The 144,179-nt window shown below is 44.9% G+C and overlaps 2 protein-coding genes, 1 long non-coding RNA gene and 2 pseudogenes across 6 annotated transcripts; 3 read left to right on the forward strand and 2 right to left on the reverse strand.

Moving 5' to 3' along the window:
- The first annotated feature begins 18,000 nt into the window (after positions 1-18,000).
- On the forward strand, positions 18,001-35,083 carry Sec11c (SEC11 homolog C, signal peptidase complex subunit). 2 transcript variants are annotated; one of them, NM_025468.2, is made up of 6 exons: positions 18,001-18,134; positions 26,868-26,977; positions 30,088-30,237; positions 32,261-32,380; positions 34,244-34,301; positions 34,883-35,080. In NM_025468.2, the coding sequence occupies exons 1-6, from the start codon at positions 18,048-18,050 to the stop codon at positions 34,934-34,936; spliced, it is 579 nt and encodes a 192-aa protein (NP_079744.1). In that variant the 5' UTR covers positions 18,001-18,047; the 3' UTR covers positions 34,937-35,080. The 2 variants fall into 2 exon arrangements, with proteins under 2 accessions (NP_079744.1, XP_006526213.1); XM_006526150.2 differs by lacking the exon at positions 18,001-18,134 and adding an exon at positions 18,672-18,915 and having other exon boundaries at positions 34,883-35,083.
- Positions 35,084-59,791: 24,708 nt separating this feature from the next.
- Positions 59,792-59,963, forward strand: Gm52375 (annotated as a pseudogene).
- Positions 59,964-80,762: 20,799 nt separating this feature from the next.
- Gm30094 (predicted gene, 30094) lies at positions 80,763-112,178 on the reverse strand. Its single transcript, NR_166834.1, has 4 exons — positions 112,083-112,178; positions 107,942-108,114; positions 82,570-82,744; positions 80,763-81,005 (listed from the first exon to the last, which is right to left on the reverse strand). It is a non-coding gene; the product is annotated as a predicted gene, 30094 (long non-coding RNA).
- Positions 90,174-104,022, forward strand: Grp (gastrin releasing peptide). Of its 3 annotated transcripts, none has more exons than XM_006525886.4 (4): positions 90,174-90,286; positions 90,872-91,174; positions 97,333-97,574; positions 103,640-104,019. In XM_006525886.4, the coding sequence occupies exons 2-4, from the start codon at positions 91,030-91,032 to the stop codon at positions 103,691-103,693; spliced, it is 441 nt and encodes a 146-aa protein (XP_006525949.1). In that variant the 5' UTR covers positions 90,174-90,286; positions 90,872-91,029; the 3' UTR covers positions 103,694-104,019. The 3 variants fall into 3 exon arrangements, with proteins under 3 accessions (XP_006525949.1, XP_006525950.1, NP_778177.1); XM_006525887.3 differs by lacking the exon at positions 90,174-90,286 and adding an exon at positions 99,284-99,293 and having other exon boundaries at positions 90,536-91,174; positions 97,333-97,568; positions 103,640-104,022; NM_175012.4 differs by lacking the exon at positions 90,174-90,286 and having other exon boundaries at positions 90,909-91,174.
- Positions 112,179-124,585: 12,407 nt separating the features above from the next.
- Positions 124,586-124,642, reverse strand: Gm25150 (annotated as a pseudogene).
- Positions 124,643-144,179: the final 19,537 nt, after the last annotated feature.

Raw genomic sequence — 144,179 nt, forward strand, 5'->3', positions numbered from 1 at the left:
CACACCAGATCCCTTTGTCCAGCCATCATTAGTTGCAAATGTTCATTGCAATGAGTCCTTGGTCTGGTTCGAGCTTTTGCTACACTATCAACACTGGACCCTAGCTGGGATTCCACTCAGATATTTATTATGTTGTTGCCCAGTGTCATGGAGATCCTACAGCTTTGCATCTGTAGGACCGGCCCCTTCATGCTCTCTAGCAGTTCATAGATGGGTGAGATGTTGGGGTGGGCCAACTCAATGCCTGGGTGGTAGATCAGCTGGTCAGCCTACCAGTCCCCCACACCCACACCACTGGGGCCAGCTCTCCAACTAGCTTACTCAATGCCACTGCTGGTGAGGGACAGGGCCAGGCCTCCCTCTCAATCTTACACCCTTGGGGCTGGCTCACCTACTTGTTCCCATGCCACCAAGGCCAGCTTTACTATGCTACCCTGAGGAGGTACAGGCCACTTTCTTGAGTGCTGCAGCCAGGGAGGGACCACCTGCCCAGGAGTGACACTGCTTCTGGTGAGCTGGACCTTCTCACATCAGCCACTGATGAAGAATACGTTCCACAGGCTTGCCTACAGGCCAGTCTACCAGAGGCATTTTCTCAATTGGTGGTCCTTCTTCCTAGATGACTTGGGCTGGTGTCAACTTGACCCAAAACTAACGAGCGAGCATAGACATAACTCAGTTTCAAGTTCCACCTTGAAAGGTTTTGCCGTTCCTTTTTCCTCTTCCAGGAGACTAGCTGATCCCTGATAGGAGACAACTCCACAAACTCCGCAAAGCCTTTCCATGGTTGAACATATAGCATCAGCAAGACGTGAACTATTGTACGTCACCAACATTTACGACCCTTTTGTTATGACAGCAAACCAGCATCAGCTGACTGATGTACCATCTCTTCTGTCTGCTATCCTTAACAAAAGCCTCATTTTCACATTGGTTAGAAGATGGCAGAATTATTCCAGTTATCGTCTTCTGGCACGATGAGATTCTGAGCAAGAAGACAGAACTTCCATTCTAGACAAGAACAAGGGACGTCTCAGGAGACTCCAGTAGAACTTTCCTTCACCATAATGGCTGCCCAGGAAAGATGAAGGGACTACATTCTGTTAGAAAAGATGGATGCTAATGGAGGTCGTGGTGCAAATTGATTCCAGGCAGACAGCTAAGGAACATACTGGCCTGCCTGGGCCAAGGGTTGAGATTAATGTGTGTCTTCATCAAGACCCTCTTAGGTTGCGTAATGTTTTTCTGTGCCCAGTGGCTTGCTCTTCTGTAGTGCTTCAACTATTGGTGATAATAGTAACTAAGAAGCCAATAACCTGCCATAGTATGTGCTTGAATTTATTCTTTCTAAAGTTATTTCTTTCTTGACTCAAGAAGAAATAGAAAAGGAAACTGCCTGTTGAATTAAGTGTTTATGTAACTGTCTACTTTCCAGGATGGGGATGTAGCTCAGTGATTGGGTTCATCTCTAGAAGGTATGATGATGCTCTGAATTGATCTACAGTAACACACACACACACACACACACACACACACACACACACACAGAATTGTTTATGGATCTGTCTTGGGTTTTCTATGGCTGTGCTAAAACACCATGACCAAAAGCAACTTGTAGAGGAAAGCATTTATCTCACCTCACATGCTCTGATCATGGACTGTCATGAAGGGAAGTCAGAGCAGAAACTCAAGCAGGGCAAGAACCTGGAGGCAGGAGCTGAAGCCATGGCCATGGAGGAACATTACTAACCGGCTCGCTTTTGATGCCTCGCTCAGCCTGCTTTCTTATTAGAACTCAAGATCACCAGCCTAAGTGGTGCCCGGTCCACAGTGAGCTGGGCCCTCTCACACTAATCATCAACCAAGAAAACTCACCACGGGCTTGCCGACAGGCCAATCTAGGGGTGTCATTTTTCAATTGAGGTTCTTCCTAAATGATTCTAGCTCATGTCAGGTTGACATAAAGCCAGCCAGCATACGCTCCAATGTACCGCTAATTGTCAGACTGTTGTTTGCTTGTTGCTGGAGGGCATAGCTGTGCTGAGAGGACTCAATCTTTCCAGACTGGGGTCTGCTGTGGGCTGGAGAAACACGCTCAGACAAGGCACCAGTCCAGCTCTATCTCTTGTTCTGAACAACAGAAGGAGCCAGCACAGTGGATGCTCGCTTCTGCCCAGAACTGCCTTCAGCCTGCAGGAATGATGGCTCTTTGGGGAATAAATTCTGCTACAGTCCTCCCTCCTGCTCACAGAGCTTTACAGAGGAGTGCCAGCCTTGGCCACACAGAAGCCACACATACCAAACCAACCCATTAGAACCCGTAAAAATTCTCCCTGGAATTAAGTGATTCTTTTCATTTTAGGGAGTGAAGCCAGGAAGGTGGAGACCCTGAACTTCTGGCTGCTAGCCACTGGTCCCATGGGGAAACTCAGTGTCACAGATCGAAATAGATGTGTTTGGGACATGAAAGTCAAAGAAAGAAGAGGGAATCCTGAGTCCTAAGCATAGCCACCCCGTTCTTCTCCTAGAGCAGTGGTTTCAACCTTCCTAATGCTGCAACCCTTTAATACAGTTCTTCCCTAAACTCAGGAATAGGACTAGTAGAGAGTCAGTTGACCCAGAATATATAGCTCTAGCAAAACAAACAAACAAACAAACAAACAAACAAACATCAGCAATACAGCCAAAGATGGAGAAAAATCTGGAGACCATATTCAGACTAGAGTGTGAAACCTTGGACGGGAGCGGGGCTCCTGCTGCCAAGCCAAGATGTGTGTGTGTGTGTGTGTATGTTTGTGTGCATGAACATGTGTTGCATATGTGTGAGTATCTACATGTGTGTACATGTGTGTGCACATGTATATCTGTGTGTGTGCTTGTGTGTCATGTGTGTGTGTGAATGTGTGTGTGCATAAATGTGTGTTGCATATGTGCAAGTGTGTATATATGTGTGCATGCATATGTGTGTGTGTGCCTGTGTGTCTGTGTGTGTGTGTGCATGTGAGTTACTTCTCCTGGGAACTTTGAACCCATTACTATTAGTTCATTATAAAGAATAACATTTGCCTCAAAGGACAAGAGGATTGCTGTTAATGTAAGAAGATAACTATTTCTCATGGAATCCGTGCAAGGGCAGTGAGCCACTGCTTCACCATCACTGAGTGTAGCTAGGAGGAGAAGGAAAGATTGTCTGGTTCTTGTGAACTGACTACGAAGTTAGAGGAGGTGGCTCGCTCTTTGTGGAACGAATGGGCATGGGTAGTATGGGGGTATGGATGGTGTAGGTGTTAAGAGGTTCTCTCCCTCCCCCTCCCCTTCTCCCTCTCCCCCTCCCCCCCCCCCCACTTCTCTCTCCCTCCCTCTCGGAGACAGGGCTATTCTACATAGAGCCCTGGCAGTTCTGGGACTCATTAGGAAGACAAGTCTGGGCTCATACTTAGCGAGATCCACCTGCCTCTGCTACCCGAGTGCTAGGATTAAAGGGTGTGCCACAGCATGTCTGATTGCAAGGACACTTCTTAAGCCTCCTGGACTGTCACTCATCAGTAAAAGCTATTCTTGTAGCACACCCTAGTCAGGATGGGGGTGGGCAGAGGACAGCAGCTCCTGGGACTTGTGCTGGGGAAAACCAGAAGACCATCTGTTAGGTGGCTAGTGACTCTCTCCTGGGCTCATGGGATATTGTTCAATTTTAACAAACACATGGCCCTGATGTGCTGGTACTTCTGGCAAGAACATATTTTGGCAAATAGAAATTTGCTAAAAAAAAAAAATTAACTCACATTTTGCATTGTGTAGCATCTGTTCCCCAACCCAAGGTACCGGCTCCAAAGTAACTTGGCACTTGAGCATCTTCTCAGGCACCAGTCTCTGTGGGTATCCAGACAGGGAGTGCCATAGCCCATCACTTCTGTCTGCTACTGAAGTCAGCATCCTACCCACTTCCATTTTCACGATTCCAATGAAGACCAACCATTATTACATCGCATGGATGTTTGGAATTGATTTCGACTTTCCTGATAGCCAGTAACAGAAATCGCATCCCGTTGAGCTTAAATCCAAGGTGGATTTCCTTATGGACACCAAGGCACCTTTTCAGAATCCAGGGTAGGAGTGAGTTTGTGCTGGATGACCTTAGGATCATGAAGCACACATGTGGTCAGGGTTCACTCCATCTTCATCTTTGTCCTGTGTGTCCATTCAGGGTCTTTCTCTTGCTTTGTCTCTACAAGCATTGTTTCTTCTCATTTGGAAACATGACTGTAAATAGATAGACTCAGCCACCAAGGGAAAGGCTGCCAGACTTCAAAACAGCTGAAAGATTTACTGTGCAAGGTAACATTGTTACCCACTTCTGTCTGGAGTCTTCAAAAGCGAGAGATAAGCACTACAGACAGCTAGTTGTGGCCAGGCAGTGAGGCCCTGGCTGGCTTCAGGATCCAAATGTAGTGTGGTGGCTACTCTTGTAGCCATGTCTGGTAAGCAGATGGGCCAGTTATAAAAAAAGGGCGTGACTGAGGATACAGTCTTAAGGATGTGCATTATACTGTCAGATTGGCCAGCATCCCTGGTCCATCCATGTTCCATTCTGCCTTACTTGCCGAGAGACTGCTCTGTGCTCACTAGCCTCTGTGCATGGTAGTGAGGGAGTGCACTGCACACGGTAGCCATTACCTTCATCAGCAAAGGGGCCACTACTGCAGGAGACCCTCAAGATTGGGCCTGTTGATATTGGTGTACCCTCATAGAAGGAAGGTTATGAAATAGGTCATGGGATCTTCACCTGGAATTTTGTCACTCTCTTCACGACCTTCTGGTAACTTCTATGTGATTCTGCCTTAATTATACATGGCCTCCTTGTCCAGGGAAATGCTAGAGTACATAGCCCATGAAAGGCTGGCTGAAGTGGAGACTGTCTATCTGTGCAGCTACCAGAGATGGGTAATCCATGCTGGGGTGATGTACTGGCTAGTTTTGTATCAACTTGACACAGCTGGAGTTATCACAGAGAAAGGAGCTTCAGTTGAGGAAATGCCTCCATGAGATCCAGCTGTAAGACATTTTCTCAATTAGTGATCAAGGGGAAAAGGCTCCTTGTGGGTGGTGACATCTCTGGGCTGGTAGTCTTGGTTCTATAAGAGAGCAGGCTGAGCAAGCCAGTAAAGAACATCCCTCCATGGCCTCTGCATCAGCTCCTGCTTCCTGACCTGCTTGAGTTCCAGTCCTGACTTCCTTTGGTGATGAACAGCAGTATGGAAGTGTAAGCCGAATAAACCCTTTCCTCCCCAACTTGCTTCTTGGTCATGATGTTTGTGCAGGAATAGAAACCCTGACTAAGACAGGTGAGGCTTTCTGGTGCTTTGGCTGCCTTGGTGCTACATGTGGTCCTGCAAGTGGCCCCTCCCCATGCTTTGTAAATAAGCCCAGAAGCCCATTGTTTTCCCAAGTTGGGCTTTAGGAGCAGGCAGCTGCTTGTTTAGATCTTCCCTGTTCCAGGAGGCACTCTCTGCATGCTCCCCCTTTGCTCAGCATGCTCTCTAGTCCCACTCTTTCACCAGTTAGGTTTTGGAGGGACAGATACCTGTGAGTGGAAGGGTCTTGGGGGTTCTTCCTGACCCACCCTTTATCACACGCATGGATCCTGCCTGTTGTTTCCAGCTTTCTGGGGACCAGGGACGCATCACACTTAACCAGAAACTCTGCTTTTTCTTCTGACTGTGGATTGTTACCTTTATCGTCCCTTCTGAGGTGACAACCTCTACCTGCATTTTCTGGTTCTTTCTTTTGGCATCTAAGGCCATCATCTTCCCCAACTGGTTTAAGGTAGTCGTAATCCAGCCTGACTCCCTCTGGTGCACGAAAGCAGCATCACAGCCTAAGTAGCTCTCACACCTTTTATCCCCTGCCCCTTCCTACTGAGCCATTACCTTGCAATCTTCCTGCTCTATTGTCCAAACTTTTCTCTTACGCGCTGTTATTTGCCAAGGGTCTCCTTAAAAAGCGGTGCTCGGCACTGGGAAACTTTGCTTTAGGGATCCATTCTCGGCTCTGAGAAGAGGTTCACGACCGACTGCTGATTGTGCAGAGAACACTGCTATTCACCGTTCTCACCTTGTGCCTTTTCCATCCCACTCATGATTACACGCAATTTTCAGTCCGTGAAAATGCCCTGACTGCTATGACTTAGAACTGGGCTCCCTGCATGTCCGCTCAACTTCTTCCTTTCCCAGCTTCTGACTCAGCCTCAGTCCTGGGCGCAGCATCACCCCAGTTAAAGGCAGGAGAAGCCCCATCCTGTGGACTGGTGCCGACTGATCTGGGGCTCAAGTTCTGACTACTGTTTCCTGCCTTAGATCTGAGTTGCAACTGGTTCTTTAGGTGGGAATCAGTTTAAATTCCTGCTCCCAAATCAATCTCCTAGATCTCTGACAGGCAGATGAGTTGCTCCCCTGCTGTACGCGCCTGGTCACCCAGCAACCAGGCCCCCATCACCTTCTTTCATCTTCGTTCTAGCATTGCTTCCTGCTTGAATGCCATACCCCACCCAAAGCTGTGGTCTCTGGTACGCATCTGCTGTTCTCTCTTCCACCACTAGGGGTGGTAAGTATGCCTATTCTTAACTGCAGTAGTTCCCAAGATCCACGCATAGGGTCTGAAGACTCCAAAAGTGTCCTGCTCCAGCAGGTAGGGTAGATTTATATTCAGATCTAAATCTTCTCCAGTAATACCTACGTTTTGAAAAGCTGAAAATATTAAATAAAATTAAAGAAATAATAATAATAAAAAACGAAAGTGTTTTTAGCACACAGGCTTAGAGTAGTGGTTCTCAACCTTCCTAATGCTGCAACCCTCACCTTGTGGTGGTCCTCAGCCACAAAATTATTTTTGTTGCTACTTCACAACTGTAATGTTGCACTATTTTATGACTCCTAACATATATATATATATATATATATATTTTTTTTTTTTTTTCTTTCCTAAAGGGGTTGCAACCCATAGGTTGAGAACCACTGGGCTAGAGTCTATTCAATAGATCGTGTTTTATACACGCCTTCACTGTTCCTATACAGGGGAAGAGTCTGTTTTCATATCCCTCGAGCTGAAAGTTGATCCCTTATTCTCACGGTACTCCAACTCCTACCCCTGCGCCCAGCTTAGTGGAACAGCAATAGCTTTCTATATGTGGTCATATCCAGTTAACAGTCAAATTATCAGAGGCACTTTAAAAGAGAGCAACTTTATTGACTAGTGTACTGGTTAGTTTTGTGTGTCAACTTGACACAAGCTGGAGTTATCACCGAGAAAGGAGCCTCCCTTGAGGAAATGCCTCCATGAGATCCAGCGGTAAGTGATCAAGCTGGGAGGGCCCATTGTGGGTGGTGCCATCCCTGGGGCTGGTGGTCCTGGGTTCTGTAAGAAAGCAAGCTGAGCAATTCAGTAAGCAGCATCCTTCCGTGGCCTCTGCATCAGCTCCTGCTTCCTGACGTGCTTGAGTTCCAGTCCTGACTTCCTTTGGTGATGAACAGCAATGTGGAAGTGTAAGCCGAATAAACCCTTTCCTCCTCAACTTGCTTCTTGGTTGTGATGTTTTGTGCAGGAATACAAACCCCGACTAAGACAGCTAGTGAGATAGCTCAGTGAATAAAATGCTTGTAGTATAAGCCCAATGACTTTAAGTCTGACTCCTAGACTCACAGGGTCAGGTGTGGCGGCTCACATCTGTCATCCCAGTACTCCTGCGGCAAGACAGGAGGTGAAGGGAGGGGAATGACACTTCTAGAGTCTCCCGAGCCAGCCAGCCTGGAGCACACTGCACAGCTGCGACAAAACATATCCTGCCTTGACAGGAGATGGAAAGTGCTGATCTTCCCACGATGTTCTCCACACACTCACTCGCCCCTTGAAGTGATAAATCTTCAAGAAGGTTTAAAAAAACAAACTGAGATTACACTTTCAAAGACACTCCCCCACCCCACCCCTACACACATAACACATTCATACACACGAACACAACATACGAGCAAAGTAATGGTTCTATTGTGTGACTCCGTTCACAAACTCAAAAAATCTGTGACTCCGCAAACAAACTCACATTTGCACTGTCATGATGCTCTGAAAATACATCAATAGAACCATCTGACCATGGGCTGACATCTCTGGAACTGGAGCAACATCAATCTCCTTTCCTTAAGCCATTTTTATGTTAGGCATTTGTCATTGGGATGAAAAAACAGGCTAATAGGACTTCATTTCTCTCAGGTGTCTTAGGGATAGAAATAATGAATCAATATCTCTGTTTGACCATTTGAAAATTTGGTTAGCTGGTAGACAGCACCCCAAATGGCTTTGCCATTTTATATTTCCATGTGCAGTGGGCAGTTTTCCTGACCCTAGGAAGGCACTCCCCTGCTGTCTCTTTCCTTGATTTCCTCTGGTGAATCTGTCCATGTTAGCATTCATGTTTTGCATGTCTGTAACTCGTAAAAAATCCAAGACTCAGTCCTCAGTGCAACAATCCTGGGGGCAGAGCCTTTGGAGTGATTACATCATAATGGCTCTGTCCTTGTGGATGTGATCGGTGTCCTGACAGGACTGGAGGGAGCCTGCATATTCCCTTTTGCTCTCAAAAGTCAATCTTTCCCTCTCACCTTGTGGTGGTCTTGGAAGCACAGAGAACCTGGTTCAGTCCCTCTCTCTGCCGGTGTCTTCATTCTAGACTTCTAGCTACAGGTGGTTCCATTTTCTTGGCCAGGCCCACCCGGAACCTCTCTTCGGTCTAGCTTGAGTGGGGTGCTTTGCTTATGGTCATCTGTCACCTGCTTGTGGCGTTCTTACTGAGCTTTGGCAGATTTTCTGGAGTAAATGTTTTTCTTCACTCACTGTGGTCTTTGACAATTCACAGAGACTGTAGTCAGTCATTTAAAATACATCTCATCGGTTTTGCTTTTCTCACTAGGAACTGGACCAGACCTCCATATGCTACCATCTATGCTCTTACACTCCTAGTAAAGACCACAGTCTCAGGATTTCTCATGACAAGAAATGCAACCTATGGGAAAGCAATGGCTTTTTTTTGTTTTAGTCCCCAGAAGCTTTGGTTTGAAAAGCAGGCGTCCAGGAACCTTGACTGCTGTCTCTCCTTGAGTCTACCTGTGTTTCCATTTCCTCCAGACTCACTAGACTGCACTAAACATTGTGCACATGTGTGTGTATGCGTGTGCATTTAAGACATTGCACCTTCGATGTAATTTTTTGTTTGTCTCCAGTACTTCTTGGTTTATAAGATTTTCATTTTTAAAGTTGGTATTGGAGTCTAATGCCAAATGGCTTACCATTTTACCATTGGACTCAAACCCATATTCATAGGCTTCTAGAGGACCAGGGTCATGGAAGGAGTTACAGAGACAAAGTTCGGAGCTGAGACAGAAGGAAGGACCATCCAGAGACTGCCCCACCCAGGGATCCATCCCATATACAACCACCAAACCCAGACAGTAATGCATATGCCAGCAAGATTTTGCTGACAGGACCCTGACATAGCTCTCTTGTGAGGCTATGCCAGTGCCTGGCAAATACAGAAGTGGATGCTCACAGTCGTCTATTGGATGGAACACAGGGTCCCTAATGAAGGAGCTAGAGAAAGTACTCAAGAGCTGAAGGGGTCTGCAACCCTCTAGGAGGAACAACAATATGAATTCACCAATACCCCCCCTCCCCAGAGCTGTGTCTCTAGTTGCATAAGTAGCAGAGGATGGCCTAGTCGGCCATCAATGGGAGGAGGGGCCCTTGGTCTTGCGAAGATCATATGCCCCAGTACAGGTGAATGCCAGGGCCATGAAGCAGGAGTGGGTGGGTTGGGGAGCAGGGCAGGTGGAGGTATAGGGGGCTTTGGGGATAGCATTTGAAATGTAAATGAAGAAAATACCTAATAAAAAAAAAGAAAAAAAGAAACTGTGACCTCTGGAGCTTTCTATAATCTTGTCCTTTGAATAAATAACTGAATAAATTCTGTAAATAACATCTTATTGTCCCTACCTCCCTTCCATCATCTTCATTTTGGAGCATGTAATTTCATCAAAATGCACCGTTCCATCCGATTTCCAATCCACGAGCAACGACTTGGTGCTGTTCCTATGACTTTCCCATCCTTTGTAGATGGCGCCTATGTTGCATCTTCACACTCTAAGGCTCTTTTCCATCTCAGGGCTTTTGTGATTGCTGATCCCCATGCTCAGAAGGTTCTTCTCTTAGGGCACAGAGTACCATCAGTTATAACATTTGAGAGAGTCAAAATGATTTTTTGTTATTATTACATTATTTTACTTGCTTACTGGCTTCCTACTAGAATTAAACATCATGCAAGCACCCAAATTGCCGAATCCTCAGATTCTAGAACAATTTGAGTGGTGAGGACACACCTTTATGTTGAGCTTTTTTTTTTTAAAGATTTATTTATTTATGTAAATACATTGTTGCTCTCTTTCAGACACACCAGAAGAGGGCATCGGATCCCAATACAAATGGTTGTGAGCCACCATGTGGTTGATAGGAATTGAACTCAGGACCTCTGGAAGAGCAGTCAGCTCTTAACCATTGAGCCACCTGTCCAGCCCCATGTCTGACTCTCTTAATACTGTTATTTGAACCCACTGAAACACTGTCCTAATATTGTCAGCTATACAATATTGTTTCTTTGGGAACACTGGAGTCTTGTGAGGTCTGAGACTCAGGTGGTGAATTTTTGATTTCTAAGGTCAAAGGTGCCATTCAGATGTAAGATTAAAGGGAAGTGGATGAAAAAAAAATACCTAGAATATTCCATTCAAAGCTCTTGTAGTTAAGTCACAAGGAGAGGGGTTGGAGGGACCAGGGAAAGTTACAAGCGCTGTCCTGGCATTCCAGCTGAGCCCCAAAGGTGGAACAAGCTATAAAATACCCGTCCTTTCTCAGACTAATGATTATTTCGTGAAAGCGCATCATTCGGACCGGAGTGTGCCCACAGTTCAGCTAGTGTCCCCGGGCACAGCAGTGGAGGACAGTCTGATATAGCTGAGGTTTGGAAGGTGTCCGAGAAAGCCGCAGACAGAATGGGTCTACTCAAAGAAAGCCAGGGTTTCAGGCAAAGTCACCAGTGATTCCTGTGGGTAGGAGGGCCAGATGCCCCAGCAGGACCCCAGGCACTCCAGCGAGGCAGCAAGGACATAATCCAGTGATTCAGACTCCCAGGAGTGAAGTTCAACACGTTACCCTTCAAAGGACCAGTGGGCACAGCGGAGGCGGATCAGAAGTGCAAATCTGGTACAAAGGGCTCCTGCCCTGGCGCCCTGCCACATCCCTGAACCTCTCTGTCACCTGGGAGCGAGGGCAGGGACAGGAGGGAGCTTCAGTGTCATCCCACATGAACCCAGTGTTAGAACTGGTACTCAACTGCATTTGACTGCAGCTACACAGTCAGCCGACATGAAGACTCAACTCAGCTACAGGGAATGACGCTAACCTTTGCGTTGGTGGGAGGCCGTGGTTGTGAAACTTGGCCAGAGAGCCTTTGAGACTACAAACTTCTCTCTATAGATAAAGAAACTGAGGCTTAAGTGGTAAGGTGGGTAGCTCGAGGCGACTCGAATCTGTATCACATGGGAGGGGACAACCTATGTGTAATATGCCTTGCTCCCTGAGATGCCGCCTTCTAATATTAATCAAATTCATGCAGGAAGTGCTGAGAATCATCAGTGTATCAAGTGTAAGAAAATGCCACGTTGGCATCTTAAAACTGCACGCACACACACACACACACACACACACACACACACACACACACCAGAGTATGGCCTTGCAGCAAAGGCTTTTAATCCTAGCACTCAAGGGGCAGAGACAGGTGGAGCTCCAACTTTGTCTACACAGTGGGTTCCAGGACAGCCAATGCTACAATGTGAGACACTGTATTTTTTTTTTTTAAGGCATTTTAGGCTTTGATGCCAAGTTGGAAGAGCTTTGGGCCATTTTATGACCACGAAGTAGCATGGGTCTTTTGTTATTGAATGCCATTTTCTATCCTACCCTCACCCCTTGCTACATCTAACACCTTAAAAAAAAAAGTAAAACTCCTTGTAGCAACTCCAAGCAAAGATGAGAGGTAATCAGAGCAGTTGGCTGGGGAAGGAGACAGTGGTAATTTGAGTAATGGCTCACTTTGACAAGAACACTTAGGCAGCTGAAGAGGGGCAGGGGAGGAGGGAGAGGCAGCCCGAATCACTTCTCCCCCTGGTATGACATCCTGGATATCCGTGTATGTCTTCTGGGGCATATCCTCCTTCAGTGGTAGAAGATGGAGAAGGCAGAGGATGACTCAGAAGGCTGGTGTCTGGCATCATTAGCCAGGTGCCTCTGACTCAGACCTGAGATGACCAACTCCATCCTACTCATTGCTCCGGTCTTTCCACTCAGGCTGACTAACACCCCAGTCACTCATTAGCTGCCATCAGATTAGTGCTCCTTTAGGAATGGATCACACCTTTCTTCATCAGGTAACAGCAGATCAGGACCCAGAGTTTCTGTTGCTGCTTGTGACCTTCAGCTGCTTCTGCCATCCTCGGTGTGCAGGTGCCAACTTGAACCTGACAACTGGAAGAGGACACTGCCCCCTCACCCACCCACCAAGGCTGTGTCTACTTAAGTGGTCCCTTGAGTCCCAAAGGGAATAAGAACCGAGAGGGGAGTAGATTAACAATCAACTTGGATTTGAGTTCAAGTTCTAGCTTTGCTATCTCATAGCCTGCTATGTTGGGGAGGTTGTTGTGAACTCAAAATTATCTGTTATTTAAGATAAATGTATTTTATAAGAATAAAATTGATACAAAATAGAAAGGCACACTTGGTTGATACAGAATTGCCCTGCTCAAAAAGCCCACAGGGAGGCGCTAAAGGGTTCTAAACTAGAGGACGTACCTTGATTAAGCCCTACCTACCTACTCTGGTGCTATGTATGGCAATCATGGCTGCATGCTAGCGATCTGATTGGTTCTGAGAGCTGCCGTTTATCTTTGAATTCTTAGCAGATCGTTTAATGCATTAAGGAGAGCTAAACAGCTGTGAGTGAGAGTTTTTTGTTTTTGTTTTTTTTTGAGAGTTCTTTAAGTAATTTCATTTCTGACTATCTCATCTGAGGGGGTCAGGGAATTATTAAAAAAGGGTATGTGGTGTCAGCCTATGTTTGTGGTGTTTAAATGCACGTGCCTATTTCCCCACAGAAAAAAAAGGAGAAATAAATAATATTGTGTTTCAGTTTAAAACCATCAAGTAGCAAGAGGGTATGTGGTGCCTGCTACATGGCAGAAAACTCAGAGGTGTGGGTTGCTCTGATGAAACACTCTGAGAGCAAACAGGGGAGGAAAGGATGTATTTGGCTTATTTTTTCAGGTCACAATCCATCATTGGCAGGGTCTGAAGCAGAAGTCACGAAGGAATTCTTCTTGCTGACTTACAGGTTAATGCTCAGCTGGCTTTTACATACAGCCAGGACCACCTGTCAGGAATGGTGCCACCCACAGTAGGCAGGGCCCTCCAGCATCAGTTATCCATCAGGACAATCTCTCACAGACACACCAACAGACAAACCTGATTCTCTTAAATTTACTATTATTTCTTGAGATTTATTTTATTTGTATGGGTGTTTTGCCTGCATATATGACTATGCACCACAGTGTGTGCCTGATGCCCATGGAAGCCAGGAGAGAGCATCAGATTCCCTGACACTGGAGTTAGAGATGGTTGTTCGCCACTATGTGCTGGGAACTGAACCCAGGTCCTCTGTGAAAGCAGCCAGTGCTTTCAACTATTGAGACATCTCTTTTGGCCCAGAAACTTGATTATCTTTGCTGCCTCAACTGAGACTTTTTTCTTCCAGGAGATTCTAGGTTGTGTTCGGCTGAGGTTGTCAAACAGGACAGGTAGAGAGAGGAGACTGCCCACTGGGGTGCCAGTGTGACTCACCAAGAAGTCAGTTGAGGTACTGATAAAATTCAGTGCAGGCAGTCTGTGGAATCATTATGCCATTGTAACTTGCCTGGTGTGAGCAGGACACAGACTTCTGCCTGCCACTGGTTCTATACCACAGGAACAAAAACTAAACAAATTCTCTCTAAAAGGAGAGGAATCGCTTTCATCCTTTTGCTGGTGGCTGTACTGTGCCAGCTAGCAAAGGAGAAATGTTCCCAGGGTTCAGATCTTTATCACGCATCAGTGCAAGTAAGAGTAGATTTGGAAAGATGACGTAAACTGATAACAGGCCCAAGTCACTGGTTTACCTCCTTGGGCTCATAGTGTTTACACTTGAACATTTAGACAACAATTGGACAACCTTGCACTTCTAAATAAGAAGACACAACTGGGCTTTGCCTGAGGGCTGCTCCTACTTTCTCCCAAATGAGGACACTTGCAGTGTGTGGGTGCACACATGTGTCTGTATGTGTGGGCTGTGGTAAGCATTTACTGAAAGCAGCAGACAGATTAAAAGCAAACTTAAGAAATATCCCGTACATGGTGGAAGCAACCTGTAGACACAGGCTGATAACACCGGTTTGTGCTTTTGACTGCTATTCGGGGTCAGCTGATGGTCAGTAAAGTTAACTTCTTCCCTTGTTAAAGATTCCTGTAAAAATAAATATAGAGCAACACTTGCTTTCAGGGTCAGTCAACGGGGTCAGGCATCAGACACATACAAAAGGCCAACAACAGACAGGCCACAGAGCACAAACTACAGCCAGAAGGAAGGCAAAGGAAGAGAAGTGGAGAATTCAAATTTGGGTTCATTCTTGGCCTAAACTACTGTAAGAGGGAGTCTTCTTCTTCATTCCATAATGTGACATTGACACCCTGTAATTTCAGTTAATCTTTTCTTTTGATCACAGACGAATTAAAAGGCACCCCAGATGGCTTCATACATAGTCATCTTTAGTCCCATTATGCAGCAGCAACCCTGGATTTTCTGTTGGTAATCAGAGCCAATTATTCCAGCCATTTTGATACGTTCTAGTTTGGAGGTAGAAGGAACCACAGGAACTAGACAGCTACTTCATCTTCTGTGTGCCCTTGGGAAGCATTCCTCTTTGAGGGACAAGATCTCCAAACAGTGGAGCTTGAGCTATCAGAACAAGAAGCAAAACTACTGAGAGTGCATTATTGGGTTTAAGGGTGAGAAGGGACAGTCATTTTAATTTCTGGGCCATAGTTTCAGGCTGCAGACAGCATCATGCAACTGTCATCCAAGTAAACATTCCATGCTGGTGTAGAATCTCTCAAAAAACATTGTTTTGAGCCATGGTCTTGCTGTGTAGCTCAGATTAGCGCTGAATTTACAATCCTGCCTCAGCCTCTTGAATGTGCTGATGATAGGTGTGTTCCAGCACACCCAGCCTTCCACCCGCCTTTATCTTTAGCCCAGTTGCTCATGAATGATGGGGCATGTAGTAAAAAGCAGTTTTCTGCACGGGCATGAACTGGTTTCTGTATGTTCTATGATATTAGATCTACCCCCTTGATTGGAAGCAACACTGATGTAGTATGGAGAGCCAGGACAGCAAGGCACACCGTGAGCCTACAGGTGGTGGGGCTGGCAGAAGCATCAGGGACAGGAAGGCAAATCCATAAGCAGATCATATGACGATATCTGGGAGCATAAATCTTTGCTCTGTCCACAACAGTATATCCAGTGTCTTAGTTAGGGTTTTACTGCTGTGAACAGATATCATGACCAAGGCAAGTCTTATAAAAAACATTTAATTGGGGCTGGCTTACAGGTTCAGAGGTTCAGTCCATTATCATCAAGGTGGGAGCATGGCAGTATCCAGGTAGGCATGGCACAGGAGTTGCTGAGAGTTCTATGTCTTCATCCAAAGGCTGCTAGTGGGAGACTGACATCCAGGCAACTAGGGTGAGGATCTTATACCCACACCCACAGTGACACACATTCCAACCAGGTCACACCTATTCCAACAAGGCCACACCTTCAGATGGTGTCACTCCCTGGTCCAAGGATATACAAACCATCACATTCAGTATAGTTGATCTGAGGGTAGGTGGCTGCCTAGTTCAACCAGAGAACCACCAGATCGGGGCTCATTGTTGGTCCCTATGGTTTTCAGACTAGGCAATCTTCAGTAGCATTATTCAGGTCTGTTATGGAGGGAAGAAAAACCCATGTTGTTCCAGTGTATAACCTCTGTCTCACCACTGTGCCCACCTAAGTTATGGGAATATTGAGCAAGCACTGGAATAAGAGGAGAAATGGCTGGTATTCATGGATAATTTAGTTTTGTGGTTGTATGTTTCTGGTATGAGACAGATGTAGCCATTCACTTGGGATAGGCATATATTTGAGACCTTGTCTATTTTGGAAACACATGCCTTTCCCCAAACCTTATCTCTGTTTATCAGTTTTCCCATCCCGATCCTTCCCATTCTCATCAGTCAGTCTGCAGATCACTGCAGCCTCAGGCATTTCTTCTGTTCAGGGACCCAGAGTTCTGCTAAGAGGGAAGAATTTCCTCTCAGATGTCTACATGGGGCTTTGGTTGACCAGTTGTCTCTTTTTAGGTAGTGATCTTGACTGAGCTGTTTGTTTGTTTGTTTTGTTTTGTTTGTTTCAGAGGTGCACTTAAAAGAGGGACTTGGAGGGAAATGAAGGTGTGCATTGAAGGAAAGGAGGCAACTCATTAAAGAAGCCAGAGTCATCTGCTCATGCAAGACACCTGTTCCCTCTGGAGCTGCCTGGATGTGGTTCCTCACATAACATTTCTACTCCAGGACACTTAGCTGCTGTATCCATCCAAGCTAAGGACCACATGGGACATTAAACAGTCCCTGATAGGGAGCTTGGGTTGCATGGTAATCTGAGGTCCTACTATGTGAAGGACTCTAAAAGGCCCAAGCAGGGCAAACATGAAGCTACAGTTTCTCCCAGTGTCCTAAAAGCCTGCCTTCATTTGATGCTTGGTAGTTTTCATAGCTTTCCTATCTGCTAGAACACTTTGAGATGATGTTGCATCTTGAGATCAAAATGCAGATTCTGTATAGTTTAGCTACATCTACCCCAGTAGAACCTAAGTTTTAACAGGGCAACTGTCTTTGTTTGTTTTCTTTATCAATGTTTCTCAGATACCTAGAATACCACTAGGCCCATTGTAGCTGTTTGGTAAAACAAAGGATAAGCAAGTGAGTGAATGAGTAAATCAGAGATAACCTAGGCTCAGAACTGTGGAAATTCTGGACTTGGAATTTGAGGTCTATTCCATACCCTACAACTTAACCATGGCTATGGCACACACCCTTTCTGGGCTTGTCCTTCATCATGTATAAAATAGGATGGTTACTTACTCATTCAGTGAATATCCGCTTTGACTAACATCTATAGTCACCTCGGCTCACAGATTGTTCCATTGCAATTGTTTCAAGAGCTACTCTTTCACTGTGCAGAACCTCAGTTTCAAAACTCCCGCCTTTCACAGGCCTCACCCACCCAGCACGCCCATCTTTAGGCCCCGCCCCGATTCCTCACACTCCGCCCGCAGGGCAGAAGCCCCGCCTTCCCTAGCTGCAGTCATCCAATGGCTGAGATACACGGCTAGGTGAAAGCGAGGGTGCTTTAGGTGTCCGGCTGGCGCCTGACCAGAGTCTTAGAGTTCTGTTCTTCTTAAGCAGTCACTTCCTCGAGTTTCTACCTAGACACGAGGCTCACCAGCTACCTTACAATTTCCTAGAAGGGTCAGCTGAAGCTTCACAGCCCGCTCGCCACGCTTCCCAGGAGCCCTGGGTCTTCACTGGCCGAGGCTCTTTGCCCGAAGCATTCTGGAAGTTGTAGTTCTTCTTCTCTCGGTTTCTCCAGGTCCTATGGGGGAGGCGACCCTCACGAGACTACAATTCCCAGAAGCCCACGCAAGACCATGGTCACGTGGCCTCCAGGATGCGGGCTGGTGGGCGGGGCCGGCCGGTGCTCCGCAGCTGAGTGTGACAGACAGAGCCGGCCGGCCGCCTGGGCCCCCAGAGACCCCGCCATGGTTCGTGCGGGCGCCGTGGGGACGCATCTCCCCACGTCCAGCCTGGACATCTTTGGGGACCTGAGGAAGATGAACAAACGACAGGTAACAGAGGCTCTGGTGGGGGGCGCGTCCTGTGCACCGGGACCTGCTGCGGCTGCAGGAGTTGGGGCTTCCCTGGTGAAGCTCTGTAGGGCAAGGACAGTTCCATGTGACCAGAGCTCCCTGTCACCCGGAGGCCCTAGGTTCAGATCTTCCCAGACCCATGTGTGGGCAAGTGATTGCATTCCTGCATTGACAAGAGGAAATTGGGGAGGGGGTGCGGGAAGGGGAGCGCAGTGGATGTCATATGCGCTTGCGGAAGTGAAGGGAGATGACTGGAGCGCGAGTGACAGCTGTCTGCGCGTTTTGAGGGCCACTCAGTGAAGAGGGAGCAGCTTTCCCTGTGGCGCTCCAGAGGCCTGGATGCGCACTGTTGCAAGAGGCTAAGAGGCTGACCGAGGGGAAGGGAAGAACTTTTTTACTGTGGAGCTGTTCATGGAGACCTCCCAAAGGGGTTTCTTCTGAGTTGGGGGGGAGGTGGGGGAGCTGGTTTTCTTGTTGCGTTCATTGGGACTCTGTTTTTCCTGCATCCTAGGTGGTGCCCAGTCATCATAGACCGAATCAACATTCATAAAAGGATTTCAAAAGTTTCCTCTAACTTTCCGAATCCACCCTTCTTGCAGCACTGTCTGTAGAGAAGGCCATTAGGGCTAGGGGGTCCCAGGGCAGCCGGGCTTCATTTTTCACTGCTCTGTAAGAAGCCCGCTGAGGCAAAGTTTCTCCCCCGCCCCCCCCCTTACAGTGCACCATCATTTCCTCCATCGTCCCGGAAAAGTATGATCGGGTAAGCTTCTAAGGACTGTAGTACCCCAGTTTCTTGACAGATAGCCATTCTTCTATTACCAATAATGGTTAGAAAAGTAAGGTCTTTCTTGAAGAGGGTTTGAATGTTTTTGAACATGGTGTTTTCATGATCTGGATGGCACCTAGAGATATTTGTTCCACTATGTCGATATGGGAACTTTGGGAATGAGAGCATCTATCTCCCCCTCCCTCCCTCAGCCTACCTCCTTTGTCTTTCTCATCTTCCTTTCCCCTCTTCCCCCCTTCTTCTATTTATCGCCCCACATCCCCCTCCCTTTTTTTCTGTAGAATTTCAGAAACAGGCAGCCATATGGGACAGTTTGGTGATTTGAATTTCTCGAAATGATTAAGATCTGGCTGTGGCCAGCTGTGCTGATGAACTCCGTGGTCTGTGTGGTTAAGAAGAGTTTTAGTAGGGCATATCACTTGGCTTGGAACAGCAAAGAAGAATGCCCCCTGCTTGTAGACACTGTTCACCGGAAGAACAGCTTCATTTTAAATTTAGATTATTGGATAAAGTTTTTAAATGTTTGGTCCTGGTTACTAATGGCCGCCATGGCTAACTAGCAGGTGCGTGTGTGTCAGTCCCTCACACGGTCCGCCCATTGCGTCACTTGGGTCAGTAGCTTGTTGTGTGGCTTGTTCTGCTGGTCTACTAATTAAACTATAGAAGCTCAATTTCTGCCCTGCCTTTTTTATGGTTGGAAAAAAAATCCTTTTGTCCTTTTTTATTTTTTGCTTGCTTGCTTCTTATTCTTTTCCTTTCATAACAGGATCCTGTGACGCCTTGTCAGGCTTTGAAGCAGGACCCCCTTCCTCTACTGCCACCACTTACTAAATAAGAGCCACATGCAAGACAAGGGCTCTTTGTCTCTGCAGTGAGGAAAAGAGGAAGTAATACAGTGACTGGTGTTTTTGCTGCTCTGTGGCCAGAGTATCTGGCCCGAAATGTTTGCTTAAAACTCCTTGGAGCTTGCTGATTTCAGTGACTGGGTGTGGACTTACTTTAAAGCTCACTTGGGGCCGTTATTTGATGAGCCAAAATGAGGAACAACACAAAGCGCCATGCTAATGTGATCAGGGTCTATTTGGAAGGAGTCCAGCCTGTCTGTAGTTTGGTTAACATTACATTTCCTGGTTGCCAAACCTGCACTCAGGTTTGCGGACATTTTTAAGGTAGGGTTTCAGAAGTATGGCCCTTGGGCAGTCCCGTTGTTAGGTTTTTGTGTGTTTGGCTTCCTCTTTAGCCCATATCAAAGGGAAGTGTTATTAAGGAATTGACTCTACTACCTCACAATGATTTGTTTTCAAGCACAGAGAATCAGACTGGAAAATGTGGTTTTTGTTTCTTTGTTTTTGTTTTTTTGTTTTTTTGTTTTTTTTGTTTTGTTTTGTTTTTGAGACAGGGTTTCTCTGTATAGCCCTGGCTGTCCTGGAATTCACTTTGTAGACCAGGCTGGCCTCAAACTCAGAAATCCGCCTTGCCTCTGCCTCTGCCTCCCGAGTGCTGGGATTAAAGGCGTGTGCCACCACGCTCGGCTGGAAAATGTGTTTTTAACTCAAGAGTTTTATTCAATAAGTGGTAAGAGCCTGTAACTTGGTTTTTGGCAAGATAGAGACTGGTGGCCTGAAAACCTATTTAAAAAAAAATTAGCAGGCCTCATTTAAAAATTACGGTTTGGGACTTTCCCAACCAGATCTGTAGTCGATAATGAAACAGCCGTTGTTTTCACACACTGCCCTCTAAGTCAAGCAGAGCAGGTGGAGAGGGTTTGTAGCGAATGACATCTGCTGTAGAATCTCTTTTTTCATTGTTTCATTTCGTTTTTTGCTCTTCTGGGAATACTGTGATCATGCTTCCTAATGAGAAAATGGATACAATAGCCAAGTGGATAAACATGGCATGTGGCTTGAGTATCGAATCGTAGTTCTTTTTCTACTTTCATATCGACTGCACCACGTTGGAACAGTTCCAAGAATGGAGTTGTGTGAGAATTCTGAGTGCTTGTGAGAAAACTCCAACAAGACAAGAGTCTTGTGACCTCGGTGTTTTTTTTTGTTTTTTGTTTTTTGTTTTTTTTTTTAAACACAGACTTGTGCTGGTATTGTTATGCTCTGCCCAGGTGCAGCAGATAGGATTGATTTTACTTCAGCTGTTCTTATTCATGTGTCTTTATGCTTCTGCAACATGGGACTTGGCCCTGTGATAGAACACATTACTTACATGATTCTTCTTAACCCTGGACTATAAATTGCCTGATGCTCTGAGTAAAGTTGGCTATTACATGGGACTTTAGTCCGTCTCATTTTTAGGTCCCACTCTTTCAGGTTCACGCCGCCAACTAGAGAGTGATATACAGCATCAAAACACCAAGGTTACTTTAAACTTCCTTTTAGGTCCTCCTTTCAGTTGAAAATTATGATGGCTTCAAGTCCCCTCTTTCCACCAGGTACTAATATTGGCATTTCCTTTGTTACATCATCTCAATGCATTTCCAGGTCTTACTGCTCCTCAAAGTGATTGCTTTAATGGTCACATGTAAGATTCTGGAATCGGTTCCATGCTCACCGTAGGGATTTTGAAGAATTGCTTTAGTGTTTCTGTTGTTGTGATGCAACACCCTGATGCAAAGCAGCTTGAGGAGGGAAAGGGTTTATCTCATCTCACAACTTGTAGTGCATCGTACAGGAAGACAGGGTAGACACCCGGAAGCAGGAACCATGGAGGGATCCTGCGTACTGGCTTGCTGCTGATGGCTTTCTCAGCCTCCTCCTTTTAAACCACCCAGGACCACCCTCCTAAGGGTAGCACCGCCCACGGTGAGCTGGGTCACATCAGTCATCAATGAGGAAAATTCACCACAGGCCAGTCTGATGGAAGTACTTTCTCAATCGATGTTCCTTCCTTCCTAATGGCTCTCCAGCCTGTGTCAAGTTGACATAAAACTAGCCAGCACAGGAAGAAAATCAAAGCTCGGGCCTGAAAAGATGGCTCCGTCTGGAAAGTGCCAGCTTTACTGGGTTCCAACCTCGATCTCCAGAAATCCATGAAAAAAAAAAAAAAAAAAAGAGCCAGTGTGTTTTAATCCTAGGGCTGGGGAAGTAGATACTAGGCAGATCCCTGAAGCTCAAGTCAGCCTACCCCAGGCTAGTAAACAACCTTGTCTCAAAAAATCAAGATGGAGTCTTAGTTAGGGTTCTTATTGCTGTGAAAAGACACCATGACCATAGCAACTCTATGTATAAATATTTACTTGGGCTGCTTTACAGTTTTATGGCTGGAAGCATGGCAGCACTCAGGCAGACATAGTGCTGGAGAGGTAGCCAAGAATTCCACGTCTGGATTGGTAGGCAGCAGGAAGAAAGAGTGCCACTGGGCCTGGCTTGAGCATTCGAAACCTCAAAGCCCTGTGCCCCCCCCCCCATGACATACTTCCTCCAACAAGACCACACTTGCTCCAACAAAGCCTCAGATTCTTAATAGTCACTCCCTATGACCCTGTGTGGGCCATTATCATCACACACACACACACACACACACACACACACACAGAGGGAGAGAGAGAGAGAGAATGACTTGTAACTCTGCTATCCTAAGATCACCTTTGGGTGTGCCTTGGACCACCTCCTGTGCTTATAGTTTGCCAAAGGTCTTCTTGCAGTTGACATCTTCTCACTCAACATGCTTAATATTTGATACTAAAGTTGTTTACTCGCTATTTGAAATAGTGGAGTGTAATCTGCCATTTTCTACCTTTTCCTCATTATTAGAAATAAGACCAGTATAAATATCTGTGGACTCCAATTTCCTATCTGTCGCTGTTTCTGATGAATTCTTGGAGCAGGAACCCTGGGCTGAGAGTAATCTGTTGATATTAACGTCAGTTGAGGGCGCTTACAGCAAGTTGTATTCTCACACACTGTAACCTTTGGTTCTACTCCTGGGTCTTAGCATTGAAGAAAGTGAAACTTTACGTTTCCTGGGAAGGCGAGAGGATTATGGAGTTGAACCTTCCAAATGTTCACTCGCTGCTTATATTTTCTCACTGGAAAATTAGAGCTTTAAAGTCTTACCTGCTGTTGGCACGCTGGTTTCCTTATAGCTGGTTTGTTTGCGTTCAGTGTGTGTTAAAGGCGTTCGTCATTATTTAACAAACGGAATGCTGACTGCTGCCAGACCTGTGTTGAATATCGAGAATGCAGTTCTGAACAAGGTGCGGAGTGATCTCTGCCACTGTGAAATTCACAGTCTAGTGCGAAGACGAGTGAGTGAGTGAGTGTGTGCATGGCTGGTGGTGATAGATGCTGCGAGGAGACGCGGGCTGCAGAGAACAGGAAGCGGGAAGGCGAGCTGGCCTGCGGCAGAGACTGGCAAGCTCCAGTGCTCTGCCAGCTTTTATAAAATTCTCTTGGCACATAGCCGTGCAAATCCTTTTAGATGTTGTCTGTGGCTACTTTCCCAATCCAACAGCTTTGATCGTTACTCTGTGGCTTATAAACCTAAACTATTTACTATCCGGCCCTTTAAGTAGAAAGTTTGGTGACTCTTGGTCTCCCACGTCGGGGAAGGCTTCCCACGGGCACTGGTGTTAAAAGGGACTTGAGAACCAGTGACTTTTGGACATGCCAAGAGTCTAGGGAAGGAACTTTCTGGGCAGAGCAAGCCACTGGGCGAAGGGCTTGAAGAAAGGCACGTGTACTGTTTGAAGAACTGATAGATGCTATACGTGTGGCTGGGCATGGTGAGTTTCACCAGGCAAAGCTGGAGAGTGGGGTATCCGTCAGGCAGGGCATCTGAGGCCATATTGAGAGAGCAGGCAGCAGCTGAAGGGGTTATGCATAGCAGAGGTGGCCAGATGACACTGAAAGCAAGCATAAATGTGGAGTGGATTAGAAGACCTGTAGGAGGCTCTTACCCAGCGGGGCTCTGTGAATGACTTTGATGAGACTTATAGCCATGAGATTACTTTGGCCATTAGAAAAGGTAAAGTCAGCTGTGACTTGAAGCATTTCGGTTACCTTTAAAGATTCACTTAATTCCAGCACTGGGAGGAGTTAGCCTGATGGTACTGATGGCAGCATTTGGAGGTTCAGGTGGAGGAGGAGGAACTGTCAGGAGGATAAGGTATCCAGAGAGTGGATGGAGTTTCTACCTGGAGCAGTGGCTCCTTTGAGACCTTTGGTGTGGGGGAGAAGGGATGTCAAACATGGAGGGAGGCATACTATGGAGGAAGAGCTCACGGTGGAGTGTCTTAAGCTGACTGGATGGGAAAGGTGTGGGACAGCAGCCAGCTCCAACCCACTCATTCCCCCATCCACCCACCCACCCACCCACCAGAATCTCTCAGCTAAGGTCCAGGGAACATGGATGCCGGTGTTTCCTGCCATGGATTCGGTTGAACTGCTTTCCTGAGCATTCCCGTGTGATTCCAGTGTGCAGCAGAACACAATGGCCCTTGAATTGTGGTCACAAGCCAGCAGCTTCAGTGTCACCTGGGAGCTTGTTTGAAATGCACTTCTTGGGCCTGCCAAATGATTGCAGTATGTGTCTGAAAGCTACAGCTGTGAAGGATGATACACGCTCAGATGTCAGGACCCTGTTACGCCACCCAGCACTTCCCTGCTAGGTGTCCCTGACTGTCCTTGGCTGCATTTCTGCAGGCCAAGTGTATTTTGAAAACGGTACTTTGATGTATATGAAAAATTTACACTTATTTGACTGTGTAGCTTTATGGGATACAGTGTGAAGTTTCAGTCATGTTTACATTGTATAATGATCAAACACCGTGATTAGCATCACTGTCACCTGAAACATTTATCAGTTGTCTGTGGTAAAGCTTTAAATACCTTGTCATCTCAGTATATACAGGACACCCTGCTGTGCTAGAACACCAAAAATTAAAACCAGTCTAGTCTGTTTCAGTTAAATATTGAATATTTGAGGAGGTACATGATCTGGCTCCCGTTCCAAACTCCAAAAGGAAGTGTGCAAGGCTGATAGATACTTAAGATGGGCTCTAACTAGGCTAATTTTACTTCTGAAACACACTAAAAGATGTTTAGTCATCAACTATTTCAAGACAGGGAGTCCAGGCAAGGAAACAAGATTACCCAGGTTCTAGAAGCTGGAAGACAGAGTTAAAAATGGTAACCGAAGCAGCCTGAGAAGTAAAAATGCTGAGAGACTCCAGGGAGGCTGTGGAAAGATGCTACCCAGTGACATGAACTCCTTTGCTACTCAGTTGTAGCAGATACCTTTAGGGATGGAGAGAAAAGAGGACAGGCTGAAGTACGTCTTCTTTGTCTGAAAGTTGAGATGTGTGAGGTCCCCACTCCTCCCCAGTCCTACCCACTCCACTGACTGGGGTTTCCTCTCCCAGATGGAAGACTAAACAGATAAATAGGAAGTATGTGGAGTAAAGGCTGCCAGGCCTGTGGAAGGTGTGGACATAATACTGTGCGAATGCTGCTTGCCAGGGATTGGAAGCTAAGGTGAGGGGCAAATGTCCTGAAAGTTCCTCAAAGTGCTGCCCTTGCCTGTCAGCATCTCCAGACATCTAAAGGATATGAGGCAGGGGGAGAAGGGACCACATGGCCTTAGAGTAGTTTCCATTCCAGGACAGATGGTCCAGGGGAAGAGACGAAGGTTGCTGGAGCAGAGTTCACGTGGTTCTACAAATCATCCTGACAATTGCAGGGCTTAGGGGAGGAAGGCAGAGGCAGCTAGGTACCAAAGGCAGGGCTTAGGGGAGGAAGACGGAGGCAGATAGGTACCAAAGGCTGGTGCCTTCTTGCCTTGTGGGAAGGAAGGGCAGGACCTGAAGAATTCATCTCTTGGGTAGTGTTAACAAAGGTAGCTTCAGATTCCCTGACAATTTAGCTGCTGTTGGAAGGGAGTTGGGACGTCTACCTGTGCTGATTTTCCCTTTAGTCCCCAGAGATTGGCAGGTATAGCAGGCAGCCGTGGCAAGGGAGTCTGTCTCTCAGCACATGTGCACATGTGCAGCAGCAAAGGAGCCAGGTGAGCCCTGTGGGTTGGAGGGAATTTCTGAGGTAGGGCTGGAAAGCTCAGAACCTTACTCACCGCTAACAACAGCCACGTCTGTTGGCTTCTGGGACTCCTCCACTTGTGTTCTTAACCAAATATTTCCTCCTCCTCCTCCTCCTCCTCCTCCTCCTCCTCCTCCTTCTTCATGTATTGTTGATCATTTAAACATCCAGGCATTTTAATGCTTTGTTTCTAAACTTTTAACAGGTAAGTTTTGTTTTGTTTTGTTTGCAGATGCAGAGGCCTACTGGTTAAGCCCTTCAGTACTGTTTAGCTTCCATTTGAGGCCACCTTGAGTTGTGGGCTAGCATGCAGTGTAGGTGAAGTTACTTTAGATGTGTCAGAGTTCCAGGGTGAGAGCATGGGGCTGACTAGCTGATACTAAGCTGATGCTAAGCTGCGTCTGTACTAGGCTGGAATGGAAGTTGCCGGTGGCTGAATTCTGGAGGGGAAATGCTTAGGGTTTGAAGTGCTGGGGAACCCCAGAGCTATGACTAGCCTCGTTGGGGAAAATCCTCAGTCCATATTTGAGAGACAGCAAGCAGGAATTTAGGATGCTCTAAATGCTGGATGCAGCATTTCTGGGGTCATTAAGCCCCACAGCCAGTGGCAACAGAACCCCCTTGTTATACAGGGGTATTTGAGGGCAAAGAGGCTGTGGCAGTCATGGCTGATCAAGCCCACAGATAGGTGCTTCCTCCTCTTTTTCTCACTGACTGTGAGGTGATATTTGGAAGGCATACCCCGTGGATAAAAGTTGAAAGACTACCTGCCCTAGAATCACATCTTGTTTAAATTATGTAAGCATCTCCGAGCCGTATCGTGTGAGTATTGACTATTTTGCCATCAGTTTTCACTTCGGGTTTGGCCTGTTTTTGTTCCAGCTCTACTACCAGGTTTTAAACTTTGCCATGATCGTGTCTTCTGCGCTCATGATCTGGAAAGGCCTGATTGTTCTCACGGGCAGCGAGAGTCCCATCGTGGTGGTACTCAGGTAGGTCCTCCTACCTATCCTAGCCCTCATCCTGCTTCCCCTGGGATCCAGGAGGGAGGGTGCCTGGTGTGACAGCCGTGAGGTTAAGACTGTCACTGGATAAACTATTCGAGACTCTTTATTGATGGCTCCCGAGAGTGTTTCGTTAATTGAAGAATGCTGTCTTTTTAAATGCTGTTTTACAGCAGTGGCTCTCAACCTTCCTAATGCTTCCATCCTTTAATACAGTTCCTCATATTGTGGTGACCCCCCAACCATAAAATTACTTTTGTTGCTATTCCATAATTGTAATTTTGTTACTGTTAAGAATCATAATGTATACATCTGTTTTCCCGATGGTCTTAGGTGACCCTTATGAAGGGTTTGTTGGACCCCCAATTGTGTTGTGACCCACAGGTTGAGAACCACCGTTTCAGAGCTTGTAGACGCTGCTGCTTTTAGTGTTCTAGTACAACAGTCCAGCAGAGTGAGATAATATAATCATCTGTACGCAAATTGGCCTTTATACCTAACTAATTTAAAATGTTAAGCCATACCTAGTAGATGGGGGGGGGGTGTCCCTCCAGTGCCCGGCAAGTGTCACGAGCTGTCAATGGCCACTACCTCCTGTTGTGCTTATGAAAGTGTATCTGCTTTAGCAGAGTGGATATTGTCAACCTCATGCAACCATAAGTTATTCAGGGAGGAATCTTCAGTCCATTTGAAGCCAAATGAGCCTGCTTGGAGCCAGCAGGTGCACCAGGGTGCTTTGTCCGGTGCGTCTGACATCATGAAGTCCCATTGTTGGCAGCAATAGAGCCTCTTTGTTGTATGGGGGCAGAAGGGGAGCTATTGTAGTCACTTGATCAGAGTCATAGCTGACCAGTCCAGGAGCCAAAGCCACAGTGCAAGGCTTTTGCTATTTCCAAACCAGTGCCTTTCCTTGTACTGGGCTCTGCCGACAGATCACGGGGCTGCAGCTGTGTCTGCATTTCCCCAGCTACCGTTGTGAGACTAACCAAGGGGTGGCCTTGCGGTTTCCATAAATGTAGATGTCTGAGGACGTGTAGTTCACAGAGGAGTGTGTGTGTGTGTGTGTGTGTGTGTGTGTGTGTGTAAGAGAGAGAGAGAGAGACAGACAGACAGACAGACAGACACACTTCAGGAGTGTCCTGGAATCCTGTGGTGCATTAGGAGTGAGGAGGGCACCAGGCTCCTGGGTCCTGGACACCATGACCCTGCTTCAATTGCAGTAACTCCACTTTTGCATGTAGGTGGGTATAGTGCACAGACGCTGTTTGAGGAAATGATTTTGTTTTGAAGGCTTGGGATGTCATTCTATGGTAAATCCAAGTGCAGAGCACACTCAAGGGCCTGAGTTTCATCCTGAGCAAGGGAACAGGAGGGAAGGAAGAAACAAACAAACAAACACGCTTTTTGGAAGAAGACCTAGGGATGTATGTCACTGGCAGAGTGTATTTGTAGTGTAGTTGTAGCATGTGTAAGGCATTGGGTCCCATCTTCAATGCAAGAGGGAGAGGATCTGGGTGTGTCCCAGACCTGGGTGTGTCCGCTCATGCACAGTCCAAGGCACACTGAGGTTATCATGAACGTTTCAAGATTACCTTTGGTAGAACAACCCTGGATCTAAGATCATTAGGCTCCCCTCTCATCACACATGCCTACACAGGCATTTCTATGAAATTGCAATACCCAGGGACTTAAACAATCCTTTATAGTTTTAAAGCAGTCTGGTTTAAGTCATGAGCTGGTAAAGTCCCTCAGTTGCTTGGGGGTTCCCAGCCATGATAGAAGAGACCTACAAGTTGATGCTACTGGACTTGGGAGAGTTGCGGGATTTCAGTGCCCCCTCTCAGCCCTGGGACTTTTGGAGGGATTATCTTTTGTCAGTGCAGTCTGTTGTCACAAGAGTTTTCTGACACTGACTCCCATACTGGTTGGTGGCTTTGGGAAATTCACTGAAGGAACGAAGATGAAGCCATCAATGGAGAAACAGGCATTTTAGCTGTTGTTCTGTACAAGAGAATAAAGTCGGAGGCGCAGCTCATCTTCAGAGGGGGCACAGTAGGGGCCCATTTTGGGGACCAAACTTGTTTGAGCTTAGTTCTGTCGTCAGCCCATTCCCCTTCTCAGTCAGCTTTCCTGGTTAGCGTGCCAGGTCTGATCCTGCACTCAGAATCCGGGGTTCACGGTAACACAGAGCCCTTGCACATGCTTAGCGATAGGCCAACTTAGCCACACATCTCTTCCTTGCCTTCTGCCTGCTGGGAAGCTGGTGCAGTACCAGAACTGAAAGGCCCCAGAGCTCCAGCCTGCTCCTTCCTCCTTCCTGATAAACAGATATTACCAGCTCATCCTTGGTTGTGAGCTCCCTCGCAGCCGACTTTGTAGCTCATATTCCTTTCCTAGGAATTACATTTTAGCTTTCACGTCCCCGTAGCAATGTACTTTGAATACATCAGAGATTTTGGCATAGATTTGAACTATTACCGTGAAGATTTCCTTATCCATCTTCTACACCAATAATACTTGTTGGCATTGGGCTCCTGTAGAACATGGTCAAAAAGTTGCTGCTCTAAGAGGCAAGACCTGGGTTCAGATTTTATCCCAGCTGTCAGCATGCTTCATGACAGGGCCTGCTAGCTAACTCTCTTCATTCGTTTCTCTTCCCTTGAAAGCATCCTGCAGCGTTGTGGGTGCTAAGGCTGTGCCATGAAGTGAAGAGATGGCTCTAGATGTTAACCAGAACTATCAGTGTGCAGCTCCGAATGAAATGCATCTGTGGACGCAGGACTTCTTTTTTTTTTAAGGCCATAAGTAGGCAGTGTTTACTTCAGATCGGACAATGTTCTTGCTTCAGCTCCAGTGCAGTACTTTGTTCAAGGAGTGAGAAGCAGACGGTGGAGGGACGGGCTGAGAGAGGGAGCCCCTGGTGCTTTTCCAGGCACAAGCCTCACCAGCCATGTCCTCATCTGAGCTGGAGGGAAGCCCTCCAGGTCTGTGTGCAGCGCCTTTGCCAACATGGACGCAAGGGTGGCTGGGAGTTTGCTTGTACACCCTCCCCCCCATGGATCCTGGGGCCCACTGACCCTGACTGTGTTTCTTTGCAGTGGCAGTATGGAGCCGGCCTTCCACAGAGGAGATCTGCTGTTCCTCACGAATTTCCGGGAGGACCCCATCAGAGCTGGTGAAATAGTTGTTTTTAAGGTTGAAGGAAGAGACATTCCGATAGTTCACAGAGTAATCAAGGTTCATGAAAAGTAAAGAAGTCTTACTTGCTTTCACTTTGGTACTGTAAAGTTTGCTAGATGCTGTTAAAGACCAGTGAGGAGTCACAGAGCCAGACCTGGTCTCCTTGGCACCAGTGACCTGACTTTGTCTGGAAACAAGGAGTTGACAGTATTTTTTTTACCCACGATAACTCACAGGGTGATTATGAGGGGTAAGGGAGACAATGTTTACTAAAATGTGTAAGAAGGTCAAATGAAAACAAACCCAGACTGCTGCGCAAGAGCAAGGGGTCTGTTGTCGTAACTGTTCAGAGGAGTCTCAGAGTCCCCTCTAACCCCAGACTGACTGCTCTGAAACCAGGATCTCCTTCTGACATATGATAAAGCTAGCTGTTCTCTGTGTGACTTTAGCCAAAGGGGCGTTTTTAGCAGTGACTTCAGCCCTTACTGAGTAAAACCTCCTTCCGTAACATGTCCTGCACTAGTCCTCCCCTGACAGCCAGACTTGCCTTCCCCTTAGGTAGCAGCGATGATGTAAGAACCTTAAGAACGTCTGGTTTTTGGAACAAAAACTTTAAATTCTAGCTCAGATCCAGAAAGCTTCCATGTGAGAGCGGGGCCTTTACATTTTATATACCCAGTGTGTACCCTTATCTTTGTGTAGCTTTTATAATAGCATTTTGTGTCCACAGTTTTATACGATTAACTTTGGATCTGTAGATCTGTCTTTTAAAAGAGGGTGGATTTTTCACCATGTGCTGGAGGAGGGAGAAGGATGGGGTGGGACTGAGAGTTTGACTCCTGGTATAGGACACTCAGGCCTTTCCCTGTTCCCAGGTCTACTTAAAACACTCACCTTATTACACTGGCTTTTACACTAATCCAGATTCTGTACACACTGCTCACAAACAGGCACTGTTGAGTGTTCACGTGCCCTCTGCTTGCCAGCCTCCTGAGCAAGCCGCAGGGAGGGCCTGACACAGCTTTCACCTCTGAAAGTTGTTTCTAAGCAAGGCAATGTGTTCAGGGCTGAGGCTGTGGTAACTTTGTGCTGTAACTTCCATAAATGGTGACAGAGGGTGCTGCCCTCTGGAGTCTACACAAGCGCAGAGCAACCTGCTCCTTTAGACACGGGTTGTTCCCATGCTTGCAGGCTTCGAGCCTCATTCTAAGGGGGCCTGAAAGATTCCCCTTCTCTGAAAGATCCCCTCTTCATAACTCTGTAGAGCTTCTGAGTTCTGTTTGTGTTCTCGGTGCCACCTTCACAGTGACTGTCCTGGTAAGTCCCACCTGCCAGCTGACTATATCTGTCTTATGCCATTCGTGACTCTTTCCCTGAAAATGGGATTTTGTATCATGCGCGTAGCGGTGAAGGGAGTGAAGAACTGGCAGTTCTGCACTCGGTAAGCCCGAGGGCAGTCACAAAGCACGGCCACAGAGCCTTATCCACACCAGTTCCTATGGAGACTGAGGAAGAGTAAGGTCCGTCCTACCCGACTTTCCCCTGACAACTGAGAAGGGATGAGAGCCGCGCAGGTCATTCAATCAGCCCCGCCTGATTTCTGACCGAGTCAGACTTGAGGGAAGCAACTGAGGCGTAAGTTCACCGCCTCTTCCGTTCTGGAGTGCTGCGAACCTGGACAGGACCTCTTCCCATGATCCTGCCCATTGATGAGTGACACCAATACTCTTATTTTCTGATTAAAAAACAAGTTAAGTTAAGTACTAGCTCTGTTTTTACAGAGGATGCCTGAGTGAGGAGCGATGCTGTGTACCAGTCATTGCCTTCCCATTGCCTGGGGTTTGCTTTGTGTTTTGGTTGCCAGGGTTACTTGAATGTTTTGGAATTTTCAGTCTAAGAAATTGTCATGAGATCTGTGCTTCAGCCGGGTGGTTATCTGTAAGCAATCAACTTAGTCCAAAGAGAGGTCCAGCCTTCCTCAACTGCTTCCTAAATACCTGTGTCTGGCTGGAGTGTCTGGGTTAAACTAATATGTTTTTAATGATGCTGTCCTGAAAATGATTTCTGAGAGGATGTCATTTTGCTTTCCAGAGATAATGGTGACATCAAGTTTCTGACTAAAGGAGATAATAATGAAGTCGATGATAGAGGCTTGTACAAAGAAGGCCAGAACTGGCTGGAGAAGAAGGACGTGGTAGGAAGAGCTCGAGGGTGAGTGTGAACTTGTGCTAATCAGAAGGTTCAGAAACCAGGAAAACTCTTAAAGATGAAGGCGCTTGTAAGAGAATAGAGTCGTTTGTCACATGACACATCAGGAGTGCTGTAAGCAGGTCCAGACTGTGCTTTGGGACCAGTAAAATCTAAGCCCGGGCTAAGCAGTGAGACCCTGCTGTCTTCAACTATTTAGAACACTGTTTAGAACACTGGCTGCTTTTCCAGGGGACCCAGGTTCGATTCCTAGCACTTACACGGCAACTTCAGTCCTGTGGATCTGATGCCCTCTTCTGGCCTCTTCTGGCACTGTGAACACTGGCACAGACGTACAAACAGGCCAAACACCTGAACATATAAAATAAATAATATCTTTTAAATGAAAACTTAATGATATCCAAGGATCCAAAAGCTATAACTGAACTAGAATATATTACCTACACACTGTGTTTAATTGTATTCTAAAACACACCTTCACCTAAAGATTAGTTATTTGGGGGTTTAAACACCAATGGCTAGAAACCCTCCCAGAGATGGCCTCTGCTTAACATTTCAGTGACTGACTGGACACTCTACTGATAGCCATGTGCACACATAACACACAGGTGTAGATGCAAGGACTGAGTCTTTATATTCAGCAGATAGAGGTAGCTTTTTGTGTGTCAAATCTACATTTTTACCCTTTCAATGGCTAAATGCTGTTTGGTTGGCACCCATAATTTCATATGCAACCATCTTGGAAGACTTTTTGTAGTCTACCTTTGGATTATTTTCTGTTTGCCTCTCATAACTAGAAAGCTTTATGGAAATTTTTAAACGAACTATCATTTCAAGGATTAATTGTGATTGACACAGTGCAGAATGTATCCATCCTCATTTAAAAACTTAGCAAAGGAGATGTTTTCCTCTCTCAGTGCCCAGTTCATAAATGCTAGTCATAGAGTTTAAGACTCCTGTTAGAAATGTCACGTGTCTCAGCCACACGCAACAGGGCAGATAACTCCTACGTGTAAGGTTATCTTTATTAATCGGGTGGTGACTCGTGGGCTTCACACATGGGTGACACGTAGTGACACCAAGCCTTCACCCTCTCCCCTTGACTGCACTCCCACTCGAGTGTCTGCAGGGAGGCAAGCCAGTCCTGTATTTCTAGTGCCTGTGGAGGCCTCCGACCGGAGGGAGGCAGAAGCCACTGTGCACGTGGCACCTGCTTCTCATTAGCATAGATAATGCTGCTGGCGCTCACCATTTACACATTGATGTTGACCCTGTGGCCGATCACTCGCTCTGAACTGTCCTCTCTGGGACCAGTGGTCGTATCTGAGTCTATTAAGGGTGCACATTTGTGTTCATTCCTCAGGGAACTCATTTGTTAACTTGAAAAGCACTGACATGAAAACCATGACAATTGTTTAAGTTCTGGCCAATTTTCTGTGTGCTTTATTTGTTGTCTGGTTTCATTTCGGGTCATGTAAATCTTATGCGTTTATTGTTGAAGCTTTTCCTGGGAGCTGTTTTTATATAGGCCACCTGAAAATACTTTCTTCCTAAAAACAAAACCAACTTAGGTTTTTGAAAGTTGCTTATCGTACTTGAACAAATGGTTCAACTAGTTATTTTAAGGGTACCAAGTACAGCCAGATAGCTTTGCTGCTCAAAAACCATGCGCCCACTTAAAACCGCCCAGCCTTTAGTGTTTGTTCTTACACTTCGCTGATCAAGCCTTGAAAAAGGAGTGAGCCCTGACCTTCGGCAGTGCTGTGCCCTAGAAAGAGTGGTGTCCTGAGGTGTCGAGCAGTAAGTGTTGTGTCAACATACAGTAAACAAACGTTATATTTTGTGCTTTCCATTCCTACATTTTAGGTTCTTACCTTATGTTGGCATGGTCACCATCATAATGAATGACTATCCAAAATTCAAGGTAGGAATTTCTCTGTGTGTATGTTTACTGAAGTTTTAAATATCGGAGCTTTGACCTGTGCAGCTGTAAATAGGAAGTCATCATAAACTGTTTTGCCATTGATTTTCTGTGGAGCATTTGTAATGGCCTATAAATTAACTTAACAACCTAACTTATTAATATTTAAATTAGTTATTTAAAACACCTTCTTTTACCTTTCACGTTAACCGGGTTCTGAAATGTCGTTTACAAAGTTGTTGATTATCATGGAAAAATTTTAGCATAATCCGAAGCAAAAGCCTGGTCACATTTATCAACCAACTTCAGTAGAAATGGCATTTCTATTTTTAAACAGGCAACAGGGAGCGTACAAAGGAGTAAGCGCCGCATTAGCCGTGTCTGATCCCCAGTCATCAGTATAGTTTTGGGTCTTTATTCAGTGTGCATTGAACGGCTAATTTAGAGAACAAGGCCGGGGGGAGAGAGGTCATCTTTTGCGCCTGTTCTCAGTCTAGCATTGAGCAGGCTTCATCTGAATACATTTATAAGCCCTTGTTCATTTGTTGACCTCGCAATGCTTTTTCATTGTGCTTTCTTTACAGTATGCTCTTTTGGCTGTGATGGGTGCATATGTGTTACTAAAACGTGAATCCTAACATGAGAAGCAGTTCCTGGGACCAGACCGAAATGAGTTCTGTTGAAAAAGAGAAAAGCTAATATATTTGAAATGTTCCACTTTCTGTATAAAGAGAAACCAGGTGGGGATGTTTTTGTCTTATCTAAATAAATGATTCACCAGTAAAGATGGCTTCCTTTTGTGGCCTCTGATTGGAGTCTGCCCAGTCTCCGCTGCTGGAGGCAGTGGCTCCTACAGAACATGGATGGGGTCAGCAGAACTTCAGACACTGGGCCATGGGTTTGGACCTGGCCCGTAGGAGGGGGCATGACACAGCCCACATGCCATAGTCACAGTAGCTAGCTTCAAAAATAAAGTTCCTAGCTTACTATGATGCATCTGAGGGAGACAAGCTCTTCAAAGAGCAGGACTTTTTATTCATTCAAGTGTAATCTGATAAACAAATGAAGTCTAAAGCTTTTTAGAAGGAACAGATGCAATCTGCTTTGTTTTTGTGATATATTTTGGGATGGTTTGTGCAGTTATTTAAAGTATTCAGTAAATTATAAAGACAGCGAGTGTGGAAGCTGGAGAGATAGCTCCATAGTTAGGAGAGCTTATTGCTCTAGCAGAGGACCTGGTTCCTAGCATCCACGTCAGGCAGTTCATGCCCTCTGGCTTTCTCAGGGACCTGCACACACACACGGTGCACATACATTCACATGGCAGATAAGCATACACATAATAGATAAATGAATACATATAAAACAGTGCAAAACCTTTGAGAAGTGTTAGAATTCAGAAGTCAAAGGCAGTCATCCCTTCTCTCGCCCTTTCCGACTCTCAGGGATCTCTTTGGTGGGATTGGCTCTTTCTACTCTAAATGGCCCTGCTTCAAAATCAGTCTCTCAGTGAAGTACTGAGCAAGTACCGAGACCCCTGCCACTGTCTAAGGTGCTGGAGACGCACAGTCCGAGTCTTGACGGAGGTTCTGGTGTAGTAGCTGGAAGAGAGAAACAGATCCGGGGTTCAGGTGGCGATCATCGCTGTGATTAAGGATTTAGCAGGAGACGCCAATGGCCGTCATCAGAAGTTACTGTTTGACGGGGAGGGGATGCTAGCTCAGTCCCATAAGGACCAGAGTTTGATCCCCGGGCATGGATGTTCCTACACAGGAAAGACAGTGACAGATGCGTCCCCGGGACGTGCTGATGGAACAGCTTAGCTTGCTTGGAGAGATCCAGACCAGTGAGAGACATTGTCTCCAAAAAGAACAAAAGAAAAGAAAAAAATGGTGGAAAATACCCTTGCCTGAGGAACAAACACACACGACAGACTGGAAGGCTCAAAGAGCAAGCTGGGCAACACCTGAGGTGGTCCTCTGGCCTTCACACACACACACACACACACACACACACACACACACACACACACACACGTGCATGTGCACCTACACATAGACACATTTACTCTGTATGTACAAACACATGCACATATAAGAGAAGTTGCTGCTCACATGGAAAACAGGGGAGCTGCATTGATGTAACATTAAAGACTGAAAAAAAAAAAGAGTGGTTTGAACCAAGATGGAGTCCAAATTTGAACTTTCCACTTCTCTCCATGTATCTTCTGTCAGTCTATAGTTTGTGGTTTGTGGGCTCTTTGTCATGTGTGTTAGTTCCTGTCCCTAACAAAGGGCTTAACTCTGTGTTTTATTCATCAGAAAACATGGTGTGGGAAAGAAATAAAAAGTTCTCACAGAAATCTCTAACAAGGATGTTTTTACAAGGAAAGCGCTTACCTTACTGACCCCAGCTGATCAAGAATAGCAGCCCAACCACACACTCTCTCAAGCTATATCACTGTTTTCTTCCAACATTGTTAGTTTGTTGTTCGAGGTTGCTTTCAACTTGGCTGCTTTCAGCAAATGATTACCACAACCCACACCTACACCTACGCCTACACATGTACATAATTCTGGGTCTGGGACATGGAGAAATACATAATTAAAGCTATGCACTTAGGTTAAAGCTGATTACATGGGAGGTACAAGCCATAGCAAGGTTGGTTACATAACAAGAGAATGCTTAACGGCCGGTTAAAATTGAATCAGGCAGAGCACACAGTAGGACACCAGATTGAGTACATAATCTAAAATCAAGTACATAATCAAGGCATAGTTTTAATTTAACTGCATGGTCTGGCCAAAGTTGCCTCTTTGAAGGTGAGGGGTGGGGGCGGGGGGCGTCTCTGCAAACACCACAGCCAGCAGTATCCATTCGAGAGAGACAAGAAGGCAGTTCGTTCAACATGACTCAGTAGCTGGTGTTGGTGTTCAATCTTTGAAAGCCTAACTTTGAGTAGTTTATTTCAGGCACATTTAAGCAGAGTTTCATCGTGATAATTTACTCAATCCCATGTGTACAGCAAAACTCAAGACATGACTACTTCAAAACTTTGTAATTTGACGTCTTCCAGAAAGATAGGTTCTATAGATTGAGAAACCAGTCTCAAGGGTCTGGGAGACCTGGCCACACAGATAGTACAAAAGTCACCAAGCTATTATCCATGTCTGCTCCTAGCTGTCTGGGCAGATAATAGGTTATACATCTTTTCCTTCGAAAAGACATTCCTGTGTGTTTGACAGGACTGGTTCAGTTGGCGCTTATCTGTGAGTACAAGGGCCTGCATGTCTCCTACATGAAGGCAAGAAGGATTTTCCAAAAGATATTACTGCAGCAAGCACTGGAGTCCTGGGGAAGAGCACTCCAGCCTACAGGAACGGAAATTACAAAGCAGGCAGGCCAGTTCATCTCTTCTCAAGCTTGCTGGAGCCTGCAGGTGTCTGGCTGTGCTGATAGATTCTGGCTCAGGAAGTCTGGGGTCCTACTGTAACATGCTCCTGGCAGGGGATGCTGAGGTGCCCAGACCACAGACTGCACAGCCAATGTCACAGGAATGAAAAGAGCCCGTGGTGTTTGAATATGCACCGCTGTTTTCTGAGCACTGTGACATTCATGTCTAGGTCAGGGTTTCAATCGCTTTCTTTCCCTCTTTGAGAATTCCTTCCATTCTGATTTAAGATTTTAAAATCTCTGAAAGCTCATTGGTTACCTTCATGGCCTTAGGCAAATTACTTAACTCCCCTCAGCTACAGATGGAAGATAACAAGCTGCCCTTAAATAAAGTAGGCCACCATAAATGAAGCCATAGGAGGGTGCTGACATGCACACACTACACACTCACCACGTGCTGTCCTTTTGTCACTGGGGATGGAGACGGGGAAGGGTGGGTGATGGAGGCTGCAAGCCAGAGTCACAGCTCAGTCTTAGTTCATTGCCTTTATGACAGTCTTCTCAGATTAGGTAAGAGGCTTTCCACCACATTCCAAGGGGAGGGACCCCCTTTCTTCCCGGTCCTCATGACTTTCCCTCTTTTTGGCCTGCCTTACATTGGCACTTCCCTTTCAGTGTGAGCCTGTACCTTGTTATACACCACTCCAGCCCTTTCTCCTGCAGGGACTCCTGAATTGTTGAAGATCAGCAGGGGTGCTCTGTTCAGGGGACCACCTGCCTTCCCATCCTGTTAAATATGCTGTTGCAACAATAATGAGGCTCATCCTGTTAAAATTAGCCAATTTAAAGGAAAAAAACAGTGTTTACAGAATGCTTCCCAAAGATATTGTTTTCCTGTGCCTTTTAATAAAATGATGAAGGAAAAAAAATCAAGTTTTCTCTCCTTACCGAAAATAGAAATTTAAAATGGTGGGCCAAAACTTGGTAATTTTAGCATTTTCTTGGGACTCTAGTTGGTTACTACAACCTCTCTTATGATTGAAATACTAGGAGTTAGACAGATCCCTGGCAGGCAGGCAGACAGGGAGAAGAGGCATTTCTCCAAGATAAAGACATGACAAGCTTTTTCCTACCAGAAAAAAACAAAAACAAAACAAAAGAAAACCACCCCAAAAAACAAACAAACAAAAAAACCCCCAAAAACCAAAAACCAAACCAAACCAAACAACAACAAAAAAAACCCCAAAAACCTATTTATTGGAATTGTCAGATCTTTCACGAGGGAGGCTCTTGTGGTGGGAGCCAACCAGCCTCCTTCCCTTTATCTGAGGGGACAAGAGATCTCATCACATCCTCAAAGATATGTAAAAATTCTGGCTCTGCCAGACAAAATTGGATTTCCAGTTCTGAATCCCCCCCAAAACCTCAACCCCCAGCCTTGAATGCCAATGAGGGAATCCTCCTGCCTCTAACCTCCTTAAGCAAACATTATCAAATCTCACTTTCTTAAAAAAAAAAAAAATTGCACAGATGTTGGGGATTGAAATCAGTCTTCATGCTTGCAGAGCAAGGCCAGTCCTCACAGCCTGAGCTCTGTCAGGACTCTTCTGTGCTGTTGGGTCTGATCAAATGGAAGTGATGAGATTTGTTCCTATTAGATTGAAATTTTTTTTAACTTTGGGGCATTTCAGTTCCAGTTTCAATACCTGGAGCACACCAATAAGCATCAGAACTCTCTAAGGTGGTCCTTATCCCTCAGGGAGATCTCCTGGCAGCTCTTTGATGGCATGTGACAGATTTCTCTTATAACTGGATGGCAAGTTTCCCAACGGACTGGGAAGTAGCTCAGAGACAGCAAAGTAACATATAGGGCTGGCAAGACGGCTCGGCAAGTTAAGGTGCTTGCCACAGGCCTGGAAAACTTCAATCCCAGGACCCACATGTGGTAGAGGAGAAACCTGACTTCTTCAAGTTGTCCTCTGATCTCCACAGTCAAATGTGACCATAGTTTAAAAAAAAACAAACAAACAGTTTTAATACCCACCAAGAAGGGAGGAAATGAAGTATAAAAACCAGGCACTATAGGCCAGTCCCCCAGGGCTCAAGGTTCCATTATGCATTTATATCATTTGTACACTGTGCTTAAGGTCAATTTAGATTTTTCACCCAAACTGTGCAAAATCTACTGTGGAGCAAGCTTCTGGTTGTCCAAGAGGTTAGTGTGAAACTGTTCCCAACCCATGGGCCACAGCTGTGACCCTCAAACCCTCCCACTTCAACAATCTCTGTGTTAATCTTATGCAAACTCCAGACAATGACTGAAGTGTGTGCTTGCATATACAGTCCAATGCCAGATTGCAGATACTGAATTCCTCTATTAAAAGTTTGGACATATTTTGTCTCAACAAACCCAGGCAAATGAACCGTTGTGACAAAGAGGAATTCTGACCTTTAATATTTTTAATTTATCTGTATGTTGTGGGGGAAAGAATGCACACATCACAGCACATGTATGAAGGTCAGAGAACTCTGTGGGTGTTGGCCCTTGCTCTCCATCCTGTTTGACTCAGGGTGCCTTGTTTGCAACTGTGTGTGCTCCAGGCTAGTGGGCCACTGAGCATCTGGAGTCAGTTGTTTCTCCTTCCCACCCTGCTGAAGGGAGATTGGAATTACAGATGAGCACTACCACATCTGGTTTTATGTGGCTCCTGGTGATTTTAACTCATGTCCTCACACCTGTGTGACAAGTGCTTTACTGAGCCATCTTCTTAGCTCAATTCTGGACCTTCCTTTCAAACATATAATTTCATTTTATGTGTATGGATGTTTTGCCATCATGTACTGTTGTGTCTGACCAGCCGCTCACATGTCTGGGTTCTAGCTGGAAAAGCATTTTGGAAACCTGGAAGAGAAGAGGGGCTAGGCTGCGCGAGATAAGGACGGAACCAAGACAAGGCTCTGCTCAAGGTTCAATTTTTACTATTCCGGCACTCCGTTATGAAGGAGGGGAAGGGGCCCGATTCCCGCCAAATAATCTAGGAGTAAGGTTGCAGGTGAACACGTGATGGCTCCGGAACAGGAAAGTGGCAGCCTCCAGCAGTGGGCGTGGCAGAACAATTGAGCGGCAAGCTCCACCCCTGAGCAAGCAGGTTTCAGGCTAGGGGAGGGGAGACTACAATGTAGCATGTGTGTGCAGTACCCACAGAGGTCAGAAGAGGGTGTTGGCTCCAGTGGACACGGAGCTACAGATGTGGATGCTGAGAATCAAAACCAGGTCCTTTAGAAGACAACAACAAGTGCCCTTAACTGCTGAGCCATCTCTCCAGCCTGGTGACCTTTCTAAATGCACCAAGTATGAGAATCTTTGGGCTAGGGGAAGCAAGCCTGGGCACCACAGCCTCCTGAAAACCCATCCCTAGGTGGCTTCTGTGCAGGACTGAGAACCAGGAAAACCAAACTTCTGCACATATTGGGAATAAATGGGCTTAAGTTGCCTGGCTGTTCAGACCTTCCTTCTGGTCTTCATGAAGACGTTTTAAGGTTGTCTGAGAGGAAGAAAGGGTAGATAGATACATTGTATCTCTCTCACCATATCTCCACCCAAGACAATGCTAACCTCACTATTAGGGATCACTCATTCAGTTTGCATTTGAGCATCACGTCTTAGAGAGTAGCTTTTGGCCCAGTGCCTTAGCCAATCAGTTTATTCTCATTCTGAAATTCCCGGCAGAGAGCCATCCTTCACCTTTGCTTTGGGTTTAACTGGTTTCCTCTGTTTCAAATGAGACAAATGGTGGAGTGTAGGAGTGCGTAGAGAGAAAGAGGGCTCCTGGGTCACAACATAGGATCACAACATGACCTCTATTTACCACTGAGCAGTTGGTAACAACCAACTTGGCCCCAGTCCTTGTCTCCAGAATTAGGATCAGGGCCAAGAACAGATTAAGTATGTAGATTGTAACAAAGCTGGACTCCTTTGAGATCCTCTGGAATATTCTTAAGTATTATCTTTGGTCATAAAAATTCCACTTACATTTTCTCTGAATGTTTTGCTTGCTTGTTTAGATTTATTTGTGTTTTTAATTGTGGGGGGTATGTGCCCAGGAACGCAGGTGCCTGTGGAGGTTAGAGGTTCGGGCTCTGCCTGTTCAGGCTGTCTGTTGTAAGATACCTAGTGTGGGTGCTGGAAACTGAACTCAGGACATTTAACTAGGGCTGGCTTATAGTTCAGTGGTTTAGTTCATTATCATCATGGCAGGAAGCATGGCAACATGCAGGCAGACATGGTGCTGGAGAAGGAGCTGAGAGTTCTACGACTTGACCCTCAGGCTGCAGAAAAGGCTGAGCCACGGTAGGAGGATCTGAGATCTCTAACCCCACCCCCACAGTGACACACTTCCTCCAACAAGGCCACACCTCCTAATAATGCCACTCTTTATGGGCTAAACATTCAACCACATGAGTCCATTTCTATTCAAACTACCACCCTGACTAATAGTAACTTATAGGATACTGGTTTATTTTGGCTCACGAGCCCAGACTCCAGCGCATCATCACAGGGATGTAATTGTGGCAGGTTGAGTGTGAATGTGTGCGAATGTATACATAGATGCTCACCTCCTTGCTTGCTTATGCTTGGCTTTATTTCTCATCTCTTATCCTGTTCAGGACTCCTGGCCTAGAGGACATATCCTAGGACATATCTTTCAAGTCTTTGCCCTTAACCCAATGATGCTTTAGGGCGCCATGAAAAACCACAACCCCTCCTGCCCAGCTGTGTGTCCTTTGGAGAAATGGGGTGCTGCTTCTGTGTGATTTCTAAGACCGGGCGTTAGACGTTAGGATTTCTTCAAGGTTTTCCGCCTCTTCCCTCTACTGTCTGCCTCTTTTTAGGCTTTATGATTTCCTTACAAGGTTGTGGCCTCTCCAATACTGCAGAATTTTGTTTCTTCGATAAGGATTATTTTTAGAGCAGTTTTAAATTCATAACAAAATTTAGTGGGAACTACGAAGGCTTCCCACATACTCTGTGCATGCATGGCATCTCATAGCAACATGCCCTGTCACCATGGCACACATACCACCCACAGTCAGTGAGTTTACATGATCTGCCATCAGCCAAAGTCCACAGTTCATTCACATTAGAATCTTGAACATTCTGTGGGCTTTTAAACACATATGGAAAGATGGGTTAGGGCTGGCAAGATGGCTCTGTGGGTAAAGGTGGTTGCTGGGTAAGCAAGTTGACCTCATTTGATCCAGGAACCTGCTTACAGGTACAAGGAGAGAATGGATTCCATAAAGTTGTCCTCTGACCCCCACATGTGTGCCATGTGACATGAATACAGGTACACATCATGTTTACACACAATGATAATAAATAAAAAATGCAAAAAGATGTATCTGTCATTAATCTCGTACAGTATTTTCACCGTGCTAAAGATGCCCACTCTACCTCCAACTCCTGGAAAATATTGATCTCTTTGCTGTCCCCATAGTTTCCCCTTCCACAGAACTGCAATCACACGCAGTGAAGCTGGCCTGCCTTGCTAGACAGGCTCCCTTCACTAACGCCACTCAGTTAGATCTCCTTCGTGTCTTTTCGGTGGTTGGCAGCTCATTTACCTTTAAGTGCTGAATACTGTTCTGTCATCTGAATATTGCACAGTTTCTCTGGTCACACTCAGGAGGATAGGTTAGCTGTGGCTAAAGCTGCTACAAACACCATGCAGGGCTTTGTCGGGTGCAAGTTGTCAGTCCAAGGATGTGATTACTCAAGCCTATGCTAAGAGCGAGCGCATTTCATTTTCTAAGAAACTGTCAAACTCTCTTTATAAACAGAGGCAATTTCTCTCAGTCCATATCTTTATCAACACTGGCTTTTTAGTGTCTTGGATTTTGAGCGCTCTAATAGCTATGCAGTGGGTGTCTTGTATGTATGTAGTGTGTGTGTTCCATGCACATGTCTCTGTGTGTGTGTGTGTGTGTGTGTGTGTGTGTGTGTGTGTATGTGCTGAGGCATGTGTACCTATCCCTGTATACATGGCGGCCAGGGGAAGATGTCAGCTGCCCTGCTCAAGCATGCTCCACCTTAAATCCCCAACACAGGGCCTCTCACTAACCTTAGCAATGAACAGGAAGCCAACAAGCCCCTGTCTCAGCTCCTCTTTGGTAAGGCTGGGGTTACAAGCGTATATGTAGCCACATTCAGCATTTTATGTGGGTTAAGCGCCTATCCCCTGAGCCAGCATCTTGGCCCATTAAACAATCTTGATTTCTGATACCATATCGGGCATGCTTGTGTATTTATTACTCATCTAGATATTCTGTGGGGAAGTGTTCCGGTGGTTTGCTCATCTTAAATTACTTTCTTACTGCTAAGAGCCCTTTTACAATATTTTGATTGTCCTTTAAACAGAATTCTCTTTTGCAAGTATTTTCTCCCAGTCTCTTTCATTCTCTTGACATTGCCTTTAATTGTTATGAATTTTAATGACGCCCAGCTTACTCCCTTTAGGCCATCTCTAAACCTTCATCGCTGCATCCAAGGCCATCTCCATGTTCTTCTGTGTTGGCTTCTAGGGGTCGTACAGTTTTGCAAACGTCAGTGTGCGATTCATTCTAGTTAGCTTTCCTAGGTGGTGAGAGGTGTGTGTGGATGCTGGTGTGGATATTTACTTTTCTCTTTTTCACACACATGGAGATTTCCCTCTCTTGATTGTTTTGCCTTTCTGCCTTTGCCAGAGGTCAGTTGGCCAGATTTGTGTGTTTCTATTTCTCCATTCTGTTCTATTGATCAGTTTTGGTTTACTTTCCCAGTGCCTCTGTGTGTGCACATGTGTGTGCTTGCGTGCATACATGTGTATATGTGTGTGCGTGAGCCATGTGCACATGTGTGTGTGTGTGTGTGTGTGTGTGTGTGTATGTGTGTGTGTGTGTGTGCATGTGTGGGTATGGAGGCCAGAGGTTGAGATCAGTACCCCTCTTAATGCCTGTCTGCCTTATTTTTTTGAGATGGGTCTCTTACAGAATCTGGGGCTATGGATTCAGTTGGACTGACTGGCTAATGAGCTATCAAGATCTGCCCATCTCTAAGCCACCCAGCACCCTACCCAGCACTTGTGTTACTGGTGCACACTACCGCTGGGTTCTGAACTCAGGTCCTTAAGCTTCGGCACCGGTACTTCCGCAACTGAGCCAAAGCCTCAACCCCTCCTGGTCTCGGTTTTCAATTGTTAAAATCCAGTACTATGTGCCCTCCAACTTTGTTCTCTTACCTTTAGTGCTGTGTTGGCCCCCTTGGGTCTTTGGGCACTCCATATAAACTTTAGAGTCTGTTTACTGATGTTCAAACTGTTGAGTTTTTTTTTTTTTTTTTTTTTGCTAAGAATTTGTTTGGGAGAACACAGCCTTCCATCGCCTTACCGTTGCAGGTTTTATTCTTTGAACTCATCTGTGAGGCAGAATTTTCCCTTTCACTGGAACTGGAGTTGATTTCATCTCCTTTCCCTGATTTGCCCACTGATATGGAAACATCTGATCTCTTCCTCCCTGGTAATTACTGAGAATTTCCTCTGTAATTTTTCTGATTCATCGTGACTCGCCTGCCATATTTCCCAGCATCCGGTTTCTCTATTATGCTAGGTAGACGTCCCCCGCCTCCTTAGTGATCAGTTTCAAGCCCTCGTGATTAGATCAGTGGACTTAAAGTCAGATAGATTGATTCTATCTTCTCACTAGGGGAGGAAACGGTTCCTAACAGAATCAGCCCACTACTTAGCGCTTCTACCTGTGGCACTGAGTAGTCAGTTGGAACTCAAGAGTGAATTAAAGACCTGAAGGAGCCTGATGAGTCATTCTCCAATCTAGCAATCATCCTGGAGATGGGATATTTCAGTCCCTGCCAGGGCAAAGCTACGTTATACGGTCCCACGTCATGCAGATACTGCGCAGTCCAGATGCCTTTTCAACCAACATGGGGGAACAGAAACGGAAAAGAGCGTTGAGAGAATATCTTTCACATCTGTCTAATTAAATGTTATGCTTTCGACTTTTTAATGTTTAACGTCTACAAATAAACCATGGTGAGAGAGATCTTTGAAACGGAACAAAGTATCAGTAAAAATGCCTCTTTGTACGCATGTGGTCATGGTGTGCCAAGCAAACACTGGCTTGTTACTGGTTCTCTAGTTCAAAAGGAAGAAGGGAGCTTGCTGCATTCAAAGGTGTCAGAAGGAGCCTTGTCTAGGAAACTAAATGGAAGGACGGTGGATATAGCTTTATGGTAGGAGGCTTGCCTAGAGGGAGGGCTCTGTGTTCAATCCCCAGAAACACACACACTAACATGGAGTAGAAATCAAATATAGTAATTGGAGGAAGTTGGTTCTCACAGAAAACATTCTCTGTGGTTTTAATTCTAATTCCAAAGAGTCTGTTGAAGCAGTCACTATGCTGGTAATTTTTCTAGCATGTTCAGCTCATGAGGAGGTCATTTTCAGGACACGGTTAGATTCTCCCATGACCCCCCACCCTCTGCCAGCCCACTACTCTGGTTGAGATCCCAGAGTTTTAGACAAGAGTGCCTTTACTTGGTCCATAGCAGTGGTAGGAAACATGGAGCATTGTGAAGCCTGGCACTTTCTCACTTCCAAAGTACATTCTGACGTGGAGAGAGTAGGTTCCATCAGCACGACCACGCACGGGATCCCCTGGAAGCATTTGCCTGGAGTGCGAGCTCACCGACTTCACAGTAACTTCACTGTTTTCCAGACATGAAGACAACGAAACTCTGGACAGCAACTGCATTGAAAAGGTGAGTGGAAAATTCCATGGAGGAGCAGAGACCCCTGGACTGACAGGAAGAATAAAGGAGCAAAGGCTGATTGGGGGAGGTTCAGGGAGAGACAGACAGACAGATACACAGAGAGAGAACACGTAGAACATAGTCATTGGCAGCCACGAAGGTGAGTGGAAACAGGAAAACATTTGCTAGGTTCTTATCGGTTGGGTAAGAGTTGATGTAATAGAGTCACGAGGCAAAGATCATCATGTTTCAGTGGTTGAAGGAAAAATAGGCCAGAGGTCCCGCAGTAGAAAAGCTTTATTGCGTGTTATATGCAGGGGGTTAAATGAGCAAAGAAGCAATATTTCCAGTGTCCAGTCCAAGTTATTACTCCCATATACTTATTCCATTCATTCATCCATTCATCCCTCCCTCCCTCCATGTATCCATCCATCCATCTATCCATCCATCCATTTATCCATCCATCCATCTATCCATCCATCCATCCATGGCCCCGCTCCATCAGTACACCTGGAATAATGACTTTAGCCCTAAACCTTGTACTGTGGCATCAAGGGATTCAGGATTTGGAGGACAGACCAAATGCAGCCACCTCAGCATGGCTCATCTGAAGACCACACTTCCTTTCTTCTTTTCTTCAAGCCACATGAAGGAATTTCCTCACTTAAGACTGTAAGGGCCATCCCTTGGAAGCTGTGGTCCATCTAGGAATGAATGACCAGCTGTGGCCCATCTGTGAGTGACCAGCTGTGGCCCATCATCTGTGAGTGACCAGCTGTGGCCCATCTGTGAATGGCAATGCTCATGGAAGAGTGATCCAAGCACACTTTCTTCTTCACACTTTACTGAACTCTACATCTAATATGTTGAGGATTGCATTGACTTGAAGCAGGTTTTCCCTGGGCATCCTCTGAAGGCTTTTGGAAGAGATGTCTCTGGGATCCCAGATGACCACGTGGTTGAGAGAAGATGGCTATCATTGTTTGGATGAGATTGGCCTCCACAGATGTATGAATTTGAACACAGTGTCAGGTTGGTGGTGTTGTGGGAGGTTATGGAACCTTTGGAAAGTGGAGCCTTGTTAGAGGAAGTATGCCACTGGAGCTGGGCTTTGGAGTTTTATAGTCTGAGCCCATTCCTTGTTTTCTCTGCTTCCAATGTGGGGATAAATGTGATCAGTCCGCTTCTTGCTTTCATGACATCCCACCTTGACCTCTTTTTCTGGACCTATAAGCCAAAATAAACCCTTTCTCCCCTCGCTTGCTTGGTCAGGGCGTGCTATCACAGCAACAGGAAAGCAATACACCGACCTGTGTATACCTTTGACCTTGAGTCCAGCATCCTCTTGCTAATGGAGACTAGGGGATTTCGACTTAAGGTTGCCCCTGCCCTTCTCTCCCATGACATCTTCTAAGACAGTTAAGCTACCCTGATCAGGAGGCCTCGATTCTCAGGCCCACTAAAAGGCCATATATATGGATTGGGGATTTTGAGCTTCCCCAGGCAGTCACAGTAAGTGTCAAAGGCTAAGCCTGAAGCACAAGGAGCTGAGAAAGTCAGGGTGCATCTGCATAGGGCTCTGCACACAGAGGCTGTGGTACTGACTTTTGTCATTTCATCTGAGGATTGGATGCAGTTGTCATTTATTCTTGATGCTTTTTTTTTTCTTCATCCTCTCCCCTCAGCTTCTCAATACTTTGTGAGGGCTGTGGAGGTTTATTGACAGTCATCCCTAAACATACAATAAAAAACCCCCACTAAACTGAAGAGAAAAATAGTTGAATATTCTCTCTATTCCCTGCCTGAGTGCATTTTGGGTCTTCTTGGACTCTCTCTACCGCTTTATAGTCTGCATGCACCTCTCATGAACAAATAAGCAAGATATAGCAAATTATGAAGGTTTAATGCCTACCCATCTCAGCAGAAGAGAGGGAGGAGGGGAGGAGGAAGGGAGGGAGGGAGAGAGAGAACTTTCAATCATGGAAGTTTACAACAAAGAGGTCATTGCAGATATCTGGAGAGCTGAGGCAGGGGAATTTGGGGTGTGGAAGCCTGTAAAGTCTTCATCTACAGAGTCCCTCATTTGTTTCCATCCTCCAATAGTGATTCCAGCCACTGAGGTGAATCTTATAGGCTATTCTGGGTGGGCACACGTAGGCTCTACTTCCTATTGTAGTGCCAAGGAAGTGTTAGTGAACCTCAATAGACCAGACAGGAACCGATCCGATGCAGCGCATAAGGATCTTTACTTACAAGCTCGAGCTTGGGCTCAGCCCACCACCAACCCATAGTAGGATGGATTTGGTGGAGAAGAGCCCTGAACACTTACTGGGTCAAGGTTGTATAGAAAGTGGTGAGAGAGGGGCGAGTGTTTCTAGCCTGGCAAGCAATTAATTGGAGAGCTATTGAGGTCTTTAGCAGAATAGGCTGGTGCTGGGAGTCCTACCATAAACTTAACTTCTGCTCCCTCTGCATTGGTGGTTGTTAAGCAGGGGCAGGCTTGTAACCTGGGGGGTGTGGTGTGTGTGTGCAGATTTGTTGGGGGTAACCTGGAAATGCTGGATTTGTTGGGAGGAGATTAATCTGGTGATGCAGATCTTGTTGGGGTTAGCCTAGAAACTGGAGGTAAGCTCTGGTTTTGTTGGGGGTAACTTGGAAACTAACACTAGGTACCGGTTTACCTGAGTTCAAACTTAGTTTAGGTTCATCTAAAATGGAGACTGAATTTAGAAGAGTTGGTCTCTCACTATAGCCACCCAAAATCAACTGATGAAAACATCTCAAAGCCTATGCTTCTTGCCACTGTCACCTGTGGGTGTACACATGGGTGGGTATGTAAGTCGTTTTGAGGCATAGGTTAGTTTGAAATTTTGGCCCAAACTTGTCCAAAAATTAAAATAGCAAAATTTTATTTTATTTATTTATTTTTATTTTTGGTTTTTCAAGACAGGGTTTCTCTGTGTAGCCCTGGCTGTCCTGAAACTCACTCAGTAGACCAGGCTGGCCTCAAACTCAGAAATCCGCCTGCCTCTGCCTCCCAAGTGCTGGGATTAAAGGCGAGCGCCACCACTGCCTGGCAAGCATCTGATAGGAACTTACAAAGAAAGAAAGAAAGAAAGAAAGAAAGAAAGAAAGAAAGAAAGAAAGAAAGAAAGAAAGAAGCCACAGTAAGGAGCGTGACAGGTGAGATGTATGTTGGGGACTGAGTGACTTAAGAGGAAATTCGAAAACCAAATAGGCCACAGTAGAAAGATAAGGGATGGACTTCATGGGCTAGAAGTCCCAGGCAGTCGGCAACTCTTACCGGCTGTAAGCTGAACATCCAGCAGTTCTGGAGGGATCTAAACTCCCAGAGCCTCTGCTATGCTGGGGCTACGTAGCTCTCCCTTACTTTTTGCCATATTCATTTGTTATCTGAGCGGGGCATGGGAAAAGGGAAGGGTTAGTAGCTGCCCCGTAAACCACCATCCACTTCTCACAGATGTGGAGCTGCCAAAGTCCAAGATCAAGGTGCTGGCAGGTCAAGTGTCTGGCAAGGGCACTCTTGGATTTATAGACAGCCATCTTGTGGCTGTGTGCTTCTCACATGGCGGAAAGGGACTAGAGAACCATCTGTATTCCTTTATGAAGCCATAATCCCATTGCCCCTAAAGCAATACTTCTCACAACTTCTCTGTACGCACAGAACATGGTAAAGTATAAGAGCGTTTGGGATGGGGTCTGAGATTCTGTGATCTCTAACAAGCTCCCAGCACGTGCAGCTGCGGCCACTGGTAGTCAGTCGGGAGTAGCAAGACCCTAGGACACTGGAGTCTTCCAATCCCTTTCTCTAAAGCTTGGGGATTACGTTTGAAGCTACTGGGTAGTGTTAGCTAAGCCTACCAGGAGTGGGAGAAGCCTACAGTCCTTGTCTGGAGAACGATACCTCTGCTGTTGCTGCTTCTTTTCTTATCACTCTGAGGCTAGTGTTTGGTTGCAAGGCACAAGGCTTATCAGCAGAAAATCATCCTGGACTTCAACACCACAGGGAAGATAGTCTTCCTTTGTTATTCCCCAGTCTGCTCTGGCCGCATCACTCAAGGCCACGCCCTCTCCATCCACGCTGACTTGCCTTGATGGGTACCATCTCGCAACAGCCTTTGCTTTGTGTCTTCAGGGGGCCAAGAGTCTGAGACTCCACCGCTGGAATTATACATCATAGATCACCATCAAACTACAAAGCAGACCCCCTGTGCTGCAAACCCTTCCGAGATGGCTACCACAGGTCTTCGCTTTCATTTCTTCACAAAACCCTGCCTTTCCTCAGTGTGGGTTTCCCACCTCTTGTCCTTTGTTCCGTTTGTCCGTTCAAACAAAGCTTCTTCCCCACAAGGGGCTTGGGCAGGGCCAAGTAACCCTCTGAGGAAGGCCAAAGCTATTTGCATCTCTAACCACAAGGAAATGACTCCTGACAGCCCCAAATAAAGTTCAATATTAAGAATGGCCACTGAAGTTCCTGTCCCAGAAGAAAGATGGAATATTAATTAAAAAATTTAGAGGTCAGAGCACAATTAGATATAGATTGTAAATTATGAACAAATACTCCGAGCCTGCATGGAAGCCAGTTATCTTTGAATCTAGGAATTTGAATCTAGCAACGACGTATTCTGTCTCAACTAGCTCTTTTCAGAAAATATTTATGCTCGCTTTATCATAGGACCTGTTTGATTTCCTCGTCTGACTGCCTTCCAGAAACACTAGCTCTATGCCTGTTTTTCAACCCTGAACGAGGACAGGTACTGAGCACAGTGAGGAGCGGGTTACTGTTTGTAAGTGCTATAGACATCTGAATTTCAGTGCTGCAAGCTTCTGGCTGCCAGGCACAGAAGAAGCGGAATGCAGGGAGGGTAAATGCCACTCAATAGGTTTTGTACCTATTTATTAAGTGTCCAGATAGAAAGGATGAGAGCTGCAGAAATGCCAGGGTTTTGTCCAGTGATACTTAACCTGAGGTTCTTTGCTAGTCTGGTGACCTCGTCTTGTCCTTTGCGGCTGTGGGACGAGGTCTGTGACGTGCGTACAGGGTATTAATTTGCTTTTGCTAAAGGCCACTCAGGGATACAACAATAATAAATATTGTAGTCTTAATTAAAAATAAATCCACCCATCATGTTCTATTGTTATCATCTGTACAAAAGAGCCTTTTGACTGTGTTCATGTGCACTTGTGAATTAATTAGGGGTCAGCACTCACAAAGACCCTGAGCCTCCTCTTGACCATATTGCAAAACTGAAACCTCTACGTAGGAATATAATCCACGGTTGCATAAAGATATGGTTTCTACTTTAAGATCAATAAATATTGTTTTAAAAAAATCTAAATGAATCACTATCTAACAAGTGCAACCCCAAAGTCTTTTTCTCCCGAAGACAGACTATGCAAAGCTTTAGTCAATATACTTTGCATGAAGGCGTGGCACTTCAGACAGAACATGTCAGGCAACATGAACAGAATACAGGAACTTTCAAATTCTCTTTTTATATGAACTCCCCAGATCAGAAAACCACTATAGAATTCAATGGAGTGTTCATGTGGGGTGCTGAACAGTTTAGATAGCTTAGGGCTGACATTTCTCATAAGCATCCCTATGAACCTATCTTCATAGGAGATGAAATCACAGTGGCAGAGTCGTTGACCTGAATACCCTCAGTCTGTCAGAAAAGGAGCCACTGCTCTTCTGGAGATCACATCTCATGACATCACTGCAAAGTCCACACCACACTTAGCACACCGATGGATGTCACTGTGAAGTCCACATCACCTGCCACACCTGCCACACCAATTTTAGAGATCAGGCCCCAACAGATTTCCGGTCTCGAGGGAATTAAGTCATGTGGATGATGGAAGGAACTGGCAGAAAAAAAATGAATTTTGAGTTCCACATGCCACAGGGCATGTTGTGCCAGGGGTTGCCAGATGTGTCAACGTCAGAGAATCCTTCTGGTTGCCAGGAAGGGTCTTTCAAACCTAGCCAGGAAGGTGTCCTCCCCGACATCAATCCAGCTGAGGACAGGTTCTGTAAGTGACACGTATTCCTTTCTTCCAAACAATGATGTGCTCTGTGTGCTAAGAACAGCACAGCTCTAAAACAAGTGAAATAGGGGCTGGAGAGATGGCTCAGCAAGTTAAGAGCACTGGCTGCTCTTCCAGAGGATTCTGGTTCAGTTCCCAGCCAACACATGATGGCTCACAACCATCTGTAATGGGATCTGATGCCCTCTTCTGGTGTGTCTGAAGATGGCTACATACATTAAATCAATCAATCAATCAATCAATCATTTTTTGAAAATTAAAACCTTGCAACTCAATAAAACTTTTCCACAATGGCATTTCAAGCTGTACAGTTACCAGCAGCGCACAGTTTCATTTGCCATCTCCGGCGCCTCCATCCATCATGCCTGGTCTGTTTGGGGATCTCCATCGCCTGCAGGGTTCCTCCCATCCCTCCAGGTCAGCCTTCCCTTCGGCTCTTTGAGTACCCTCCCTCCCTTCTTTACAGGAGTCTTTTTAGGCTTGGCCTCTGGCTCTGGAGGAACAGGTCCAGCAGAGAACCTTGCTGCAGATCTTCTTCATGGCCCATCCTTCACCTTGGCTATAGCTCCTTTAGCTTCTTTTTGGTCCTTCTTTTGGGCACGGTGGTGGAGGCAAAGGGGTGGGGATGCTGGATTTGGGGATCCAGCTGCACCAGACCTTACTCAGTCCGGGGGGATTGTGTTTGCTTCATTAAACAACTCCTAATTTTTCCTGGCATTTATGCCATCAAGAAAAGAATTAACAAAATTCTGCAGAGAATAGAATGGAAATGGCAATCTGTGGAACACTACATTGGGGAGGACAGCAGATCCCTGCCATTGGTCATAGAGTTGGTTTATAAGAACAGTTTCTTTTATCTTTATCCCAGAATGCTAACTACAGACATAAAATCATGTCTAGGCATGGTGGCACAGCACTGTAACCCTGGCAACTAAGATGCCAGAAGGATGGAGGTACAGCCTGGACTACATAGCTAGGTTTCAGTCCAGAATGAGATATATGGAGAGACTTTGTTTCAAAAACAACAACAGTAACAACAACAACACCCAAAATAACAATAAATAAATAACAATAAAAAATCATACTCGCAGATGTTTCTTCCCTAAAGTGTAACTTCTTACCTATAATGTCAGTGTAATCAGTGTTGGGTACCTTTGTGTGGAAGAGAAGGTTAAGGGTTCAGGCTGTGCACGATGGCTATATTTTAGTGTGGATCTGTGATTCAGTAAGAGGTGCTGTGTGGAGCTGCTGAGGCACCAACCAAGCATCTAGAGAATGTCTGTCAATGGGAAGCTGGGTGGACTTGGTATCATGCATAGTTCATGCTCTGAAGACATCCGTGTCATTAGCCATACTTGTGTACCAGGCGCGTCTGTGGGGATCCCAGCCAAAGGAGAAGAAGTTGGGCTAAAGCCCACAAGGATTAGGGGACCCACAAAGAATTCTGTATGTCAAGGAAATGGAGCAATGGTCTCCATCTGAAAGCAGATTTGGATGGGTTTTTCTCAGTGTGAAAAAAGGAAAAAAAAAAAAAAAGAAGACTGGAAGAAACCATACCAACAGTCGTTCAGGTCACTGCTCTGTGCTGGGAGGGAAGGCAGGAAGGGATGGAGCAGGACCCAGACAAAAGCTGTTTCTGTGGCTGGCTCTGTGGTGTTGCAGTGCCTCTCATATTCTTATTAGAGCTTGTTCTGCACTGCAGGATGGCAGAAAAGAAGAGGAAGGGGGAAGAGGAGGGGAAGGGACAGAGAATCCCAGAAAAGATGAGCCTGAGAGCAAACTTCAACTCTGGATATCAATAATAGGACTATCAATTTAATTTGAAATTAAAATAATATAAACCAACAAAGTGATTTTTATTTAAAAGTAATTCTATTCAGAATCTTTAAAGATAAGTGGAAGAAAAATCAGCCACAAAAAGATAAGCAACAGGAAACCTTATAAATAAAGAGTACAGTTGCTATAGTTAATAACACAGTGGCTAGGATAAATTCCAGACTAGACTAAGATGAATAGATAAAAGAGAAAGCCCAGGCCCCACCATGGAATCTATATGAACAGTCAGAGGAACAAGTGACTTAAGATAGAGAAGTGAAGCACACACTTCACTTCTATAAACTTTAGTTTAGTATAGTACTGTTATAAAAGCTCCCTTGCCAACTTCCTTCCACAAGGGACCCCACTTTCACTAATTCCAATACTTATTATTATTGAAACAATTAGCCTATTTATTCAACCTATGGCATTAGCAGTCTGGCTAACAGCTAACATTACTGCAGGCCACTTATTAATACACCTAATTGGAGGAGCTACTCTAGTACTAATAAGTACTAGAAGGACAGCAAGGTGGAGAACCCACAGTACACACTGACCGAGATTTAAGGAGGTGCAGAAGAAGAAACTTGAGAGGAGCATCATTTGAAGAGTTACTGACATGACTGTGTTAGTGTTTAGTGAGGTCACGAGCTCTCATAATTAAGGCGTTAAGAAAAAGATAGAGAATGAACCCTGTGTTTGGACATGTCTTGGTGAAACCCAAGAACACTTGTGAGGAACACAACATTTCAGTGCTATTGCCAGAGAATGCACAGGGTTTACAGGTTGATGAGCACGCCGCTGAAACACACACAGACGGGGAAAGTATGTGTGTGTGTGTGTGTGTGTGTGTGTGTGTGTGTGTGTGTGTGTGAGAGAGAGAGAGAGAGAGCGAGAGAGAGAGAGAGAGCAAGAGAGAGCACATGAGGGGAAATGTGAGTGTGTATATATGTGTGAGTATGACAGTGAGTGGCTGAGTGAGAGTGTGATGTGTGTGTGTGAGTGTTCATGTATGTATGTGTTTATGTTTGTGCGTGTGTGTATGTGTGTGTGTGTGTGAGTGCATGGTGTGTGTGAATGCATAAGTGTGTGTATGTTTGTGAGAGTGTGTCTGTGTGTGACTACTAGTGTATGTGTGTGTATATGTTTGTATATGTGCATGCATGTGTACTGGTTTATATATCTATGTGTGTGTGAATGTGAGTGTATACACGTGTAAATGTGTGTCTGTGTATAACTATGTGTATTATGTATGCTTGTGTGTATGTGTGACTATGTTTGTGAGTGTGTGAACATCTGTGTTGTGTTGTGTGAGGAGAGAGAGCATAAACAAACACATGGGTGTGTGTGAAAAAAGAATATGATCAAAGTACATGATGTACATGCATGGACACGCCATCATGCAATCTGTTCTGTGTAACTAACATGGACTACTAAAACATTCTTAAAAACAAAATTTAAGAAGAATCGAGAAAGACTCCTTGCCTTCTGTAAGAAAAGGAGAGTAAGGGAATCGACTCTAAAGCAAAGTCATCCTGAAACAAATGGAAATTGTTTTCTGGTACATATTCACAGGAGAAAGTGCTTCCGGGGCAGGCCCAACCTCAAGCATGCCCAACTTAAAGTGCTAAGATGGGTAATATTGAACATGTTCAGCTTAAGGTTATTATCATAGCTAGTTTGCTTGTTTTTGTCCACTTGACATAATCTAGACCCACCCAGAAAGAAGGAATCTTTAGTTGAGGAGTTACCTCCATCAGATTGGCCTGGTGGATGTCTCCGGGGCATTTTTTTGGTTGCTAATTGATGTGGCAGGGCCTAGCCCAGTGTTGGCAGTGCATATCTGGGTAGAGGTGGGCCTGGATGGTATGAAAAGGTCAAGGATCCAGCCACCCAGAAGCATGTTAGCAGGGAGTTTCCTCCACAGTCTCTGCTTTAGTTCCTGCTTTGAGTTCCTGTCTTGGTTTCTCTCAATGATGCTTTGTGTCCGGCAAGCCAAAGAAATCCTTTCCTCACCAAGTTTCTTTTGTCCACAATGTTTATCACAGCCATAGAAAGGACAGAAATGATTAAGGAAAAAAAATGCAGACAGAAGCACTTCTGGGTACTCAGCTTGCATCAGAGATGTCTGGCTTGCATCACAAGGAGGACAGACTGTGCCGAGCCAGTGGCCAGTGGGTGGTGTGCTTTTGTGAACTGCCTATCTAATGCTATCCATGAATAAAGTACAAATAATATGGTCCCCAGAGACTTCCCAAAGGAAAGAACACTTTGTACTCAAAGGAAAGAACTCTTTGAAGGTGAGTTAGCTTAGGCCCCACTCTCCAAGTTGGCTGCCTTCTTTAGTGGGTAAGAATATCAGCGAGAAATGACCCCAAATCTACAAAGCAACATTTTAGACAGAAAGTGGACATTTTATCCGTGACAGTTTATTCTAGAGTTAATGGACCAAAATCTTCAATGTGCTCAAAAAAAAAAAAATCTTGTTAACCAGGAATTCCACCCAAGTTCACCATCATGTAAGGGGCCACTCTGATGGCCTTCACAGACATGCAGAGACCAGGGATGACCACACAAAGCCTCACCCAGCCAGACAAATACCAAATCCAGACAGAAAGCAAATGCAATCAAGAAACATCAGCAAACACAGAAATGAAAAGGGCATCAGTAAATTTAATTAATTATTGATTACTAAAAGAAGAAAGGCAAATGAGCGTATTTTTGTGCATTTTATTTTTTTTAAATATGAAGCTCTGGATAATAACAAGAAGACACATAATATTGTGGATGCCAACAAGTGCTTGCTGACAGGAGCCTGATATAGCTGTCTCCTGAGAGGCTCTGCCAGTGCATGACAAATACAAAAGTGGATGCTCACAGCCAGCCATTGGACTGAGCACAAGGTCCCCAATGGAGGAGCTAGAGAAAGTACCCAAGGAGCTGACAGGGTTTGCAGCCCCATAGGAGTAACAACAATATGAACCAACCAGTACCCCCAGAGCTCCCAGGGACTGAACTACCAACCAAAGAGTATACATGGAGGGACTTGTGGCTCTAGCTGCATATGTAGCAGAGGATGCCTTGTAGGACATCAATGAGGCCCTTGGTCTTGTGAAGGCTCAATGCCCCAGTGTAGTGGAATGTCAGGATAGGGAAGTTGGTCTGTGTGGGTTAGTGAGCAGAGGGATAGGGGATGGGATAGGGGGATTTTCAGGGGTGGGGAAATGAGGAAAGGGGATACAATTTGCAATGTAAATAAAGAAAACATCTAATAATAATAAAAAAAACAACAACAAGAAAACACATGAGGATGTCCATTCCCCACTGAATATAACAAGCCTCCAAGAGTATCTCTGTCAACCCTCAGCCCGGTAAACAAATAAGAGAAGTGTAGTAGATACATGCTCTATAAGAGATGAATGAGGGGTCTATTTAAGAACAGACCATAACACACTCAAGAATCTGCCTTGTTCTGGAGAAGACTAGATACTGGTGAGCTCTGTTCAGTGTCAGAAAAAAAATCAGCTTCATGCTAAAATAAGGGGACTACGTTCCAGAAGAGGTGGGAGGACCCACATACAACTTGGCTTTAGCTAAGGAGTGCTGAGAGTGAGAGAAATAGTCCTTCCCAGGGAGGAGTCCTTTGATCAACCCTGAAATCACAAACATACAAGTAACACTATGTCGACTGGGCAGATCATTTATTCACACACTGTTTTAGCCAGGGACTGTATTCCTGCACAAAACATCATGACCAAGAAGCAATTTGGGGAGGAAAGGGTTTATTCAGCGTACACTTCCACACTGCTGTTCATCACCAAAGGAAGTCAGGGCAGGAACTCACACAGGGCAGGAACTTGGAGGCAGGAGTGAATGTAGAAGCCAAGGAGGCATGCTGCTTATTGGCTTGTTTCCCGTGGCTTGCTCAGCTTGCTTTCTTATAGAACCCAGGACCACCAGTCCAGGGATGGAACCACCCATAATGGGGTAGGCCCTCCCACCCTTGGTCACTAATTGAGAAAATGCCTTACAGCTGGATCTCGTGGAGGCATTTCCTCAAGAGAGGCTCCTTTCTCTGTGATAACTCCAGCTTGTGTCTAGTTGACACACAGAGCCAGCCAACACACACACACACACACACACACACACACACACACACACACACACACACACAACAACAACAACAACAACAACAACTAAAGAAAAAGAACTCATGATTTTGAGAGAGAGCAAGGTTAGAGGGAGAAAGGGGAAGGAGGGGGAACAGTAATTATATTTTAATGAAAAGAGAAAAAACTTTGTCAGCCAATCAGAAAGCAGAGAATAAAAAGCAAAAGGTCAGTAAAGAGAAGCTAGAAGGCAGAAATAAATTCAAATATATGAAGGAGTAAATCACATTATCCTGCCTTTTAAAGGGCAGAGGCCACCACGCTGGATTAGAACAAACCAAATTCAGAAATTGCTAAAACAAAGTAATCGTTGAAAGGTTTAAAGAGAAGGTTTGGGAAATGATCCCGCAGGCAGCATTAGTCACAGGAAGCTTGACAACATGAATAATAATAATAAAAAAACCCCTCAGCATTAACTGGAAAAGGAGTTCCAAATGATAAAGACCCCGTATCATAGCAAGAACGATTCTCCAAGGGGACACAGAAGGTATATTCTTTTTGTTTGTTTGTTTCTGTTTTTGTTTTTGTTTTTTGAGACAGGGTTTCTCTGTATAGCCCTGGCTGTCCTGGAACTCACTCTGTAGACCAGGCTGGCCTCGAACTCAGAAATCCGCCTGCCTCTGCCTCCCGAGTGCTGGGATTAAAGGCATGTGCCACCACGCCCAGTCAGAAGGCATATTCTTGTACAAACACACAGTCTGGGGGCACATAAAGTAAGGGCTAGAAGAATCAGGCGTGAGCACAGGCAGAAGAGAACTGTTCAGATGCAAATAAAACTAGAATGTCTGTAGAATGACTTTTGTACAATAAACAATGTTGACAAAAGATTGTGAATTCAGAAGCCTGCGCCCAATAAAGATGCACAACATTTTTATTTTTTAAAGAACACTTGGACTCTCAAGAAAAAGAGAATATCACGTTAGGGCCACAATTTTCAAGCCAGTTTTTATTACTACCACCACAAAATAATCATTTAAAACCATTAGCTAACATCTCCTACCCTCAGTAGATCTAGACAGCCTTGCTGGAGTATTTCATATAATGGTCAGGAAGAGATAGTTTGCACACCATATATACATATTCATGAGACAGAAAAAGAGAATACATTGTTAGGCTTAATGGTTAAGAGAGGGTTCTCCCATTCATTGATTTCTGAGGGAGACATAAAAACACTGAGCTCTGATTCAAAGCCTGTGGGCTCTGTGTGTGTGTGTGTTGTGTTTGCATGCATGCATGTTTGCATCGCTTCTTGGCCTTTTGGCTAAGATCAAGTGAATGTGTTTGCATGTGTACATGCATATGTGTTTGCATGTGTACATGTATGCATGTATGTTCGTGTGTGTGTGTGTGTGTGTGTGTGTGCACGCACGCATGTACTTTAACAGGACACCAGACTTAGCAGGTACTTCTTTCCAACTGGTGCTGTGACAATATTCAAGGAAGCATCCTAGCTTACACTCAGGATGCTCATCTCTAAGTGATGGAGTGGGTAGCAGCCTGCTTGGTTTGAGGCAGGAGCCCAGGGCTGCACTTCCTAGGCTATGGTTGAGTTCCCCAACTTAGAGGGAGTGCTGTTCATAGCTGTGACTTCAGTTGCTGTGGGCTGGCAGATAGAGAAGACAATTCCTTTGAAAAAAGCTAGACAGATCCCTGCCCTGTGCTTGGCAAGAGAAACATAAGGGAATAATCAGTGCCTTGCTGAGAACACACGGTTGGTATCTTGGCTGTTGGAAGACAGGACATTCACCAACAGCAGGAGTCAGGCTGGCCTTGGCAAGAGAAAACCTGTGCTCTTGAGCCTCTCTGTACAACCTGCAAACTGAACACCGAGAGTGGCCCACCGAGTAAGCACAGGCAGGCAGAAAGCAGGAGGGGAGCAGATGTCCCCAGGACACAACAGTTTATAGATCATTTTGCAAAGTGAATGCTGTTTGGTCGAGATTCATGAGACACTGATATTTTCTGTCCCGTCCAGCAGGACCCAGTTATTCGTGGGTGCGAGGGGGACCGCAAACCTGAAAGAGAAATGAGAGAGAAAGAAGAGTGAGACCAAGCAAAGAGTTGTCAAGGTCTCAGTTTATTAGGCTGAAACGCCAGGTTATAAGCACACAGCGAGGGGAAATAGGGAGGGGCTGAGGGGGAATTAACAAGGAACAAAGAAGTGGGCATCTGGGGACATGAAGGCCGAATTCAGACTGCAGGCGGGAGGCACTCTGAGTCTTATCTCCGGAATGTAGATTCCTCCTTAACAGTCCTGGGTGTCAGGCTGGGCTCAGCACATAACTCATGTCCTTAGAAGTCTTGGGAGTCAGGAAGAGATAAGGAAGAGGAGACTATAATTCAGCTTTTTACGGCCTCAGGTGCCAGGAAGGGAATAGGGAGGAGGGGGTAACCAGCTCCTTAACACAAGGCCATTTGGCTTATTAGAGTGGGAAGCTGCGAAAGGCCCACTTTCTCACGGTATGGTCTCCAACAATTTTCACAATTCATGCCCATAGACATAACATCCAACCAATATCCGACTGTGTTTCCTAGTCGTGCCTAGCAGCGGGCTAAAGGCTAAGGGCAACTTTCCATGAATTAATGCCTGCCTGGCTGTCTCTCATTCCTGGTCTATTAAGCAGGTCTATTATGCTACAGATTTCCCCACTGGATTTTCCTTCACTGCGGCTGCCACTGCTGCAGCTCCTAAGTCTTGCTGCTAACCATGCTGATAGGCCAATTAAGTCACAGGCAAGGTGCTGAGACAAGGAAGTTGACTTTATTAAAAAGTCAGCTCAGCCGGAAGAAGGGGGCTCTTGTCGCCTCCTCAGGAGATGCTTTCTTGGTTCTGAAAACTCTGAAATGAAGACCATTATTTCTTAGGCTATTCTTATCACTGATTCATTTGCCCATGCGTGTGTACGTATATCAATGATGTGAAACAGTGGACAGGCGTAGCTGCCCCAAGTCCCTCTTGCTGATTGCTGAACTCATAATCATCCCCTCCCCCTGCTATGGAGACAGCTGTTTGATAACTCAGGCATCCATTGTAAGAGCCTAAGGGACAGGTCCCTGTGAAGAAAAACAAACTTTCTACAGATGGCTAACACCAACTTCCCAGCCCTTCGAACAACTGCCCGGGAGGTAGGGCCCTCAGCCTGGTCAAGCCTGTGGATGACTGCAACCCCCTAGTAGTGTCTCCTTATGTTCTTAGGAGAGGAACCCCCCACTCCCAAGCCAGAATGCCTCACCATAACTGCACTAACTTCCAACCAACAACAACTATGAGAAAATAAACTCACAGTTGTAAGCCTTTGCGTAGTTGTTACATAGTAATAGATAGCAGGTACATCTGCATCATTTATGGATACAGACTCTTGTATCTATTCATAGATGTTGGCATTTCGGGGTAGCCAGGACTTCTCAAGACAGGGAAATGCAGTAGACTTGAAAAGGAGCTCAAAGGAAATTTTAGAAGTATTAGCGACACTTATTTATTTATTTTAAAAAAGAGAAGATGAAGAAATGACTCAGCGATTAGTTACACATGCTGCTCTTCCGAAGAACCTGGGCTCAGTTCCCAGCACTCACACGCCAGCTCACAACCATTTGTAATTTTAGCTTTTAGGGGACCTAGAGCCCTCTTCTGGCATCTGCAGGCATACATGCAGCATCTTTATAAACACACAGGCAAAACACTCACAGGCATACATTGAAACTAAGTAAATACTAAAAGCTGAGAGAGATAGGAAACAAATATACTTTCTTCTTTTGTCTTTTCCAGTGTTGGGATGGAACCGAGCGCCCCCCCCCCCCATACATGTTAAGCAAGTGCTAGACTTCTGAGCTACATTCCCCACCCCCTGTCTGTGCTTTAATACATGCTTACACACTAAGTTAAGATTCTGGGTTGCACATACCTCAGTGAACATTGGGAGATCGGGCTGGAGACTGCATAGAACCTTCTTTCCTACGTTCTAGTGTCTTTCCTAGGGGAAGGTACTCGGCAGGTTACCAAAAGAGACCTGGAAACACCAACCCAGCCACAAAACCTTTGGCTCACAGTCTGTCCTGCCTGCGAACTATGCTAGGGCAGTGGTGGCACAAAGCTGGGGGAGCGGGTAACCAACCAAGATCTGAATTGATTTAAGGCCCACTCGATGAGATGAACTCATATCCAACACAGCTTTAGGGACCAAGAACCTTAGACCAGATAGGTCAGGGACTAAGGGAAAAACCAAATACTACCGTTCTGCAAAAGGAACATAGCAATACATGACTCCAAACAACACCCTGCTATATCCATAGATCATTATTTATTCAGCTGTCATCAGAGAAGCTTCCTCCTGGAGAAGATGGGAACAAACACAAAATTCACAGCCAGATGCACACACGCACGAGAGAGAGAGAGAGAGAGAGAGAGAGAGAGAGAGAGAGAGAGAGGAGAGAGAGAGAGAGCGCGAGAGCGCTTCCTTGGAACACACATGCCTCACCAAGATGTCTCCATTAAATTCCACCCCTCAGAGCTCAGAGAACCCTGCAGAAGAAGCAGCAGAAAGTGTGTAAGAGCCAGAGGGCCCTTTGAATCAGCTGAGCAAGGCTCACATGAACCCACAGAGACTGAAGCAGCACACACAGGGCCTGCACGGGCCAGCACCAGGTCCTCTGCATATATACCTGTCTATAGCTTTCAGTTGAGTATTTGTATGTGACCTCTGATTACCTGAACGAGTAGGTCTCCGATTCTTATGCCTTCTCTTGGACCTCCCTTCCTTCTGTTGATTTGCCTTGTCCAATTTCAATGTTCCGGGTTTTTTGTTTGTTTGTTTGTTTGTTTGTTTTGGGTTTTGTTTTGTTTGGTTTGGTTTTGGTTTTTGGTTTTTTGAGACAGGGTTTCTCTGTGTAGCCCTGGCTATCCTGGAACTCACTCTGTAGACCAGGCTGGCCTTGAACACAGAAATCCGCCTGCCTCTGCCTCCCAAATGCTGGGATTAAAGGCATGCGCCACTGCTGGGCAATGTGACGGTTTTTGTTGTATCTTATTATCTTTTATTTTGTTATGTTTTTGTTAGCATCTCTTAGGAGCCTGTTCTTTTCTAATGAGAGAGAGAGAGAGAGAGAGAGAGAGAGAGAGAGAGAGAGAGAGAGAGAGAAGGAGGAAAAGGAGGAGAGGAAGGAGGAGGAGGAAAGGGAAACTGTAATCAGGATACAGAGTATGAGTAAAGAATCTATTTTTAATAAAAGGGGTAAATAATTTACTACTAAAAAGAGATGCCAGGCTAAGGAGACTGACTACAAGTACTTTTGTCAAGGTAATGATTCATTTTTTCCCTTCTGCTGTCAGGGATTAAGCCTAAGATGTCACCCCCATTGGTCAGGTACTCCATCCATGGGCTCCACTCCCCAGCTGCAAGAACACAATTTTGCCTAACATCAAGTGCACAGCAGAAGACGTTCATAAATCTCTAAGGGATTGATTTTATATATATATATATTTTATTTCTGTGAGTGAAATGTATACAGAGGAATTAAAAGGACAAGATGACACAGATCCGAGAATTCTGAAGAAGAGAGGGAAATCCTGTCCACCCCCGCTCCCATAGCAGGGATGTCATTTACAGCCTCCCTGATAGGAGGTGACAGGTGTTCCTGGTCTCTCGGGGAGCAGCCTCTTCTGTGGAACAGCGTGGCAAGTGCTACCTCCTGCCGAGCAGAGGTCCCTCGGATTCCCACCCACAGGGTTCTGCTTCCAAAGCACTACATAAAAAGTTTACTCCCTTTCCACATGACAGCCCTTCCAAGTGTTTGAAAACAGCAATCTGGTCCCTCGTTAGACTCCCTTTCTCCTAGGAACACATCCTCAATTCCTTGGGGAAAAGAAGAATCTGCGGTTCTCAACCGTGTGCTATGGATGCCAGGTGCTTGTCCGCATCTCATTTTCTAGCCTCTCCGAGCTTCCTGCGATTCTCCATTTCTCTACGAGGGGACTGGAGGCTCCTGGGACTGAAGTCATCCATCATCCGCTCCCTGGGCTGGGACAGCAGCAGCACTCGGGGATGTGGCTAAGTCTTGCTGTCTGTGGGATACATTGTATCCACAGGACCTTAGAGTCCTTCCAGCCTTCAGTTCCCCTGGCCTGATCTGCCGGGATTCTGAGACCCGATGCTAAGAGCCACAGGTGATAGACTGATTTGTGTCACTCTTTGGATTATCCCCATGTCTTTAATTCTCCAGCTTTTTCATATACACAAGGAAGGCATATTACATATTACAGATTAGGAAACAGTAGGAAGCTAGGATGCTTAGGAGGGCAGACTGCCTGGACAAGCCAGCCAATCCCTCAATGGGGGCATTGGTATGCAAACCCAAATCTTCACAAGCAACAAGAAGCCTTTCCAAGACCCATGAGAGTTCACTTGGACTTATACCAGGGAACACAGTTTCAGCTGGCTTTAACTTATTTGTTTGCCTTATCTTATTTAGCTAAGACACTATTGTACTATATAAATCTATCTATCTATCTATCTATCTATCTATCTATCTATCTATCTATCTATCTATCTTTTATATATCTTTTAGTGACTTCTGTCCCAACCTCTCTTTCTGTCATAAAACCTCTGGCATAAGGGCTAGCAAAATGGCTCAGTGGGTAAAGGTCCCTTCTTCAGGCCTAAGGACTGGAGTTTGATTCCCAGGACCATCCTTCATCACGGAAGGAGGGAACCAACCCCTAAAAGTTAGCCTTGGACACGCGCACCATTGGATGTATGAAGTCCCCCCCCCCACATACAAATGGACAAATACGTGTAATAAAATTAATTTAAAATAAATAAAAATGTCTGGAACAGAACAGCAGGGAAACCAGGCAGTGGTGGCACATGCCTTTTATCCCAGCATTTGGGAGGCAGAGGCTGGTGGATTTCTGAGTTTGAGGTCAGTCTGGTCTACAGAATGAGTTCCAGGATAGCCAAGGCTACACAGAGAAACCCTGTCTGGAAAAACAAAAACAAAAACAAAAACAAAAAAACCAACCAATCAACAACAACAACAACAACAACAACAAAAACCCAAAACAAAAAACCAGCAGGGATGTTTCAGCAGGTGAGGACAGGCACTGGCTGCCAGGCCCAATGGTCTGAGTTTTATCCGAGGGATCCACAGAGAGAATCAACATCCTCAGGTTGCCCTCTGACCTCCACACGAGTTAAGTCAAATATATACAATGTGATAAAAATCAATTTGAAAGAAAAGCCTTGTGGGACATCCTTTGTTCTCCTGTTCAGTCACATTTGCACTCACCCTTGCAAACTCCTTTCTCCCAAGCTGTGAGCTGGCCCCAAAGGTGCCAGTCCAGGATGGTTATTGGATGCTGATGGCAACTGATTGGGTGATGATTGCTGTTAGAACTGATCTCTATGACCCTTGAGAAGCACACAGTGCTCGATTTACCACATAGCCATTGCTCATGGCTGGAATCTGTGTGCTAGAGACCGAGCTCTGTGGTGTAGATTTCAACTCCTACGCTCTGAGGCAATCTGATGGTGGAGGGAAGCCTGCGCATGCTCAGAGCTATTCGCTACTGGATGCCGTTAGTCTTTCGCATCTCTCCCTCAGTGGTGGAATTCAAGCTGCATGGGAAAATCCCATTGCCATCTTCCTTACTGTGAAGCTTTCTCTTCATGGAAGGAGGTCTTCTCTTAGAATGCTTGAACACCCCCCCCCACACACACACACACATCCACACCTCCCCACAGAGACAGAGAGAGAGAGACAGAGAGAGAGACAGAGAGCGAGAGCGAGAGACAGAGACAGAGAGACAGAGACAGAGAGCGAGAGAGAGAGAGAGAGAGTCTTCACAGATGTACATACATAGTTTGCTTCCCCCTATTGCTTATTAGCATCCTCTCTTTATCCTGTTACCATTTTCTCTCAAACAGATGGTGTTTGTAGAGGAAATAAACGTTAGTTATTCAGCTGTAATTCTGACAATCGCTACTCAGAAACCTCTGAAGATGTTTACCCACGGGGGTGTGGGGGGGAGGGCACCGGAACTGTAGCAATTGAATACACCCATGCAGAGACTACAGTCAGGCCCAACCTAGTCCTAGGACAGGGTGACGACTTGGACCATCATACCTGTCTGTTCAATGGGAAACACCTGGACGCGCTGACAGTTCCCTTCTCTTTTTTTTTTTTTACTAGATATTTTCTTTATTTACATTTCAAATGTTATCCCCTTTCCTCATTTCCACTCCAAAAACCACCTATCCAACCCCCTCTCCCCCTGCTTCTATGAGGGTGCTCCCCCACCCACTCACCCACTCTCACTTCCCCACCCTGACATTCCCCCTACACTGGGGCATAGAGCCTCCACAGAACCAAGGGCCTCTTCTCCCATTGATGACCAACAAGGCCATCCTCTGCTACATATGTGGCTGGAGCCATGGGTTGCTCCATGTGTATTCTTTGGTTGGTGGTTTAGTCCCTGGGAGCTCTGGGGGGAGAGGGAGGTCTGGTTGGTTGCTATTGTTGTTCCTTCTATGAGGCTGCAAACCCCTGCAGCTCCTTCAGTTCTTTCTCTAACTCCTCCATTGGGGACCCAGTGCTCAGTCCAACGGTTCTTGCCCGTGGACTCCAGGGTTTACGTGAGAGTTCTGTCCACCAAGCCCGCAGCAAGCAGAGACCTGATGTCCCCTGAACTGTAGCAGATCTCATCGCTGCCATGGATTACAGAAGGCTTGCTCAGATTTCCCTCATTCTCTCTGTACTTGTTGTTGTGGGAGAGCCAGGGACAGGTGTGGAGGCTCTGAGATAGATAAGCAGCCTGCTCTGCTGAAGTTCAGAGTCCTGGCAAAGCTAAGTGTAACATAAAAACCAGAGAGAGACGTTAGGGAGATTTTTGTATTGGTTTGTTGGGAGCTATGGGAACGGGAAAGCATAAACTCTGTTCACATTCTCACAGATGGCCATGTCCTTCAGCGTCTGAGGCTACTGTGTGCCTGTCATCTCAGCTCCTTCCTTTGGAAGTCACCGCAGCTAGCTACCGCATTGTAAGCTGAATGATGACAAGCAGGAGGCCCCAAGGAGGCCAGTTTAATCTTGTCTTTGCCATCTTCACAATACTACTTTCGCCGCAGTATAATGGGATGCTGACTTTAACGCGTTCTTGTCCTTCCTCAAACAAGCCAGAACAAACCAGTATGACCTCTCCTTTCAAAGTAGGCCCTCCTATTTTAAAGATCAATTAAACTTCAGTTCATCTGGTTTCCTTAGAACACATGAAAGTTACGCGTGGTGGGAATGGCTCAAACGGAAGAATTCACTCATGATTCAACCTGCCTAGTTAGGACATTTATGGCCTTGGATGAAAAAACCCCAACACTGAGGGGGGATTAGTGGTTGGTGATTAGCTCACAGCTGTATTCATAAATTACAGATGAAGATTGGGCTCCCTTCACGCCACCCCAAAACCAGTTTTATCACTCCCGTTCGGCTCATAGAGACTAACGGTTAATTTGCTCCAGAAATTTCAATAGAGCCAGGTACTGCGGAGGTGCTCCAGGGAGCCTCCCAGCCACGCTACGCCCTCCACACTAATTTGCTGGAAGCCATTAAGCAGCTTAGCCTGAGACCTCAAGTAAAAGTAAATCGAACCAGGCCTTAACCAGCTCCCAGGCACACAACAGCATTTAGACATGTGCCACAGGTCATTTTAAAACATGAGCAGCAAGTGTCTGGCTGGGTCTGTAGGTATTTCTGTGCAGGGTCTCCAGTGTGGGCATCGTACTGTGTAGAGCTGTGGACAAATGCACACAAAAACCATGCCATGTGCTGCTCTCTGCAATACTGAGAAGGTAACTGCCTTAGATGGCCATTGTTAGGGAACAGGTTAAAAAAAAAAAAGTCCATCCTTGTAAAACGAGACCAGCGAGAACCCTCTCAGATAAACTCTCATAAAACTATCAGACAAGCCATTAACTATTGACCCCAGGGAATTGGACTTGGAGGAAAAGAGAACCATAATTTTATAATAATTCCTCCCTGACTGCTCTATGTTTTTGATGAGACCACTTTTAAAAAAATCTTTTTATCCGTGTGTGTGTGTGTGTGTGTGTGTGTGTGTGTGTGTGTGTGTGTGTGTACGTGTGGCTCTGTATGAATGCCCCATGGCTTTCTAGAGATTCCTGGTTCCCTGTCTCCTTATAGGAATAGCACCAAGACCACAGATATGCGAGCTGCCATGGCTGGCTTTTTCGTGGGTTATAGGGATAGGGACCTTTGTCCTTGCTGAGTTTCCAGTGAACTTTCTTCCCAGGCCCTGAATGCATGGGTGTGTTACAATGACGTTTTCTGGGCTGGGGTTGTAGCTGAGTGGAAAAGCCCTTGCCAGCATGCTCAATCCCCAACACTATAAAAATAACATAACAAGTTTTCCCCTCTGGAGTGAGAAAGCTGAGTATTAGCAGCTAACAATCCGTTCCATTCCCTCAGTAAATGGGGATGATCAGTTAACCTAGGAGCAAAGTAAAGAATAAAAACTTCAAAATATCCTGAGCCTCTTCCCAGGGGTGGGGGTGAGGGTCCACAAGAAGATGATTCCGGCCTGGAAAGAGAACTCTGTCACAGGAAGCCAGACCCACCACAGACTGCAAAACCCTCGGGGCAAATGGTTCTTTCCAATGAACCCACACTTCGAGATTTGACAAAGTACCATGGCTTTTGTCAGAGGGAGGCTGTGTTCCTGGACTGATCCTTTCAAAGCTCAAATGTTGTCAAAAGAAAAATAGCTTGTTCCAGCTAGAACCTGATTACAGGTCCCAGGCCTCCTTTCCACACAGGGCTGTTTCACAAAGTTCAAGTCAGAGGCTGTCCTCCACCCACTTTACAAAGGGAGTTTCTACCAGCAACAGTAATGACTTAACACGTTCCTGGGAGCCATCTCTTTTTTTCAAAGCAAGCAAGCATAGGCTAGACCCCCGACTTCCAGGGGGTGGGGAAGACCTCTTATCAAAAAGATAGGAGAAAGCAGACATAGTCATGCATACCTAAATTCCTATCCGGGATAACGGTAGGCAGATTGCAGTTCAGGGTCAGCCTGTGCTAGGTGCTGTAGCGTGCACTGCCAGGCGATCAGCAGTGTTTCTGGTCCTACCCTCCTGATGTGGTCGTATTGCTGTTGGGCATTCAAGAGGTGACAACCAAAAATGTCTTGAGGTATGGTCAAATATCCCCTAGAAGTAGGGTGTGGTAAGGGTGAGTGGACAAACTTGGCAAAGATGGAGAAAAAAAATTGATTAGAAGATGTTATAGCCGGGCGTGGTGGCACATGCCTTTAATCCCAGCACTTGGGAGGCAGAGGCAGGCGAATTTCTGAGTTCAAGGCCAGCCCGATCTACAGAGTAAGTTCCAGGACAGCCAGGCTACACAGAGAAACCCTGTCTCTAAAAACCAAAAAAAAAAAAAAAAAAAAAAATGTTATAGGTGGCCACTAACTAGTTAAGGGATTTCTAGACTTCAGTTCTTAAACAGAAGTGGGAGACATTTTAGGGTCTTGCTACTTAAAGCCATGGTGGCCCTTGCTGAAGATACCAGTAGGACCCCAGGACCTTGCATACTTCCAAACTTCAGATTCAGGAAAAGATTAATAGATGCAGTGACTCAGGAAATGAATATCGTCCTGGTCTGCCTGCTATTCCAGGTAAGAAGTTAAGAAATTTAATAAGAAAATTGATCTCTACGCACATGGTGAAAGAGAATCTAATGAGCAACAAGCCAGGCAGATTCAAAAGCCTCCAATTATTCTTTCTAATATAGGCTCAACCATTTCTGAACACAATTATAGACTTGAAACCCCACAGGGGAATTCAGTGGAAATCATTTAAACATTTATTTGATGTGAAACCTATGACCCAAGCAATTCATAGAGCAATTAAAAGACTGGAGCCTGGAAGATTTGACAGTAACGTCATTTTGGGTTTTGTTGACAAATGGTCAATCTAAATAATCACTGGCGGCATCTTAAATTAGATCCGAATCCGAATCCGAACGGAGAGCACTCCCACAGGGCGCAAGACCGGAAACTGTATTATCCAATAAACAGCGTTCATTACCAACCTGAAGGTAAAATCCGACTTTGATTAAATTTGTAGATAAGACAAAAGCAAGTGAGAAATGGAAAAACACAGGATGTAAATTAAAGTTAAAATGACTGAATCCAAATTATTTGAGAACTTTGATGCAAATTCAGTCAGGTGAAGTTTAATGTGAGAAGAGAAGGTTCCATGGTTAGGGTTGGTTACTTGTGAGTCTCAGTAGTCAGCACACACCGGGGGGAAAGCTGGGTGGTGGTGGATACACGCCAGGGAGACTTGGTATTCCTCCCACACACCTTGGGAGGTGGATTAATAACAGCAGATCGTGTTGACGGAAGCTTTGTAGCAGGGGAAGCAAGAAGTGGCAGATCAAATCTGCTATTTCTGAAATCCTCATTAAGAGCCAAGTTGGGCTTTAAGAAAATGGAAATGCTGGCGAAGCTGGTGTCCTAGGGTGGCTACAAGAGAACTCTGTGCTTTGCCTAATCCTCTTTCTTCCTCATCCCCTTCCTTCCTTCCTTCCTTCCTTCCTTCCTTCCTTCCTTCCTTCCTTCCTTCCTTCCTTCCTTCCTTCTCTCCTTCCTTCTCTCCTTCCTCCTCTCCTTCCTTCCTTCCTTCCTTCCTTCCTTCCTTCCTTCTCTCCTTCCTTCTCTCCTTCCTTCCTTCTCTCCTTCCTTCCTTCTCTCCTTCCTTCCTTCTCTCCTTCCTTCCTTCTCTCCTTCCTTCCTTCTCTCCTTCCTTCCTTCCTTCCTTCCTTCTCTCCTTCCTTTCTTCTCTCCTTCCTTCTCTCCTTCCTTCTCTCCTTCCTTCCTTCTCTCCTTCCTTCCTTCCTTCCTTCCTCCTCCTCCCCTTCCTCCTCCTCCTCCCCGTGCCCCTCCTCCTCCTCCTTTACCATCGACGTCAGTTACTGAGTTTCCACACACACTGGTAAAGGAAAAACTTCATTTTGCTTTTTTAAAATCCCTTTTAGCTCTTTGCAGCGATTATTGTCACCCATCCCTTCCACGGGAAGAAACAGCGATGCGATGCAGAGAGGTTGAGATGTTGTCCAAGATCCCACAGTCAATGGCGTTACCAACTGTATTCCTTGGGGAACAGCATGCGGCATAAGGAAAATCTCCGAGATCTGAAGAGATTTGAGAAGTGGTGGATTCTATTTGTAGACAACGTCGCCCGAGTCAAAGAAGGAGGATATTTGTTTTCCATCTGCTCTAGCCTTCATTTTCAGAACCTCCCTGCATAATCTAGGGATTTATTTAGCTGCAACAAAGACCTTTTAAACAGCAGCTTAAATACATGGGAGTTTATTTATCAGATGTTCCCAGAGGACAGAGTGGGACAGCAACCAGCAATGCTCTCCCATGCCCGCAGACCCAAAAACTCTGCATAGTTCCAGTTTCTGTTTTCTGATGGCACAAGATGGTTGTCAGGGCTGCATTGGAACACCCACATTCAAGGCCGTGATAAAGGAGAGAGTGTGTTTTATATCTTGTCGCTTAGTCCAGTGGTTCTCAATCCCCCGAATGCTGTGACCCTTTTAATACAGTTAATTCCTCGTGTGGTGGCAACACTCAATCATAAAATTATTTCGTTGCTACTTCATAACTGTAATTTTGCTGTTGTTATGAATCATCATGTAAATATCTGACATGCAGGATATCTGACTTGCAGGCTATCTGATACACAGGATAACTGACATGTATCTGACATGTGACCCCTGCTAAAGGGTCGTTAAACCCCAAAGGGTCACACCCACAGGTTCAGAATCACTACCTTAGTCAGAAATGCAATGGAATTCCTAGGAGGCACTTATCTAAATTCTCATTGGCCATCCCTGCCCTTGGAGAGCCTGAGAAGAGAATGTTGTCACTGATCCCAAGGCTCACTACCTGAGCCTGGGCTTTCAGGTTTCTTTGCTAAGGGGAAAGAAGTGGACTATATGGGTGTTGGGTAAACTTATCATGTTACCTTTCAGTTTCTTAATCTCCCCCACTATAGCTGGGAAAGCTGATTCCTCAATCTGAGGTCCTGATGCACTCTAGGTGAAGCAAGGGCCAGGGAGACAGAGTTAGGACCATCCTTGTGGTTGATGTTCAGTAAAGTACAGCCTATGGAAATGAAAAACAACTCTATAGAATCAATGCCATTCCTTTCTAAGGCAAAAGACTGAATATTCAATGCAATAAGGGTCTTCGATCATTGCTATTTTGTAAGCAAAACCAGAATCAGAAGTCTCCCCAAATATTTGGGAATAATGGGATAGAGTCTCACGACAGGTCAGATAAACTTTTGTACCAGGAAAGGAGTCTGATCAATAGCAACAAATAAGAAAACTAAAACAAAATGCAAACAAATTAAGAAAAAAAAAATCTGGAAACGGCCCAGCTGTCCATCAGCTGGTGAATGAGTAGATACATTGAGGGACAGCCACGCAAGGGAATGGGACTTAGTAGGAAGGAACAAACATCTGACACACGCCAACAGTGTGTCTGAGTCTCTGAAGCATATGGCAAATGAAAGACGGCAGATGGGAAGGGCTCTGTACTGTAGAACATTGCTAACATGGAATTCTAAAACCCAAGCTGGTCTGCTGTGGCATAGGCTGAAGCTGGAGGAACTGAGGTGACAGGGATGTTCAGTGTCAACTGTGGTAATCATACACATTTGCAGAATTCAGTGGCTGCATTTTAACATGAACACTATACTTCAGTAAAGTTGATTCGTATTCTTTGGCTGTCTTTTTTTTTGTATTTTAATTTAATATTTTTTGTATTCTTTCCCCACTTCCAACTCCTCCCAGATCCTGCCCACCTCACCAATATTATATTCTTTTTCACCCAATAAGACAAGCAAAATATTAGGAAAAACAACAACAACAAAACCCCAATGGAAATGAAAACAGGTAAGCAAAAAATTATCAATAAGACCAAAACCAAAACAACCCAAAAAACCAAAACCATTCACACATGAGCATACTCACCCATTCACACACACAACTGTGAAGTCTATTTTGTGTTGACCAACTACTCCTGGCCACGAAGCCTACCCTAAGAGTATGGTTGATATTGCCAGTGACACTCCATTGGAGAAAACGGATTTGTGCTTTCCCAACAGCTATCAATTGCAAATAGCTTCTTGATGAGGGGTGGGACTTTGTGTCTGTTTCCTTTCTTGGTGCTGAGACTTTTCTGGTTTAAACCTGTGTGGGGCTTGTGCATGTTGTCAGTTTCTGTGAGTTCTAGTGTGTGTCTCTAATGTGTGAGTCCTGTTGTGTCTGGAGAACACTTATAGTCATCGCCACCTTGGGCTCTTACAACCTTTCTGTCTCCTCTTCTGTATAGACGAGCAGAAGCCTCGAGAGAAAGGGTTTGAAAAAGAGATAGCATTTAGGACTGTGGATTCCAAAGTCTCTAACTCTCTGCACATTGTCCAGATGTGGGTTTCCTTGATAATTACCATCAACTAGAAAAAGAAGCTTCTCTGGCGAGGGCTGAGCAATGTTCTGCTCTATGAGTACAATGATATGTCAGTAGGAACCACGTTAGTGCTATGTTCCTTTAGCAGAATACTAGTAGCAGAGTTTCCTCTTACCCATGACCTATTTTATCTCAGGTTCTTGGCCAATGGAGTTAAATGATGCTGTGAATCAAATGGACATAACAGAATCTACAGAAAAATCACACCAAATACTAAGTGATATATTTTTCTTCTCAGCAGCCGTGGAAATTTCTCCAAAATTGAACACATATTAGGACACAAAGATGAATGCAACAGATACACATTTTTTTAAGTTGAAATAACATTCTGCATCCTATCTGACAACTGTAGACTAAACTGGATATCAACAACAGCAGAAACAACAAGAAGTATAGAAACTCATTGGAAGATGAGCAACTCACTACTGAATGAAGACTGGATCAAGAAGGAAATGTAAAACTTTTTAGAATCACATGAAAATTAAAATGCAATGTACCCAAGCCTGTGGGACACAGTGAAAGCAGTTCAAAGAGGAAAATTCATAGCACTCTATGCCTACACATATACATAAAAAAAAAAACCAAAACCCCAGAAAACTGGTGAAACCAGAGAGCACTAATTTAAAGATATATTTGGAGAAGAAGAAGAGGAAGAAGAGGAGAAAGAGGAAGAGAAGAAAAAGACATCAAGGAGGAGGAAAAAAAAGGAGGAGGAGAAAAATGAAAAGGACAAAAAGATACCCAAAAGGAGTATATGGGAAGGAAAATTCAAAATTAGGGTTGAAATCAGTGAATTAGAAACAAACCAAAAAACAAACAAACAAAACAATCAATGAAACCAATAGTTCATTCTTTGAGAGAATTAACAAGATTGACAAGCTTTTAGCCAAATTAACCAAAAGACAGAAAGAGAAAATTCAAATTAATCCAAATGAGAAGGGAGACACTATAACAGACACTGAAGAAAGCCAGAGACTCGTAAGGGCACAGTATAAAAATCCCTATTTCACCAAACAAGGAAACACAAAATAAATGGATCAATTTCTTAACATATACAGCCTACCAAAGTTAACTCAAGATGAAATAAACAATTTAAGAAGATCCATAAACCCTAGTGAAAAAGAAGCAGTAATAAAAATCTCCTAACCAATAATATCCAGCACCAAATGGATTCATTGCAGAAATCTACTAGACTTTCAAAGAAGGGTTAACCCCACACTCCTCAGATTATTTGTCAAAATAGAAACTGGAGGAAAATTCTCCAATTCTTTTCACAAAGCTACAATTACCCTAATAACAAACTACGCAAAGACTCATCAAAAAAGAAAAGTACAAACCAATATCCCTTATGAACATAGATGCAAATTTTTTTCAATAAAATACTTGCAAATTGAATTTAAGAACATATTAAAGATTATCCCATGATCAAGTCGGCTTTATCCCAGATATTCAAAGATGGTTCAACATATATGTCAATAAATATGATCTGTTACACAAATAGACTGAAAGTCAAAACCCTCATGATCTTCTCATTAAATGCCAAAAAATTCAACAAAATCCAACATCCACAATAAATATCCTGAAGTGTTTAGGGACACAAGGGACATACTTCAACATAATAAAGGTGGTTTATAGCAATTCCAGTGTCCATAATCCTTAACAGAAAAAAACTCAAACCATCTCGAATAAAATTAGGAACAAGACAAGGATGTGCATTCTCCCCATTCCTATTGAATGTACTTGAGTACTCAACGTCTAGCTTGAGCAATGAAACAACCGAATAACATCAGGGGGATACAAATAGGATGGGAAGAAATCAAAGTACTTTTATTTTCAGATTATATGATCCTGTACATAGAAGACTCCAAAGACTACACCAGGAAACTTGTACAGCTGATAAACACTTTCAGTAAAATAACAAGATACAAAATTAACACATAGAAGTCAGTAATCTTCCTATATACAAAATGACAAGTGTATTAAGAAAGAAACCATGAAAACAGTACTGTCCACAGTAGCATTTTAAAAATAAAATATCTTGGGATAACTCTAATCAAGCAAGTCAAAGTCTTGTATAATAAAGAACTTTAAGACGTTAAAGAAAGAAATTGAAGAAAACACCAGGTTATAAAAAGATCTCCCAGCCAGGCGTGGTGGTGCATGCCTTTAATCCCAGCACTCAGGAGGCAGAGGCAGGCAGATTTCTGAGTTCGAGGCCAGCCTGGTCTACAAAGTGAGTTCCAGGACAGCCAGGGCTATACAGAGAAACCCTGTCTCAAAAAAAAAAAAAAACAAAAACAAAAAAACAAAAAAACAAAAAAACAAAAAAACAAAAAATCTCCCATGCTCATGAATTGGTAGGAATAATGTGGAAATACCCATCCTATCAAAGGCAATTTCCAGATTCAATGCAATCACCATCAAAATTCCAACACAATTCTTCATGAAAATTGAAAAAAAAAAAAGCCCTCCAATCTTCAGTTTCACATGGAAACACAAACAAACCACCACCACCAAAAACAGGATAGCTAAAAGAATACTGAATAATAAAAGAACTGCTGGAGGTATCACCATCGGAGATTTCCAGTTATAGTGCAGAGTTATTATAATAAAACAGCATGGTATCAGTATAAGAAAAGGCATGTTGGTCAATGAATAGAATTAAAACCCCACACACCTATGGACACCTGAATTTTTACAAGGAAGCCAGAAATAAGTGCTGGAAAAAAAGACAACATTTTCAACAAATAGTGTTGGTCAAGCTGGATGCCTGCGTTTAGAAGAATGCAAACAGATCCATATTTATTACCCTGCACCAAACTCAACTCCAAATGGATCAAAGACCTCAGCATAAGACCAGACACTCTGAACCTCACAGAGGACAAAGTAGGAAATAGGCTTGAACTCAGTGGCATAGAAAAGGACTTCCTGAACAGAACCCAAGTACTAACCAATGGGACCCCATGAAGCCTCAAAGCTTTTGGATAGCTTTAGTCACTATCATTTGAGCAAAGGGGAAAAAAATCTTTACCAATTATACATCTGAGAGAGGGTTAGTAAGTAAAATATAGGAAGAACTAAAAAATACAACATCAAGAAGACAAATAACCCAACTAAGAATGGCAAATAAAACTAAACAGAGAGCTCTCAAGAGATGAAACACTAAAGGATCAGAAAATATTTTCAGCATCCCCATCCACCAGGGAAATGCAAATCAAAAGTACTTTGAGATTTCCTCTTACCCCAGTCAGAATGGACAAGATCAATGAAGCAAATGACAGCTCATTCTGTTGAATACACTGGAATGGGGAAACACTTATTTATTGCTAGCAGGAGTGTGAACTGATATAACCACCATGAAAATCATGGTGAGGGATCCTCCAAAGGCCAGAAATTGATGCACTACAAGATCCAACTATACGTCTCCTGAGCATATACTCAAAGGACTCTATCTACATCCTAGTTCAGAGATATTTGATCATTTATGTACATTGCTGCTCCATTCATAATAGCCAGAAACTGGAAACAGCCTACATGTTCATCAACTGATGAATGGATAAAGAAAATGTAGCATATTTACACAGTGGGGTACTTATTATTCAACATAAACAACACCAGCAACACAAAATCATGAAATTCACACGTAAGTAGGTGGACTGGAAACAATCATCCTGAGTGAGGTAACCCAGATCCCAAGAGACAAATATTGAATGAATTCTCTTATATATGGTTGTTAGCTTCCAAGGTTTAGGTGAAATGAGTTTCAATACAAATAACCACAGAGCTTACATAGGTATTGAGGGATCAATGGGGAAGAGGGAATTGTCCATAGAAAAGGAAATATGGTGTGGAGTTACAAAGCGATATAAGAGGAGACTAGAATGAGGCTAAGGAGTGAGGAAAGTGGAACGGTAGGACAAGTAACTTTAAAGAACTTCTGAAAAAATATGGAAACCTAAAAGATCTACATACATGAAAGGAATTGAAATAGATAGGAATTGAAATAGAAAGGAATTGAAATACAATAGGGGAGACAATGTCACGATGTCACATTTTATGCCACCAAGCATCCCTAGACACTTCAGGACTTTTATCATAAAAGGATGTTGTTAATTTTTTGTTTGTTTGTATTTAATGAAATAGTCATGAGGTTTTTGACTTTAGGTCTACTTATGTAATATATTTATTGACTTAGATATGCTGAGCCATCTCTGAATATCTGAACCCACTTGATAATAAGATAATCATTTTGATATGTTCTTAAATTCAGTTTGCAAGTATTTTACCAAAAAGATTTTGCATCTATGTTCAAAAGGACTATTGGTTTGTACTTTTCTTTTTTGATGGGTCTTTGTGTAGTTGTTATTAGGATAATTGTGATTTTGTGAAAAGAAGTGGAGAATTTTCCTTCATTTTCTATTTTGGCAAATAGTCTGAGGAGTGTGGGGTTAACTCTTCTTTGAAAGTCTAGAAGAATTCTGCAATGAATCCGTTTGGTGCTGGATATTCTTTGGATAGGAGATTTTTATTACTGCTTCTTTTCCACTAGGGTTTATGGATCTTCTTAAATTGTTTATTTCATCTTGATTTATCTATTTCTTTTTGTTTCCTTGTTTGGTGAAATAGAGATTTTTGAAGTATGTCCTTGTGAGTCTCTGACTTTCCTCAGTGTCTGTTATAATGTCTCCCTTCTCATGGCAATTTTATTAAATTGGATCTTCTCTTCCTGCCTTTTGGTTAATTTGGCTAAAAGCTTGTCAATCTTGTTGATTTTCTCATAGAATGAACTCTTTATTTCATTGATTCTTTCGTTTGTTTGTTTGTTTTGTTTTGTTTCTAGTTCACTGATTTCAGCCCTAATTTTGATTATTCCTTCTTATCTACTCCTTTTGTTTTTTTTTTTTTTTAAAGGAACTTTCAAACGTATCTTTAAATTGTTGCTCTCTGGTTTCACCAGTTTTTCATTTTGTTTTGTAAGTGTATGTGTAGGCATTTAGTGCTATGAATTTGCCTCTTTGAACTGCTTTCACTGTGTCACATAGATTTGGGTATGTTTTGTTTTAATTTTCATGTGATTCTAAAACGTTTTAAATTTCTTAGCTCAATTTTCATTCAGTAATGAGTTGTTGAACTTCCAACGAGTTTCTGTACTTTTTGCTGTTTCTACCATTTCTGTTATTTGTTGATATCCAGTTAATTCTACAGTTGTCAGATGGGATGCAGGATGTTATCTCAATTTAAAAAAATCTGTTGCATTCTTCTTTGTGTTCTAATATGTGGTCAATTTTTGAGAAATTTCCATGGCTGCTGAGAAGAAAAATATATCACTTAGTATTTGGGTATAATTGTCTGTAGATTCTGTTACACAGCATCGTTTAACTTCAGAATTTCTCTATCTAGTTTGGGTCTGTATGACTTATATATTGGTGACACCCACTATCATTGTACCAGTTAATATGTGATTTTAGCTGTAGTGGTGTTTCCATTCTGAACTTGGGTGCCCTTGTGTTTGACGAATAAATGTTTAGAACTGTAATATCTCTTGGATTTTCCCGTTAGTGAATATGTAGTATCCCTCCTACCTATATTTCCTGATTTATATTCCTTTAGGAATCTCTGCTATTCTATAGGACACCTTTGTGCCAGGAACCCATGCCTACCACATTTGGCTGAGATTCAGAACTACGTCTTTACCAGGAACCCCACAGCTGCCACACTTGGTTGGGACTTAGAGACCCTATAGCTGCCACACTTGGCTTGGATTCCGATTGGGCAACATCAACCAAAGAAAAGAACACCTCCTTAACAAGCTTAAGCCTAGCTATTTACACCTAGAAACACTTCACACATCAAGACTCCAGATGTTTCCTCCTCTTTCCGTATCTGATCATTGGATCATTGGAAGGCTGAATAGATAAAAGACTCGCCTGTCTGAACAAGAACACTTTTGGAATCCTGGTATTGCGTTTGATTCGGAAACCAACTCTTCCCTAGTCTCTGCTGCTGCTGCTGCTGCTGCTGCTGCTGCTGCTGCTGCTGCTGCTGCTGCTGCACATTTTGGTGGGTCTGTTGTCTTGGTTAGGGTTTCTATTGCTGTGATAGAGCGCCATCACCAAATCTTGGTGAGGAAAAGGTTTATTTCAGCTTACACTTCCAGGTACCAATCCACCACTGAGACAGGCAGGACAGGACAGGAAATCAAGGTGGCAATGTGGAGTCAGGAACTGAAAGCAATGGCCGTGGAGAAGTTCTATTTGCTGTCCTCTCTCACATAGCTTGCTTAGCCTGCTGTCTTAAACGCCCCAGCACCACCTACTGAGCAGTGGCACCATCCACATTGAAGTAGGCCTTTTTTACATCAATCACCAATCAAGGAAAGGCCCTACAGGCTTGCCTACAGGCCAATCTGATGGGGGCATTTTTCTCAGTTGAGATTTTTCTCTTCCCAAATGACTGAGGTCATTTGTGTCAAATTGTGTCAAGTTGACAAAGGACTAGCCAGTATACTTGTCAAGTTTTCAAAAATCACTTGGGTCAGTTCCTTAAAATAAACTCTCCTCCAAATAGATAGATAAATCAATCATAGCTAGAGGGATGATGACTAAAGATAGATACATATGTATCGAGAGACAGGAAATAAACATGCCCTGTTGGCTTTCTCTTTTAAAAAATATTTATTTTTATTTTATTCATATGGACATTTTCCTCGTATGCATGTCTGTACACCACGCGTATGCCCACAGTACATGCAGAGGCCAGGAGAGGGCACTGGATTCCCTGGTGATGGAGGTTGTTAATTGCCACATTTGTGCTAAGAGTTGAACCCAGCTTCTCTGGGAGAGTAGCCACGGTGCTCTCAATCACTGAGCCATCCTCGACCAGCTGCTATTGATTCTCTTGGGAACCTGGAATAATTCAGAAAGATAATGATTGAAACTAGACAGTGTAGCGATCTTCTAGATCATGCATGTATAGGTTGTCTCTTCAAAGTTTAGTATTGAAGAGGAGTAGATTTCACTAATAGGAGACTCTAATGTCAGTGACCCTATCGTTAACATAGACTTACAGCTTACGAGCCTCATCTAAGAAAGGGACTATAGCCCTCATTGTTAAATGAGGCACCAAAGCAATTCTTAATCTACCATAAATGATATTTCTCATCTGAAGGTGACTGACTCCAAGTTTCACAGAGTTCAGTAAACCTCCCCCATTTCTAAGCAATGCTCTGGGTACCTATAGGTGTCTCTGCTTTGTCTCAGATGACAACTGAAGTGGGTCACATTACTGTGAACCTCAAGAGGACCAACACTAGTTTGAACTTGAGTTAAAATTCCAATGTTGGGGCCAAGGAGATAGCTGTATTGGTAAAGTGCTATGATGTAAGCATGAGGATATGAGTTTAATCCCCAGGACCCTTGTGGGGGGAAAAATGACAGGTATGATGGTACATGCTTAGAATCCCAGTATTGGGGAAGGAGGAGACAAAAGGAGCCATGTAGCCACTCAAACTGCCACCCTACCCTACTTGGGAAGTTGCTGGTTAGTAAGAGACCCTGCCTCAAAAAGGGTGGGGTCACAGATCATGTCTGAGTAGTGACTCCCAAGATTGTCCTCCGGCCTCCATACACACATACGTTCTCATGGTCACGCCTACCACCCTACACATATGCACACATATAAATAACAATTCTAGCGTTAATGGGAAGGACTATGAAGCTATTACCATAACATGTGAGCTAGGGTTGGTTTTAAGCTGCTTTCTAATAGGTTGTTTGCATTGGCCTTACTCGCTGCACCACCACGGCAAGCTGGCTGGTGAAAGCCTGTTCACACAACATGAGGAGGCCTTAGCAGTTGGGCTCAGAGCTTTTGGAACCTCCCCAGGGGCCCTGCATGAAGGGCTTGCATATTCTTGGCCCTTCCAGATACCCTCATTTCTGCTATAATACAATATACTGGTCTGAACTCCTGGGTGCCATCAAGTGCAAGGCGCCATCAAGAAGAAGGGCAAGGGAGATGGATAGATGTCTCTTGATTTAATAAGTCAAATCAGATTCAACTAATAGCATTTCAGAGATTTTTTCTGAATAATTTTGTCATTGGGAACTTGCTATAAAACTTGCTTTGCAACTTAGCTTGGCCTCAGTTGTGAGACTCAAGCTGGAGAAGCTGGCCATCGGGAGGGCAAGACCGAAGGGATAATCATGTTTTGTGGTTGTGTGGTCAGCTTTCGTAACAAAGGCTCTGTGAAGTGGTTTCAGAGCCTTGTCTGCAGAAGGGGGTCCCAGAAAGAAAACACACACACACACACACACACACACACACACACACACACACACACAACCAAAAAACAAAGAGGACCAGAGTTGCTCACTCCTAGCATGGGCCCTTCAAAGCATCACCTACCCAACTCAACCTCAAGGTCACCTCAATAATGATTATCTTAGTTAGCTGAGGTGTAGTCATTACCTCTGAGGCTTCACAGCCTTCCAAGCAGGGTTGACCCAGAATACACAATGACCCTTCTATTCCCAGGCTTGGGCCTCTTGACCAGAGGTTTGCTGACATAAGTAAACATGGAAGGTTCTGGAAAGGTGTTTTTCTTATTCACCAGATCCATATGTAGGTCGCTGATCACTTCCCTCTGGAAATGAATGAAGGGACCAGGAGCTTTTAGTCATTCCCAATGTTCCTGTCTGATATCTCCCCTCACTTAAAGGAGAAAAGAAACCACACTGGAAAAGTGTTCAGCAGAGATGGAATGGGGATGGGGAGGGGCCATCGTTCCAGTGAGGAGCTGTTGATGGGGTAAGGTGTATGTAGTCCAGAGAAGAATCCGAGGTATACAAGATGTTTGTAAGTCCTTAAGACCCTGCCACAGTGACAGAAGGAAAGGGCAGAATATGCCTATGTACCAGAGGAATATGAAGAGACACAGAAGATTCTAGAAGATTCCCTCTAAGGAAGACTCTTCTCAATTCAGGCTTCTCCAGCTGTGAGAAATTGCATCTTCTAGTCCTGGGCAGTTCCAGTTATGACTACCAGGAGCTCTCAGTGGAGACAGAGTTGTAGAGGATGAGTAGTTACGGAGTAACAGGTTCCAACCGGGGGACACTGTACAATTCTTGAAGACCTTTGGATGATTACAACCGTGGGGGCTGTTGGCATTCAGCGAGCAGAGGCTGGGCTGCCGCTCAAATCCTACAATGCCCAGGACAACCCCCACCACAAAGAACCATCCGGCTCTCACCGCACACAATGCCAAGGCTGAGAAAACCTGGCTTAGGCAAGCTACAAGCTTGGCTCCAGGTAATCCCCCCCCTCCAATCTGTCTGGTAATTTAGAAGACGGAGGAAGTTAATTAGTGAATGTACGAGGCCTGCCCAGAACTCAAGAGGATAGTGTGGTAAGACTTTGAAGTTGAAGCTCGGAAACATATTTTCCCCCTTTGGACTATATTTTGGGACTCTGGCCATCCTTATTGTCGCCAGAACTATGAGTCTGTTATTCTCTAAAAAAGCAAATTTTCTCTTCCCACCACTTCCACCTACTATTGCACACAATTTGGGAGGTGACACACACACACTCACACACACACAGAGGTAGGCGATGTGTGTGCATTGCATGTTTAGAACAGAGCAAAATAAGCAAAAATGGAGGGGTTTGTGGCAAAATTTCCCCCCAACAGCTTCTAAAATTTACCCCCATGTCACTTCTAAAATTATCTTCCATAATTCTTTTTATGTCTTCTGGGTGGTGAAATTTGCCAAACCCCACAACAAACTACAAAGGAGCCTGTTTCTGCCAGATCACTAACACTCAGGAGTCGGAGGAGCAGACGGGGCTGGGGATGGCTCTTGGCTCTGCTGGTTGCTGTCTAGGTAATGGACAATTTCTTTAGCCTTTCTGAGCCTTTCTTTCCTCATTTGTGACGTGCAATAAATAGCCCTGGCCTCATAGGATAGCTGGGAGATTATATAAGCACATACACAGATAGCCATACCAGCCCCTTATATTATAACAGACACCAAATGGCAATTGTTTCTAGTACAGTCACTCTCTGGGGAGCCCACATAACATTTGACATTGGGACAGATCCTGAAAGAAGGAAATTACTCCATCTTGAAACCTAAGCTAACCCAGAAATCAGCTTGCCCTAGAGATAATACCGTACTGTTAATCACAAAACCTAAGCAGCTGTCTGTCAGTAGATATATTGTCTCTCAGCTGGGTCTCCTGACACCACCGAGAGGGAGGTATTCCAGCTCATTTACAGATAAAGACTCTGAAACTCCAGCTCAGCGAATGGCCTGAGGTGACACCGTAACTCCTAACTGGCAAAGGTGAATGGGATTTTGGGTGAGACTGGGCCCCAAGCCCTCAACTTCCCCTGGCTCCATCTCAGCTTCATATTGTGCCGAGGCTTGAGCCTGGGAATATTGAGACATCTTCCTCTAGCAAGACTGACCTGCAAACTCTTCATTAGCAGTTAGTGTGCGCATGACTTAAGGTCAGCTTAACGTCATTCTCCTTAGTAGGCTGCTGATTTAGTAGGGCGAGCTCCTCACGACCCAACATTGAGAGGGGAAGTAGACGCATGCTCCTATTCCCTAACCCAGAACGTATCTCTAATTGATCACTGGTCACAGCACACACAAAGGCAGGCCTCACGCCCAGCAGTAGATGACCGTCACAGAACAAACTCAATGGTATTTTTGGGAGTGTTTTTTGTTTGGTTGGTTTTTGGCTTATATATTATGGTTTCTGATCTTGTGGGTTTTTTTCTTCTTCTTCTTTCCTTTCTCTCTCTCTCTCTCTCTCTCTCTCTCTTTCTTTCTTTCTTCCTTCCTTCCTTTCTCACTTTCTCTCTCTCTATCTCTCTCTTTCTTTCTTTCTTTCTTTCTTTCTTTCTAATGGGATCTCCGTACATGCAGAGACATTTATCTTATTTTATTATTATTAAAGTTTTTTTTTTAATTCTGTTTTCTAATGAGAGACAGAAAGGGTATAGATTTGTTTGGGTGAGGAGCTGAGGAAGATATGGGGGGGAACTGGTGGAGGAGACGTTGTAATCAGGATGTATTGTATGAACAATCTATTTTAAATAAAAAGGGGGAAACAAACAAACAACTCCTTGACCCTCCCCAACCCCTCAAAAAACAAACAAACAAACAAAAAACAAAACCCAACTAGCCACTTAAACTTATGCAGAGACTCGCAGCCTGACATCTTCTGCAGGCACTGGTAAGGATACATGGAGACTCCCATTCTGGAATCTTCTACAGGTAGTGGTACAAACACACAAGTTATTTTTTGTTTGAAGAAGTCTGCTTGAAACATACATTTACCCCAAACACCAATGAGAAGGATAAAACACATTGTTTTGTTGAATTGGTCTGAGACACACTGACTCTCTGTGAGGATGCAAATTGTTCAACAATTTAGACATTCTTAAAGAGTTTCTATGTCCTGGTTCATGAATTAAAGTAGGCCGTTATAATAAATAGGGCCTGCTTCATAGTAAAAATCTCACCCGAGCTGGAATTGCATAAGAGAAAATAATCCACGGAGAAGAAACGCCTGAGACTTACCACACCAAACGTCATGGAATGCCAGGCCTAAGACAACACACCATGAGGTCTAGGGGGAGGAGACTATGATATCCTGCCTCACCCTTTCCCAGGAATACATCCCTACCCAGAGCCTGCAAAGGGGACACTGTCCCATATGCATGCATTCCTAGACCCTGAGCAGGTAGAGGAGCTGTGGGGTGGAATGAAGATCAGTCCATAAGGTCTTGAGAAACCTATAGTCTATGCAACGAGAGCAACACAGACTGATCTCGAGTCTTTTGGAGACTGTGAGTTTAGGAACTGACCGTTTGCAGCAGAGGCAGATGTTCCAGGTGATGTGACAGCTGTCCTATGATAGAAGGAGCTGGGGTGGCTACAGTGAGAGGTAGACTAACCTTACACAAGAATGGCAATATATGGTGGACACAGAGCTTAGTCAGAGGAGAATGGAATAGTCGAACGGAGGAGGAAGCCCTTCATGTGGCATGTGTGCGAGGCCATGAGCTACTGTAGTCATATCCGCATACCCAGATGAATGACATGGTCTCTGTTTTGGGGTTCCCCATGTTCCTCCTGTGGTCTCACAACTCATCACATTCTATTTTGTCGAGCTAGCATAAGTGTGTATTTCTTCCCAGCACACAAATGGGCCTTCTTAGATAATATCTTCTAAACATTTGGAGGACTCTCCCTTCAAATCATGCCATCCAGTCATGCTTTCTTGGAGCAGAACTTTATAAGGCGCAAGCTGGCCTGAAATCTTATGTATCTAAAAAGACATATAATCGCTTCTCAGCCTTTTGGCTAAGATCAAGGGTAATTGCATGCTTTAGGGATGTGGCCTTAGCCATCTCAAACAGAGATGCTAAGATGTCCCCAACAATAATGCTAGATGTCCTCTAAAGTGATGCAAGCTCTAAGGTGAGTAAGCACACGTCCATTAGCCAGCTTGTTGTGCTGTGTGGTCACCCCATGTTTCTTTCTCTGCAATGCCACACAATGAAGCATTAGCCCCCATCTTTGACTTCTCTGCATGACGAACAGCCTATATTCCCCCATACCTTGACTGGGGCTCACAAGAAGACTTGTATTGACTCCCCAGTGACACAGGGTAGAGATGTCAGTGTGTGGTGTCCAGCAGCCCCTGTTGGTTCTACCTCTGCTCTGCCATGAGACATGGCTCTCCCCAGGCTCACAATTTACAACAGAGTGATACTCACAGCCACCTAAACCAAACCATAGTCAAGATCCAAGTCCACAGGACTCACATGAAACTGGCAGAGTTACACCCGCTTTGCCGAAGCAAAGAAAGCTGTTAAAGGCTGTGCTGTTTCTTGCATAGTGCATCTGTGGAAATAGCTAGAGTTTAAGAGATTAGTTACCAGGCCTGGTGGCTCATGGTTTCCATCTCAGCTGTGCATGAGGTGGAGGAAGGAGGGACACGAGTTTGAGGCCAGCCTGTCTTGGGATTTTTTTTTTTTTAAAGGAAGGTGAGATATAGTTCAGTGATAGAGCTTTTGACTAGCATAGGCAAGACTCTAGTTTCAACCCCTAGTACTGAAGTGATTAAGGTGTTGCTATTTTGTCCCGACCATATGTTGGCACAGTAAAAATGCTCACCCAAACTTGAACTTTATAAGAGAAAACAATAACCACAGGGAAGAAATGTCTGAGACGTACCACACCAAAAGTCAGAGAATACCAGGCCCAAGGCAACATACCCCGGGAGCATGTTTAGACATTTCTCAGCTCTCTACAGTCATGTCTGCCTTGGCAACACACTTGGGACTTTTCATGACCCTGACCATGGTCCAGATGTATTAACTGAAATAATGTTTATATAAACTAAAATGATCGGATAAAGGCATAAATGAAAATAAGTTGTTACATTGTAACCAAAATAATTACTATGTTCTGCCAAAACTAATGTCGAAAGGTTATTCAAACCCTCATCTAACACTGATATCATTGTGGGTTTTGCCTTTAAAACATGCTGCACCCCTGGACTTTAGTACCAAGAGTCGTTTGGAGGAGCTTGCCCACTCTCAGTTACTGGACAAAATAAAGGATACCTTATATTCTTCATTGGTTTGATAAGTATAATGATCTGTAATCTTTCTCCCTTAGCATTCCTAAACACTGAAGTTCTTAGCTGCCTATCAGACTTCATCTGCCCCTCTGTAGTGATGCAATCAGGGCTGGTGTGTCACTATCAAGACTTCAAGCCCCAGCCTCCCTTGTTGTTGCCAGTGACCATGTAGCTGACTGACACAAGCAAAAGAGACCGGTTCCACCTCAGCCCATATAGAAGGAAAGTAGGTCTATTTGCTTCCCCCCTCCCTTCACTGGCAACTGCCACCCAGGCCATGTGGACAGGGACGGCGCTCCTCATGTATGGTTCAGTGATCAACACTTGTTACCTATCTGCAATAGAATTAACAGCTAGCGTCTGCACGCAAGTCATTGATGGCAGTAAATAGCGTTTCGTTCAGTTGACCTTTCTCTTCCATCCGATAGGATAGTTCATTTTCACTGTTTACACCTTTGAGTGTGCCTGGAGGACAGTGCCAGAGAGAATGAAGGGGGAGGGGATAGAGAAAGTCAGTCAAAGGCCAGCATCCCACATCTCTCTGCTCTCTGACCCACTGGGAGGGGGTGAGCTGTTTTTCCTACCGCGATGGACAGAAATCTGAGAAGCTCTGAGCCAACCAAATCTTTTCTCCTTCAGGCTGCTGCTGTTGTGGATTTTGTCTAAGAGGTGCAGAAGTAAGTGAGACAGGAGATATTCTCCATAACAGGTGCCCTGAATCAATTTATGCTGGTGCAAGGCTCTCAAGAATGCACCCCTTAGATTTCCCTACCCTAGAGAGAATAGAAGAAAACCTGACTCCTGTCTCCTAAATCCGCATGTGGAACAACTTCTCTGGACAAAGGCAAAGCAAAACAACAACCACCACCACCCCTCCCAAACCAAAGCAAAACAACATCAGATTCACCTGGACCATCCATTGCCTCGTGAGAGCTTTCTCATAGAGCTTTGCAGTGGGGTTGATTATTTCTAAAAGGCAGACCCTGGGATGACTTTAAAAAGCATCCAGGAAACCACACAGTCAGGATCTATTGAGGCTTGTTCATGTATCTGAATCAGATGTAAGACGGCTCCAGCTCCTACCTGACGACAAGCCATTGTCTTTCTGGTGAGGAGACTGACCCATCTCTCATACCCTGCAGGACACCGTGTCCCCTCACGTCTTCTGAGTCCTTTCTTCACGGGCTGAGCAAGATGCGGTCATGGACGGGGATGACACCATCATTGCCTGAGCAGGATGCAAACCTAACCACACGGCTTTCAGTGGCAGAAGGTCTGTGGGCTGGGGTATTCAGAGTAAGAGCTGAGGTGGAAGAGGAGCCTGCGTGCCTCCAGCCATGCAAGAGACACAGGAGCAGTAAGGTGTCCTGAGTCACAGAAGAGCTGTGCTTTTGTGCACCAGTGTTTGAACTGTGCACCAAGGTTTTTCCTCAGTGTTGTAAGAAAAACATTACTTACAAGGTTTATGTTGGCTAACGTTGTGTCTCGATGACCAACAGGCTCAACAGAAAGGCTTACCAGGGCTTGTGTTTTCAGATGCTCTCTGTCCCGCATGGAGGGCAAGGCATGTTGGAGTTCGCAGAGGTGAGAGTGAGGAGTAAGGTGAGGTGGACCGTGAGGTGGACAGGCCACATCCAGTATCAGACACAACCTTCAAAAGCCACCCAGGCCTTAGCTCTTCTTAGTGGCTACATAGCCTTGAACATTGTGCCACTGAAACAAGACATTCAAAACACAAAGCAAAGTTCTCAAATGAAGGGCCTTCCTCTAGCATTTCATCTGGAGAGGAGAGGGCTTGATGCTCTTCTGGCAGCGCAGAAGGTGTTACACCTGACCATCTCTAGGACAAGTCGTTCACTCACCAAGTCTACCTAGCAGCCTAGCGCTGGATTGATTCACAGAGAAGTAGGACCAGGCCCCTGACAAGCACTGTGCTTGAGAGGAAGCCGGCCTTTGTGTGCTCAGGGCCAAATGCCGGCTCACAGCCAGCCTGGGGATGGGCTACAGAGGCTGGGAACCTTGGAGAGGTGGGATCCCACTATAGATTCCTCTCTCTCTCTCTCTCTCTCTCTCTCTCTCTCTCTCTCTCTCTCTCTTTGCCAACCCATCTCTCCTTCTTCCTTTCAGTGCTCTCTTGGATCACTCCCTCAGGATAGTATTACTGTACTTCTCTGGCTACTAAAAACAATCTTAAAATCAGCATTTTTTTTCTTCCTCCCTGGAGCCAGATACATGCCCAAAAATACATTTCAAGTCCAAGAAAACTGCCATGCAATGTGTTATGTGTGTGAGATCACTCAAGAAAGGCACAAATGTAGTATCCTGCCAGGAACTCAGACCGGAGATTTTTGTATCAACATCATGTTCACAGGGAACAATCAAGCCTCAAACAGTGAGGCAGTTCCCCAGCCCTTGGTGGGAAACAAGCCTCACCTATTATAGGCACAGCCACAGCATCGGCCTGGCAGCCAACCCGTAGGCAACAACATCCTACAGGCTTCTATTTATTGTCACATCGGGTATGGTGCGTGTCCCCTTAACATTATTGTATGGGGAGGGTCTTCAGAAGTGAGAACAGAAGGGGCAGAGAGAAAGTGAACAGTTCTTTAGACGCCTTGCATGTGTGAAGTAGCTAAGGGACACTGAATTAATTGCTGGAGAGGGAAATTCGCAGGAGAGTGGGTTTCCCGCCCCCCCCCCCCCGTTTCTTGGAAGCGGTAAGTCTGCCAGAGGGGCCAGTGTTTAATCCAAGTAGCTTTAGCTCTGTACACAGAGCGCATCCTCCTGCGTTATCCTGCATCTGGCAGAGCAAGTGAGGCTACTGCTGTTGCTGCTGCTGCTGCTGCTGGGGATTGCCAGGGGCAAAGCAAAGCGCGGGGGGCGGGGGGGTGGTGGTGTTCATGATATCTCGTTGGAGAGGACGTCTAAGATGGTAGAAATTAGTCCGATGGGACTAGGAGAAAAAGGGAGATGGGTCAAGGCATACTCAGCCTTTCATCACTGTAGATGGATGGTTTCCCAGCCAGGCATCTGGGAGCGCGGCTCGCTATAGAGAGACGTCAGTGCGCTCAGGTCCCGGGTGTAAGAACCCCCGGCCCCTCCCGCGCAGGCTTCCTTTATATAAAGTCCAGGGCCGCGTGGAGTCTGCAGCAGTGGCTCTCGAAGCGGCAGTGGCAGAGCTCCTGAGAACCGTCCTCCTGTCGCTGCTCCGTCGGGACAACGCACTCTCAGCCTAGTCGAGAGCTCTGAGGGTTTCCCTCCAGGACCATGCGCGGCTCGGAGCTCTCGCTCTTGCTGTTGGCTCTGGTCCTCTGCCAGGCGCCCCGGGGGCCAGCTGCCCCGGTGTCGACAGGCGCAGGTGGAGGCACGGTCCTGGCTAAGATGTATCCGCGCGGCAGTCACTGGGCTGTGGGTAAGTGTCCCGATCATGAAATCCCTGGGCTCTTCTCCTCAGAGGGGTCTAACTAGCTAGAGGGAGCCCCGTCTCTCCCCCTCTCAGCATTTTGCTTGCTGAGTTTGGCTTGGCTCCTTTCTTTCTACTGAAACACTTATCCAGATCTCCCCCAAACTCCATCTCACCTTCTCTTGTTTAAGAAACCTGATAGATCCCTCCTCGCTGGTGGCACACTGATCCCTTCCCTCTTAGCACTCTTTCCGCTTAGCACCTGTGAGCATCCCTCGTGAGTGGGGCGTCTGGGGGCATCCCAAATCCCTCAGGTGCAGCTCACCTTCCCTCTGCACCTGGCCACTGCCTCCTATTGTTCCCCTAGCCGCTCCCCTATCTGGCTTGGGTCTGCTCCCAAACAACTTGGGGAATGAGGTCCCCTAGTACATATCAGCACCTAATCTAGCCGGATGGACTGGACGCTTGTGGGCTAGAATTCACGCTGTAGTAGTGCACCGAGCAGGACCACGGGGTGTGGGGACCGGGGTGCAGCGCTCCCCACTCTCTCGCCTTGCGTTCAAATACTCAGCAATGCTCTTTCCTTCAGACCACCTCTGCTGACCCTCACTCCTGGCCTTGGCAGATTTCAGGGATCATGCCTGCTTCTCTAAGCTTACCTGGCTCCCGCTGCCCAACCCCCAGGCTTTTGTCCATCTCTGAGATCCACAACATGACCCTCAACCCTCTCTTCTTCTGACTCCTGCCAACAAGTTCTGTTTGCTGGGCAGTGGCTTCTGGGCTTCTTGGTTCCAGTCTGGATGGAGAGGTCTGTTGCACAGTGGTAGAAGGTGAGAAGTGGGGCTGAGTTCAGGCTTTGAAGAACACAGGCTTAGAGCTTTCTTGAAACTGGGAGGCCAGTAGCAGTTAACAGCTTGCCACTCATCTACCCTCCCAGCATCACCTGGAGCTCTGAGTGTCGAAGCTACCAGCATCATCTCCAGGCAAGCACGACTGCCAAGAAACGCAGAGTCCAAGGTCTCCTGATCTTTTGCCACTGCAGTCAGTTGTGACTATCTCAAATTTCCTGGAAAACTAGTGCTTACTCTAAAGAGATTGAAGGTGTGTGTGTGTGTGTGTGTGTGTGTGTGTGCTTGAGTGGTTTCCTTAGTCAGATATTTAGAAGCAGGAAATAGTGTGTTGGAAAGGAAATTACTCCACCAAGTCTCAGATTCTAGGGGAAGGAATGAGGCTGGAAACACTGCCTTTGTACTTCCGTGTTGTGTTTTGCCAGAGAGGCCAAGAGGCTTACCATACTCTAGTTTCTGGACGTCTTGCTAAAAGTCCCAGGGATGAAAGAACTTGTGGTCTCTGACGGGTGCTAGGATTCTAGGAGACAGGACAGAGACTAGAGTGTAGGTTGGCACAGGAGAAGCAAAAGGTGTTGAAGAACCCAGAGTTTGAGCTGGTGATTTTAAAAAAGGTATTCTCAGAGCCTAGATTAAAAGGCCGCTGTCTGAATCAGCCAGCAGTCAGTGGACAGGGAGGAAGACCTGGTACTCTGAATTCCATCATTTCTCTCTCCTCTCTGCTCTCACACAAGAAGAGCTCATGACCTATCAGTCAACCCTTGAAGACTAAAAGCACAACAGAGGTGGGTATGAACCTAGTGTCATACCTGTGGTCCAGGCCAAGCTGGTGACACACTGTAGTTAGGGGGCACATGTGTCCTGGGATATTTAGGGTACTTCCCTTAATCACCCTCCACAGTAGTACCAGAAACATCATGTTAAAATTTAGTCTCCAATGCACTCTTCTTAGTTTAATACTATTAACTCTCTCTCTCTCTCTCTCTCTCTCTCTCTCTCTCTCTCTCTCTCTGTGTGTGTGTGTGTGTGTGTGTATTGTTGGGCTTGTACACAAGCAAGCCCCCTCTGCTGAACTACAATCCCAGCCCCCACTGCCTAAGCTGCCCAGCCTGCGCTCCAACTTTCTACGCATGTCACCCAGACATACTTGTGTTTGAAAAAAAAAAAAAAAAAAGCAAAAAAACCTAAGAACAACAAGTGTATTTTGGGTAGGTGCTATTGAAAGAAGTGTATCACCCAAGGTGAATGATGTGAGATTTAATTGTATTTAAATTTAATTTACTTATTTAGATTTAACTTAATTCAAAATATCCTTAAAAACAATCCCCATTCTCTCTAGTTCCCAAAGGCACACAGCACATGGCTGTTTTTTCTTCTGTTTTGTTTGAATTTTGGGGATGCAAGGAGTGAACCCATACTAGCAAATGCTCTATGAGCTATGCCACCCAATACTTGCCTTTTTGGAGACAAGGTCTGATGATGTAGCCCAGGCTAGCTTTGAATTTGTGATCCTCCTGATGCAGTGTTTATAGTGTTGGAACCACAGGCTTTTGCCATCACTCTTGACTTAGTTACACCTTAGGACTAAACCTCTGCCGTTGCCCACAAGAAGACTGTTGGTTCAGTTCTCTCGGAGAACCACTTTTTTTCCAGTTCAGGAAAGCAATGGAAAATGACTCTGTAGCCCGAAAACTGCCCACACTTCTCCCGTGGGGCTTTGTGTTCATGGGGATGTTTTGTGTGTGTCATGAAAATAGATGTTAACATAAAAACTAGCAACTGTTCTCTGTGCTTCCCCGGAAGGCTCCTAGTTGCCGCTCTCACTTTGATGTGGTGGAGCAGGACTTGGAAAGCTGAATTGGGCGACACCTCGGGATGCAGAGCAGATCGGTATTCATTGCGGGGCTACATCAAGGCCCCTTCCATTTCCGTGTGTGTGTGTGTGTGTGTGTGTGTGTGTGTGTGTGTGTGTGTGTATGATGCTTTGGTGGGGGTGTTCGTGTTTGCATGTGTGTGGGGTGCCTAGAATCATCCCTGATTAATCCTTCCCTCTATCCACTGAGGCAGGGCCTCTTGATTAGATCCAGAGCTCACAGATGTGGCTAGTCTAGCTAGCCAGCCTGCTCGCACCTCCTGAAGCTGGAGTCACTGGCAGACCACCAGACCTACTCATTACTTATGTGGGTTCTAAGGCTCTGGACTCTGGTCCTTACACTCTCATTGGCAAATGGTTTAACCACTGGGATATCCCCTCTGCCCCATAAATCCCGATTCTTGGAAGTACACAATACTTTATATCTTAATAGGTATTTTCTCAAATTAGGATAGTTTTCTAGCTTCTACTCTGAAGAAATTAATTTACATTTCAAACCTGCCCTTTAGTGGAACGTCACACAATTTAAAGGCACAAAAGCTTTTTTCCCCCTTTTTACATTAAGAGCAAAGCTTGTTAATTTTTCAATGCTCATCCTTTCTCTATATTGAGATGTCCATTATTCTACTACATATGTGTGACAGATGATGATAGGAGATGAAGTGGAAGTGGGTATCTTGTCCATGTTGCCATGGAGATGATCATTTGGTTGACAGTAGCGAGCTCAAAAATGAAATAGGACCCAGGGAATGTGTGTTTCCCTGGGATATTATAGATGGCGCCCTTCCTGTAATAATGGGCATGTGTGCCGGGAAGTGGGCAGTTGAACAGCACGCTGCCAGCAGGCAAGTACTGGCCTTCAGTCTAATGTCACCAGGATCTGTGTTAGATCAGTAATAAGATGCACAGCGGATCTATTTTGCCGTTAGAGCAAAATGCACAAGTATAATCCAGCCAAGCAAGATGAAGATGTTCATAAAAACATCTCCATCACCCCACTGCTTTATTGGCAATGAATCCTTTCTCATTTTCGACATCCTAGCTAGATGGCAAGGAATCAGAGATTCCAGGAGTGACTGAGGTAATTACTGTGAGCATCAGGGTTCCAGTGATGTCTTCTAGCCATCGAGATTCAATTTCCTCCATGTAACTAAAGCTGATGACACATTGGCTTTCCTGGGAAGTTGTGCAATATCATCGCTGTGAGGGCCAAATTCATGGCAGTGCAGTGGACAGCTGGACACCAGGTTGACCCAGTAGGTGACGGAAACAATGTAAGACTCTAATCCTTCATTGGGGTCGGTGTCCTTAACAAGGTCTTTAAGCAGTGTGAAGTCCCTTCTAAGTGGGACTTGAGGGGCAATCTCACTTGAAGATTGCCTGATAGTAACAATTTATTTTTCAAGCCTCATGATATCATGGTACACTGATATGTGATCCTTGCTCACTCAAAATCTCATTTGAAGACTGCCTAATATTAACAGAAGTAAATATTCGCAAGTCACATGATATCTGATACCCTGCTATAAGGTTCTTTGCTCCTCTTTAGAATATTAGCTATTTGTAAATCATGTTTTCATTTCCAGTTCCCAGGGTGATGCTCCGCAGCCTTTGGAAATTTACAAAACACTCCAAATAGTATAATGTAGTGGAGACTGGACTCTAGCCTTGTTATAACTGTAGAACCTTTGCTTATGTCTAGGAGGTTTCGACAAGTCTCATTTCACCTCTGTACTCTGATGTCAATCAAATGGAAGAGTTCACACTCGACTGTGTCCAATGCCAGTTAGGGCTGGAACCATGAGACTTTAACTCAAAAGCACCAAAGGCTTATTAGTAGTAGAAACCTCTGTGCCAGCGAAACTGGGAGCAGAGAAATAACGTGTGTCTATTTGAAGGATGAAAGCGTTTAGAACTGGGACCTGGCTGGGTGTGGTGGCGCTCCCCTTTAATTCCAGACCCCGGTAGGCAGAAGGAGGCAGATCTCAGTGAGTTTGAGGCTAGCTGGGACTACATGGTGAGGCCCAGTCTCAAAAACAAACAAACCAAAAATATGTGGACGTGGGATCTGCACTGCCACCAAGATGGATGAACTAAGTTCAAATCTTGGAACCCACATGGTAGAAGAAGAAAACCAACTCCCACAGGTTTCCCTCTGACCTGCACTGACATGCACTGTGACATCACACACACACACATGAACACACATATGCACACATGCACACACATACACATGTACACTCACACATACATGCACACAAACATGCACATGTATACACACATACATGCACACATATGCACACACATGCACACACATATACCATATACACATGCACACACACATGGACACACACATGGACACACATGCATGCACACACACGTGCACATGCATACACACACGTGCACATGCACACACACACACGTGCACATGCATACACACATACATGCACACATATGCACACACATGCACACATATATACACATGCATACACACACGGACACACACATGGACACACATGCATGCACACACACGTGCACATGCATACATACATACATGGACACACACGCACACACATATACACATGCATGCACACACAGTTTTTAAAAAAAGAAAGAATGCAGAAATGGGGTTGGTCACACACTTCTTAGATATATGAATATCACTGTTCTTTACAACTTTGGCCTCCTTCATAGGATTAACTAACTAATTAATTTGTAAGGCAGACACATGTGCTTAGAACTACTGAGAGATTCTCAGAGATCCAAAAGAAACCCCGGAATTGATGTGGCTGTTGAATATATCAGTCAGAACTTGTTTTCAACTGGTTTTTCATTACACTTTTAACCCACCATCACTTCTAGGTGAGGTTTTCTAGATTCAATTTCAGCTAAAATTCAGAGAAAGTTTAAGTGAAAGATTCCTTTGGTACAATTGTATTACAGATAAGAGAAAGGCAACATTTAAAAAAAATCATACAAAGAAACACATCAAGACTTTGATTTTCAGCAGAAACTTGAAATTGGTGGCGGGAGACGCCGGGATTCTGCAATTCAGCCGGCCACGCAGAATTGATAGAACTTTACATTCGGAAGCTTTCTTAGATGCGATTTGCCCTGGCCTGTTCCTTTCATAGTTGATAACACTGAAGCCTGGGGTGCTACAGCACTTGTCTGAAGTCACTCCACTAGGTAGTAGAGGTTAGTAGCAAAACCCAGGGCCCCTGAGTCACATGCAGATCTGAATTTGATTTAGTTCACTCCATCTTTTGGATTGATAGCAGAGCCCATGTGTTGTGTATAGCCCAACTCTTAATAGTAAAATAATGCTGTTTATTTTGCATTTACTGGGCAGTCGTGTTCACCGCACAGGTCTCTGTTTCAGTTGCTCCTTCTTCTGTTCCCCTCCGTTGGATTTGTAGCATCCCGGGTTTGTTCTGCGTTCACAGGACACTTAATGGGAAAAAAGAGCACGGATGAATCCCCGTCCCTGTATGCGGCTGACAGAGACGGCCTGAAGGAGCAGCTGAGGGGGTACGTCCGCTGGGAAGAAGCTGCAAGGGATTTGCTGGACCTCCTAGAAGCTGCTGGGAACCAAAGCCACCAGCCACCTCAGCATCCGCCTCTCAGTCTCCAGCCTACTTGGGATCCCGAGGACGGCAGCTACTTTAACGACGTTCAAACCGCTAAGGTGAAACAAGCACGCTTCAGATGAGGGGTGGGAGGTATTCAGAAAGAGTTCAGGGGGCAGGGGTGTTGATCAGGGGAACGTGAAGTGATTATGACATGTATTGATCACCTTTCCCATCGCTGTACAAAATACCTGACCAAAAGCAATGTAAGAAAAAGGTGGATTTATCGCAGCTCACAGTCTGAAGACACAGTCCATCTCACTGAGGAAGGTGAGGTGGGGCCCGTGTGTCACAGAGAGATAAATTAAATGTTGGTGCTCTACTCACTGTCTCCTCCCGAGGACCCCGTCTCGTAGGGTGGTGCCCCCCACATTCAGGGCGGGTCATCCCCACCCCCAGAGATGTGTCCCCTAAGTGATTCTAGCTCCAGTCAAATTGGCAATGTAGATTAACCATGGCATGAAGACATTCAGTTGTTACACTAGGCCAACACCTATGTATGCTAAGCAAACTATTATTCCAAGCTATCTTTTCTTTGGATATAATCGTTTTTCTCTTAGTATAAAACCTGGGTTCCAAAGTTCAGTTTAGGAATTTTATTAGTAACCGTGCTCACTTGAAGCAGCGATTATGGCCTTCATGAGAATTTTTGTAGTTCCTGCTGGCCTCTAACTGTCTCGAGATTGTCCTGCTTAAGCCTCTGCAGGGTTTAGGATTATAGGTGTGCGCCATCACGCCTGACTTCTCACTGGGATATTTTGATAGTGAGCCCACAGACAGTATTCAAGTAAATTCTTGTGGGTTTACAGATGTGTTAATTTTTGATATGCAGTAGAGGAAGAAGGTGTCTATTTTTTTTCAGAGGAGAGAGCTCTTTTTTTTTTTTTAATATACAATGTGGCTTTTTAAAAATTTATTCCAAGTTGAATAATTCCAGTTGCATTCCAATATTCAAAAATCAGTGAGTATTTCTGAAGACAACTGACTTACTGGTATGTAGGAATACCAAAGTGGTAATGGTCAGATACAAAGATAGCAAATCACTGAGCCTGGGTTATGGGAAGCGAGGCAGCTGAACGTGAAGTGATCACCACTACTTTTTAACACACGTCCAGTAAAAGGCAAAGGTAGATAATGATGCCAGGGTAGAGGCCTTCCTACTTCCGTTCCTCCTCCTTCCATTCCTCCTACTTCCTGGGCACCCTGAGGTGAATGGCTTTTGCTCTGCCCCGCTCTTTCACGATGGACAGAAGCCTTTGAAACCATGGAGCAAAGCCAATATTACCTTCCATAAAAAGTAATGACGTGGAACTGAAGGAATGGCGCGGTGATTAAGAGTGCATACTGCTCTTGAAAAGGACCCAAGTTCGGTTCTCAGCACCCACATCAGGCAGTTTACACTAGCCTATAACTCAGCTCAGGGGATGCCATCTGAGCTCTTCAGTTGTGTGACCAAACCCTTGTATTCCAGCGAGTAGGGTAAGTGAGTTATCTCCTTTGACCACCCTCCCCCGTCAGGTGAGAGCCTCTGTTACTCTTTATATTGTTTATTTGATGCTGAAAATGAGCCCAGTGCCACATACATGCTACGAGTATGCCCTGCTACTCAGTAGAGCCCCAGCCTCTGCATTTTGAGGTTGAGCAAACTGAATCACAACACTTCTCATTGATGGTATTAGAGCAATAGTCTGAGTTCCATCTGCCTGGGACAGTATGCCCTTCAGGTCCCCTTCCAGGGAATGGTACCCAATTAACACATGGGATGCAGGATGGAGAAGGTGGCCTTGCTTGGCTCTGTTCCTGGAGATGGCTAATACTTCTTGTCATTCACCGAGCTCAGAGACACCTCCCCGCTGCTTCACTCTTCCCTGATGGTTAGCTCTTTGATGGCCCTTTTGCTTTCTTGGAGGGATGCTTTCTGTTTGACTTTCCCCACATCTGTGGCAATTTTTGATGTTAAATGCAAAGCAAGAGCTCTTTTGTTGCACAAAACTCCTAGAGAGAAAGCCTTCAGTGGCTTTTATTCAGAAGAGAACTCTAGATCAAATCAGCCAATGAAGAAATCAGTACCAATGGTACTCAGAGCTCTGGGTGAGTCTCTCGTGGTAATCCGGTTGCGGGTGTTGGATGGTTAGCTTCTTTGTCAAAGGACTACTTGCTCTGAGGGTACTGTGAACTTGTAACTGACTTCTCAGACCCAATCGGCCGTGTTTTTCTTGATCAAATGCTTTTCTGGAGTGGACATTTAATAACTGTGTAGTTCCTATTTATTTGAATGATAATAATAATAATAAATCACTACCCTAGCGATCTCGAAGATAAACTTCTACAAGCATCAAAATACATTTGCTTTGTAGCTCATTCATAAAAGGACACATACAACTCTTTTATTCATCTCCAGTGCTCAATTTTCTTTAAAAGTTAAAGAAAGATATATTTATATTTTAGGTGTTTTTCTGGCCTATATACTTGTACGCTATTGGTGAGCCTGATGCTCTGGTAGGTCAGGAGTGGGTGTTGGATCCCCTGGAACTGGAGTTACAGATGGTTGTGAGCCTCCATATAAGTCTTCTGGAACATAAGTCAGTGCTCTTAACTGCTGGACTCCTTAACTCTCAGGCTCCTGCAGTGCTTCCGTTCCTAAGCAAACAGCAGTATCCAGCTGCAGTTGCTTTATCAGCTGAACTTGGCTCTGCCAATGATTGAACTCCTTAAAATTCAAGTCCTTTTTCAAGGGCCCCAAATGTCCCATAGTCAGCAGAGCATTCAAAGCTTTGAGGGATTGTGAAAGGGTAGCTTCACAGAGGTCTCCATGTGGCAATATTATGGGATAGATTGAAGGGGCACTCATAGAAAGTGGCTGCTTTAAAATGGACAATACTTCTTACACACACACACATATATACCTACCTATCTATCTATCTATCTATCTATCTATCTATCTATCTATCTATCTATCTATCTTCAGACCTTGCTTTCTGACGATCTCTCCTTTTTTTTTTTTTTTTTTTTTTTTTTTCGAGACAGGGTTTCTCTGTGTAGCCCTGGCTGTCCTGAAACTCACTCTGTAGACCAGGCTGGCCTCGAACTCAGAAATCCACCTGCCTCTGCCTCCCGAGTGCTGGGATTACAGGCGTGTGCCACTACTCCCAGCCTGATCTCTCCTTTTATGTGTTGTTTTCTTTCCCCAAGTTTAAAAGCCTATCATCCCATTTCATTCCACCTCAAGTTAAATAATTAGCTATTGCACACAATGGTCTTATTCTCTTGGATACAGTTTCCAGAACTGTGAAAAACAACTGTAAAAGTGAGTTTAATCTTCACAGAGGGCAGAACAGATTACTGCTTATCTTGCTTTGGACATTTCCCCCCAGTGAAAATATGTCATTGTGAAAACTGACACCGCCTTATAACGATCTTATTCAAAGGAGAAAGAGTGCCGCGAGATCTGGCCTATTAGAAATCCGTATATCTCCCAGTGTCAGAGAGGAGTTTAATAATCTCGCTGAGAACCACTAGGATCAGTTGCAGGAGCTTTCAGAGGCTGAAGGACTCGGCTTAAAATTAAAAACTCTCCACACATGCTGTCCTTGCTCGCAGCAGCCATAAAACACCAAGTCCCCTTGCCAACGCACCCAGAGCTGTAGTTAGAAGCTGAGCATTTCCTATGTTTTGATGGCAAAGATGTTTACTTAATTCAGAGTGGTGTGTGGGAATGTGTACTGGCTGTAACTACTGGATCATAGCAGACAGGCCCCAGAGCTTTGCCAGCAAGAATGGCCAGGCTTGTTCAAGTTAATGTTCATCTTTCTTTTACCCATTCCCCTTTCTCCAATCTTTTAATGAGATGCTGAAAAGAATGGAGCTTCTATCCCATGGTTTCCATAGCACGGATTAGGGTTCAGGTCAGGTCCAGGGCCTAGCCGTAACCTTGGACGTGGTCAGGGAATGTTCTGAGAGTCAGTGAAGAAAGTTATTGTAATGTAGATCCCGGTCATAGCTCTGCCACCATTGTCTTTTCCTTCTATTTGTGGCCATGAACAAAGGGGTTAGGGATAGAGTTCCAGAGGCTGTTGTGTTAGGAAATGGATATATAGGTTTCTCTCTCTCTCTCTCTTTCTCTCTCTCCTCTCTCTCTCTCTCTCTCTCTCTCTCTCTCTCTCTCTCTCGTCTTGCTATGCAGTTCAGGCAGTGTTGATCTTCCATCAGCCTCCCATGGAGCTGAGATTATAGACATGTACCACCATGTCCAGCTTTTGTCCTTATTTTAAAGGGATCCTTCTTATTGTCTCATTAAATCACTTAAATAGAAAGGGTTTTTCTTAACGTTTGAACATTTTCTGAGACGGTGAGCTTTAATTGTCAACTTGAGACAACCCAGAATTACCTGCAAAAGAGTCTCAACGTGGGGTTGTCTACATTGGGTTGGTCTGTAGGCATATCTATGAGTGATTATACTGATTAGGCTGATATATGTGGGAAAACCCAGCCCACTGTGGGTGCCACCATCCCCTAGGAAAGGGTCTTGAAAAAGTGAGTGGAGAAATCAGGGTGAACACAAGCAAGCAAGCATTTGTTTCTCTCTGCTTTGACTGTGGGCATGACCAGCTTGATTTCTTTCTCATGATGAACTGTAACCTGGGATTGTGAGCAACTTCTCTCACATAGCCCAGGCCCGCTTGCCCAGGGTTGCCCCACGACATGAATTAGCAATCAAGAAAAGACTCCTTCCCTAACGCCCCAGGGTCATTCTGATGGAGGAAAGTCCTCAACTGAGGGTCCCTCTCCCCAGGTGGGTCAAGTGGACAGCCAAGATTAGCCATAACACACAGGATAGTTTATCATAGTAACAGAAAAGAAACCAGAGGAGCTCCCAAGAGAGTTTCATATAGAAAACAACAGAAATCAAGAATAACTAAGAACCCTCCAGTGACCCTAATAACTTCTGCGCAGGAAGACTGAGACCACCACGGTGTCTCTGTCTGCCGGACCCCATTTTCTCTCCCTTCCCTTTCTGCTAGGCTTTCTCTTCCTTGGGTTAAGCTAAAACTTTCAACTCAACATTTTGAGGTACTGGGATTTGAGGAGTGGGGTTCCTCTTCATCCCTCAGCTGACTTCTTTTATGGCTGTTGGGTCACTTGAGGGGAGAGATGGAGAAATCTAAGGACTGGCAGTCTTGTGGTTGCAGTCTTGGTTCTGAGGAAGGAAGGTGAAGCTAATTGGCTTGTGTGGGAATCCATCCGCAGCCCAGGGCTCATTAGCATCGGCTGCACACAGCCGAGCTGCAGAGTAGGTACCATTTGCCTAAGAATAGCACTACTTCCCTTATTAGAAACAAGTGACCAGTCCGGAAGCAGGGGAACTAAATTGCCAGAGAAACTTGGGAAGAGTAATAAACTCTTGTCTGGGTTAAAAATAATAAGATCTAGTTTCTTACCTCTTTGGGCAAAAGTTGCTGAAAGAGAATAAAGTTTTTAAGACCTGTAACTATTTTTCCCCCCTTCATTCTTGGTGAAATTTTGAGCAGAAGCCACAGGAAGCAAATGATAATAAACTTAGAGCTTGGGTGGAGACCCAGATGAACTCCTCAATCATCTGCTATCATTTCCTGGTTCAGTTGTAGTGCATGATTCAAAAGCTTTGACTGCTGTAGCATAATGGGGGTGGGGTGGGGATTTGGGGGTTTGGGGAGGTAGCATTGCGTAGTCCCCTTGACTCCTTCCTCAGCTCTATCCTAATAATAAATAAAACCTTCAACCTTCAAAAACGGTTAAAACACACCCAAGGAATTAGATCAGATGACAAGTTTAGCAGACGGGACAACGCCACCCACCCACCCACCCACCCACCCACCCAGTCCAGAGTTGGTGGAAGTTACTTTATTTCTCAGGAGCATGAATGCTTCTCTAACACTGTGTTTAGAATCTTCTAGAAGACTTGTGAGGGCAGGATGCAGGGCTCCTCACCAGAGTTTCCAAGGCAGAAGATTTGGGAGTTGACCAGGGAATTTGCCTTTCTGCCATGGGATGCTTCTGGGCTGCTAGGAATGGGCTTACAGTTACCATTAGATCCGCCCCCATCACTTGTACGTGTGTGTAACTATCTCTAATATATTTCTTTAAGTTGGTAGACTCTCTGCTCCAGGTTCTCAAGGAAAAGGGAGGAACTGCCAGCTGAAGGGACAACGACAAGGGCGGCTTCCAAGGAGCAAAACAAAACCCTTCAAAGACTGCCTTCTGCAAACGTCAACTCTACTGGACCATCAACAAGATTTCCTTTGTGCAATTTACTTAACTATTCTCCTTATCTTTCAACCGCAACTAAACTCGTGATTTTTCGAGCAGCATCTTCTGGTTTGAACTTGTTTCTGTGAACCACTCACTACTTAGAAAGAGCTTTCCAATGAACGCTTTTTCCAGCTAGGCTTTTTGTTGATTAGATTCAGGGCTCCAATTTGCTACCATTCACAATAAAAAGCTTCCGTGATCACGCTGTCCAAAGGGCAACTTGTCCTTCTTATTTCCACTCCAAATGAAAAGATAGTATGTCAGAAAACACCGTGTTGATAGACGTTGTGGCCACTGATTAAGGCAGGGGGCTACTTGGTGAACACTTGTGGTGATTAATGTCATCAGATGGGCTGGGCTGGAGAAGGAGGCTGGATCTCTTCATCTTCAGTCCTTACCCTGTTCAACCATGTGTCTTGCTATATTCCTCAGGATGGTCCCATGAGCTGACAAAAAACGATACCCTGCTTTAACAGATGGGGAGTCAAAGGATCTATGAGGCCAGGTGACTTTCCCAAGGTCACATGGTAAATGGAACTGGAATCCAAACACATGTTTTCTGGGTCACTCTATCTTAAACCTCTTTTCAGCTTATGTAGCAAGCAATACTGTTTGTTTTTGTTTGTTTGTTTGTTTTTGAGAAGGGGGGGGTAGTTCACCAGGCCAGATTCACTCAGCTTCCCCTTAAAACAGAAAAGAATTCAGGAGATTTCCTGTTTTCGAAGAATGTGGCCTGGCTGTCCACGCACCCTCCCCAGCCCCATTTTTATCGTGACATTTGCACAGGAACACATTTTGAAACTTGTTGCCATATGGTTCAGACTTTCTTCGTTTAGAAAAAAAAAATCGCATCTGAAATCCTTAAAAAAAAAAATTCTCTCGCTCCCGTTTCATCAGAGAAACATTAAAGAGGTGACGTGTTCTAGTATCTTTTAAAACCTTGTTGATTCAAAAACTTATCCAAACCGAGTGCTGTAAGAAACATCTTTTCTGTGTTCTGCCTGCTGCTGCGCCCCTACTTGCTGCCTTTGGGCTCTCTGGGGGCCTGGTTCTCAAGAATTCAATCACAGGGCTGGGGGAGATGGCTCCATGGGTAAGGATGCTCGTGGCACAAGCACAAAGACCTGAGTTTTGTCCACAGTACCACATAAAAAGCCAAGCGTGGTGGTACCCACTCCTGTAACCTCATCATTGTGGGAGGAGAAGACGGGAGAATTGGAGGGGTTTGCTGACTGCCAGCCTAGCTCCAGGTTCAGTGAGAGACCCCGTATCAAGGGAATATGGCAAAGCACGGCAAAACAGGGAACTCGGTATTCTCCTTTGGCGTTACACACATCCGCTCCCCCACAATCATTTAAACTAAAACAAACGAACTTGATGATAAGTTCAGCTAAAACCTCATATTACTAGTAAAGGAGGGTAAACTTGGAAGGCCTCCTCTTCCAATAGGAAGAAGAAAACACTCCTGCAGAGCCTGATCAGGCTTTCCCTAACAGCGGCGTTGCAGACAGGCAAGGAACCGATGGTTGAGTAACCCCAATGAGACTGCCACTTGTTCGCTATCTCTTGAAAGCAGCCATACATCCTGTGCAGGCAGAAGTCACTTTTCTTCGTTGGTTTGCACCTGGAACCCTGAAAGCCTTTTCCATTAGAGCTGCCCCACAAACCAGTCAGAACTGAATGTGTCTGATTGGTGAGATCCCCCTAGCACATGACAGTTTCAAGCTGCCAGGGCAGCTGGGAAGTGTAGTTTTCAGGCTTCTCCTTTGAGCCTATGCTGTTAAAATCATAGGCTTCTACCAAACAGGGAAAGGCTGAGCCAAAGATGTGGTCAGCCACACATAACGAATGTCTCTCTCCCTCCTTCTTTCTGAAATGGAATTTCTCCACCTAGCTTCTGCACTGTTTTATAAATAAGGCCTATTAGTCTCCAACTTAAAGATCCAGGAAAGTAAGGGGGCATAGAGGGAGTCACGCACAGCTGACTACAGCGTGCTGGGCAGCTGTGTACACAGCAAGACGATTGTGTCTAACAGGATGATCAAGAGGATGCGTCTGAAAGGGAAGAAAGCAACTACAGCCTTCAGATTGGTTTTCCTCTGTGTGTGTGTGTGTGTGTGTGTGCGCGCGCGCGCACTGTAGAGTGGATTGCTCTGGGTAATCGGTCAGTCTTAGATTAGAGGCTCCTAACACTCAATAGGACTCTCAGGCAGAGCGGTATAATTTGCAACTGTAATGTCAAAACGCGCCCCCCCCCTTTAGTTCGCACTGGGGATGCTCCATCATCACAGAGCATTCTGACCCCCTACAAGGGACAGGGAGTAATCCAAGCAGGGGGTGGGAATTCACAGGAGGTCAATAGCCATGGACTATGGCCTACCTCTCCCCCCAAATACTCCCAGTGTGGAGCCTTCTACTTGCATCTCCGGCTAGTCCAATTAAATAAGAACCAGTTGAATATCTCTCCACTTTCCCCACTTTTCTTTCTACTGTCCTTCTCTACAAGTATGACATGTGGCCACGAGGGACCTGAGAGGCCATTGATCAATGTCCAAGGACGTGTCGTAGTCTGAAGGGACCTCTCAAAGCTTTCTGAAACAGAGCAACAGTAATTCTGACACTGTCAGCATGCCTTACTTTTCCTGAGTGCTGTCTGATTGCGGGGTTAAGTATATATAATCTTTCCAGATGAAATTGGGGAAAATGTCTCTGTCAGCTTGACATGCAAGCATGAGGTCCCCAGCACTCACGCAGGGGGAGCCAGAGACTGGGGATCCCTGGAGCTTACTGGCCAGCCAGCAGAGCCAAATGAGTGAGCTTCAGACTCACATGGAAAACCTTGTATTAAAGGTGCACAGCAATTGAGGAAGAGTCCTGACGTCAATCACCCCTGGACACCACATGATTGCAGACATACATGCACACATAGGCATGAACATGCATACATGCACCACATCATCATCATCACCACCATCACTATCATCATCATCTCATGGATTTACATTTTTATTTCACAAAAGGGATCTTGTTTAATGCCTTGTGCTTCTGATCAACACCTAAAGGTCTTCTCTGGAAGCTGGTGGCAGTTTGCTTGTCAGTTATATCTATACAATAGAGATTGTTGTTAAACGATATAACAAAACTACACCAAACAATATCCCGGTTTAAAGAGTTGGGGGCTGGAGAGGTGGGTCATTAGTTAAGAGCAGTGGCTCCCCTTCCAGAAGACCAGGGTTTGAGTCCTGGCACCCACATTGCATCTGTAAGTCCAGTTATGGAAGTCCAGCAGCCTCTTCTGGACTCCATGAGCACTTCATGCCTGTGATGTTACAGACATATATGCAAACAGAACACCTATTCACATGAAGGAAATAAAGCTTAAAAACTAAAAAATAATTCCTTAGGGGAGTATTTTTTTTTTTTTAGAAAAGTGTATGGTGGTTTAATTTTCTCTTATATCACACACAGATATACACAGAGACATAGAGAGACACACACAGAGACACACACACACACACACACATCCACACACACATCTAGAGGCACAGTGATCCCAAGATTCGGGATGCTTCATGATTTTAGTTCCAGCATGGCTGCTCTGGTTCTGGTCAACACAGCCCACTTTCAAGAAGGGAAACAGAAAAGAATGGGTCTGTATTACGAAAGCAAAGCTTTCCCAGAAACCTACTGATTGTGGTTTCATTAGACTTTGAGACACGATACCTCTGGTAGCCAATGAAGCAGAAATGTCATTTTCTAGATGAGGTATTGCTACTCTATCATAACATCAAAAAAAAAACCCCAAACAAACAAAAAACCTCAAACAAAACAGCCAAAACAACAAACAAATCAAAAGCCCAAACACAAAACCAAAACCTGATTAGGTAACTAGCAAGCATTTCCCACATCACCTTCCAGGACATTGGATCCTGAGAACGAACCCAGCTGGAAACAGAGTGTTAGGCCTAGATGACCAGGAGGCTCTTAGACAATATGTTTCCATGTCTACTTTGGCTGCATGCTTCACACTACATGCGGTGTGCCAGAAACTCACGGCTCACCATGTGCCATTCTCATGGCCTTGCCTTCCATTCTAGCCTGTTCATCTTTTACTTTTTCTCCTCCGTTTTTACTTTACCTGGATGTAAGTCTGTGTACTCATTGCATGCAGTAAAGAGGAGTGCAGAAGAGGACTTTGGATTCCCCTGGGATTGGAGTTACAGGCAGTTGCGAGTTGCCATCAGACCTGTTCTGTTGAGGCTGGCCAGCGGCCCACATGTCTGGGTTCTAGCCTGGGAGCCATCTTGGAATCTGGAAGAGAAGAGGGAACTAGGCGGCGCGAGAAAGAATGGAACCAAGGCGTCAGTCTGATCAAGGTTCAATTTTACTCTTCAGAGACACCGGGTTATGAAGAAGGGGGAGGGGCCCATTCCTGCCAAATCATCCTAGGAGTCCAGTTTCAGGTGACCACGTGTCAGCTCAGGAACAACTAGGCGGCAAGTAGCAGCAGTGGGCGTGGCAGACGGATAGGGTGGCAGGCTCCACCCCTGATGCTCTCCTAGCGCAACAGTCAAACCTGATCAGCCAGATTTCAGGCTGGGGGCGGGGGTGGGGTGGGGGTGGGGAGGGAGTGTTACACTGTTCCTGACCACTGAGCCACCTCTCCAGCTACATATGCCATCTTCAAAAAAAAATTTTATTGCGTTTTTTTTTGTTTTTTGTTTTTTTTTTGTTTTGTTTTGTTTTTTTTGTTTTTTTTGTTTTTTTTTTTTTTTTTTGCCTGTGTGTATTCCACAGAGCACAAGAGGAGGTAAGGGAACAACTTGCAGTATTGATTCTCTCCATCATGAGGATGCCCAGAGATTGAACTCAGGTCATTGGGCTTGCCACAGTACAGCTTATGGTATGGTAAATGGTGGGGTTCTCCAAGGGAATGGATAAAGAGTTCCCTAGGTCACCTTACCTGCTGGCCCACCTCTCCAACCCTCCTCTTAACTTCTGAAGTCAACTCCTTTACCAAAAAAAAAAAAAAAAAAAAAAAAAAAAGATTTTGAGAGCTTAATTTGAACAACCAAGAAGACATTATTTTGTGTAGCTATTACTGACTTGGAGTTAAGAGGAAAACTTCTAACAAGTATTGAGATAAGAGCAATAGCACAAGCAACCAGAGGAGAAAGGTTTAGAGGTCTCCGCTGTTAATATGTGATAAATCAGCTCATTCGTTAAGATTATCCCAAGAAGGAGCCACTGTTTTCCGTTCATAGTTTTCACACAAGATTATGTTTACAGTTTTGGAAAAAACAATTCACAGAATATAATTTCTTAGAAGCTTAAACCCAAACCTCCTCCCAGGATAATAGCAAGATAAGGCTGAGGCTTCTGAGAGATTTGCTTAGTTCTGAACATGGTAACAAATCAAACAAGGGCGTCATGCAAAGCTTATGGTGCTGTACATGGTAGGGGTCTCCGAGGGAACAGACAAAGGGTTCCCCTTCAAGGGTCTCCATCATGTAAGATTTAGGCATTGTCTTGGTTAATCATTTCCATTGCTGGGTTGGCAAGATGGCTCAGTAGGTAAGAACACTGATTGCTCTTCCGAAGGTCCTGAGTTCAAAGCCCACCAACCATATGGTGGCTCACAACCACCCGTAATGAGGTCTGAAGGCTTCTTCTGGTGTGTCTGAAGATAGCTACAGTGTACTTATGTATAATAATAGATAAATTTTTAGGCCAGAGCAAGCAGGGACTGAGCAAGTGGAATTGACTGGAGCAAACAGAGGTCCTAAAATATCTAATTCCCAACAACCACATGAAGGCTCACAACCATCTGTACAGCTACAGTGTACTCACATACATAAAATAAATAAATCTTAAAAAAAAAAAAAGAGTTTCCATTGCTATGAAGCGACACCATGACCAAAGCAACTTCTATAAAGGCAAGCATTTAATTGGGGCTGGCTTACAGGTTCAGAGGTTTAGTCCACGGCAGGAAACATGGCCGCATGCAGGCAGACATGGAGGTGGAGAAGGGCCTGAGAGTTCTACATCTTCATCCAAAGACAGCAGAAGGAGACTGTCTCCCAGGCAGCTAGGAGGAGGGTCTCAAAGCTCACCCCCACAGTGACACACTTTCTCTACTCCAACAAGACTGTACCTCCTAAGAGTGCCTCTCCCTGGGCCAATAATACTCAGGCATCAAAAAGGATTGTCTACCCTCATCTGCAGGAAGTATCTTGCTTCTAGGTTAAAAATCCATTCTTATCCCAAGGCTACCTTTTCCTGGCTCTACATCATCATCATCATCATCATCATCATCATCATCATCAACAACAACAACAACAACAACAACAACAACAACAACAACAACAACAACAACAAGGTTGGTGGAAGACAGTTCCACAGTTAAGAGCCCTGGCTCCTCTTTCAGAAGACCTTGGTTTAGTTCCCGGTACCCACATTTGTAACTTTCAGATTGAGAGGATCTGGTGCCATCCTCTGGCTTCGGCAGGTACTGCATTCCTGTTACGCTCAGCAAGCAAAATACTCATAAAAGTCGGGCGGTGGTGGCGCACGCCTTTAATCCCAGCACTCGGAAGACAGAGGCCGGTGGATCTCTAAGTTCGAAGCCAGGCTGGTCTACAACAGTGAGTTCCAGGACAGCCAGGGCCATACAGAGAAACCCCCTCCACTTCACTTTTTCTATTTTCGTCTTATACATTCTTATTTTACTCAAGTTATCTTTGTGACTTTGAAAGATCTCTTCCACTTCATTTTAGTTTGAGATACAGCTCAAGGCTATAGTCCATCGCAGCAGGGACTCACAGCAGTTAGAGTTTGAAGCACCTTGCGCCCACAGCCAAGAAGCAGAGTGAGAAATCAGATGTCCAAGTATTTACTCTCGTGGGAAAACTACACTCTGCTCTGTCACGCCCACCTGTCCACAAGGAGGCATGAGCTTATGAATATGCATACAGAGGTAATTTGCATGCCTCCTCCACTTCCCCTAGGGGTAAGCAAAGCGCACTCCGGAGAGTAGTCTGTACTCTGCAGAATGTCCTTGTAACATTGGATTTGTTTCCCCTGTAATCAGATTCTTTAATTAATGGGAAATTAACGAGCCATTTCGTATATTCTACACGGAAAACAGACTACCGTGAACCTTCAGAAATAACCATAGTATCATTTAGAAAGCCGTTAACCAGTGGTTCTCAACACGGGGATCGCGACCCCCAGAGGGTCACACAGATGTCCTGCATGTTGGATATTTACATTATGATTCATAACAATAGCAAAATTACAGGTATGAAGCAGCGACGAAAATAATTTTACGGTTGGGAGTTACCGCAACATCAGGAACTGTATTAAAGGATCATAGCAAAGTAGGAAGCCGGAGAATCACTGCTCTTAGCAACAAAAAGCTCATAACTCAATCGTCATAAAAAGAAAAACAAACCAACTCTCTCATAAAGAATTCAAGAAGAAGGTGGGTACAGTGATACTCAGGGCTGTTTTGTTCACTTTAACATAAAAATATTTAGCAATGCCAACAAGACGGCTCGCTCAGAAGGTAAAAGGCACTTTCTGTCAAGTCTGATGGCCTAAATTTTTATTTATTTAATCGAAAGCAGGCTATTTTGAAAGCACACAGTATATTCAGACTACGGCTTGCCCTCTCCTAACTCCTCCCATTTCCTCCTCAAACCCCCCTGCCTGGATCCACATTCTTTCTGTCTCCCCTTGGAAAACAAGCAGGTAACTAAAGAATAATGATACAACAAAATAAGATAAAACGAAGACGGACAAATCCGAATAGGACTGATGAATGAACAAGCTGAAGAAGAGCCAGAGAGAAAACTCAAGACAGCACATTACATAGGCAGGCCCTAGCCAGCTCAGCTTCTCCATGCTCAGTGAGTTGTGTGGCTGTTATGTTCTAGCAGTTGAGTTTTCATGTCAGACTGTGGTGAGCAATCTATAGTGTCGCAACAGCCTGGGATGTTGAGGGGTTACCATGGAACCCCTTTGGCCAAAAACTCAATTAGATGGAACCCACTCCCACCACTGAAACTTCATTTGGTGATGAGAGACGTCCACTTGCGGCTTTGTGTCTCCCACAGCATTTTTGATGATTTAATTTAGAAGTTTCTACTGAAGTTGGGTTCAAATGGCCCTTAATTTTAGCTATCTGTCTTAGTTAGGGTTTTACTGCTGTGAACAGACACCATGACCAAGGTAACTCTTATAAGGACAAGGACAACATTTAATTGGGGCTGGCTTACAAGTTCAGAGGTTCAGTCCATTATCATCAAGGTGGGAACATGGCAGCATCCAGGCAGGAATGGTGTAGGAAGAGCTGAGAGTTCTACATCTTCATCTAAAGACTGCTAACAGAAGACTGGCTTCCAGGCAGCTAGGATGAGGGTCTTAAAGCCCACACCCACAGTGCCACGCCTACTCCAACAGGGCCACACCTTCTAATAGTGCCATTCCCTGGGCCAAGCACACACAAACTATATTGCTTTCCCTCCCCACATTCCCCCCATCTCTGTTTGATCCAAATGTTCCAGTCCTCCATATCTGTCACTATCCTATTTCTCCTTCCTAGGGAGAGCCATCCTTTCCCCCTAGCACCTTGTGCTATACCTAACCTCTGTAGTTATATGGACTGTATGTAGCCTGCTTACCTTAGACTTTATGGCTAACATCCACATATAAGTGAATGTATACCATAATTTGTCTTTCTGGTTCTGGGTTATCTCACTCAGGATAAGTTTTTCTAGTTCCATCCATTTACCTGTGGATTTTGCAAGTTTTTTTTTTAAATGACTGAGTAATATCCCATTCTGTAAAGAAACCATATTTTCTTTATCTGTTTATTCCTTGATGGGTATCTAGGTTGCTTCCAATTTCTGGCACTAATGAACATGGTCGTACAGGTGTTTCTGTGGTAAGATGATGTGTCCTTTGGGAATATATCCAAGAGTGGTGTAGCTGGATCTTGAGGTAGATCTACTCCCAGCTTCCTGAGGAATTACCACACTGATTTCCATGGTGACTGTACAAGTTTGCACTCCCACCAGCAATGGATGAATGTTCCCCTTAATCCACATCCTTGCCAGCATGAACTGTCATTTGTTTTGTTAATCTTAGATATTGAGATGTGTGTAAGACAAGATAAAAATCTCAGAGTAGTTTTAATTTTCATATCCCTCATCAGTATATATTCTGATATATATATATATATCATATATGATATATATATCAGATGTCAAGATGATATATACCATACTGTCTAGTATATATACATATACACATACATGTACACACATACTAGCTAGTATATATATATATACATCCCTTATCAGATGTGCTGTTGGTAAACATCTTTTCCTATTCTTCATCCTGCTGCTTTGTCTGATGACAGTGTTCTTTGTCTTGTTGAAGCTTTTCCATTTCATGAGGTCCCATTTCTTAATTGTTGATTTTAGTGTCTGTGCTAACAGTGTTCTGTTCAGGAAGTAGTTTCCTGTGCCAACAGGTTCAAGGCTATTGCCCACTTTCTCTTCTATGATATCCGGTTTATTTGGCCCTATATTGAGGTATTTGATCCATTTGGAGTTGAAGTTATTGTTTGTTTGTTTTCCTGGGGCAATAAGTATCTGTCTATTTGCGTCTTCTACACCCAGGCATCCATTATGAAGTTTGACCAGCCCCATTTGTTGAAGATGGTGTCTTTTTTCCCCTATTATGTATTTCTGGCTTATCTGTCAAAAATTGGGTGTCTGTATGTGTGCAAGCTGGTTTCTGAGTCTTCAATTTTATTCAATCACCAACTTATCTGTTTTTGTGCCAATACCATGCCTTTAAAAAAGAATACCATCACTCAATAGTACAATTTGAAATTGGGGATGGTGATAGCTCCAGCAATTCTTTTATCATTCAAGAGTGTTTTTAACTCTCTCTGTCTCTCTGTCTCTGTCTCTGTCTCTCTCTCTCTGTGTTTGTGTGTGTGTGTGTATGTGAGCACACATGCACCCATGTGTGTCTGTTTCCATATGAAGCTGAAAACTGTCCTTTCAAGTTTTGTAAAAAAAAAAAAAGTGTTAGAATTTTGATAGGGATTGCTTTGAATTTGTAATTGCTTTTGTAGGATGGACATTTTAGCTGTACGAATCCTACCAATCCATAAGCATGGGAGATCTTTCCATTTCCTGGTATCTTCAATTTCTTTATCCAATATCTTAAGGTTTTATTCATCCAGGTCCTTCACTTGCTTGTTTAGGATTGCCCCAAGATATTTTATACTATTTGAGGCTGTTTTAAAAGACGTGGTTTCCCTGATTTTTTTCTTAGTTTGTCATTTGTATAGAAAGGTTATTGATTTTTATGCATTAATTTTGTATCCAGCTACTTGGCTGAAAGTATTCACCAGGTGTAGGAGTTTCCTGGTGGAACAAGAATTACTCATTTATATTATCATATCATATACAAACAAAGAGTCACTTATGTATACCATCATATCATATGCAAACAAAGAGTCACTTATGCATATTATCATATCATATGCAAACAAAGATATTTTCACGTCTTTCTTCTATATTTGTATTCCTTGGTTTTCCTTCAGTTTTCTTATGACTCTACCTAAGATTTCAAGTACTATATTGAATAGGAGTGGGTAGACTGAAAAACCTGTCTTACTCCTGATCTTAGTGGAATTTGTATGAACTCTGCTTAAATTGATGTGGGCTATGGGTTTGCTGCTAGCTGCCTTTATTATGTTGAGGTATGTCTCTTGTACTCATAATCTCTCTAGGACTTTTTTTTTTTTAATCACAAAGGGGTGTTAGATTTGGGCAAAGGCCTTTTCTGCATCTACTGAGGGGATAATGTGGGTTTTTTGTTTTTTGGGTTTTTTTTTTTTTTGTCTTTTAGTCTGTTTATATGGTGGAATACTTTTGTTTATTTACATATGTTGGACCATCCCTGCATCTCTGGGATGAAGCCTTTTTGATCATGGTAAATAATCTCTTTGGACTGGATTTGCAAAGTGCTTCATTGAGAATTTTTGCGTCTGTGTTCATGAAGGAAATTGATCTGTAATTTTTTTCTCAGTTGGGTCGTCATGTAGTGAGACTCTTTAGGTGTCAGAGTAACTGTGGCCTCACTGGGCAATGTTCCTTTTGCTTCTATTTGTGGGGTAATTTAAGGAATAGTGGCATTAACTCTTCTTTGAAAGTCTGGTAGAATTCTGCACTAAAATCATCTGAACCTTGGCTCTTTGTGTGTGTGTGTGTGTATGTGAGTGTGAGTGTGTGTGTGTGTGTGCATGTGAGTGTGTGTGAGTGTGTGTGTGTATGTGTGTGTGTATGTGAGTGTGTGTGTGTATGTGTGTGTGTGTATGTGTGTGTGTGTGTATGTGAGTGTGTGTGTGTTGGGGGTGATAGACTTTTAACTACTGCTTCTATTTTACTGTGAGTTATAGATCTGTTTATATTGTTTATCTGACCTTGATTTAACTTTGGTAAGTGGTATATATCATAAAAGGACTCATTTCATCTAGATTTTCTACTCTGGTGGAGTAGTTGTTCTTTAAAGTATTTCCTTATGATTATCTGGATGGCCCCAGTGTCTGTTGTTATGCCCCCTTTTCTTCTTCTAATTTTGTTAATTTGGATCTTCTCTCTCTCTGCCCTTAGTTCATTTAGCTATAAGTTTTGCAATCTTACTGATTTTTGTCAATGAATCAGCTCTTTGTTTTATTGATCCTTTTTATTGTGTTTGTTTGTTCATTTATGTTCTATTGATTTCAGCCCTGAGTTTGATTATTTCTTGCCACTTACTCCTTTTGGGTGTGGTTCATTTCTTTTTGTTTTTTGGGTTTTTTTTTTTTTTTTCTAGAGCTTTCATGTATGCTGTTACGTTACCAATAGGAGGTCTCTCCAGATTTTTACGTTGTCAGTGCTATGAACTTGCCTTTTAGAACCACCTTCATTGTGTCTTTAAGTTTAGGTATGTTGTGTATTCCTTTTCATTCAATCCTAAAATGTTTTAAAATTCCTTCTTAATTTTTGTTTTTAATCTTTAATCATATGTATATCACTCTTAGCTATTTCTTAGCGCTACAATAAGACATTGTGACCATGGAAACCTATATAATAAAATGTTTATTTGGGGCTTATTCTTTCAGTCCATCACCATCCTAGCAGAGAGCAGGGTGCTGGAGCTGCATCTCAAAGGTCAATCTGGCGACACAGCCACAAGAGAGAGAGAGAGAGAGAGAGAGAGAGAGAGAGAGAGAGAGAGAGAGAGAGAGAGAGCTTAAAGCCTACTTTTCATGACATATATCTCCTTCAACAAGGCCACACCTCCCAATCCTTCTCAAATAGTTCCACCTGATGGAGACCAAGCATTCAAAAATGGTAGCTAGTGGGAGCCACTGCCATTCAAATGACCACAGTATCTTCATGTAGGTTTGTGCACATGGGAGTCCAGTGGCTTGAGAAGTCCAGAAGTGCTGGATTCCCCTGGAACTAGACTTACACCAAGTTGTGAACTACCTGATATGTGATGCTGGGAATTGAACTCAGGTCCATTCCAAGAGCACTGTTTGGGGTCATCTCTCTAGACCCTCTTTACAATGTTTGAAAACTTTGTACATGGACACAACCTACGGTGAAGGTATTCATCCTGTTGCCTTCTCATCCCTCATCACTTCGGCAGACCCGCCCTTCTTCCCTGCAGCCCCCTCCTAATTCAGGTCACTCCTGACACTGGACCTTTGCTTAAAGACTTATGGCTCCTGGGATGGTCATTGTCCATTCATGTGGCGTCATTTAGTTTCCTTATAAATTAGGAGGTTTCTTTTTTCCATTTTTAAGAGATTTGTTTGGGGTTGGGGATTTAGTTCAGTGGTAGAGCGCTTGCCTAGCAAGCCCAAGGCCCTGGGTTCGGTCCTCAGCTCTGGAAAAAAAAAAAAAAGAAAAAAAAGATTTGTTTATTTATATTTATATGAATACACTATCACTGTCTTCAGATGCATCAGAAGAGGAAGTCAGATCCTATTACAAATGGTTGTAAGTCACCATGTGGCTGCTGGGAATTAAACTCAGACTCAGGACCCCCGGAAGAGCAGTCAGTGCTCTTAACAGCTGCACCATCTCTCCAGCTAAGAGGTTTCTATATGACTTTTACAATACCCTAAACTTTGGTCAATGCTGCCCTGATAGTTACTTTATCCCCATCACCCTGCCCCCACATTTTGTCATTAAGATGACTTTTCTCATAGTTACAAGATAGCTGTCGGAGCTCTAGGTGTCACGTCTAGAGAAAACGACCATAAGAAAAGGAGTGAACCGTCTCTGTTTAGGCATCCCCCCCCCCCCCCCGTTTTTCCCTTTCCTTTCCTCAGTTTTGTGATGATAAGATAGAACTTGGGTCATTGCCCACGTCCAGCAAGTGCTGGGCCACTGAGCTACATCCACAGACAGTCTTCACCTTCTTAGTCATAGTTAACCTTTCTGCAAAGACATCTCAACCCTTCCTATTGAGTCAGCTCAGTTCCATGTCGCTACAAAACCATCATTAAGGAAGCAGCCCACGTGGCGACAGTCAGCCCCCCCCCCACCCCCAATCTGGGACGTGTACCCAACAGTGTGAGCCTCAACTCTGAGGCCCTCCCACGGCCCCCGACAATTCTACCTACGCAATAATTTCAAATGGTAGTGGTTGTTACCTGCTGAAATTGCCGAGCTATGTTTCACACTCAGATTCTATGTAAAGACCTTCGGGAACTTTAAGGTCTTGAGACTTTAAGAGCAAGAAGCAGCAGCTGGTCCTCCGTCCCCCTTGTCCGGGTTTCTCACATCCCTCCTCCCTTTCTTCTTCACCTTACAGGATAAGTGCCCATTACTGCAACGGTACGATAGTACGAGATAGTACGAGATAGCACGATAGCTCTGACTTCACAGTGGAAACCAACAGAACGGAAGCGGAAATGGAGCGCTTCAGACGGTGCTCCCCTGGGCCTGCCTTGTTCTCAGGATGTTTCTGCTACTCAAGGCCTGAAAGGACAGACAAGGGTGCTGGGGTGATGTGGGAGTGATGGCAGTGGCATAAGTGAATTTAAAAAACCAAGCATAGAGACATGAGTCTGGATTTCAGGGGGAGCCCCCTTGGTCTTGTTTACTTCCAGGGGACTGGAGAGGGGAAGTAGCTTTCACTCATTAGTAAGCTATTCAGGACCACCTGCCTTTGCTCAGGGCTGCTCTGGGATGGGCTGACCAGACATGATGATTCCAGGGAAATCAAGGTGCCCTCGTGGTGTAATTAATTTCATTAATAAAATAATTTATGAATGGACTCAAACCAAGGCTTAAGGATATTATACTAGAGTTCAAAAGAAAAACCACCCAGGGCTGGCAAATTTTAAATAGCAGCTGCCTGGAGATGAGAAAAGGAAAGAGAAGGGGGCAGAGAGCCGTGTCCTCTAAGGTACATGGAGATCAGACGATTTCAGACAAGAGGCCTTGCACTGGGAGTGGAAGGTTTTAGAGACAGACTGAAGCCCAGTGTTAGGGTAAGTGTGCTTGGTACACAGATAGAAGGAGATAAAGGAGAAATCGGATTGTCTGAAAAGCATGTGCTTCATGCGTCTTGGCTGTGACTGTGTAAGCTACTTCCCTAGGGGAAAGGACTCTGGGAAGGTAATATCTCGGTAAAGGACTAATTACTCCACCCATCTCCTTAGCATGGTTTGCTCAACAACATTGCACAAATTCCCCCAGTGTGGTTCTCTAGTTGGTGTGTGGTGTTCTGGAGAAATGTGCCAGATTTGCTCCTTAAATGTTTTTGCAGATTCTTGCTTCTCCGTGGATAAGGAAAGGTACTGGGTAGAAAAGCAGACAGCTTGCCAGGCAAAGCAAACCAAGCCACCCTGTACTGCAGCTACTGAGCAGGTCCCAGCAAGCAAACAGAGTCAGGGAAGAGGTTTGAAGAATCTTGGAAATCAACAATCTGGTTCCCGAAATGGAGACTGCTATGTTAGGAGCATTCATGGGTTCTACTAATTAACCTAACAGCTGAATCTTGCCGAGTTCCCGGGATCTGTGTGGTCCTCTGCCTGTTCTTTGGGTCTAACTTCATGTGCTTGTGAGGTGACGAAGATATGATCTTTCTTTTTATATATATAGTTTATTTATTTTTATTTTATGCACATTGGTATGTTCTTGCCGGCACGTATGTCTGTGTGAGGCTGTCAGATCTTCGAGTTACAGACAGTTGTGAACTGCCATGTGGGTGCTGGGAATTGAACCAGCGTCCTCCTGAAGAGCAGTCAGTTCTCTTAACCGCTGAGTCATCTCTCCAGCCCCCAGATATGATCTTTCAAAGAACAGCAATTGTTCCGGGATTCAACTTCCCACTGTCCTGTCTTGTAGCACCGGGGATAAGAGCAGGAGCCTGGACAAGCTAGGCAAGCACTCTCCACCGAGCGATACTCCTAGCCCTTGGGTTTTGATGCCTATGGGTCTATAGGTCCAATACTGTTCTACTTGGTATATTCATTTGCAGTAATGTACTAGTGTATCCTGTGTGTTCCTTCCTAGTACTTCCGTGCATGCTGATGTCCTATATCCATGAGCCAAACTCTATAATATTACACTGCTGTGCTTTTTGGTAACAGTACATCTGTGTATGGCTGTAGGAGGAGCACACATGTGTGCTGCTTTATGAGAAATGTGTGTGTGATTGCTCCATGTATTCTGTAGCTCTATTTCAATATATACTGCTGTGTTAGTATTCCCTTGTGGACTGCTGTTCAGGGACATCCATGTATTCAGTGTGCTAGTAAATATAAGGACACATCAATACTAGGACATCGGTTTGCATTGCTCTATTTCTGCCCTAGTACTTCATGTCCACGTGTGCCTTGCTATAATAATATTCTCGTGCGCAGCTCTCTAGTAACCACTGCTGTTCTGGCACATCTGTACGTGAGGCACTAGTGGTACAGCTGTTCTTGCTTCTGTAATTTTTACCTCCATGCACACCGTGTTCTTGTCCACCATGGGGACAATGTTCCATTCCTCAAAATGTGTGCACAACTGTTCTAGGTTGGGCCTGTGAAGAGATACCCAAGCACATCCATTTGCTTTGTTGTAAATGCACGTAAGTTTACACTGCAGTCGTAGCACATCAGTTTCTACAAGGATGCTATATTCTTTAGAGCTTTGTAATAGATGTGTGTGCACACGCACACATGTGCATGTGTACTGTTCTGCCGGTACATTCATGTGCGGTGATGTAAAAGGATATGTGTGCTGCTGTCCAGTGCTGATTCTATACATCTACGAGTCCTAATGTTCTATTATATTTCTGTGCCCTTTGTGTAATAGTACATCTATGTACAGCTATGCTCATACACTCTTGTGTGCTGTTTTACTAGAACACACAATCATGGCTCTAATATTAATTCATGTGCACTCCTTAACTTGCATTTCCCTGTGCGCTGCTGCGTTAGTATACCAGTATTAGACTATCAGTAGTGGACATACATGTTGTCTATTGTGCTAGAAATACATAGACACACTGAAGTGAGGGAAGCCATGTGCGTTGGTCTACTTTTGTACCTGTTCTTCGATGTCCTGGTGCACCGCTATAATAATATTCTCATGTGTGCTACTTTCTGCTAAATCTCCAATCAGGTCTATTACCTTCCTCCTGTGTGAGATGCATGAATAGTTCAACTGTCCTTGCATCTGGACCATCAAGTGCAACGTCCATTTGGACTGTGTATTTTTGCATCCCTGTGCATTTGTCCTCCTGAAATCTTGTTTCCTGCAGTTCGAGTTCAGGAATGTCCAGAGCTGTTTGAGTACTTCCATCTGTTTTGTTACACATGCACATCAATTTATGATGCAGTTGCAGTACACCAGCTTTTGCAAAGATGCCGTTGGGTAGTGCTTTAGTCATAGATATGTATAAGGAGCTCAACCGAGACATTCATTTGCACTGATGTGCTATTATCTCCTTGTGTGCTCTGGTTCAATACTTCCACGTATGCCGATGCCCTCATCCATGACTCCTGGTGTAAAATTCTTTACATGTGCAGTTCTGTAACTGTACATGCGTGTATGACTGTAGACGCACATCCATGTATGCTGCTTCATGAGACTATGTGAGTTCACTCTTATAGTATTGAATCCATGTGAGATCATTTACTCTTGTATCTGTGTATGCCAGTGCACAAGTATGCCCATGGGGACTGCTGTTCGGGGACATGCATGTCTTCTGATGGGCTACTAAGTAATGGATACATGGATGCTAGGACACTGGTGAGCATGACTCTCCTCTTGCACTAGAGATTCAACATCCAGGGGCACTGCTATAATAGCATGCTTGCATGCTCTGCTCTCTAGTACATCTATGATCACCACTGTCCCAATACATCTGTGTGCTGTGCACTAGTCCAGTTGTTCCTACTGCCCTAGTTAAACCCAGTACACCGTTCTTCTAGTTTAGGTACTTTTAGGGTTGTGCAAATTCATCTGCCTGCTTTATGAATGCACATCAGTTTATGCCTCAGTAGTAGGCTTTGTTTTTGCAAAGATGGCATGTGTGTGTGTATGTAGTAATAGGTGTGTGTGTATATGTGCTGTGCTCTTACTAGGAGATTCATATGCAGTAACATACTGCTATTTCCTTGTGTGCTCCTGCCTCGTAGTTCCATGAAAACCAATGTGGTACATCCATGAGTCCTGATATAGCATCACATTTGTGCGTGTTTCTTTAATAGTATATAGCTTGTTCTTATATAAGCCAGTTTCTTGTATAAGCAAGTTTTTTATATATACATATAGCTGTACTTGGACATCCACGTGTGCTGCCTTACAAGATCGCTCCTTAATGCTTAATTAACCACACATGCTCTTTTCCTAGTATCTCCACGTAGGCTGCTCTACTTCCATATCCGGACTGCTGATCGTCGACATCCATGTATTCTGGTGTGCTAGTAAATCCACGGACACCCTGGTCCTAAGCCAGCATTGTACACTGCTCTGTGTCTCTGCTAGGACTTCATGTGAATAAAACAACCACTTTGGGTGCTGACTTCCACTTTCACTCCGTATTTTCTGTCCCTGCTTTATTCCTAGATATGTGAGCACAGCTATTCTAGTTCAGGCATGTGCCGAGCTGGCAAGTAATTCTGTCTGCTTGATTGTAAATTCCCATCAGTTTTTTGCTGTGCTGGTGTACATAGGCTTTTTTTTTCTTCTTTTCAAAGATGCCAGTGTTTTAGAAATAGATGTGTATCCGGTGCCCTGCTAGCACATTCATGTGCAGTGATGTACTGGTGTATACCTGTGTGTTCCTGTCTAATGCTTCCTTGAGTACTGATGTCCTGCATCCGTGTGTCCGTCTGTCAAGTTATATTCTTGTGCTCTTCTGTAATAGGACGTCTCTGTCTGGCTGTCCTCGGACACCCATGGGTGCTGCCCACGCACGATCACTCCAGGAATATCCAGTCGGTGTCCATTCCTTTACTTGCATTTCCAAGTGTGCAGCTGCAGGTGTGGACTGCAGTGTGTGGACATCTGTGATGTACTAGTGGAGTGTGTGATGCTTTGGGGTTGCGCTTGCACTCATTCTTGCTTCTGTAATGTCTTTTCTTCCATTTATACTGTGTTCTTGTCCATCTCGGTGAAGTACTACTCTCCTAAAACTATGTGTGCTGCTGTTCTAACTATGACACATTCAAAACTGTTCAAGAACAGCCATGTGCCTCCTTGTAAATTCACACCCATCTGTGCACAGGTACACTGGGTTTGTTGGTGGCTTTGTCTTTGTTTTTGGTTTTTGTTTGTTTGTTTGTTTGTTTTGCAAAGATACCCTTGTGTAGTGTTCTAGAGTGAGATGTCTGTGGCATCTCCTGGCAAACCCATGCATACTAGTGCAAATTTGTGTACTAGTCCATTCTTGTTTGCTCCTATGTCTAGTGTGTCTATGCGTGCTGATGTCTTGCGGCCACCGGACCTGCTGTAGGATTATATTTGTGTGTGTTTGTGTAATAATTTGTATCTGGCTGTTGTCATGCATCTATGTTCTAGGAGAATATGAGTGATCATCCCTTCAATATTGAATCCATGTGTGCCCCTTACTTCAGTTTCCATGGGTGTTGCTGTACAGGTATTTCTGTGAGGACTGCTGACAATAGACAGTGATGTGCTCTGATGTGCTGGTGAGTCTGTGGCCATCTGATAGCAGGACATCAGCGTATATTGCTCTAATTCTTCACCAGAGTTGCAGTGCCCAGGGGCACGTATGTAATGATATTCTCCTGTGTGCTACTCTCTGGTACAGCCACACTGACTTCTGTTAAAGAACAGCTCTGTGTGCTGCACAGTAGGACAGCCTTTCTTGCTGTTGTGTGGTTACTTCCATTTGGAGTGAGTAAGTTACCCATTCCAGGACACTGCTCTACTCCTAAACCTGTGTGCACTGATGTTCTTGTACGAGCATGGTTGGGAGGTATACAAGTACGTCTGTGTGCTTCATTGTAAATAAGCATCAGTTGATGCGACATTAGTAGAACATTGGTTTTTGGAAAGACAACTCTGTAGTGTTTTAGTACTTTTCTATTGCCATGTTCCCTTGTGGCAATGCATTAGTTTATCCTTGTATGCTCCTGTCTAGTTCTCCCATGAGTGCTAAAGTTGTAAATCCATCCTTCCTGCTGAAGCGCTACGTTAGGGTGAGTTTCTGTAATAGTATACCTTTTGGCCCTGTACTAAACAATATATGTGCTGCTTCATGAAAAGTTCATGATCACTCCTGAAATCCACGTGTGTTTCTTTAGTGTCTTTCCGTGTAGGCTGCTGCTCATAGACAACCGTGTGTTGCCATGTGCTAGTAAACACACGGACACACTGATCATGGCTGTTGACATTGTGCGTTGCTTTATTTTGGCACACGAACTTGAATGTCTAGGTGCACAGGTGTAACAGATGTATCATGTGTGATGCTTTCTAGCAAACCTATGACCACTCCTCTTACATCACATCTGGGAGGTCCATAAGGAGTACAAGCGTTCTTGCTGCTGGGCCGTTACTTTATTGCACCATGCTTCATTCTGCAACTCCGCTCTACCCCTAAAACCTAGTTCTAGTTCAGGCATGGGCAGAGCTGTACAAGTACGTCCATCTGCTTTGTTGCAAATGCACAGCAGTTAACAATGCAGGGCAGTCCATCAGCTTTTGCAGGAAACACTCTGTGCAGTGCTTTAGCAATAGGTACGTGTGTGGTTCCCAACTAGTACATCCGTGTGCAGTTATGTATCCATGGTTGCTCCTGTCTTGTGCCTCTCTGAGTGCTGATGTTTTAGAGCTATGAGTCCTATCGTGGCGTTACATCCTTGTGTGTTTCAGTGTTAGCACATATTTCAGGCCTGTCTGAGGACATCGTGTGTGCTGCTTTGCAAGAACGGGCATGATCACACCTGCACTATTGAATACATGTTGACTCCTATGCTTGTATTTCCATGTGTGGTGCTGAACTGGTTCACCTGTGTGGACTGCCATTTATGGATATTCATGTGTTCTGACATGCTAGGAAATACATGGACCAGCTGATACTAAGGGGCTGAGGACCAGCCTCGGCTTGGTTGGGAGTCCTAAGGAAGGGATGTCTAAGAGCAATGGAAGAAACGACTCGAAGTATGTAATGGGTGCAAGCTGACAGCTCTGTGGTCCTCTTGAGATAACCTTCTAGACAGCTCTCTAGATAGCTCATGGGTTTTCCAACCGTCAGAAAACCTGCTAGACAAAGTTCTAAAAGAGCTGTGTTAGACCTCTAGATAGCTCAGTTCTTGCAGACTGAAAGCCCTGCCTTCTATTTGCATATTAATTTAATCATTTACCCCAGGTTCCCTTTCCATTTTCCTACAAATCAACACTGTATGACTTTAGTCACTTAATTCTTAGACAAAAACAGCAAGTACACTTTTTAGCATAGCAAGTCCTATGCAGTTCATTGGGCACAGTGCTTGGGGTTGCCAAATCTAGACATAGAGGATAATTTTATGTGAGAAAATTAGCTTTCTGTTTTTCATCTCCTTCACTGCCTAAGCTTGGCTGGCCTGGAACTTTCTCTGTAGACAGACTGTGAGCTCAGAGATCTGTCTGTCTTTGTAAACACAAACAATAAGGTTAACTGGGTGGGATCCTGCCCTGAGCTCACCACGCCCTCACTTCCCGGTGCCTCTTTATTACTTGAACCATGAGCCTTGGTTTCTAAACTATTCCTTTTTCTTTACTGACTTATTAGTGCAGCTACCTCTGTTCTTTCAGCTCCATGAAGCCCCTCATACGATTAATATGGCATCCTTATATTTTGTATAGTTGAGATACCCTGCTTATACATTCTTCAACTGTTTTTAGAGTTCTTTCCCATAGCCTTAAGGGCTGCCCTGAAGGCCACACCATTAACATTTTTCTGAGGAACATTAGACACACCTTCACCCCCCCCCCAAATTGTGCTGTTTCTGATTATTATGGAGTCGCTAACCTTGGCTGAGAGAACATTCTCTGAAGGAGGAACATGAAGTGAAATATATACATTATTATACAAACAAGCTTCATACCCACATCAACCATCCACACACGAAGAGACACATCTCCTGATGGCCATGTCATGCTGTCCCCTGTGCTGCCATGTTGTACCTGGCACTAGGGCATCAGTGTGCACTGATGTGTCAGTGTCAAGGTGCACTGATATAAAAATATTCTTCTGTGCTCTGACTTCTAGGAGATCTATGATCACTGCCATTCCGGTATCTCCGTGTGGGCAACACTGGTATTATGATGGCTTTTCCTTCTGTCCCTTTACATCCAGTTGCAGACAGTTCTTGTCCATCTTGGCTCACTGCTCCACTCCATATTGCATGTTTGCTTCTGTTCTTTCAGGTAAGTCCAGAGCTCCACAAATACATCCATGTGGTTTTCTTTAAATGTTTACACTGTAGTCATAGTACATCAGTTCTTGCCAAGCTGCCATTTTGTAGCGCTTCAGAAATAGATGTGTGTGTGTGTGTGTGTGTGTGTGTGTGTGTGTGCTGCTCTACAGGTACATTCATGTGGAGTGACGTACACATGTATCCTATGTGCTTCCGCCTTGTACGTTCTAGAGCACTGGTGCTGTAAATCCACGAGTCCTGCTTTAGTGTTACATTTCTGTATGTCTCTGTAATGGTACATTCATTTACAAATGTACTTGGACATCCATGTGTGCTGCCTTACAAGAATATTCCTGATCGCTCCTGTAATATCGAGTCCCTGTGCGCTCCCTTTACATGCCTTTCCATATATGCTGCTGGGCTAGCACACCTCTGTGCACTGTGTTCTGATCACTAGTACTAGGACACCAGCAGGCATTGCTCTCCCTCTGGTCTAGCGCTCTAGTGTTTGGATGAGCTTCTCTGACACTATTCACATGCGAGCTGCTTTCTACTAAATCTGTGTTCACCTCTGTGGCAGTCCCTCTGTGTGAGCTGCATTTGTCGTGCAACTGTTCTCGTTGCCGTGCCCTCGCTGCCATCGCACTGTGTAACTGCCCACCCAGCTGTACTGCTCGAGTCATAAAACCTGTGTGTTGCTGATCTAGTTCAGGCATGTGCAGAGCTGTCCAAGTACGTCTTTCTGCTGTGTCGCAAATGCACAGCAGTGTTTGATGCAGCGGTAGTACATTGGTTTTTGCAAACACGGTGTAGTGCTTTGTAACAGATCCATGTGTGGAACTATAAAGGTATGTTTATGTGCAGTGACGGACCCGTGTCTCCTGTGTGTACTTATCTAATACTTCCGTGAGTATGATGGCATACAACTGTGAGTCTTGCTGTAGCATTATGAGTGCATTTCTGTAATAGTACATCTCTCGATAGCTGCAGTCATACAGCCATGTGTGCTGCTTTCTGAGAACTTGTGTGATCACTCCTATAACACTGAATCCAGTATTTACTTGTATTTCTGTGTGTGCTGCTGAGCTAGCGCACCCATGTGGGCTGCTGTTCACAGACACCCATGTGTCCTGAGTGCTACTTGATAGATGGATACACCATGTTCACCACTTGTTTCCTATACCAACATCTCAATGTCCAGGTACACTGCTGTAATAATAGTCTCATGTGCCCTGCTTTCTACTGATCACTTCTGGTACAGTACACGAACTTCTGTGTTATGACTTTAATGTCTAGGTACACTGCCCTTGTAATACTCTCGTGTGTGCTGTTTTCTAGAAACTTGAGGTCTCTCTATGACAGTACGTCTGTGTGCTGGACTTTGGTTGTGAAGCCATTATGATGCTGGGCTGGTAATTGCATTTTTCCTGTGTACCTTTTTATGGAATTAACTGCTAGGCTCCAAAACCATGCACACTTATCTTCTAGTTCAGGTATGTGCCGAGCCTTGCAAGGACATCCATGTGGTCTGTTGCAGATGCACACCAGTTAACACTGAGGCACTACATTGGTTTTTTGTTTGTTTGTTTGTTTGCAAAGATGCCATTGTATACTGCTTTAGTAATGTATGTGATTGCACTGCTCTGTGGATACATTCATGTGGAGGGCTAGTATGACCGTGTACGTTCCTTCATAGTTCTTCTATGTGCGCTGATGTCAAACATCCATGAGTCCTGCTGTAGCGTTACATTTATATGCACTTCTGAAATATTTCATCCGTGCACAGCTGTAGTCATTCACCCATGTGTGCTGTCTTAGGAGAACATGCGTGATCACTCCTGTAAGATGGAATCCACATGTTCTTATTCATGTGTATTTCCATGTGAGCTGATATACTAGTGCACCTGAATGGATAACTCTTCGTGAGCATCCATGTGTTCTGACGACTGATAAATGCATCAACATCGATACTAGGACATCAGTATGCATTGTGCTATCTCTGTGTTAGCAGCTCAGAGTCCAAGTGTGCAGCTCTAATAAAATTCTCACGTGCACTAGTTTTTAGTAAATCTATGATTCCTGGTGTTCTGCTGCATCTGTGTACTGGGCGCTAGTAGTACAACCTCTTGGGCTGCGGGACCTCGTTGGTTCCATTTGCATTGTGTCCTTGGCCATCTCAGTGCACTGCTCTATTTCTAAAAACATGCACTATTCTGTTCTGGTTCAGGTACGTGCAGAGCTCTTCTTTGTCCTGAATATAAATCAGTTTAGGCTACAGTATTAATCCATCGATGTTTCAGTAGCAGGCAATGCATGCCGGTGACCTTGCATCTCTGTGTCCATGCATTTGCTAACTGGCAGAACCCAAGCGCAGTCGTCCTCATGGGTGTTATAATAGAGCAGCACACAAGAAATCCAGGGAAAAAAGACACACAGATTCATTATTAAAGAAGTGATCATGCATGTTCTTGCAAAGCAGCACACATGAATGTACAAATACAGCTGCACACAGAGGTACGATTACAGACACACACACGAGTGCATGCTACAGCAGATCTCACAGATCATGACATTGGCACTCACAGAGGCACTAGACAGGAGTGCACAAGGATATATTAGTGCATCACAGAACATGAATGAAGCAGTAGAATTCTGAACACACACGTATTACTAAGGTACTATACAATAGCTTATCTGTGAAAGCAGATGTACAATTACAGCAGCGTAAAGTAAAGGACGTTTACAGAAAAGCAGAGAGATACGCTTGTACAGCTCTGAATATGCAAGGGCTAAAACAGAGAATCGCTTCTTAGGAAGTAGAGGAGTGAATGGGGATGGAAAAACACACGGTGCAAATGAAGGTAACAGCACAGCCAGAAGAAAGAAAGGCTTTAGTATTGCATCCCACGAAGGCTTATTGGAGTAGCAGTGATCGGAAGTTTATCAGAAAGTGGCACCCATAAGAATATTACAGCAGTGCAACTGGGCACTGAAGTACCACTGCAGAAGTAAACAAGTGCACACCAATGTCTTCACATCAGCGTGCCCATGTATTTGCTAGCACGCCATAACACACTGATACTTGTATACAACAGTCCACAAAGGTAGGCTTGACCAGCAGCTCACACGGAAACATAAGGTCGGGAGTGTACACTGCCTCACTTGTACAGGAGAAATTATGCGTGTCTCCTAAAGCAACCTTCATGAACGTCCACAGATGTACTACTACAGAAACACACCCAAATATATTACTGCAGCAGTGCTCATGGAATTGCTAGACAGGAGCACACAAGGACATACCTAGGACATCAGAGCACATGAGTGTATTAGTACGGCACCTCTCACGCATCTAACACCAAAGAACCACACAATGGCCTCCCGGCAAGCAGCAGAGTAATGCGGCCACAGCATGAAGTGAACTGCACGCACCACAGAGCAAGCATGTGGATGTACTTGCACATTCTGAACATGCATGAGCCAGAACAGCCGTGCATGTTTGCAGGAGGAGAGCAGTGCACTGAGCTGCACCAAGTACTCAGTACTGATGGAAGTAATGGCAGAGCAGCGAGGAAGTTCCTCCTACCAGTGACCCGGAATGAAAGGCTTCCCTGTCATCCTCCATCACTGTCCCGGGGGATGCTGTCACCTAGTGCAGCTTTGGCTCAAGCAAAGCAGTTAGTATAAAAAAGGAAAGCAAGAACCAGGAATGTTCACAGAGTTCAGGGGGGAAAGCTGTTCTCAGCACTGAGATGAGACCCAGGTGGCGGCAGGATTTTACTGGGGCTGGGGCTGTCAATCAAAGAGAAAGGCATCAATCCTGAAAATGAATGCCAGGTTTGCTCTGGTCAGAAGTTGGAGGGAAGTGGTTCTGTAGTTTCTTTTCTGCCTGCTGTATAGACCCCAAGCCTGTAGAGAAGGAACTATCTGAATGAACAGGAAAAAAAAAAAGGGAGGGGGTGTAAAATCAAGATAGCCACGGCCCTTCTTGTTCACCCCCTGACCATGCAGCTATGTAGGAGGTCCAATGTCTTGCATGCAGGGTAGTAGTTTCTCACCATGCCATACCTGTAGGCTTTTGATGTGGTGGCCACTGCTCAATGTCTCTCCCCGAGGAAGCCTCTTCTGCTCAAAGGTCTTCAGATCCTGAGATCCATAGAATGGAGGTAAAGCGGTTTTCCCCTCACTTGGCATCCTCGGATTCTGAGTTGCATCCCCGTTCAGTACCAGACTCTGCCCTCTTCAGTTTCTGGCTCTTAGTATGGAGTCTTCTGCAGGTAGGTCCGAACCTGAGAAGGTGAGGAACTGGGTCTGGGCTAAACGTGATGGTGTTAGAGCAGTGGTTCTCAACCTTCCTAACACTGTGACCCTTTCAAACAGTTCCTCATGCTGTGGCAACCCTCGACCATAAAAAGAGTTTTGTTGCGATTCCATAGCTATGATTTTGCTACTGCATGGATTGTAATGTAAATACCTGTGTCTTCTGATGGTCTTAGGTGACCCCTATGAAAGGGTCATTCGATACCCAACGGGGTCACTCCCTATCTTAGTCAGGGTTTCTATTCCTGCACAAACATCATGACCAAGAAGCAGTTGGGGAGGAAAGGGTTTATTCGGCTTACATTTCCACACTGCTGTTCATCACTGAAAGAAGTCAGGACTGGAACTCAAGCAGGTCAGGGAGCAGGAGCTGATGCAGAGGCCATGGAGGGATGTTACTTACTGGCTTGCTTCCCCTGGCTTGCTCAGCCTGCTCTCTTATAGAACCAAGACTACCAGCCCAGAGATGGCACCACCCACAAGGGGCCTTTCCCCCTTGATCACTAATTGAGAAAATGCCTTACAGCTGGATCTCATGGAGGCATTTCCTCAACTGAAGCTCCTTTCTCTGTGATAACTCCAGCTGTGTCAAGTTGACACAAAACTAGCCAGTACATTCCCTATGGCTTAGCCAAACTGGGTTCCAGCCAGAGGATGGCAACCAAATTGAGAGCATCCTCTATTTCTTTTAGACATACATTTAATAGTTGAAGATATGGAAAACATCAAACTGCAAGTCCCGCCCCTCATTTCAGGTCACCTAGAACCATGGTTATCAACCTGTAGGTTGCAACCCCATTGGGGTCAAATAACCCTTCCACAGGGGTCACATGTCAGAAATCCTGCATATCAGGTATTGATTATTTATAACAGTAGCAGAATTACAGTTAGGAAGTAGCAACAAAGATGATTTTATGATTAAGGCTCACCAGAACACGAGGAGCTGCAGGAAAGGGTCGCAGCGTTAGGAAGGTTGAGACCACTGCACTGGCAAAGGGAGAGAGGGAATATCACTCTCCCTTCCTAGATGTGGCATTGCAAATCCCCAAAAACTTCCAGAGCCCAGCTGCAAATGAACACGCCTGTCCTGTGAGCAGAGCTCAGTGGCCACCTCTGGGCTGCAGACCCTAGAGCTCCCAGGCGCCTGCCTGGGGTGGCAATGCCCCCATCTTCCCTCCCTCGGAGCCTGACTTCACTTCTCACCCCCACCCCCACCCCAGCCGCTCACTTCTCTGGCTCTGTTCTGAGTACTCCATCCCCAAGCAGACTTTTAGGCTATGCATGGAACCCCACATCCCCAGAGGTGGGAGAGAGAGACTAGCAGTGGAGATGGTATTAATTAAAAGCTCACAGTGACTGTCTGCTTAGCTAGTGTACTAACCAGCCTGGGAAAGGCAAAGCTCTGGTGTGCTCTGTAGCTAATGTTGCCCTTTCACTGGGGACCCGTTCTTAAAAGTCTGGCCTCAGCTTGTCAATTGTACAGTAGTGGGTAGAATTAATGGCTCATTAGTGATTAATTCCTTAATCAAGCCTTAACTTCTCACTGTAAAACCCCTTTCCTAAAACTGGATTAAATCTTGTAGACATTTGGCTATAGAAGCTATGGCTTCCTGCTACCTTGAACAGGACAGCTTCTCAATGACAGGTTCATCGGTGACCCTCAAGCCTGAGATCCGCAAAGACCGCCCTGGCTGTCATGCCATCTGCTTGTGTGATCTTAAACAGAATATTTCAGCATCATTTACGTGTTGAGTGTCTAAGTACCTCCCTCTGTCATAACTCCACTACAGATGTCTCAACTAGGGTTTTATTGCTGTGAGTAGACATCATAACCAGGGCATCTCTCATAGAGGAAAACATTTAATGGGGGCTGGCTTACAGGTTCAGAGATGTAGTAGGTAGGAAGCACGGCGGAACTCAGACAGACATGGCACTGTAGAGGCATCTGAGAGAGAGTTCTCCTGCTCCAACAACAGGTAACTGGAAGAAAGAGGGACAATGGATCTGGCTTGAGGTTCTGAAATCTCAAAGCCCCTCCCTCCCTGTGACACACTTCCTCCAACAAGGCCACATCTCCAATAATGCCACACCCTATGAGTCTATGGGGGCTCGTTTTTTTATCCAAACAGCCACAGTAGACTTGTCAAATATAGCAGGTCATTTAAGACCAGCTCCCTTCTGCTTTGCACATGTTAGAGGATCTGCTCACGTCAGTGGGCGCTGAATGAACTGGACAGCAGGGTACAGCGTGCTCCCCACACATAGGAGCCTGAGAGAGTCTTCCCAATTTAACCTTATCTGAATTCTAAGGTCTTGTTTTCGAAATTATTTGTATTGGCCCTAGCTGCAGTTTTATTTTTACCACCTGCTAGTTTTTATACAACCTTTGCAAGGTGTGATGGGCATGTATTGATAAGAGTCTCAACACTCAAGGGACATGAGACTCAGGATGTGAACTAGAACCCAGCCATGCAGATCCAATAACTCATCCTCACTGGTCCATGTGAGCGCCCCATAGAGCACCCAGAACAAATGCGTTCAGACAGACACCGCTCCCTACAGACTCTACATTCCTCTGTTTCTATGTCTGTAGGCCCTGGTGGGCATGCTGAGAGCCTGACTGCACACTGAGTCAGGATTTCTCCTCATCTCTACCCGACTTCTCAGCCACACATCTATCTACACTCCAGCCTGTTCCATGGCACAGAGACATCTCCTGTCTCTTTCCCATCACATGTGACCAACTGTTTTGGTAGAGGAGCCACTTTAAGACATGGCTCTGACAAGCTAGGCATGACAAGCTAAGGATGGGCTCTTCTCTCTGCAGTCTGCAGTCTGTGGCTCTGCTGGAGGTGTGATGCAGGGGCGGGAGCAGCCATCTTGGTCCCTGTCATGAAGCCATGCATTGTGGGTGCTCAGCAACAACATGAAGAGGACTCCCATCCCTGACACTGCTGTGCCAGAATAGCTGGATTCCAACTGCACTCTCTAGTTTGCTCTGAACTTCTTGGGTCACTATCAGCCAAAATTAAATCCATCCACTTACTCCTTCAACTCCACCTCCAGTTAATTACTTAGCCTTAGTGACTTAGAAAAAACTGAAATTTACTGTACATGGAGAGATATCTTAAATTGATCCATACCTGTGTTTCCAATTTCTATTGGTTTCCTAGCTCAGGCTTTGTCACCTATTGTCACACTGCTTGGTGTCCCATAGCAGACAGTGTTTCTGTCCCATTTAACACTTCTTCATTGAGTTATTTATGAGCACTCATTAGACCCGCTCCTCCCCTCCCCTCCACTCCCATTCTCTCCTTTCCCTTCCCCTCCCTTCCTCCTCTCCCCTCCCCTCCTGTCCTCTCCCCTCTTCTCCCCTCTCTTCCTTTTCCCTCCCCTCCCCTGCCCTCCCCTTTTCTCCTTTCCTTCTAGCCTCTAGCTCCCCCATCTGGCTAAGCTATGCACAGCAGTCATGTGGATCAACTTGTTCCTTATTGTAGTCAGAATGAGATATTCCCAATTCCTCTGCAAATAAATTCAGTCTGTCAGTGCAATGGGACAGACAGACAGACAGACAGACAGACAGACAGACACACACACACACACACACACACACACACACACACACACACACACCAGAAAGGATGGGGAAATTGGGGGGGGGGATTAACAGGAGAAGGTTTCAGGGTGGTGAAAGAGGGGATAGTCGGGGTGAGGGTGACTAAAATGTATTATATATGCATGTGAAAATGTCAAAAAACAAAAGAGAAATTAAAACAAGTTCTTCTGTCCCATGGGCCTAAGCAGAGTCCCAGAGCACAGCCTGTTTGGTTTCTGTGACTCCCATCACACCCATCCCTCTGGGCTTCCCTGGCAATGCCCACTGAGCTTCCCCTCCTAACTCTACCAATGCCAGGGTCCTCTGGAGTTCCACAAATGACCATGCGTGTTTTTCCACTTTGAACTTGAGAACGACTCTGAGTCCAACAAGGTTGCATGATACAAGGTCAGCATGCAGAAGTCAGCTGAATTTTCTCTGTATTTCCAATGGGCAAATCCAATACAGAAATGAAGGGGAGAGTTCTGTCAATAACACCATCCCAAGAAGCACAAAAGACTTAGCAAGAAACTAACAAAGAGCAAAATGTACCCTCTCAAAACCTAAGAACATTGGTGACAGAAGAATTCAATAAATAGGAAACAGGAAGTGAGTGTGCAGGGATCACAGGGAAGGCGGTAGTCTCATCTCCACATGGAGAGCCAGCCTGGGCTGGGACAGAGTCCCAGATGTACCAGCCAACAAGCCACCCCTGAACTAACTATACACGTGGGATTCCAGGAACCCTTTCCAGAAATTACCCTGGAAAGGAACACAGGACTTACACTTCCCGACTTAGAAACTTACTATGAAACAGTCATGGTGCTGAGTGAGTCCAGGGATGGAAATCTAGATCAAGGGCTGGCAACAGGGCTCAGCAGGCTAAGGCGCTTGCCTCCAAGCCTATGATCTGAGTTTGATCCCCAGGACGCACAAGGTGGAAGGAGAGAACATACTACCACAAGTTGTCCTCTGATCTCCACATGCATGTACACACATACATAACACACAAGAAATAATAACATAGCATAATATGATGAAAGAAATGTAATCAAGCAACCAGAGTCAGGGACAGAGAATTCATCTAGAGCTGATTTTTGACAAGAACCCAAGTTTATTCAATGAGGAAAATATTTTCACCAAATCACCCTGTGGCAGTATTGCAAGCAGAAGAATGGAGTTGGACCCCTGCCTCACACTGTATTTTCTGGTTTCTGTTGCTGAACACATGAGATCAGCAATTCAGAAAGGAAACAGGATTATTGGGACCACACCTTTGGAGGTTCCTACCCATCATCAGTTGTCCCTAGTAGGACTGAAGCACAAATCGAGGCTGAAGTAAGATGAGTAAGGTCACATGATAATTAACTGATGGCACAAACATGGTGAAGGAACAGTACTTACAATGGTGAAAATCTTGGAATATCCTACCTGACAAGGGATTTGTGTCAACAGCGTAGAGATATCACCTGCAACTCAGTGGTAGAAAATCTAATTTTACAGTGGGTGAAAGATCCATAAGTGATCCATAAGGTCATAAAAATAAAACCTCATCATGATGGTCCAGAAAACACACATCAACCCCCTCCCCCCCCCCCCCCCAGTGAGAAAGGCTTCACACACATCAGGTCAGTCAGAAGCAAAAGGTGGAGTGTTGAAACTGTGGAGAAGTTGGAAAGCCAGCACGAACATAGGAGAGAGAAATGGGCCAGAGCTGACGTAAAAACCACAGCTCTCATCTCCCCCCCCCTTTATTTGTTCATTCATTCATTCATTCATTCATTCAGTTTACATCTGGATAATAGCCCTTTTTCGTCCCCCGACACATATACACATAACCCCTTGAACCTTCTCTTTCTCCTCTAAGAAGGGGGCGACCCCTCTTGGATATCACCCCACTCTGTCACAACAAGTTACTGCAGGACTAGAGAAATCTTCTCCCACTGAATCCAGACAAGGCAGCGTAGTTAGGAGAATGGGGTCCAATGGCAGGCAACAGAGTCAGGACAGCCTCTGCTCCAGTTGTTAGGGGACCCTTATGAAGACCAAGCTGCACATCTGCTACATGTGTGTGGGAGGCCTAGATTCAGACCATGCTTGCTCTTTGGTTGGTGGCTCAGTCTCTGGGAGCCCTCCAGGGTCCAGGTTAGTTGACTCTGTTGGACATCCCATGAAATTCATATCTCCTTTGGGTGCCCCAAACTCCCTGAGCCCCATCTAATGTTTGGCAGTGGTTCTCTGTATGTGTTCCCATTGGCTGCACAGCTCCCATAATAAAGAAGATAAAAGAAAGTTTATTCCAGAGCCATTTCAAGAACACAGATTTAGGTTGCCCCAAATTCTATGTTCTGGCATGGAAGCAGTTTCACAGGCTTTTTGTAGGTTTATAGAACTAAGAAAGTCATAAATCAGGGTGTGGTGCTTTGATTGTGCTTGGCACATGGGAAGTGGCACTACTTGGGGGTGTGTCCTCATCAGAGGAGGTGTGGCCTTGTTAGAGGACAGGTGGGGGTGGGGTGGAGCTTTGACATCTCAAATCTATATTCTCAAGTCTGGCCAGTGGAATCAGAGCCTCCTCCTGGCTGCCTGCTGATCTCGGCTCCTCCTGCACCATGTCTGCCTGCGTACTGCCATACTTTCTGTGATGATGATCATGGACTAAACCTCTGAAACTGTAAGCCAGCCCCAATTAAATGTTTGCCTTAAAAGAGTTGCCTTGGTCATGGTGTCCCTTCACAGAAATGAAACACTGAGACACAAGGCAAGTTTAAAATACATTGGTGGGTGCATCAGAAGGGAGATACATTGAAATGGGAGAAATTTTTTTTTACAGGCCAAAGATGCTCTCTAATGGCTCCTGGATTGGCAGAAGCTAGTGTTCTGCTAAGTTGATAGCTTCTAAGAGGTTTTTATTTACTATCACAAAATGTTACTTCTAAGTTAATAGCGTCTACAAGGTTTATATCTATTGTCACAAGATGTTAGTTCTAATACAGAGTAAAGGCAGGCAAAGGCTGTTCCCAAAGTTAAAACTAGCCCTCTGAACTAGTTCTCTGCAATCCCAATCTCCCCACAGTACTGAAATTCCCATCAGCCCGTCATTCTCTGCAGACACAGAAAGTCCTTCTGTGAGTTTTTGTTCACAGCCAGACGCAGCGTCTTTTCAGGAATTCAGTTCACAGCAGCCACTTTGGAAAACTTCCTGGCAGTTTCTCAGATGACGACACAGGGACTACATATGGGAAGATGACCCAGTTATTCTGTTAGCCTCAGAGAGTCAAGGAAAAGGAACGTTGTAAATGCTCACCCTGACATCTGTCTGTGTGTGTAGCATATTTGTGAAGAGTTCAAAGAGAAGAGCAATCTAAATGTTCATTAGTGGATGGATCTGGGAACAAAATGCGGTATGTCCATGTAGTGGAATATTATTCTGCTACAGAGACAGTAAGGCTTTACTGTGAGGGGCTCTTAAAGGCTAATTTTATTTATTTGTTTGTTTGTTTATCTAAAGATTTATTTATTATATGTAAGTTCACTATAGCTGTCTTCAGACATACCAGAAGAGGGCGTCTGATCTTATTACATATGTCTGTGAGCTACCATGTGGTCATGGGATTTGAACTCAGGACCTCCGGGAGAGCAGACAGTGCTCTTAACCACTGAGCCATCTCTCCAGTCCTGAGTGGATCTTAAAACCGTTATGCTTAGCAAAAGAGGCTGTCATGAAAGACCATTGTGATGGGATGATTAATACTAGACACACAGATAGAGGAAGAAAGTAAATGCATGGTTATTAGGTGTGATGGTTTTGTATGTGCTCAGACCAGGGAGTAGCTCTACTAAAGGGTGTGGCCATGTTGACGTAGGTGTGCCACTGTGGGTGTGGGCTTTAAGACACTCATGCTAGCAGCCTGGAAGTCATTCTTCTACTAGCAGTCTTCAGATGAAGATGTAGAACTCTCAGTTCCTCCTACTCCATGCCTGCCTGGAAAGCTGCCACCTTCTCACCTTGATGATAATGGACTGAACCTCTGAACCTGTAAGCCAGCCCCAATTAAATGTTGTCCTTTATAAGACTTGCCTTTGCTATGGTGTCTGTTCACAGCAGTAAAACCCTAACCAAGACACTGGGTATGAGGAACACAGAGACATGGAGACACAGGGAGGGTGAGAGATTAAAGAATTTATTCTTGAAGTAGTGAAAAGGTCCAAGGTTTGACTGTGGGCAGGGGAGCCTGTGTCTGTGGCTCTAAATATATACTTAGAGCATTGGATAGAAGGGTTTGAACCGGTGCCATGCACAGTCTGTGGAAGCCATCTCAATAAAGCCTTCACACTTGGCCTCTGTGTCTCACCGCCTCCACACCCTTCACGTGCTCACAGTGGAAAACTGCTTTGAGTGCATTTCCTGAGGTTCCCATTGCCCTCTGGGCCTGTGAGAGTCAACAAAGCAGTAAGGTTGCAGCTGACAGCCCAAGAAGAGTCTTTGTCTGCCCCTTCAAGCAGTGGCCATTTCTCTGCCTACCAGGTTCACCAGCATGGCTAGTCCTTCACAGCACCATTGCCTTCTTAGCCACAGACACTCTGCTCGAAACAGCCTGACCTTCACCACTACCACCACCCCTGCCTCCCCCACCAAGGACAGAAAGTGCACAACGCATTTGTAGCCAATATTTTAGACTAGCCTTTAATAAAGGCCAGCTCCCTAGGGAGCGGGGACGGGAGGCAGCCCCTTCATCTGGCTAAAGATAGCCATTATCCTTTCCAGCCAGCGCTAGTCTCGGGGTGGAGTGAGGGTCCTGTGGGATCACGGGGCCCGAGTGACACCCCACTGATTCCTCACTAGCGCAGAGCCAGGCCTCCAGGAATGATAACCTTGGACCTTTATTATACTGGTTTAACTGGCAGAATATGCCTCTTCAGTGTCTACTGTGGTGCGGTGCCCTCTGCTCCTGGGTCTCTGGGTTTATGGAGGTATGCTGGCCTCAGCCCATCACATGATGCTTGCCCCCTTAAATAAACAGGAAGTGTGGTTAACCTGCACAAGGTTAAACTAATTGACTAACCATCAAGGAGTGAGGAGAGGCTCACAAATCCCCGTCCAAGTTAAGGTTTGCTGTGGTGGGGATGAGAGAGGGGGACGTTTATAGGCGGTTAAAGGTTGCTAGGAGGAAAGGCTCACGAGGCCCCGCCCCTTCCAGAATTTATAGGTAATGCTTACTGGGGTGACACATTTGGTGGTCATTGCTGCAGCGGCACCAGTGTTTCTGTACAGCATTTTCTGTCAACAACACCGTTAAACTCATTGGTCACCTTGAAATGGTTTGTTTCTGTCGAACCTGGGCGCGGAGAGCAGATCTTTGTTCACACAGGTGAAAAAACGTGCACAATAGGGCTTCCCTTCCCTGCCCCGTCCTCTCTGTTCCTTGTGCTTTGGGTAGTAAGACTTGCAGAACGTTGGAAGAATTCTATCTACGCCAAGCTCAAGTTTTAACTTGCAAAATTCTTACTTGAGCTGCTGAGTACAGTTGGGTTCGAAATGTGAGGCCTTTCCTGGTCCCTACACCTAGCTTTGCTGCTCTTTGGTGACAGTACATGCTCTCAGATCCCTGTCAGAGATGAGCAGGAACAGAAGAGAGCGCTTCCTGGCTGCCCACTCTCCCAGGAGCTTTAATTGGAAGCGAGTCTCTCTCTCTCTCTCTCTCTCTCTCTCTCTCTCTCTCTCTCTCTCTCTCTCTCACAGACTACAGAACCTAGAAGCAGTAACTTGGCCGAGGTTTCCCTCTGGTGGTCAGCTTTGGAACTTCACCTGCGGCAAGTGCATCGCCATCCATTGTTTTTAAAGAAAGAAAACCGCGGGTCTTCATCAGGGTTGTTGTCTTCCCTTTGAGTCGCCCAGAAATCTGGAGCGCGGAGCTTTCCTTTCGAGAGCTTTATGCTCAGATTCAACCTGAGTATAAATAATCCTGATTTTAAGGCTCTGGCTAACTTTCAGATTCATAGTCAGGATGATTGCCTGGCAATACTTAAGACAATTTGAATTTTAGTTCAGGGGCATCTGTCATAGGGTCCAGTTGCTAAAGCAGGTCAAACCAAAGAGAGCTTACCTGTTGCTTGGACAGACACACTACATTTCTCTGTTTTTTTCCTGTTCTGAGTGCCATTGAATTCTGCTCTTACCATTATGTTTTTCTCCTGTCTGCTGGGTTTTGCACTTTGTAGACAGCCCTAGACCTTCAGAGGCCTTCTCTGAGATTTGCTACTCCATGGGAAGTTTCTCCTTGTGGAACTTTTCTTCTGGCATAGCTTCTGAGCAGCCTCCCTGCATCTCACATTCCTCCCCACCCCCCACCCCACCCCCCTTTGTTCTTTTTGACACTAGGGACAGTCCAGGGCCCTGTACATGCTAGGTGGGCACTCTATCCTGAGCTGCAGCTGGGCTTCTGGAAGTTCATTGCTCCAAGTAACACCTTCACGTGCTGTGCTCTGACCTTGCTGGGCCTTTCTGGACCATCATTTATTAACTTTTTTCCTACCTGTATATCTAACATTCTGCCTGAAGTAGAATTTATTTGTTTTTAAACTCAGACTTAAAAATTGGTCTCAAATCCCTTTGTGTCAGCATTCAATACTTAGAGGCTCTCCACCTGGAAACTGTAAATAGAGAGAAACTTCAAGCAATTCCATTAATATCAGGAACAAGACAAGCTTGTCCACTCTCTCCATAGAGCACTTTTCAATAAGCACTTGAAGTCTTAGCTAGAGTGATAAGACAATTGAATGAGAGCCACTGAATACAAAGAGGAAAGGGAGAAGTCAAAGCAGATTTATTTTCACGGGATCTGATTGTATACATAAATGACCCTAAAAACTCACCAGGAAATTCTACAGCTGACCAACACGTTCAACAAAATATCAGGATTACAAAATTAACAGACAAAAAAAAAATCAAAAGCTTTCCTATAGACAAACAACAAATGAATTGATAAAGAAATCAGAAAGCCATACCTTTCAAAGGGACTGAGGAAAAAAAAAATCTCGAGGTAACTCTAACTAAGCAAATAGGAAACTTCTATAATAAAAGCCGTAAGACACTGGAAGAACGAAATTGGAGAGAAGATGGAAAGAGCTCTCGTGGTTAAGGACGTAATATAGTGGGAATGGCCATCCTACCAAGTGCGAGCTACAGATTCAGTGCAATCCTCATCAAAATTCCAAAACAATCCTTCACATGTATCGAAAGGACAATGTTCACCCTCACATGAAAACAGAAAGCCCAGGATACCTAAAACAACCCCAAATAACAGAAGAACTACTGGAGGGTTCATTATCCCTAATCTCACGTTGTATTGCAAGAACAAAGGTAATTTTTTAAAAACCCACATAATATTGCCATAAAAACAAATATGTTGGTGAGAGAGCAAACCACACAGACCCACGCTTGAGTCCACACACCTATGGACACCATATAGAGATGCAGACTGTTAAGGAGGTAGCGTTGTTAATCAGTGGTGCTGGTCAGACTGCATGGCTGCATGCAGAAGAGTGCAAATAGATCCATACTTATTATCTCCCTGCACAGAACTCAACTTCACATAGATGAAAGTCCTCAACACAAAACCAGATACACTGAGTCTGATAGAAGAGAAAGTGGGGAACTCGATAGCACAGGAAAAGGTTTTTTTTTCAACAGCAATAGCACAGGAACTAAGAATTATAAATAATAAATGGAGCCTCGCAAAACTGAAAAGCTTCTGTATGACAAAATGCACCGTCAGGTGGACTAAGTGGCAGGCTGCCGAATGAGATAGAATTTTTATCAAAAATTCTGTCTAAAGCAACGGGTAAGTCCTCTGTTGTTTGATTTGTTTTAACAACTGCATCCTCTGTTAGATGCTCCTGAATAAAATACGAGTTGCCTTAAGTGTTACCAGGTAACCATCCTGACCATGAATCTGAAGGAGGTTAGCCAGAGCCATTACATAAGGGTTATTTACAATCAGGTTGATCAACGACTCTCGAGCATTGTCAGTATTAGTTCGAGTTATTAGGAATTAAGTACTTATATTTTTCAATGCTATATTCACATTCAAGTCTCCCAGCTAAACCAAGCAGCCGGTAACTTGCTTTTGATTTTCTGGCTTCATTTTGCAACTGAAGTCCATGGTCAAGAGCTTGCATCTGGACAAAAAGAATGAATGAATGAGCTTGCACCTAAACACAATGAATGAATGAATGAATGAATGGCCCCGGCAGCCAGTCATTTACAAATGCAAATTCCATCTCCTTAGTGAGTGTTAGAGGTCAAGTCCTTCCCTCCTTGAATAATTTAACATAGAACCATTTCCTTCTGGAGCAGCAGGCCCTGGTGAAGGCATAGGAGCTCTTGGATGAGTATCGGAGTAGGGAGTAAGACTAGTTTCTCCAACGGTAAGTTCAAAGCTATAGAGTGTTGGGAGTCTCAGGAGGAAGACACCAACCCTGCTGGGGACCCCATTTCTCTTGTCCTAGGTGATCCCTGGGTAGCAGGTAGGTTCTAGTAACTGGTTCTGAGCGCTTGCTGCAGATGCATTCTCAAGATGACCACTAGAGGGCAGCCTCCGACAGGTTACTGAACTGCAGCCCCGTGGACAGAATCTTCTTATGGTCCAGGGGAGGGGGTGGGGGTGGCGACGGAGAAGCTCTCTTTGCTGCCCCGCTCATCTCTGATAGGAATCCGAGAGTGTGTACTGGCACCAAAGAGCAATAAATTTAGGGGCAGAGATCATGAATGGTTCCACAACTTGTATGTATACTCAGCAGCTCCTGTCGGAACGTTGCAAGTTAAAAACTTTCTGAAAGTCTTATTACCCAAGACTCAAGGAAGAGAGGGGACAGACCGGACAGGGAAGGGAAACCCTATTGTGCACAGTTTCCTCTTAGATGTGAACAAAGGTCTACTCTTCTTCCCCCCCCACCCCCACCCCCACCCCCACTCAGATTCGACAGAAACTACCCGTTCCACCCAGCTGTGGCAAGGTGACCTCTGAGTTTCACAGCGTTGTTTACAGAAGCACTGGCAGCAGCTGCTTTACTGAAGAAACTCCTCCCAGCAGGCACTGTCTGTAAATTCTGGGAGGGGCGGGGCCTCGTGAGCCCTTCCTGGTAACAACCTTTAACTGCCTGTAAATGTCCCCCTCTCTCACTCCCACCCGGCTTGTGAAGACCCCCACCCCAGCAGGCTTTAACTTGGATAGGGATTTGTGAGCCTGTCCTCACTCCATGATGGCTAGTCATTTGGTCTAACCTTGTGCAGGTCTCCTGTGGATAATCTCACTACCTGTTTATTTAAGGGGGCAAGTATCATGTGATGGGCTGAGGCCAGCATGCCTCCATAAACCCAGAGACCCAGGAGCAGAGGGCACCGCACCACAGTAGACACTGAAGAGGCATATTCTGCCAGTATAATAAAGGTCCAAGGTTATATCATTCCTGGAGGCCTGGCTCTGCGCTAGTGAGGAATCAGTGGGGTGTCACTCGGGCCCGGTGATCCCACAGGACCCTCACTCCACCCCGAGGCTAGCGCTGGCTGGAAAGGATAATGGCTATCTTTAGCCAGATGAAGGGGTTGTCCCCCCCTTCCTGCCCCCCAGGGAGCTGGCCTTTATTAAAGGCTAGTCTAAAATATTGGCTACAAATGCGTTGTGCACTTTCTGTCCTTGGTGGGGGAGGCAGGGGTGGTGGTAGTGGTGAAGGTCAGGCTGTTTCGAGCAGAGTGTCTGTGGCTAAGAAGGCAATGGAGCTGTGAAGGACTAGCCATGCTGGTGAACCTGATAGGCAGAGAAATGGCCACTGCTTGAAGGGGCAGACAAAGACTCTTCTTGGGCTGTCAGCTGCAACCTTACTGCTTTGTTGACTCTCACAGGCCCAGAGGGCAATGGGAACCTCAGGAAATGCACTCAAAGCAGTTTTCCACTGTGAGCACGTGAAGGGTGTGGAGGTGGCGAGACATGGAGGCCAAGTGTGAAGGCTTTATTGAGATGGCTTCCACAGACTGTGCATGGCACCGGTTCAAACCCTTCTATCCAATGTTCTAAGTATATATTTAGAGCCACAGACACAGGCTCCCCTGCCCACAGTCAAACCTTGGACCTTTTCACTACTTCAAGAATAAATTCTTTAATCTCCCACTCTCCCTGGGTCTCCAAATCCCTGTGTTCCCCACACTGAGTAACCACGTGTTTATTTTCTTCCTCTATACGTCTGTCTATGCTGGACTTCATATTAGTCATCACGTATATCATCATGACCCTTTGTGACTGATGTTTTAGCTAAGCACAGTGGTTTCAATATCCACTCCAAGGAAAGCTTAGAAATTCGTTCTTTTGTGGCAACATATTTCACTACATGGGCATACTACAATTTGTTCACAGATTCATCCAGTGATGATCATTCAGACCGTTCCTCTCTTTGATTTATCACAAGCACAGGCAGATGTCAGGGTGAACATGTCCACTTCTCATCTTCCTGGACTATCTG

This window comes from Mus musculus, chromosome 18 (assembly GCF_000001635.26).
Source record: "Mus musculus strain C57BL/6J chromosome 18, GRCm38.p6 C57BL/6J".
Lineage (NCBI taxonomy): Eukaryota > Metazoa > Chordata > Mammalia > Rodentia > Muridae > Mus > Mus musculus.

Excerpts from the sequence above, each read along its gene's own strand:
- Sec11c (NM_025468.2), top strand. The coding sequence starts at position 18,048 with ATGGTTCGTGCGGGCGCCGTGGGGACGCATCTCCCCACGTCCAGCCTG. Across the intron at positions 30,238-32,260 it reads GTAATCAAGGTTCATGAAAA|AGATAATGGTGACATCAAGT; the intron begins GTAAAGAAGTCT and ends TTTGCTTTCCAG. Across the intron at positions 34,302-34,882 it reads ATGACTATCCAAAATTCAAG|TATGCTCTTTTGGCTGTGAT; the intron begins GTAGGAATTTCT and ends CTTTCTTTACAG.
- Grp (XM_006525887.3), top strand. The coding sequence starts at position 91,030 with ATGCGCGGCTCGGAGCTCTCGCTCTTGCTGTTGGCTCTGGTCCTCTGC. Across the intron at positions 91,175-97,332 it reads CGGCAGTCACTGGGCTGTGG|GACACTTAATGGGAAAAAAG; the intron begins GTAAGTGTCCCG and ends CTGCGTTCACAG.